Source organism: Ixodes scapularis, unplaced genomic scaffold (genome assembly GCF_016920785.2).
Source record: "Ixodes scapularis isolate PalLabHiFi unplaced genomic scaffold, ASM1692078v2 PGA_scaffold4__175_contigs__length_147842914, whole genome shotgun sequence".
NCBI classification, from domain to species: Eukaryota; Metazoa; Arthropoda; class Arachnida; order Ixodida; family Ixodidae; genus Ixodes; species Ixodes scapularis.
This window is the reverse complement of record NW_024609879.1, coordinates 17,335,747-17,455,112: the sequence shown is the minus strand read 5'-3', so window position 1 is coordinate 17,455,112 and position 119,366 is coordinate 17,335,747. Positions and strand designations below refer to the sequence as shown.

General features: G+C 43.6%; 1 protein-coding gene across 1 annotated transcript; it reads right to left on the bottom strand.

Annotated features, from left to right (window-relative positions):
• Positions 1 to 24,003: 24,003 nt before the first annotated feature.
• Positions 24,004 to 80,592, bottom strand: LOC8037381 (venom metalloproteinase antarease-like TtrivMP_A). Its single transcript, XM_040221669.1, has 14 exons — positions 80,532 to 80,592; positions 76,717 to 76,892; positions 74,836 to 74,928; positions 64,534 to 64,660; positions 60,070 to 60,120; positions 58,516 to 58,646; positions 52,405 to 52,476; positions 52,174 to 52,319; positions 45,569 to 45,618; positions 40,703 to 40,814; positions 36,857 to 37,021; positions 35,349 to 35,487; positions 29,443 to 29,556; positions 24,004 to 24,284 (listed from the first exon to the last, which is right to left on the bottom strand). The coding sequence occupies exons 1-14, from the start codon at positions 80,590 to 80,592 to the stop codon at positions 24,132 to 24,134; spliced, it is 1,590 nt and encodes a 529-aa protein (XP_040077603.1). The 3' UTR covers positions 24,004 to 24,131.
• Positions 80,593 to 119,366: the final 38,774 nt, after the last annotated feature.

Here is a 119,366-nt window from a genome sequence, read left to right as displayed (position 1 = left end):
CCCCACACTCTCCCCTTACAGCAGATGGCAAATAAACCAACAACAATATTTGTCGACGGGCAATTGATTGAAGAGGCCAATCGGTAGTAGGATGACTCGACAAAGGGTAATTCATCAAAAATTCCAACTCGTTGACAATTGTTTGTGAGGCCATTCAGTTTCCACATTGCACTCATCTTCTGTATCAGAACACATACACATGTTAGACATTTTAATATAAGCAAGTTTCGGGCACCGGATATTTTTTTGAAAAGCTGTTTCACCGAATTTCGCATCTCCCGGTTCGTCGAATTTTGATATGAAATCATAATATAATTATTATACTTGTCACTTCTTCAATTAGAAATGGTTACAGATAATTATAAAATAGAAGTAGGCTTTCGCAAAAATTATGTCGATTATAGGCTATGCCAACGTAGCCGAACAGTAAAAAAAAATGTTATCAGGGTGTTTTTGTTAGGGTTCAAAAAAGACAAAGGCGATTCTTCAAATGAGCACTGGTCACACAGGCCGACTGGTAACATAATTAAAATAAAAGCACCGACTTCACAGAACAGGAAAAAACAATTTCACTAGACGTTTCGCCTCCATGAATAAACGCCTCCATGAATCATGAATAACCAACTCGCCCAAGCTGAAGTTCTGACCAGTTTCGCCTCCCTTGCGGGAGGCATCTTCAGTAGTCACACAACAATGCCTGTGTAAGCTTCGTGGAGAGGGCCGCGTTTTTTGTTACACACGGATATGTGTGTCCCTGCGAACAAACCACGATTCTAGGATTTTCGGGACCCCATCTGTCCTCCCTCGCCAAGGTCGTCGCGGCCGGGAAGTCAAAATAATGCCCTATTGTCCACACATAGTACACCAGTTCAGACTTCAGTCGGGTCGCGTGGGATGCGCACGTGACGTCACGCTTGTGTTTACAAAGCAAATGAAAAGTTCAACCTCAAGTCAACGCTATTTATCAAATATGTCCGTACTTCGTGGAGAGGGCCGCGGTTTTTCTTACACACGGATGTGTCTCTGAGAACAAACACGATTTTAGGAGATTTTCGGGACCCCCATCTTTGTCATAGGGTGACTCGTTTATCGGACTGTTCGTCGCAGCGAGAGTACAGGGAAGGATAATAATTCATACCCTATATCGTGCAGAAGAGAAGAATATAAAAAAAAAAAGAAAACGAAGCGAAAATTTTGATTTCCTTTCTTGTGGACAGGGCATTGTAGGTGAACGTGGCTTCCTTGTTTGATTCGCCAAAGTAGCAACAAAGAGACATTTTACGATCGAGCGAGCACCGTCGGAAGCACTGCCCAAAATAATTTTATAGGGAGTTTCACGGCTTTCCACTGCGACATAAGCACGTGGATAGAAAAACAAATATTGACAACAATAATTGTCGAATATTTTTGGCACGCTCACACCTGGTTTTTCTTCATAATTTGATGACTCATATGTTGATTTTGTTTCCGGAACCGTACTTTTGAACGGCAATTTTATTGCGCACGCGAAGCTTTTGCGTGCGATCCACTACAGTTAATTATTTTGGGGTGTCCAAGTTGAAGCGGTGCGTGTTATTTTTCGATCTCTGTCCGAATGATACAGTTTCACGTTTTCACCCTGTGAGTGAAGTGAGTTGGTCAGTGCTAGCATCGAAGGCTAACTTCGAACTCTAATTTGGAAATAATGTCTCTGTTGCCGCATCGCGGACAAAGATATATATGCTCTTATCACTGTAGCGAAATAACGTGGCAGGATTTGTGCTCTTGTTATGATCGTGTACCATTGTAGTCGACGTCATCCCAGCACGGCGTATCGTTTTTGTATTCGGTTCAGCCCTGCAAACCACACTTAGGAAAAAAATGAAAGTTTGCACCTTGTTTGTTCAATTTTTTGTTATACTGCAGAAACACATTGCGCCCCGTGTTTTTGAAGGCACGGTAGACGGTGGTGACGGTGAGGTGACCGACCCCCATGTCAGCCGGCGTCTCGCTCGACCTCCTCGGAGGACAGGTCGTTTTCACTGGTGACTGGTGCATACGTGGAGCAACTCCGCGCGCATTGCGTTCTTCATCTCAGAGAACGCAATACATGACTCAGCTCTATCTCGTCATCGCTCCAAAATGACAAGTGGAATTCGCAACTGTAGTCGGTGACAGGTCAAGAACGAAGTGGGAGCTCCTCCCACCCTGTTCCACTTCAGCGGAGCGAACGGGGGAGAGGAGGTCGCCCCCTCTCCAGCGTTCGCAAATGGCAAATATTAGTTTAGTAGGCCACTAACTGTCAATTTACGCTCGTTCCTTTACGTCCGCCGCAGCCGATAATGTTATCCCCGGGAATACCAAAAGTATAATTTCTTTCAGCAAAAAATACAAAACAAAACAAAACAGAATAATAAAACACCCGGTATATCACAGCTTTGACAACGCTTCACGTGTGTGAGGTTCGATGACCGACAGAGAACCACCGCTGGCCGTGCTCCCGAAGCGGGGAAGTGCAATTTATGGAGACCGATCATATTATCAGAAAGGTGCAGACTAGGGAGCCTTCATGTGCGCGAAGCGCACATGGAGGCACTCTAATGCAGACAATCCAGGAAAAGTATTCTTGCAACTATGAGGTTCCAGTTGTACTTACACATGCATTATCGTAAAATTTGACGGAGTTCCTTCCAACGCTAAAGAGTTGTCAAGAGTGAAGATTATAAAGGAGAATATCAGCAGGAATCTATTGTCTGTTTACTGAAAACAAAACAAGCATCAGAAAAACGCATTTGGGCGGCCGGGGAGGCCAGAAGCACGGACTGCGCGCACCCAGCGTGGAACCAGCGAATGAGAGGGCACTCCTAGCAATCTGTTTTCAGAGCCACGGTATGCCGGCTGCCGGCCAAATGTCCACTTTAATTCTATTATGGCTTTCGAAACGTAAATACACGCTCGAGAATTTTCAACAATATCACGCGAGCGCCGACCGGCCTGTAGATCAGCGCATCGTCACGGCGCGAAGTAGCGATATCAATGACAGTACGCGCGTGCGCAGAAGAAACGCGCCGAAGTCGGCGTCGGCTGCTAAGCTGTTTCCCCAATCACGACCCAACCCTGGCGCGACGCCCACCGCTTGCTCCACCCCATAAGCAGGGGACCTAGTAATCAAAGCGACACACACGGTACGCAAACACGAACAGCAGCCAGTAGGAAGGACACCGACACGAGCTTAGTCAGCGAACGAAAAGGCAGACACAAACTTCACCCTAGGCAAACAGAGCAGGGGTAGTTACAAGGATGAGATGCGTGCGCAGACGGAGGTAAGCTGTGCAAAATAAATACGCGAAAACTCGCAGCAACCGAAGAACTACGCAGCAAACACGTACGTGCACACGCACCAGAAGCACGTGCGTCACGCTGCGTATCTACGCAGAACTTGCGATTTTGTCATTTCGGTAATTTGAAACTTCGATATCGATTCCGTGAACAATTTATTCAGCAAACTGAACCGGTGGAGCCTCGCATAAAAAAAAAATCGTTTAACAATATGAAAGCGACTGAAATTCTTCCTAAAAGCTATATTAGCAGAAAGTACCGTGTTATAAAGGACCTCACGAGTTTCGACCAAGTTTTCCAGCACGTTATTTTGCAAGAAACGGAAGAAGCCAAGTGTACAACCAGTTTCCGAAGCTGGCAACCACAGCTGGAATCAGCGCCATCCTCGGCAGTTTCCTGAACCTCGCGTAGTCACATTTCAGCCACCGCCACATAGAGGGCGCAACCAGACATCCAATTTGTGTTTTCTGTGTGTTTTATGATTCTTTCTAATAAATAGGCTCGATTAGTGAAAATGTGGGCTAATAATCAGGACCTGGAACAGTAATCTCCATTTAATACTACAAATATCGGCCTAAATGTCTGCCAAAAGGGGTCAAAATACTCGTTTTTGACTATCAACAAATACGTGATTTCACCTATATTCAAACTTTTTTTATGGAAAATCAAAAGTGAAATTTATAAAAAGGGCCTCGCTTTGCAAAGCAGAATATGTTTTTCTTTGCGGGCCTACAATTTTATTCATGTGTGCCAATCCCTAAGCGCTGTACCACTGTACTACCAAATGAAGTTTGCCAAAATTAACGGTTTTTGTCACTTTTCACGTGAGCATTCCGAAAAAAGTTTAAGCCATATTACAATGAAATTTAGCGTAACTCTTTCGACCATAATTACAAACTGATGTAAAAAGTTTCAAATAAAATGACCGAGTAGGCGCCCAAAACTTCGCGACTGAAGTGCTTCCGCAAAGTCAATTTTTCTAAAGTAAATATCTGTCAAAATAAAATAAAAAACGAAAAAAGGGCCTCCGTTGACATTGAACGCACTCTTCTTTTATAACATTCTAAAATTAGAAAGAAATTGCTCCAATAGTGCACCCTGTACCACTGTACTACGAAACCATGTTTTGCCGAAAAGGTCAATGTTCGCGGGTGCCCTCTGAATTAGCTTTTTGCACTAGGAAAACAAATCCTACATCAGATAAAAGATAATGTTGTACACTACGAGATGATATATAACACATAATTTTAGCAAGCTTGAACACGCCACGATCGCATTTCGAAAACGTGCTGAAAGCGTCATATGTCATGGCCGCCGTGGGACCGCAGCCTTAAAACGCCGGTGTCTTCTTTTGTAAACAATGTATGTGTGAGTGTGTTTTTCGCGTTGTTGCGTTTACTCAGCGAATGAAAATGGAACTTCTTTGTGTTGTTTTCAACCGGGGAATGCGAACACTTCCAAAATAGATGTGCACAGGTATAGTCTCGCCGAGTTTCTGATCCCCATATATTGATTTCAATTGATAACAAACATGCCACTCTTGCAACTTTCTGCAAAGTTCTAGTCAAAATAGTGAGTTCATACATGTACACTTTAGAGAGCAATGATACAAACTATGTATCGATGTTCTCGTACGAATGCGAAATCAATGTTTTGTTATCGACAGATTATTTGAAGTACTTGATATGTTTACGGAATGTATGTCTTATTTGCCGACCCATAAGTTAATTCCTCATGAACACGCACGCAGGGGTTTCCCCAGGAATTGAAATTCGGGGGGATGTCTAAATTTTTAGGGGGGGGGGGGGGGCGTTCAGAATAGAAGAGCTCGTTGCAAATTAACGGGGTACCTTCAGAAAAAGGAGGGGGCGTACACTCTCCCTACGGGGTCTGTAATCATTGTATGCACGTCACTTTTATGATAAGTGAAAAAAAAAAGAAATTGCTCGCAAAATCTAAAATCTACCGCTTAAACCTTCGCAGGAGTGTACAGCTTCATGTCGTCGGTAAACAACCATCCGGGCTTGAGGGGGGATTCTGCTTCCGGTCTTTGACCACTGAGGTCGGAGCATGAATAGCTCCCCTGAGCAGCGTTACCGGCTCCGGCGAGCCGCGTTTTTTTTTTTTTTTTTTTTTTTTTTTTTTTATCTGGAAGATGTCCCGACAGATTGTTACTGAAAAAAATGCGGAAGAAAGAATTACTGCGAATTTATTTCTTAAAGCTTTGCTTAAATAACAACTTATTATTAATGTAAACCCTGCCATGCAAGAACAGCTTAATATGCTTAGTTAGTAAACAGCATAATTAACTTTTCTTTCAAAATTTCATATGCTTGAAGTATCACCTTATGTTTTTACTTATTCTCTTTAGCATTCTGATATGCTGGTAACAGAATATAACGTAAATGACCAACTAAGTGGAACGTAGATAGAGAGAAAGCTCTCATTTGCCCAGAAGAGCTCCACATTTTGTTCAGGCTCAGCCTCCAATAAATATTTCTTGCTTGGTGATCACTTGAATTAAGTACAACACACACGAACACAGAGAGCATCAAATCATACAAAAGTGGTAAAAATATGTTGCAATTATTTTTGCGGGAAAGGATTTATTACATGTATCTTAGTCAAACCAATGTGATTTAAATTAAAATTTAAATCATGATTTAAGTTGCGATTGAAATCGCACTGATTTTTATTCTCCCTTCCGCGTATAGGTTCCGTGTAGATCACCGGTTCTTGCTCATTGGTACGTGATGTCAGGAAGCTAGAGGAGTATGCAAGCAACGTGAACAATAAACAATGGCTTCTCAAGTGAAAGTTCAAATGTGGTGGCAGCTGTTTCGTTTCTGTGCCTTGACGCAGCAACTTTTTTTTTAATGTTCCTCAGATAGCAAGAAGAGAAACAGGTAATGCCGTGTTAACGCTGATCAGACCGTAGCTATAACGAGCAACTAAACACGTGATCGCATTTGAGGCAAGGGGACTCCTTTAGCCGTGTGTTTCCTACTGCGGATGTTCTAAAGATTTACAGTTAATTTATAGTTGAATGAGTTGCCTATACGCAATGGCGACTACGCTTCTAGAATAAAAATTTAAGCATTTTCAATTTTGAAAATATGATATTAGTCTCTGTTAGCCTTCAGTAAGCTCGATTATATTTGAAACACAACAACGCAAAAGCCTAGGACTTTTCCTATGCCTTCATACAAATTACGCAGTATTCGTTGGTACGTAGTTAAATAAGTTTTTTATTAAATATAATCACAGATAATAAACTGTCTTTCTACGAAATGTGTATATTTAAGTTAGGATGGCCCAAGGAGTGGAGAAAAGTATAGAAGATAAAACATTTGTACAATTATAAGGGAAATATTCGTTTAAATAAATAATTGGTCATATAAATAAAATTAATCTGATAAACAATATATATATATTTAATAAATATGATGCCACTCACCACAATTATCGTTTACATAAATAAGTAGGCAAAAAAACGTCAACCTATAACCTTGCAGCACAATGACAAATGCCTGAAATACCAAAAAAAAAGCACTAAGAAAATGGATATGAGTAAAGGTTTGATATATATAGCCTGAGTTGACGATATTTTGTTTAATGAACCGATCAATAACGAAGTAGAGCAATCTATATTTTAAAAAGCGTGAGTTCATCGACTCGTGATACAACGGCCCCGCCATTTTTTTACCTTTAAGGTGACGTCAGAGGTACCATAAACTGTCTTTCAGTGAGTATCAAACTTGCATCAAACTACACTCTTTTAAAAATTCTAGAGGCCAGTTCGAGCAACTTGAGTGTGTACATATAATAAATTAAGCGAGAAAATGGAATAAATCACGTTTAATTCTATGTTTTATCGAGATAGCCCTCTTTATGGCAAAAGAATGGAAAATAACGACCAAAGCAGCTTTTATTAGTTTTGTAATTGAAAAGGTTGAAAAAGCTTTTTTTAGATTTCCCGTTTGGAAAGGAAACAACAGTGTTCAAAGAGGTCAATTTTGAATATATATTATCAGTTTTACCTTCTTTCGTGGTGTGTCCTCATTAAAGCAGCAATGTTTTTACTCTGAAGACACGAAATAGAAATATTAAAAACAAGGAACTCGTTCGAAAAGAACCACTATCTTTCTGTTAGCAACGAGGAATTCTTACATTTGGGCACGAAAAACTCGCGTGTTGTTTAAGATCCAAATAAAAACTCGTTCGGGAAGAGCGGAAGGGGTCATGATTGGGAGGGCAGATAAGGACAGAGCCACCATATCTTGTGCCCTCCCTTGTTTTTAATCTGGATCCTGGTCGACACATCAATGTTGGCGTGCCCGAAACTAAACATTCAAAGTTACTAAGTGAAACAATGTGGTTGTCTGTGGACGTCCTTCTAGTTTTTTTTATTTCAATTTTAATTTTCCGCAGTTTGTTCAGGCTTCTATTATGTTCTGTCTTTTCTAGCGACTAAGATATGTGCCCAGGTGTGTGTGTGTGTGTGGGGGGGGGGGGGGGGGGGGGAGTTCCCTACATTTAGGTTAAGTGCCTAAAAATGCCTACAAAAGAAGCAACTTTTTTTTAACGTTCTCGGCAGTCAACAAAACAGTGAAATTATCCCCGCACCGCCTTGGCGGCTAGTTGTTTACCTCCGCATGAAGATATTAAATATCATGTTTCTTTCCTCTAGAAGTCGCGCGTTATTTTGATTGTGGCATATCCCAAGTGGAATACTGACGTTTTATACCTCTCAATAATAAGACATATTGGAAAAGATCATCGAAGTAAGCTGATGTTGGAAGTTAAGTGCCTAGTCAAAATAACAGCGATCGTTTGATAAGACAAGCGACGATCGCCGATAAGAACGTTGTTTCATACAGCACTGAGAAATTCTGTAGGCATAGATTGTGCCTTAAACGAAGGCTTTGACACGGTGATGCAAAAACCAGTTCATAGTTTGCATACATGACGTGATGACTGGCGTGACCGGGTTCCGGGCCCGCTTATTAGAACAGACTCTTAGCTAAGAATGTGCGAAAATGAGCACTCCCAAGTGTAGCGCACGAGCGAAGTGGCATGGGAAGTCGAGTATTAGATCAACTTTTTTTTTACTTGCAAGCCTGCCCAGGTTGCGGAACAAAACAGAAATTTTTAACCGGGGTTGTGAATTCAAGATAGTTGTCTTCCCGAATGCGGCGGCGGTCTCGCTGCCGTTGGTACAATACATTCGAAAGGCAGACAGTATTTTCACAATCTGCCCATGTGTTGACTTCAGAAGTTATCGCGTCAACAAAGATCTCAAAGGAAGAGAAATGATGTTGCAGGTCGAATTTTAGAGTGTACAGCGAGCATAAAAAAACGAGTTAGGATGATTTCTCGAATGAAGGGCCAATGATGCTGTATGGAAATTCAGTATCCTAATAATAAACCCGTGATGTGGTCAATAATTCATCAAGATGTGATCGTTACTTATTTCATCAAGCTCCTCAGAGACGAGATCGTCAAGTACGTCGTCTTGCGAATGAACCAGACTCGCACCCAATGGGAGTGATCAATTAAGTTGAACATCCAGTCACACCAAATACAACTTCAAACCAATTCTATAAGAAAAGCAAGGAGATGACATGGGAATGCGCACGGGTGAACAGACAGAGACGAATACAGGTGGAGAAGGCACGTGTTTTATGTTTCACCTTTCATGACCGGAGCTATCTTGAAATCCATTGTACGGAATCAAAAAGTCAAAGGTTTTATTATGAAGTTCAGAATAATGGCAACTCACACGATGGGAAGTTCACGCATCTGAAAGTTGAAAAGATACGCTTCCTATCTAGAACTAAAAATGTCCAGGATCCGGCAGTGTAATACGCACTTTGAAATGAGCCCTGTATAGTTTGCCCAATTACTACGTGATTCTTGCCTTGTTTACAGGCTTATATGCCTGCGCACCGACTCGAATACAATCATAAATCCCGATGACCATTTAATACCACCAGAAAAAACAAAATGTAATAGAACACGATTGAAATTACACAAGAAACGTACGCTCTAGGCTCGATTTTTCTGAACTTAATTTATCAATGTCATTTTACAGCACTTTTAATAAGCGTTGCAAGAAAATAAAAATCAAGACCAGAAATAATACTGCCATGGCTTCCACATTTGCATCCACACGTAATGATCCGATTTCTAAGCGAAACCGGTAATTCGCCACAAGCACTCATCGCCCAGTCAAACGAGAAGGCAGCCAGATCCTCAGGAGAAGGGACTACAAGAGGAAGAACTGCCTTAAGCCGCAACAGCAGCAACGCGATCAGCGACAGCTACCGCAGCATCAGCAGCTACGACACGGAACGCAACCACGGAGTACCAAGACATCTGGAGCGACAAATCTGGCGTCGAAAATAAAGATCTACGACTTCCCAAGGTTCGCTCAATCAAACCGATTCGCCAGCGAAGATTGTTTTTTTTTTTCTGTTCTCGAAGCTTACCAAGAGCCCCAGCCGCATCCGGACCGAAGTCGACGGAACCGTAGCTCAAACTTAACGAAATGTGGGTAGGTTCCGCTGAAGACGTCGCGGCGGCGGATATGGGACGTTTAGCCTTCCGCTAGACCAACAGTTACAGCAACGGCAGCAACCACGGCGAAAATAGAGATCAGCGTACGAGGATGACATGAACAACGTAAAACTCCTAACCTGGAAACCCGACCTACGCGCTATGCATCCACACCACGAGCGAAGGCTATCGCACGGAAATCCGAGTTCAGGCGCTGGCATAAAACGAGCTCAGGGAAATCCTCGTGACGAACAAGAAGTGAAAGGAGCACACAGGAATGACGAGGAAGCTCTTCGCAGGCACCACGCTTAATTTTACGAGCATGAGGACCGAGCCGCAGAGGCCGATATATTTAGAAATGCGAGGGAGGCGGAATTCCGTAGACGAATTAGGGACTACAACGACGCCATCGACGCCAAGGAAGAAAAGAAAAGAGCGCTTGAATCATCAGCAACGACCGCTACGGCAACAGGAGTATCAGAGTCAAGCGACAAGCAGCCACCGCCGTCACTATCACGGGGCACCCTGCTGCTGTGCCTGGTGCGAACGAACAAGACTCACGAACCACTTAGGTGGGAGGCTGTGCTTTGCAATCAGACCCTCTGAACGAAATGTCGCGCCCCTTCATTAACACCACTGTGACCGCAAGTCAATCCCCCATATCCGGTCCCGAGCTCCCAAACCTTGAACCCCTGCTTCCAGCCCCCCCTGATCAGAAGGTTGTACTCAACAAAGAGCGCCCCACTAAAGATATGTGGCTCGTGCAGATAATAGTTGCACAGCGCGTCGCAATTCCTAAAAGTTGAACCTACTAAGTTGTGGAATCCACGGTAAAGCCAAATTCCAAAGGCCTCAAGCGTGTCAACGACAGCCCCTACCCAGCGACGTCTGCCCAAACCACCGTGGTCCAAACACCCGTCCTTGGGGCGCCGGCAGCCCCCGCCTGTTCGTGAGAAACCCAAACCACCAGGAACACCGGCAGTGTTAAACGCCTCATCACTAGACAAACTGATGAGACACAAAACCCTGACAACAAAATAAAAAGTAGAGTGCATAAGTGATGCAACGGCACACACAAAGCATGCAATCCATTAAAAACGAACCAGTGCAATTCTATACTTTGGTCACCCTTAAGCTGAGTTTGCAGCCAAAGCTACAAGCACGAGCTAGACTACGCTTCTGGTTGTTGAAACACATGTTTCTAGCTCCAGCGCTCGTTCTGCGCAACAACACTTCAAAGCAGCAGCCTCAATCTCTCGCGCTTGTGTCATTGACTGCAGTCTCAGCTTAAGGGTGAATGGAGTAAAGAGAACTTCAGTATGCCGCACGCTGCAAAACACGGACCCAGAGGGCGCTCGCCAATTTTCGTTTCAAAGTGACCGCACGAGCCCCCGCCATCAACGCGAAAGTCGAATTTATACTCGACTAAAACTCTCCTCCATTCTCAAGCAACACCTGCCATGGTCTGCAAAACAAAAACAATCAGCGGGTTTCCATTTCCCTCGCCTTCACGAGGCAACCGCACGTATTCGAATATCACGCCACACATGACATACAACAAAATAAGCAGCCATGGTGCCCAAAAAAAGAGGGCATGGCGCACGCCCCGAAAGGTGCATGGAGAGCGTTTTAAAAGTAACCCCCCTCCCCCCCAAAGCCGCAGATAATGAATCTTGATAGGATGGATGCTTGGGCGAGTTGGTGAACCATACTTGACGGTGCCAGCGCAGGGAAAATGAATACATATAGTAAACAGAAAAACCTCAAGCACTCCCTCCCCCCCACCCTTTTCGATCTCTCCCGACCTGCGACTCCGGGACAGACCAAGCGCAATGCCGCAGCACCTTTCATACAAACGGTATCCCGGAATCCCGCTTAGGATGGGGGACAAAAGGCGTTCAAAATGAACTCGGACCGACGAAATGGGAGCCGACGCAGCTTGTTCCCCTCACCGGCATGCTTACCGAGCGACGCGCATGGCTAGCGACACCAAGAGACAACTGTTCAGAGCTCCCTACCTCCTAGCAAGCGCGTTGTTTACCCTTTTTTCTCGCTTCCCCTGTCATTCCCTCTCCCACGGCACCGAAGCTGTATGTCCCAGTGGCTGAGGCTGCGGGCACGCTCAGCTATCCCCTCACTGCTTATCCGAAGTGCCACATGAAATATCGACGACGACACGAAGTAGTCCGGGAACTGCCCTTTAAGGCATCGCCCGAGCAAAACGCGCCACAAATCAAGTGTGGCTTTGCGGACCCCGAGTTCGGCATAATAACACCCGAAAAAGCTGGTCACGGGAAGATGCAGAGACGTTCCCCAAGGTGTACCCAGTAACCCAGTTCCAAAGATTGAGGTGGCCATCCGCTGTGACAGCGAGACTTCGGCGCCGAAAGCGCGTCCCCTACAGACTCTTGAAGCCACTCAATTCGAAACAAAAATGAATATCTGTGCCAGTATTCAGAGATATTGAATACGGACAAATACTCACGTCTGTATTAGGGCAGACTACATCAATGCGACCCGCCAAACGTCAACACATCACTGCCGACGGGGAAACCGGGTGAATGGAGGCAGACACAATCGCCACCTAATAACCACACACCGCGCAAAGGTCAGTGCACCATGCAATGTCGAAACAATCGCCGCACACAAAATGAATTCGCCTGCCCCGCCCAAACCCGGACAACACTTGCAGCCACGCTGGCGGCTGAGTCGTGCCGATCCCCAAAACGAGAGAAATACCATTCGCCCTCCCGGCAAGCACTCCGCCTGCCCTCGGGGAGAAAAACACACAGATGCACCTTGCGTTAGGTGGATCAATAAATGCCACGGACCCGCCCACGCCTCCCGGCAAGTCAAAAACGACAGCAGCTAGTTCCCAGTGCCCGCGCACGGAACTCAGCTTGAACCAGATGGTTCCCCCAGGAAGAAAATAAGAGTTCAGAGGACCAAACTCTGCCTCCAGTCTCCCGAGATAATACTTCTTCGTAGAGTTCACGTCATCCTCCCGTACCTGTCTGGTTACATCATCACATACTGCAACTGCAATTAAAGATTTAAACGTAAACATTTTTGACAGAGGTCTGTCTGGTTAGGGAGAAATTGACATAGTTTTTGCGGACTCTAATCAAAGTTTTATTTAAAAACACATAAACCCGACGTTTCGGGACCCGCTTGGTCCCTTGGTCACGGGTGACTGTAGGTGGGGGCGCGGTGGGGAAGGTTGCCCAGGTGGTTGGCCTAGCTGATGCTAGGCTAGGCCAACCACCTTGGCAACCTTCCCAACCGCGCCCCCCCGCGCTCCCACCTACAGTCATCCGTGACCAAGGGACCGAGCGGGTCTCGAAACGTCGGGTTTATGTGTTTTTAAATAAAACTTTGGTTAGAGTCCGCAAAAACTATGCAAGTAAAAATGCAGCAAAGCACCAAGCTCGACAGAAACAAATCAAGCATATTCAGCAACGATCGCATCAGCATATGCTCCTTTAACAACTACAAAGTGAGCAGTCTCTCAGCGACATTTTTTGAAGTCTTGTTCAGATAGGCTGACGATGGACCTTTCCCCCGAAAGTCTAACGACGGCGGAGGTTGTGGCCACGCCGAGGGAAAGCAACAAACCCTTCACGCGGGATTGACACCACCGCCACAAACACTGAGAAAAAAGACGGTCTTATAAAACCGGTGGCCGCGCTCGGTCCTCCGAACCCCCACTCGCTCCCCAAAAGGGCCAGCCGGATCAAGCCAGGCACCGCGCGCAAACGCCGGGCACAAACCGCGCACGTCCGGGACTAACCGAGAGGCGCGCGCGAGTAAAAACAGCCATTAGTCCTCCGCAGAAAGGGCGCATCTGCATGTCCTTGTGCCCGAAGGCAAACGGGGTGCTCGCCAGGAAGACCATATACACACCGCTCGCCCAAAGGATCGGTGCGACTTAGCCCAGCATACGGCTGAAAACGCCGACTAATCCCGGACGAAACTGGCGAACGTCTTCAATGTGTAACGATCATTCAAACTCCACATGGTGCACCGAACTTCGTGCGTCGTTAAAATGCGAGCCAACGACCCTGGCGACTCAAACTCACACAACCATCCCGCCAACAATGACGTGCTTACACCTGACAAGTCCCATTGACCCAATCCGCCCTTCCTCAAACATAGGAGTATCCACCCGCACGGAACACGTCTAAACACTAACACATTCCTTCCTTTCTATTCTTTTCTTTTCAAGTCACTTGAACTTCGCGCCGCCAGTCGTCACTCCGAAGCACACTCTGAACATGTGACCGCCGGGTCTGCAATCCGCGGCGAACGGCCCACCAAATCTCCCCAATATTGAGTCCGTCCGCCGTCAACAGATTGCATGCCATTCTGCAATGGCCATTCTGCTAATAGTGTGCCATGCCTCACACGTACGCAGCCACAAAAAGTCACTGATAAAATCGATGTGTATGACTTGTCCGGCGAACACGTAGATTCTTGTACGTAGATACTACCGCACCATCAGCTTAGGCGTGAACAGACTATAATTTAATTTTTATGCATCTATATTTTTCCGATTTTTTTTTCATTCGTTTTTTTAACGTTTGTAAATTTCTCGGGTGTTCTTTTTTAGTTGACTACCGTTGCTTTGTTACGGGCATGGTGTTGGTATGGCTGACGTTGCGGGCGCGTTGATTTTGTTCTTTGTTGTTTATTTGGAATACATGTGAAACAGGGACTACGGTATGAATACGTCTGGACACTGCCCCTGAACGTGATTTCCGAGTGGAACGTGCCATGCATCCAATGTATCGTCGGGGATTTTGAGATCCACATTGGACTATCCAGAAAGGTTGGTCACGGGCATCACAGACACGAGTCTCTGCATCGCCCCGGGTAGCTCAAGTGACTAGGTAGGATCGGTATGATAATGTGGGTGTTACCCTATTTTCTGGACTATAGTACGCTCCTAGCAGATAGTCCGCAGGGGTAAATATTGGTTGCAAAAACACGTTTTTTTAGACTGCTTATGCTACGTAGTCTGTACATGGTGCCTAGTCCACGCATCAGAATGATCATACCCATCACACCTCGAGAAATCCCTGCTTTATTAGCACACAAAGAAGCTTGAATCATGCTTCTGCATGATTCACACTTGTATTTACACGTTTTTATTTACAAATTTTGTCACGTCCCGTCATAAGAAAAATCTAGAAAAAAAATCCCTTTGCAGTCCACACTTGTACGTTTTCCGCAATCCGTAAAATTAAAAATTTAAGCCTGTAAAGTCTACGGAGTGTAGTCCGGAAAATACAGTAATCAATTTGAACAGAGGGAAGGGGGTCTTTCAGCTGACAAACAAGACGAGACATCCTTCAACACACATAGTTAATGGTGGCCCGGGGAAGTTCGTTGAGCTCGTAAAAAACCGGCAAAGGAAGAAAAAGTGGTAAGAATCAAGATGGACTTTCTCTCAAACGCTGCGCTTAATATCTTCCGATCTACAACAATTGGTTGAATGTAAAGGTGTGCGAATGAGTTTATATTAGAGAGCACTTTGACATTTACTGATTCTGTTATTCAAGGGCAAGTCAAGTCATATAAACTTTCTTTGCATAATAAAGTCTATACAGATAACACTTCTTAATTCAAAGCACAATTGGCTGTCTCTTATAGACCACATTCATAAAACTCTGCGTTCAACAACGCACACCTTGCATTCTAGAAACCAGTTGGTCACAGAGCAAAGTGGCAAAGTTTTGATTTCGATTGACGGATTGCGAAGGAATTGTGAGACTATACGTCAAGCATACATTTTTATCTGGACCTGATCCCAGCAATTTCTTCTCAGTGTCAGTATTGTTTCTCCGCTTCACATTGTTCTGAGCTACAGCAGATACTTTGAGCCATCTCAGCCAATTCATCACTGTGAATTTATCACCTGACCAAGAGCTCCCGAAGGTCACGTAACATTCACAGAGCTTGAATTGCCTTCGATGGCATATAGCATCGTCTGAGGCACAAAATGCACACACCCTAAGAAAAAGCTCGCCAGCAACACCGAAGTGATGTGAAGATTACCCACCTGAAGCAGCTCTTAGACGTCCCGAGTGGATAATTTCAACTTTAATTTAAGATTTGTCGAATATTGAAAATAACACTTCAGCCATGATGTGTTACGGAACATTCTGAGCACTTCAAGCCCCATCAAGCTTATCAAACCTCTCAGCCCTTTAAACTTCTTCGGCGCTTCATACCACCTCAGTTATTCAGCCTTCAAACTTCCTCATCCCTTCAACCCTTGGGGCGCCAGAATAACTGCGAACCATACAACACAAATGCAGTTATTGGAAAGTTCTTTCACACATTGAGTTTTGCATTTACTTTGTAAGTGACAAGACCACAGGAAGAAACATTTACTGAAACCCGGGGGCAAGCAGCTGTAGACAAAAGCGATCAGCAAAAAGAGTGACAACCAAGTTGTCTGCCGCAAAAAAAAAATATATATATATATATCTCGAGGTTGTGACAATGCCGCTGGGTAAATTCCTTAGATTAATGGTAGTTCTACGAAAAAACCAAGCATGTACACCATACGCACAAATGCACACTGTCAGTATCCCATTTAGCTAAAACCACGAATGCGCAACTAACATCCGCCGACGTAGAGAAATGCTGAAGACAGTCACGGTGACGTCACCGTGAGCTCGTGTATGGGACAACCGCCCAGAGGGACTACTCTTCCCCTCCCCGTGCAACTTCTCTATCCCCTAGAACTCGACGAGTGAATAAACTCAACACACCTTTTCCCCCGGGGAGGATGTTGCATATTTGGAAGAAGGTGTTATGTTAGCTTAAGAAATACAAGAGCCCTGGTGTGCTGTAGATGCCGAACCGACATAAAATTTAAAAAAAAAGGAAAAGAAAAAGGGGCAACGCGGACGAGTCGTGAGAAGAAGAAAATGACAAGCATGACAACAAGACTGCGAGCGAAAGACATGTATTCGAGTACTCCCTGCAAATATGTAAATACAGTCTTGCATGAAAGAGAAATAGCAAAAAACGACAAGGACTCCCGACACCCATGGTCCATCACCTCATGATTTGCGCTCCATGTGCCCCTGAGTTCCCGTCCGCGCGTGTTCTGGGGGCCAATAAGAACCGCTACGGGCGCGAGTTCGTGGAAGCCTACGCCATAAAAGAGGCGCCGAAGAACATTTCGTCGGCCTCGTTGTCGCTGTAGGAGAGGGAGGTGACATCCCTGAGACCGGAGTTGACGACCTCGGGGGGCCGGGCGAGTGGTCCTTGCTCCTGAGAGGGAAATCGGGATGCCTTCTCTTGTCCCCTCCTTCCCGCTGTCTCTGCGGCTTACTTTCCCCCCGTTTTTCTTCCGGGGCCTTGTCTTGCCCCCTTCTTCCCCTTTACCCTCCTTTTAAATTTCCCACTCCTATAGCGGAGTTCCGAAGGCGAGGCGCCCGGCAATAAATCATTTGTTTGTTAAAAGTTGAAAGATATGTTGTCCCGTCCCCTGTCTTTACGTATGAGCAAGCTTTCTAAACTTACAGTCTTGCTAAGTTTCATAAAAAGTCTTTAATGCAGACCATTCACATTCCGCAACAACGGCACTGATATTGTTGGGGATACAATAGGCGAATTTCAGGATACAATCAAAGAGGATTTGACTAGGGTACTGACATGGTTTACGAGTAATCAACTTAAAACCAACCTACATAAATCTAAGTATAAAGTGTTTCACTCCAAGAAAATGGCGATTAATCGCGACGAGGTATTTATAAATCTTCAACTTTGAAACTCTAACCAAGCTTTATTAAAAAGCAAAAATCCCGACGTTTCGGAACCAACTCGGTCCCTTGATCACGGGTGACTGTTTTTGTCCCGCGGAACGGTCTGCTCACGAACCCGAACCACGAACCACGAACCCGAGGTTCGGGTTCGTGGGCAGGCCGTTCCGCGGGACAAAAACAGTCACCCGTGATCAAGGAACCAAGTTGGTTCCGAAACGTCGGGATTTTTGCTTTTTAATAAAGCTTGGTTAGAGTTTCAAAGTTGAAGATTTAATAATCATTCCTAACCAGACGGATGTCCGTCGAAAATGTTTACAGGTATTTATACAGTTAAATAATATGGAATTACAACATGTTACTTGTTATAAATATTTAGGCGTTCTGTTTGATTCTGATATGCACTGGAAAAGCCAAATTATGCACATGTGTTCTAAAAACATGCATACGGTTGTTATACAATATTAAAGGCAAGCGAATGTTTTGATTTATTTATTTTGCGCATACTCTATTTTGCATTTGTCCACCGTCCGCTGGATTATTTTATTGAATCCTGGGGTAATAATTACGCTACATACTTAGATCCGGTAACTCGCTTGCAAAAAACGGGCGATAGGATTCATAACATATTCAACAACAACTATCCCTAGTAGACCTATCTTCTAATCGCTAAACGTGTTCCCATTTGGCTGTGTTTACAAATTAGAAATTTCTCAAACAGTTTGTAAATTCATAGCGTCTAATGAGTCCCTTGCTTTGAACTTATTTTGACCTCCCAAAAGACGAACAAGGGCTGCCGCGAATTATATGTTTAATTTACCGCCATGCCATAAAGCATATGAACAAAGGCTGATTGAATTTTATGGTGATCTAGTTTGGAATAAAATACCTATAAATATAAAGTTGGAAAATAACTTTGTGCCCTCCTTAAAAAGATTCAATCAAATAAGGAAATGCCTTTACGCTAATTACTTTCTAGAACGTGATTTCTTTTTTTTCGCATTGCATGAGTCTATTGCATTCTGCCGCTTTTTAAACCTACATTACGATTGGACCCCGGACTAGCCTCCACACCTATGGGTACAGGCAGTTGTTGTGTATTTTGGAGACAAATTTAGAAATAAAGCGAAAAATAAATAAATGAATGCAGTAATAAAAAAACAGGGGAATTAGATACCTTCTTAATCCGCACGCTGAGCTGCTCTAGAAGGTAGACCCCACGCGTTAGATGGAAAGCCGACACTTAGCGTCCGCTTGTTGTTGTGCATATAGTTTGCGCTCCTTGACGAAAAAAAACACACACAAAAAAAAACAGAGCGACCAGCTTCTGATGATATCTGTATACCGACAGACTAAAACCAGCTATTCTTCAAAAACCAACATCAAAAAGTCCCTCACCCATTTCCTCCACTCACCGTCCCTCCCTCGTGAGCGAGGACTGGGCGTCTTTGAGAAACGGGAAAGCGCCACCTCTTTCTCTCTCTCTATCTCTTCCTTGCCTAGTCCAGTCTGTGAGCACATACAAAGACCACGCAGACACAGAAATGAGGGATAGTGTACGTCTCCTCAATTTCCAACGCTCGTTGCGGCCACCCGACACAATATGCCGAATGGTCGTATAATCTCTCGCAGAGACCCCTTAAAGCGACTTTGCTGAATGCTGTGGTTTCGCGTCAGACTTGAACCGTACGGATTACAAGTAATCAAATTACTTGTAATCGATTACTTTTTGTAGTAATTTTGTAATCAGTTAATTACTTTTATTAGGCAGTAATCACAAGAGTAATGTGATTACTTTTTGAAGTAAAAAAAAAATACTTCTAACCATTACTATTTCCCCACGAATCCCCCCTCCCCCTCCCCCCCCCCCCCCCCCCCCACACACACACCTTTCTTTTCTCAAACGACAAAAATAAAATTTGCCTCCTTTTTCGAACAGAAAAAAAAAAGATTTTTGCGGATTCCTAGGAAAACGAGGCCAACCCCTTTGTATCCATAGTTTCTGTGAAATGTCCGTTTTCTTTTTTTTTTTTAGCTGGGACTGGGATTGCGAAGCCCCAGGGAAGCCCAGTGCGTGACAAAGGCCATTCAGGGCGAAGTTTAAGGGAGCGTAATGTAGCTTTGTAAGTCCTTCGTCCAAACTAGCCCCTCGCACACACAGACAGAAGTAAAAAAAAAACTATCCTGCTTACGGTACTTACTCGCAGTCCATAGGAGAGCCAGAACCGAAGAATGTCTAAAGCGGATGCTAAATATAGCAAAGCCAGTTCAAATACACGTCACGACCCCACTATTGCCCCTATGTGGTCTTTGTGACAAGCAGGGTCTCGATTTTGGAGGTATACTAGTTCATTGTTATGAGCGCTAAAGATGTAAGTCTTCACACAATAAAGTAATTGGAAAGGTAACGGTTACTTCTTAAAGTAATGTCCAATTACTTTTGCTGTCGAGTAATCAAGTAATCTAATCGAATACTTTTTAGCCAAGACTAATAGTAATTGTAATCGATTACTTTTTTTTAGGAAGGTGTACAAGACTGTTTCGCGTAAAGGATTGGCACGGATCCCACAGGCCTCTTAAAAATTTATGGCGGGTCTTTTACACCCTTTAGGAATTGATGAAAATTACTAAATTGCCAGACCCCTCAAATATTTTTAAAAGACGCGTCGAAGTATTAAAAAGAAGCCTTAGTGGGCCTTTAGGCGGATTTTCAATAGAGTATGCCTCCCTGGTGAATGCCTGCTAAATTTTCTGAGTGGATCGCTTCCCTCGGCGTTTTCTTGCATTTCCTTGTATCGAGGAGTGCAGAGTTTCAGTAACTCAACTTTGCATTCCTCCAGATCTGTCTCCAGCAGGAGCCTACATACTGTGCGTGGCAATGAAAAAGTTGAAATGCCGGTCAGCAAGTACATAACATGTCTATTTCTTGTTAAATGTGCTCACTTGTTTACGATAACGAAAGAGGGACATGGAAGACGAACAAACAAGGACAAGGAGAGGGACATGGAAGACTATGAGACAAGGATTGCCTTCCTTGCCCTTCTTTTCTTATTGTAAATTAGAAACCAGCATGCTCAACATCTACATTGCTCACTCGTAAATACAAAACATAAATATGTAATGAACTTACTGCCTAGCAACTTTACTGCGTGCCTTGACGAAAGGATCTTTATTCAATTGATGATTTTTGTTGCCGTAGATGTCAGAGTATGAGTTCTAGACTTTAAAGATATTGTTTCAAAACTAAAAAGTAAACAAACACTGAAGTTTCTTTGTCGTGCACCAAAGTGCTGCTCAAAAGTGAGTGGGCGGTTTATCCTATCTTACTCCTTCATTGTTGAGCCTAGCGGCCGAACTTATGGTGCAATAACGTGGGCACGAGCTTGCACACTATTACATTTTTAGGATATTACGATTAGGAATTTATGTGAAGAATACTCATGGTGGTCACTGGTACGTATGGGCACGAGTCGTTCAACTGAGAACTAAAACAAACATAAAAAGGATAACCAATAATTTTGCTGAATGTGTTATGTTTGCTTCGTCAGTACATGAGTTCATAGTAACAATTTCAGAGCTGCCATTGATGCAAGAACCTCTAAGTGCCATAGAGGTTTTCCTAAAATGATCAGCGAGGAATTGGCGACTACTGCAGACTGTCTGTGTTAGTCTCCGTTCTAGCCCATCTCAGAGTTCGGGAAAAATTCATTCTGATTCTCTATATAATTTAAAAGGAATATTTATGTTAACAAGAAAAATAAGATCAGTACATTATGAAGTGATAATGCGAATCCTTTGTATATCGTTCATTATCACTGCGGCAACACTAGGCACATTAGAGTACATGGCTCGTTTTAAGCTCGACATGAAGTGACAGCTAGGACACCGATATCATGAAGTTCAAGTGTTTTTTTTACTCGAACTAACCAAACATTGATCACCTAGAATGCAAGTAAGCCACTAATTCATTGGCGCATCCAGTATTTTCGTTTTCGGGAGTTTCCGGAAATTGATAACCGATCAGCGGCTCGATGCAAAAAGGAGATAGGGGGACATAGAAAGCCTACGAAATATTTTTATTTATTTATTTTTAATCTATAACTGCTATGAAAATTTATTCGACGTGCTGATTTCGGGTCGCCTTGCAGGACGGGCGGCTCAGAAGAGTAACACAGGGCCAGTATTCGCTCCGACACGATAAATAACGAACAGGCTCGAAGCTACGCGACTCCGGCGTACTCTCTCTCGAAAAGGTGTAAGCCGCGGACTTTCATGTCACTCATGTCACATCAATTTTGCCTCTAACTTTAGTTGGAAAAGTGGACATGCATATTGTCCCCATGACGTCCGCTCGTGTTACGTCCATTCTGCCACCAAATTTAGTGTGAAAGCGAAAACGATGTATATGTCACGTGACTGGAGGTCACGTGACATTGATTTTCTTATCAAGCAAGACGTTTGGCTGGAACTCGTGTCTAATCAGGGATGACAGGAGCGCTGCTCTTTGGCATTCGTGATTAATAATTCAAGACGCCAGTTCTAGCTCAGCATTGAATAAGTACTCGTGTGACGGCTTCACGCACCGGAGAGCGAAACCGGTTACATACCAGACATATATGACATTAAATGCCAAGAAAATGTGTTCAAAATAAAGTTAAACACCCTGTATCATTGCCTTTTTGTCATTTGAGAACAAGTTCCTAAAATGTGTAGACGAATGCGAACGCACAACCCGAAATGTAAATAAATGAAGGCCATTGTTTTAATTTTTGTGTGCCGTTGAGAACGATTGATGTCGATGTTTATGTTGTTTAGTATTGTGTGCCGTTTTTATCTTTGTTCAATCGCACTCTTCTTATAATCCCCACCTTGCAAAAGCCTTAACGGGGCTACAGTTTCTACAAATAAATGAAAGTAACATAGAAACATTTCCAGGGACACCTAAACACTTATAACTTGTGAATGCGAAAACATGAGTGTCGAATTGAACGCTGCTGAGTACTCCTTCGAATTTTGCGGTGCGAGTATTAAGGTGCCGCCGTGTTCGTCAACGCTAAGAAAAGCACCCCTCCCCCCTTCTCCCCCCCCCCCCCCCTTCCCCCCCCCCCCCCCCCCCCTTGGGCTTCGGTACCTCCGGTGAGCCAGTGCCACCGTGTAAGGCCGTGTTCACACTTGCGAAACACTCTCTTGTCGCCCACCAATTTTACTGGGCGGAAAAAGACGTCGCCGTTCACATTTGTGCCACCCGCCGCGTTCGCGCGGCTTCGGTCTCTTGCGGATATCAGGGCAGACTCCCCCTGGCTCGCGTGGTGTTGGAAAAATGCTCTCACAAGCTCCTTCTTGCAGTTAACGCTGACCCACTGTGCCGATAAAATGCCCAACATTCTTTCGGCGATACGAGAAGGCATTAATAAAATAACGAGCAAACGGAGACAACGTGCCAGAATGTGACGCATGCAAGCGCCATTTCCTCCGTGCGTTCTGATTGGCTGCGACGGCGTGAAAAACTTTTCCACGGGCAAAACCGGTCTCGGACCAATGGCTCCCGCGGTTGCATATTCCGACGCCGGCCAGAGATTTCCCCCTCCCGGCGTCAATTTCCCAGCAGATTCGCCTGTGAATCCACAAGTTTGAACGAGCCATTACCCGTGTTAATTCCACAGGTGCCGGACCGCAGCGCCATGGGGTGGCGTTCCTTGAAACAGACGCGCGCCTGCCAATAAGAAGGTACCCATCAATTCGATTCTACAGAATAAAGGCTTCTCTCCATTGGACTGGTGAGTTAAGGTGCCGTTTGGCGCGGATTCAAAAGCTGATAACGCCGGGTAACCTCGTGAGACAGTTAATTATTTCGCATTAAGCATTAGGTAGTCAATGATTATGGCACTTATGCCCTTATTTTTGACGCGATCTATAGATATCCTAAAAGACACGTTTCGATATTTCAAGAAAAAAAAATATAGTCTCTTATACATTGCCCAGCGCATAATTGACCCACTTTCTATGCGAGTTGGAAATACATTTTCGGTTTCCACACGTGAAGCCCAATCTATATAAACCAGTGCATACTCTTTGACCAAGTTAAAAACGACGGAGACGAAAGTATGTCTTCTATCCGACAAAAAAAGTATGATCTTCCCAAGCTGTATATTTTTTTTATCTAGCGTTTATGTAAAATGAGCCTAGGAAAATCTGTTCGTCAAGCGAAACATTTGGTCAGCAGAAATGTAATACCTCGATGTATACAAACAAATATAATGCTGACACTCACACTCGTTCCATTGAACGACTTTTAAACTGAACCAGTCCTTGGTTATCAGTTTTACCAGATATACATTCAATGAAGGCATTCTCAGTAAGCGTTTTATTTAAAACATTTTGAATTCGCGAAATAACGAGCTTCTCTACTTTCGCTTGAGAATCTAATCGGCGTTTGCGTATGGGTCAGGTGGTTATTTCTTAAAGCAGGGCTTTGCCCTATGACAAGTAAAAACTCGAAGTGTTATCATCGGGGTAATTATAATTCATGGCCGCCGCAGTTTTGCCTCTTGTTGTTGTTGAGGTTGTTGGCACAGTCGGTTGGGGAGGAAGATTAGCGCTGTGGTTTCCGCACCTCCCTCGTTTACATATCTGCAAAAAATATAATTCTAATTTAGGAACTCAAAATGCGAATAATTTGACACATTTCAGCAATGCAGGTTGGACGAAAAAAAACTTACATAATCTAGCAAATAATGGTTGACTAGTGGTTAAACGCATTGCTAAGAGACATACCAGCCCTAAAGCGTGAAGTCTTAAATCACAAGGAGCATGGTTAAATAGCAACTCTGATGACGAAGTCTTAAACATTCCGATGGCGTGGCAGGCAAAACGTTCCAGAATCTGTGGAATGGTGTCCCTAATTAAAGAATTCTTTACTCCAACTCATCCTACGAAGGACTACATTCAACACTATGTGCCGCCAAGTCCACTCATGAACCACTCGGACATCACGTGGAGTATTGCTCCAGTGGGCTTTTCCAGCTGCGTATCTCGGAGAAATTATTCATCCATAAAGCAACATACCACGTGGGTTCTAACTTCCTCATAATTTGCCCTGACTGCATGTAGCATTGACTGTAGCCCGTTGTAATGTAAGAGGATGTGCACCAGCAACAAGGTGGTTAATGCATGTAAACGCAATACGAGACATTCCGGGGATTTGCAGCCTAGCACTTTGCACGCTAATTTTGAACTTATCTTTGCTGTAGCCACCCCCACTTCAAGGCTGATTGTCGCCACAGCTGATTGCCATCGACGAGGAAAACTGCCACGTGCCCTGATATCGGAACCATCCGGACTACTAGCGACACGGCATCACCGATCCTTAAAAAGAAGTGCTCACATCGCCTCACTCGGATATATTCCTCGAAAAAAAAAAAATAGAATACTTAAAAAGGTCGATCCGGGCTTTCATCTGCATCAGCATTTCGGGTTATGGCTGCCCAGAAGTTCTATAGTAGAGCGAAACCTTAAAAATCGCAGCGAATCTGTGTTGAACCTAGTGTTTTGCATAAAATAAAGCAGCTACAATATGGTCAGTCTACTATATTCTTCCAGCGGCGCCTAGTACAGTTGGGTAAGCATCGCGCTGACGTACTCATTATTTCGGTATGTGGATGTTATAAATAGGGATGGGATAAATCCTTCACACTTCTTCTTATTTTTCATCTTTTTAATAGGGATTTTACACGGAGCTTGCATATTCTAAAAAGGCGTACAGATGTTTAGTAGTCTGCAAACTCTGATTCCTTTGTAGCTAATTTGATGTTCCGTCTCGAGAACCACAGTTTCCTTTAAGAAAGGGTACTTTAGTAGATTCTAACAAATTTCTTCAATGTGGCCAACATTTTCTTCTGGCGGTTCTTGTCAAATTGTCGGTGTATGATTTACAATTGATATATTCCGGCATGGCTGCACCTAGGTATTTAAATTTACTGGCGAACGCTATTGACTACTATCAAGTTAATATAAAAAAAAACATGCACGTTTTCAGATTGGAGTGCGATTCTTAGGAATATCGTTGTTGCTCTTTATTTGCATTTTTCACCGCCTGCACTACCAATTTATAGTTTCTAAAGCAGCTTTCAAAGTGCTCTGATCTTCAGGACACAACATTCAGGAATTAATTAATCCGTCTTTTGCGAATAAGCGAGTGGTAACTTTAGAGCTATTGTTATCTACAATATTAATAATATATCTTAGAAATGATATCCGTTCCTCCAGGTACCCCTAAGGAACGCCCGACGTGACTTTTACTTTGTTAGCTCAAGGACAGTTCACTTCCAAAAACGTAGTGCGATAGGTGAGGCAGGCTCTGGATTCTTCTCGATAGTTTTACACTTATACCGGTGTATGCCAGCTTCATAATTAGCTACGCATGAGGAACGGGATCGAAAATCTTTGAAGGATCCAGAGAGGTTGCATCCGTTTGTCCCCTCTCTTTCCGTGAAGTAGCACAATCCGGTATGGTTTTCTCTCAGTTGTGTGAGTGCTGATAGCCTCCGCCGGGTATGGTTTTCTCTCAGTTGTGTGAGTGCTGATAGCCTCCGCCGGAATCCGTGGTGGCTTGGGTTAAAATCGCTTGAACTCTCAAAGTAATCGAAGATGCAACCCGATAATACATGGTCCAGTATTTTGCGGAAGAAGAAGAGGGGAAATTGGGACGGTAGTTTTCAGTGTTATGTTTGCAACAAGTTTTGGTGCACAGGAGTGAGTGTTGCCGTTAGTGAGTCGGTTCGAACAAGTTTGTTCAAAGATACGCGAAATATATTTTTTATGTATTTAAACAGCCATTCCGCATATCGTTTCAAAACTGTGCTATAGAACATAAAGAAAAACATGAAATATATGTATATCTATTAGGGGAATTCTCAATGTTCATTGGTTCTAGAAAGTCGGACTTACCTTACGCGCGTATTATATTCAAAGGTCAGATTATACATTGTCGGTCCTGTGCGTCCTATTTAATCAGTTTAAATAGTGCTGATTGTAAAATTGTAATCAAAGGTGGAAGAAAAAATAAAAAGTATGTGCCATGTGATAGGTAAAATATGGTAGACAACCATGGCCAAACACCGAAGTGACCTGCACATTCTTCGTTCGATAAAAATGCATATATTATGCCATATGTGCCGTCTAGGATATTTTTTTCTCAATGGGGTTGTGTTTATGCATTTTTATGAATCGACAAATTTGTAGCTGATCCTAGTCACTGTATCTTTTTATCCTTGCATATTGTAGTGAATATTTTGTGCCTTTAAGAGACATTTAAGATGCACAACATTCTAGCTACTTTAACTTGAGACGGCTGGCACCTGAAGTATTAACAAATATACACAACTACCAAATGTCCCTTAAGACGCGCAACGAATGAAATTTAGCTAATAACATTGAATGCCAGACGCATAACCAAAAAATAAATCGCGGCTGTAACTGGCTGGCCTGATAACATCCTGATTCCTAGTAAATTATTTAGACGTTTAGAACTGGGCCATTAGGCAATCTTCGCACTTATTTTGAATATAATTATAGGAATTTCAGTTTTTATTTGACCCGAAGTATCTATGAATATTTTGTCCACTCGATTATGCAGCCTAGTGAACCTAGCATGGCAGCTGTGGGCTGAAGAAAATAGGTGCTGTTGATTTAAAGGCCTTCGCCAATAGGATATCAAAAATGTCTAAGTCAACCTTGCATGAACGCTTTTTTTTTATACTTTGCTCAACATGGACTATTTTCTAGACACTCGAACGGTTCAAGTGCCCGTAACTTATATGGGCAGCACTCATCAAATTTTGATCATAGATTGTGCGAATTGGATTTTTTAATACCGACGACCCTTTTATCTTGGCTGTACTTTGATTCCGTGCATCGCATAATATCTTAGGATAAGGTAAAAATGTAACATCCATGCAATACTTGAATTTACTTTTTGATCACGATTACAGTGTGACGTTAAAATAACCAAGGGGTAATACGCCAAAACAACAGGGACAAAAAACGAAGGGAGAACTACACAGGACGCGGTGTAACGTTCTCCACAGAGCGTGGGTTAAGTCCATATTTACTGGCTGCGGCCACATTCAAATTTCTGCTTTGTGTTTTTCACCAGATGTTTCTTCCTTAAAAATTGTTTTGACGTTATTATCTTCCACCTCGTAAGACAGATATGAAACGGCGAAATTCATGCTAACCTCTACTCAGCCTTTCTCAATTATGTGTGTCTAATTTTAGTCACACTAGCTTTCAGACTGGTAACCTAGGTAACTCAGTGCTTTGAGTTAAAATTTCGTTTTTGTCCGGAAATGAATGGCCCTAAGAACCCCGAAGGAGCCAAGGTAGATTAAAGCGTGACCCTCTTTGACTAAAGTTTGGGTATCTTTTCCCTAATTCGTGAAACCAGTGCCAAAGTTAGGCTTCATTGCTGGAATTATGTCTGTCAGTTTGATTTTATGGGCGTGAATCACAAAACATGTGCCAGAGCTTGGCTTCACATCTGGTTGTTTGGTCTTCATATGGCGATCTTCGGCCTAAATTTCCAAACAATGCCAGACTTAGGATTCACTGCTCGTTCCTCGTTGCATACGTGCCATCTTGTTGCTCAAGTTTGGCACTTCGGCAATTATGTGGCGATGCAATAGTGCAACCAACATCTGCTGCGCTGTCCTCGCGCAGCGAAGCAGAGGCTGGTTGCACTATTTCTCCACTGGGTGCGGTGCCGTCGGGGACGAGATGCTCTCCGATTGCAAACCGAAATTTATAAACAATCCGAATTCGTGAGGTTTTTCAGAGAGCCGTAAAATACGGCGAGTACCTTCTATCGTTCCGCAATTTGTTTATCTAGTGTTTTTTGGTGAGGCTGAGCAATTTTCTAATTGAAACCATGCCCTTAAACACAATGTTGAGAAGTTAATTACACGAAAATAGCTAACAGTCTAATTATACCGTACTTTCATAATTCTCCCAAAAGGTCTCTGTCCCAGGACCAATATGACAGAAGCCTTTTTTCGTTGCGATGAGTAGTTTTCGCAATATCAAATTTGTCCCCTTTTCGTGAAACACCCTGTATTTTGTGTACTTCGTATTCTAGCGGCTTGGTCCGCGCATCGATTTAGTCTGGCAGCAACTAAAGCGTACACAATAAAAATATATGTTCAATAACTAATAATATTAAACTAAAAATACACCTTTTATATACCTTCTAAATTATTCCAGACAAGTAAATATTCTAAATACTTTTCTTGTGTTACATTTTACAAGTGTGTATTATAACCACCGATTAAAATAATCCGGTGAATAAACAAAAATAACAAAAAACACAAAAATGAATATACCCCACCTCCACCGCTTCTTGTCACTAACCGCCCTCTATCTTACATTGGTGTATACAAGCATTTATGCTTTAAGACTATGTAAGGCCGTACCTCTACTTGTAAAAAATGTCATATTTACTACTATACTTAAAGAGTTTCAGGCAGACGACAAACAGCTCTGCAAAGAACATTACGCGCAGACAGAGTGTGCGTGTAATTTGACCGGCATTTTTGTCGAAAATAGTGTTAGGCCTTGTTATATAACCAAGACCTAAAAAGTATTGCATTTCTTACCACTAGCGTAAATCTGTTCGGGCCAAGATAAAACGTACGGCGAGAAACAATGTGGGTACCTTTGTCAGCAAAATGTATAGTGAAATCATTCTAGGATTTCTATTTATTGCTTATTAACCAAAGAGGGCTACTGCGCTCACCTTGTTCTGTCCACAAGCCATTCCATCCACAAGGGGTTGCACATAGCAGCTTACCCGTCCTTGGCCATAATTCGGACAGCACAGGAATTTGCAGTTTTCTGTAAATCCTGATTTCTGCATAAACAAAAAATATTCAAAATTTAGTGTAATAGCGATAGTTGTAGGATGGAGTTATCGATTTGAGAAGAGTACAAAGAAAATAGTAGAATAGTGGTAATCCTAAATTGTCTAATACGCATCATTCTAAAATAGAACGCAATTATAACCGGTGCTCCACAAAGACAATTATATCCGGTGTACCGGAAGGAAGCATTTTAGGACCCTTACTATTTAATATATAAATTAATGATATTGTAAACATAAACCCATTGACTAAATTCGTAATATACGCGGATGACACGAGCCTTCTCTTTCCTGGCGGGACTGGCGACGAGCTTGTCAGCTGCGCCAAGGTGAACCTCACGGCGTTGCAAAAATGGTCCACAGATAACGCGCTAACCATCAATGCGAGTAAGAAGAAGGCGATCATCGTTCGGCCTACAAACAAAAATTTTTTTACAACTAATAACCCTTGTCTTCAATGAAAAGGATATGGATATTGTAGATAATTTTAAGAATGTAGGCGTAACTTTCAATCAGTACTTATATTGAGAAAATCATCTAAATAATATACGCACTAGATTGTCAAAGGTCATTGGACTAGCCTCTCGTAACGGTTTGATTCTACCGAGAAATATTAAAGTTCTTTTATATAAGACTTTATTTATTTCTCACCTACATAATTGTCATCTAGATTCAGGCACACCCACCCGCACAAACCTAAAAAAGGCACGTATTGAAAAAAAAAAAAAAGAACATGTGCGCCCTATTGAGAATGCTTCTTGCGACTCAAACACTTATGGGTCTGTTTATAAAAAAATAATATACTTCCTGCTCACAAAGTGTACAAGTATAGACTAGCGATCAGTTTTAGGTTAGAAAATAAAAGAAACGGGGATAGCTGAGCAAACGTTGCGGAGCTAAAAAAAAACAAAAAAAAAACATTCAACTTCCTACCTAACTCGGTCGGCGGAACATTGGACTGAGGCACTAGGTCAAAACAACTATTCCATGCTATCACTCAAATACACACTTCCTACAGTATTACCACTCTAATAAAAATAGCATTGATATTATTTCTACTGTAATTCAGTAATTGTAAACTAAACTAATGAAGGACGGAAACGAATAAATTGATATATGAGACCTGTTTGATTTGTGGCCTAGTTATGTGGGTTTTCTCAATGTTTTACGCTGTTGGGTTGTTTTGACTTCTGTATATGCCATTACAAGAGAGGAAGTGGCTCCGACAAGCTGTTTCTACAGCCTTTATTTCCTTGCTTCCTCTGTCTATGTATCAAAATGGAAAATAAACTTTCGTAATATTATATAGTACATGACTGCCACACCTCCTTTTTATCTGCCAGCTAGGCAAGACCATCAACAAAAATTTGCCATCCCATACGCTCAAACCAGTCCCTTCCAGCACATATTTATAGCAGCTGCGGCCTGAGGCCGGAACCGCCTTCCTGCTGCCACAGTCTCAGTCACAGAGCATGTTAATTTTGAAAGCACTTTGTATTGTGTCATACTCTAACCGATCGTTATGACGTCTTCTAATTGACTTTATTCCGTTTCGATTCACGTGTACCCACTTCACCCAGTTTAGTGCTCACGCCCTGAGGGTAAAATAAATTAAAAAGAAAACGAAGACAAAAAGTAGAAAGGGATATTAAAATTAAGTCTCCTTCACTCAGTTAATAATAAAGGGGCAGGACTTAAGTTTCAAGACGCTCTGGCAGTGAGCACTATTTCAGGTCTCCCATCTTTGAAACGCAAGCGAATGCATAAAATTCTAGATTATCTACGCAATATTAATTCGTGGTTTCTTAGATTATTTCGCTAAAGTAGCGGAGACACTCTTGTTGGCTACGGAAAAAGAGTTAGAGGATACATACTTGAATTATGCCAGTTGATTTGTGCCAAGTTTTAGGTTTTTGTTCTAAGTTGTCAGTTCAAGTTACATAACGTGTTGTGGGTATAATATTCCTTATAGACAACACCAGATAGTCCCGTAGAAATATAAAGGGCACGCTAAGAAGCAATGACAGACTTCTTGGAAACCCCTCCACTTAACTTTACCGTTAGGGTACGCATTGGAGGAATTCCGCAGTCAGTTAGCCGGCCATGCCTTCACGGCGGCCAACATCTCCGATTATTTTTTCTCAATTAATAAAGAAAGGAAGAAAGAGAAGCCCCGCGGGACAATGATTTTGTCAAACTAATACAGACACGAAAAACGCCTTGAAAAATCAGTGATGCATAGACAACGAAATATGTATTAGGTTAATTCATTTGTTCAATAAAAGTACGCAAAACAGTTTTGAAATAAACCAATATAAAATACGATAATCTAGTAAAGTATGATTCGCTTTCTCACTACCACACACGCACACTCACCCGCACACACGTACACACAAACACCTCCCGATACCGCTCCAGATTGAAAGGTTGAAAACAAGAAAACTGAATTCAAGCCATCCGGGGACTTGAATTTCAATATTAAGTTTGCTATCGGCACAAGGCAAAAGCGTTTACTTCAAAATGTTCACTTTGTCTGTACACTTCGTAATCACGATAAAACAAATTTGCAGGGATTTAACCTTTTGAAGATATTGTAACATTCACAGTCGTGTGAACCTGCATCAGCAACCTCCACGTACACTTGGTTCTACCATTTCAAGGTTACAATCTAATAGAACGAAGGCCTGGAATATCGAACGCTTCTTAGTTCTATTTTTTTTTCTTTTAGTTTGAAATCTTAACACACGGACCAGTGAAAGGGAAGTCCATGATATCACAACGTCATTAAAGCTGTGGCATTGATCGATATTTATTGAAAGTTCACTTAAGGGATATAATATTTGTTGCATCAATTGTCTTACCAGTATGACCTACTTATGAAAGTCTCATTGATAACACCTGTTGTACGGCTCCGCAGCTGCGTCAGTAGATTCAGGATAGTGTAATTTCACGTAGAGCCCTGTAGTACAAAGTCTGAATTTTCGTGACACATGCTGGCTAACCTGAATGAACGATTGCTGCAGGGGAAATATTGTTAAAGAGGTAGGTTCAATTTTAGGATTTCAAAGAGTCAAAACTGAGTTTTAGTACCTCGGAGCTTCCGACATAGCCTTCATATAAGTGAAAATCTGAAAACTGTCAACTTAGCTTATTCATAGCTTTTGCAACCCAGCAGCTTTATTTTTAATTTTCCATGAAATAGGGCAACGAAGGAAAGAATGCAGCACTAAAAATAAACATTTTGTTCGCACAACTAAAATACACATGTTGGGATCTCGATCCCGCAATGTACAGTGGCCGACAAGAAGCACAACTGGCCGGATAGCGCGTGTGCTTAAAAACGTTCCGCAGTTTCAAAAGGCCACACAGCCAAAGACCTGATATATTTTGTGGCGATTGCCCAGCATGGTAAAAGTTTCAATTTTACCTATCTACTTCTGCTAACAAGAAATATTGCGTCCTTGTTTTCGAAATACAATACTCATGCTATTCATCTCTGAGTTGAACATGCACTAAGAAATCTTCCCAAAACATGCACAGCGGCTCCTCCCACGACAAGCTTTTTGAGTATACCTTTCATTGCTTCTTTATGGCAGAATGCGTCGGTGATTTTCTTACTGGCGACTGCGTGATAGTTTTGTTTTGCAATGTTGTCTTTTTGGATTTATGTATCGTATGTGTGCGTATCCAGTTCTGCCGCAAGCATTTGTTCATCTGCTTGACTTGCTTGATATTCCCACCACATGTTCCAAACTATGGTTCAAGACCGAGATTTACTAAAAGTAAGAAGCGGTCATACACTATCAAGCAACAGAGAATGCCCACATCGAGCTGCTCTCAAACTGTGGCATTCATGTTATGCGCTGTCAAATATTGTCTCGCCGTACAACAGACATGGGAGCCGGAGTCCGTTTATAGATGGAGGTCCTCGTGTACAAGAGGGTGCGTCAATGTCTTTCTGTTTATGGTGATGACATCTTTTGTAGTACCGGATGCCTAAGCACACGTTCACAAAGAAAATACAACGAAATCGCCCAAAAACAAAATGTTGCGGTAGAACAGTAAACGCCAAAAGCGCGTGCAGTGAGACACACTTTCCCGCGCTTCAGAACGCATAAAAAAATACGAGTTCGGAACAAAATTGTCACATTTGATTACCCTAAACATAGTGCACGTAAAGTCATGCTAGTCTACGCAGGTTACAACAACACCTAAATGTTAGTCGCTGATTTTCAGGATGAGCTAACGCCTATAAAGCCACCAAGTACCTCAGAATTTCTCATAACATATCGACTTCCGGTTGTTGTACACTCGAGTAATCCGTGTAAGTTTAAGCTACAAGAAACAAGGGCGAACCAAGCGACGTTTCAGGGGAACCTCCGAGGTGAGTTTTTGCCTTTTGGTTCTGATTGCAAAATTTCGAACGAATCCGAGTCCCGAAGGAAACATCCTAATGAAAACAATAAATGAAATCTCAAGGACAATACCTGACGCCCCCGAATTGAGCGCTACGGCTTACGTCATAACCATGCCACGAAACATGCGACGTGTGTCATTTTAAGCACAATAATGCACGTTTAAGTGGCACCTGCACGGCGGCATCTATAAGGCCCTTAAAATCAAGGTCTAATAGGTGAGACCCTTATTTCCAGATGAGGGAATATAGGACCAGCTAAACCCGGCATCTTTGCAGCGGAAATGAAGTTTTCCTCACAAGGCGGAATATATGTAATCATATAATTCGTATAAAGCTCCAAAGCGTATTTGACGTCGAATTCCACTGGATGAGAAGAAAATAATTCATGCGAGCAACAGAAGGCACTCCTGTATTGTTTTAGTGCGGGGTCACCAGGGGTTTCCGGACGAGCGCCTTTGTGTAGGCGACTGCGACAGCCTATCCCCGCCGCCACAATAGGTACGTACAGCGCTGTCACGTCCGAAGCTATCTGGTTTTTAGCCTAGCACTCAAAATAGTTTTGAAGTGCTGAGGATAAATACCTTGCTGGTTCTTTTTTAGCGTGTTTTGGATAGCAATGTCGCCATGTCGCCACTCGGGGACGTTACTTGTGAATTATGCGCAGTAACATATAAAACCCTTTTTGTTCCTACACCCATCTTCAGCAAGCGGACGCCCCATTTCGAAAGCATTGCGTTCTTACATTTTGTAACCTGAAATTAAAACGGTTTGTGACTCAGTGGTTGTGTATTAAATTGCATTATTTGAACTGTGTGCGGTTGAAGAGTCCCCTTCTATAAAATTAGCTTAAAAAATCCACCAGCGTCACGATGACAGAAAGATTTCAGTTTTTCTAACAACAAGAACTGAGATTGTGGGTGCATGTAGCATTTATATCAGTAAAAAGCGCGCGTCACCAAGAAAGGTTATGTTGTTTTCTTCCATAATAACAAGCTTCCCTTCACTAGAATTGTTGCTACGGGCGCCCGTAATAACATTTCTCGTTTTGGGGAGAGTACGCATTAATGTAAGCATTGGCATTCATAAAAAAAAAAATTAGCATTTCTTTTTTTTTTATCCATGTAAAGCTATCTTCTCAAACTTTCGCGTTTTATCACAAGAGCTAGAGTTATATTTTCACGGAGCTCAAACGTTCTGCGATGCATGGTTCATTTAGGCTGTAAACAAAAATTTCTCTCTTAACACGTACGAACGCCAGGTATATCTTACATTGCTGTGTGTAGGTTCATATAGCACGCAATAATCTTAGGTCCTCATATGCGGGACTACATTCTGTCATATATTATATAACGATGTTTTTACTTACGGTGAAACCGGTCATCCCTGAGAGGTGACGAAATCGCTTTCGGCATATGTTTGTCATATTCATCCGCTTACCCGGAAGCAACTTTGGTGATTTGATGTCTGTTTGCGATTTAACCTTGAAGCAATCTTTTGAGATGGTTCTACAAAATTTTAAGCTCACATAAATTATAACAGTTATGTTTCGATACAAAAAAAAGTAAGTATTCAAGACATGTTTTTATTATCAAAGACGACACCTATTAGCCCTAATATTCTTGTTATCAAAAATTAAAGACAATATTTGTAACATCAAGATGAACCATAAATTGAATTCTAGAAAAATGTGTTGATAGATGTATCTTAGCAAGGTATTAGAAATATAAAGTGGAAAAAGGTATCTTTTTTTAATGAATTTGACAAAAAGGTAAAAAAGCCTAGTTAAATATTATCAGGAATGCCAAATGATCACGCGACGATTGACTAAAGGAAACTAAAAATTTCATGGGGCGAACTTGTGCTTAACACAAAATAAAAAGGGCAGGTGTCGTAGGCGTCGATGGCGGCGCAAAAGCAGGATTGAACGCTGGGCGATCCTGACTCCATACGGCGCGGAGCAGCTTCTTTTGAGCGATTCCTGGAAACCTGGAACATCCTACCTCTTTCGTTCTGGAAGTATACGTTCTCAGCATGAAGAAGCTACGCGGCTCTCCAACGTTCTAGAATTTTCTACTTACATAACTATAGGAAAGCGAAGAGCGACAGCGGGATTCGAAATCCGGACATATGTGTGGGAGCCAAGCCCGATACTCCCTTGGCTGGAACCGCGCGCGGCATTACCTAGCTCACAACTAGCCAAGGTATGCTCATTCTCTTCATATGCTATGCTTGATATTACAGGTTACTGGATTACCTCAAATACCTCCGTTCCACAATAAAAGCTAAACTTTAGCCTGAACTCCGTAAGACGAGAATGCAGTACAATGGGCTTGCCTTAAAATGACGCGCTTTTGAATATTGCCCGCTAAATTGACGTGACAAATCACAGCAGTATGTCTGAACCCGATCGCCTGATTCGACAATTTGTGGCAGATTGAGACATGCGATTTTGTTTTTCATTTATACCCACACATTCCCCCTAGCTTAGAAACATTATCAGAAATATATATATATATATATATATATATATATATATATATATTTATATATATGAATTCAAATGTCATCTAAATAATCTATTCTTACTCGTTGGTGAAACTGCAAGCAGAGTGCATAACAGAGCTGTGTTATACTTCTTACGGTTGTCAACTTTCGCTTATATTAATAGGTCGCAACGATAATTATCTTGATATAATATTGCTTTGAGGATTCAAAGCAACAAAATGTTACCACAGTGACTTGACTGTGCGAGTCTAAGGGATTCCTAACTGAATTATCGATCAGTTTTATTGTTCACGTTGAAACTCCTAGAATAGAAATTATTTCACTAAGTTAGGTGTAGAAATGAGTAAATATATCAAACAGTTGTCTTACGTCAAAAAGTGTTTCATCTGCTGAAGAGAGCATTTCGAGAAAAAACCGTCATTGGCACCGCCTGTGTACGGTGCCATAATGTATCCACCGCTCCGCGAGCATCGAAGCCACGGGGTTCCGGAAACGTTCGACGGGGGAACGTCACCGTCATGATACATGCCCATCCTGGAGTGGGACAAAGAAAGTAAAAATATATATTTATTTATATATCTCTAACTATACAATTGTTACGTTCTTTCCATCTGATATCAAATTACATTCTCTTTAGAAAACAAAAAACTCCATTTCTGGTCCACACACGTATGGCCTATTATAGAATGAGATACAATAATGTATTTCCACGACATGCTTTTTTGTTCAAAACGCAATCACCAGATGTGCTTGACAGAGACCAACCAGTAATTTTGTATTACTATTTACCCAGACACCCAGACACATGACATTGTCCAGTGAATTTTATAATGTGCCGTGAAAATTTAATAATACTGCTTGAGGTTCTGCATGGAAGGTTTATAAAAAAAGCTAGTGACAAAATCTATCCTCGAAATATGTCAAATGTTTAAAACATGTCAAAATAATTCTTGATCAAAATGGTTCAATACCAAAGCACATATTGCGTATTATGGACATTATACAGCAGGTAATAGTGTTATTTTTTTTAAATGAGGAAGGAGGTTTAGCTATCTTACATTTAGATATCTTTATACAAAAAATTGAGACGCAATTTGAGTCCTGAACACTAAGGCACACGACGGACGCTTTATTAATCTTAAGTTTTACCCTGCTCGTTTAAACTAACGTTAGAGATCCCAAGGAGATGATGTGCAGAAACATTTTATAGTAGCTTCCTCTACAACACAGTTTGCGTGAGAACGCGATCACCACTTTCGCCCCTTTTTTATTAAACCGCTGCCATATAAACCCCTAGTGTGCCGGAGTTACTTAGCAAAAGCGATGAAATCTGGTGGCCGTCAATCCTGTGTACGAGTAAAATCCGTAAAGTCGCCAATGTCGCGCCTTGTACATTTTCTGTAGAATGTCTACTCGAGCATATTAGGGTCAACTCTTGAGCCACGTCCCGACATGCGCAGCACGGAGGCGATGCACTCATTTGTCTGCTGGCGGCGTCGATTGGGAGGGACCGCCACAAGATACAACTATCGCGAACTCGATTGTTTGACAAAACGCTCCTATTTCTCATTATCACATTTTATAGTATCATTTTTTATGGTATCACAAATATGCACCACCTACGTTCTCGTTTGGTGAACCTTTGAGCTCTTTATGGGCTGGCGCTGTTATCTCTAGCTCTTTTTACAGCTCTAGAATTCATTGTCTTCACATTATATGTGTCCCAGTTATGTTGAGAGATATATTTAATAAATCCCTTCTTCGGGGGAATCACCTCATTGTTTATGAACAATTACTCTCAAATTGCGAAATGGATGCTGATATGGTGCTTGCTCATGCAGATGTTTTTTGCTCGAACGTAACCCGTAAGAGCCACACTACCCAGAGCACAATTTTCGGCTCAGAAGTCGTATTCTTTCCGTCTGAAAGCTGCCGGTCGAGAATCGGCGACTTTCAGGCGCTGTCACTTTCTTTTCCACAGTCACGTGCCGTTAAAACTGATATATACAAAATGTATTCAAGGTCCTGTGGGTCCCAAAACGTATTTAATAATAATAAAAATATGAACCGGATTTCTGTGCTTCGAAGAAGCTGCATATGCGTTGATCGAAAGGAATTGTTACACAGATCAGAGGAATTACACGTAGACGTCATTTTCAATATGGCGACGTACGACGGGCCGAAGCAATGGCGGCGCATGATGGACGTGGGACCGCTACTTCGGAACTGTGGTTTGTGGTAGCGGCCAGTCGATACTCAAGTGCAGAGCAGTTAGCGGAAGTGATATAAGTGCGAAACACTCGCTCGATTCTCGTCGTCCGCTTCACACGCCCATAAAGACGACGAACGAAAAAAAAAATAGAAAACTGGGTAGGAAGCGATAGCCACCTGACCTCGGGCAACGATCTGCTCCTAGTCTCCGTGCACATTTTCGCCTTAGTTTACGAGCAGTTTTTCTTTATTTGTAACTTTACTTTATTAAAAATATACGTGACCCTCTAACAAAATATTGAGAGGGTAGAGTTCTGACACGAACTAAACTACCCGACAAGAATAAAAAAAGGTGCGAGGTGTCAGTGTACCTTTGAAGTCCTACTAAATTAAGAAACATTTCAGGGCTGCCTTGACATGTTTCTAAAGCGCTTAGAACACGCCAAATATAAAATATGAGATAACTACGCTGCTATGACCCATTTATGTCCTACATTGCTGGTAATTTTTTTTTTAATGGCGGTATATTTTTTGTGGTTAAACCGATCTACATGCAGATCCTTTGGAACCACCTCGTTCGGGACGTCCGCTATGGTTGGTGGGTCGGTGACGTACTCGCCCAGCGCGCGGCGTGCCCTTGCATGCACTCCCAGGCAAGGTTCTCTCGGCGTCTCACGCTTCAACTCCCCCGTTTACCTTCGCGTTTCGAGTACGCGGCTTTGACACTACATTTGACACTATGTCGTCTACAGCATTTCTCTCTTCGTCCGAGTCTTCAACACTGATCGGAGTAGCGATGAGAGAGATTGTTATCGAGAGTTGTTGAGAGCTAGTCATTTTTTACATGAACCCGCTGGCGACCAGCTTTAGCGGTGACGATATCGTCACGGACGAACTTCCCGTTGTCAGTGACGACCTCACACACGCATGCTAGGGAAAGTTGAAAGGGCAAGGTGACGAGGTCAAAAGTAGCGATGAAGAAGCCTACTAGCGGGGGAGGGTGCGATCGTAGCGCGCCCATGCTCGGAAAAGCTTGGTCGAGCATGGGCGCGCTTAGAATTAGAAGGCGTTTAAGTGCGCATCATGGTCACGTGTTTTATAGGCACGACAGTGTGCTTCACTTGGACACTGTTGCCCGGTCACCCGATAAAAATAATCAACAGTAGTAAATGATTATGCAATTACCAGAGCTCTAACAATAGTAAAACTTGATATATATACTAAGTAACCATGAGCATTACATTTCAAGACTAATCTATATGTTTAGTTTTCGTGTCCTGACCCCTGTAACAAAAGGAATGGTAAAAACAGAGTACATGTGTACAAGTGTTGTTCAAGGTTGACCTGGACTTTTGCCTATAAAAAAAACCGCTGAACAAGCTTCGCGCAGTTAAACTTGTGAAGGTCGTTAAAGCAATTTGTCTTAAAGAAACCGTGCCTGAAATGACGCGGTTGACGAGGCCGGAGCAGTCCCAGCTATCATGTCGGTCAGCAATATGACTGTTCCCGTGGATAAGCGTTAGATAATCAAATTTGAGGTGAAGTGGATCGTTAAACAAGATGAATGCTTGAGACGATTGCAAGCGCAGTAAAGGGGATAAGCGGTGTCACGAAATAGCAGTGCACGGATGGTTCCAACAGTTCCGCCGAGGAAAAACGCTAGCGAGAAATTAAACAAATGGCCACCCTAGTCCAACCACAGTCGCGTAGCTTAGTCACTTCTACGCCAAAGTAATAAGAAACAAGCCGGAAGAGTGACATTGGAGCGTGGACGTATAGTACATGGGAAATACTTTGAAGAGCTGACATAGGTTCGGTGCCCCTCAAAAGATAAATTTGTTCTGTAGGAGTAAAAGTCCCAGCCAACCTTGAACAACTCTTGCAATTTTACCAGTGGTTCATATCTATTTTTACGCAGTTATTTTCTTGTCACCAGTACAAACCGGTATACCTATAAACGTTGCTACAATATTAAAAGAGATTTTAAAATCAGTCAAGTCTTACAGATGTCCCAGTTCGTGAGCTGCGATCGGTACCCCGGAGTATGTATGAGGCACATCTTCCATTTGACCGAACCGATAGTTCGGATGGCAGAGTCCCTCCATGTATGCTAGCCCTAAGCATTTAACAGAAATGTAAATTAGACGTAAAAAACACTTAACAACGTGTATTATTACTACTGATTTCCGCTTTGTGATTACAACATATCAACGCAATTAGGCTTCACAAAACCACATTAACGGGAGTTCAATACATATTTTTATAATGAACCTACATGTTCAGAATATAACAATGGCTATCAGTTTTTTTTTAAATGTGGTTCACTTTATGCCTTACGTAACTGATCAGCCTGATTACGCTTCCCCAGCTCCCTCTGAGTTAAAGTAGCAGGCATGGACTCACAAAAAGAAATTCCTTAAAATCTAAAAGCCAAGCAATATCTGTACGTCAATCGAATGCCGCTTCTATAGAGTTTCTTTGTACAAGTTAATCAGTTGAAAGCTCCTAAAAGCGTATGTTGAAAATAGCTGGCTACAGCGCTAGCATTTATATCGATATTCACGGTCCTGAAGAAGTAATTAGGCGGATTGAGTCGTACATCTGCACATCGTGAAATAATCGCGAGAAGGACAAGGACCAAAAAAGGGAATGACCACAGGACAAACGCTGACTAAATGATTTTTTATTGGAATCTGTAGATACCACTGTGTTCGCCTAGGCAAAGGACGCATTGTGGGTTTTGCTCTTATTTCTTATTCGTTTCCCACTCGACGTGCTAACCAAGATCCGGAAAATGAATCTCACTGTTGGTTCGAGTCAGTAAAGATTACATCACGCACGAGTTTTTTTTTTTTTTATGTTTTGTTTTTTGTTATGTAGTATGTTTTTCTTTTTCTTTTTATTTCTCTAAACGTTTGGTCTCGGTGTTTAAACAATATAGAAGTGTTGGAGATTCACAGTTCGCACCCGTAAACTTTACAGTGCCTCGCTGAATGGGAGTATGCAATCCTTTTCAAGGAGCTGCGGTGTACTCGGAGGCAGGTGTTCAAACATCGCCCCGTTTGCCCAATATAGGAGCGCGTGCAGGAGAAAGGGATTATCTAGACCGTACCATTTATGCAGGTGACGAATTTGATGCGGTGCTTGACGTTGCATTTATTGCAATCCGCTCGTTTCGCTTTGCTTTCGTGTCTGTTCGCCACGGAGCATACTCAGCTTAGTTTGTTTCGGGCTACACAAACCACGTCCACCAAGTAGATAGATTATACATTTGTAAGTCCATGGTACATGCGGTGAACATATAGAACAGCCGAAACCTTCTTTTCCTCTTTCAACTGTTGACCTCAAAAGGAACTGACTTCAACGTTTTTTCACTAATTTTCGCATGGTCCAAAAAAAACTAAGTATGGAACCCCTGCATCTGTGATTGTTTTCATCTGCAAGTTGAAATACATGTTCATCTTGCGCATACATTGCTTAATTAATGCAAAGAGAAGCGAGCGGATTGTAACAGATGCAACGCCAAGCACCACATCAAGCTCGTCACTTGCGTAAAAGGCAAGGTTTACATGATTCCCTTTTTCTGCGGGCGCTTCCATAATGATCAATCGGGGCGATGTTTGAACATTCGCCTCAGAGAACACCGCAGCTCCTTGAAAAGGATTGCATGCTCCCATCTAGAGGGGGAGTCTAGATTGCGGGTGCTAGCCGCGGTTCTCAAACACCACCATATTGGTCGAAGAAACATGCAGAAAAATGAAGGAAACAAACTACATAACGAAAAGCACACCCTCGTGCGTGAGCCAACCTTCACTGACTCTAACGAACAGTGAGATTTATTTTCTTGATCTTTATTAGTACGTGGAGTCGGAAGCGAAAAAGAAAAAAAGTGCAAAATCCACGGTGCGTATTTTGCCTGCGCGACCACTGTGCCATCAACATATTCCAATAAAAATCAGTTGTTAGTCGGCGCTTTTCTTGTGTAGTCCTGCATTTGTGTCCTAATCCCTTTCGCGCAGTTGTTCACGATGAACGCATACCAACTGGCCCAAAGTCCATCGTAAATTCGTAGGCGGGTGTCAGAACACCTGACTGGTTAAGATAAATAAAAATGCAATGAAGCATTCTCAGAACACTGTAGCCTTGAATGTTTTAATATCAAAACCCTAATGACAGTAATTTAAAACAAAGACTAAATTTCATTGTTTAGAAAACTCACAGCGACAATTATCTCGCACCTACTGTCCGCTGCAAGCATGAGGTAGCCGCACAAACACATTTCGCGTACCTCCCACAGTTCAATTTTGTTCTAATTGTTGAAGGCCTAAATTTGAACACCCAGTATAATATTTTCATTATACATGATATAAACGAAATAGAGAGTACTAAAAGGGCAAACTTAACTCTAATATCAAGCTTTTTTTTTCTTTCTATTCTACAATTCACCTATATTTAGAGGGTCGAAAACGTTTTGCCCAAACTTTGGTAAATTTCTCAACAGCAAAACGAATTCATAACTACAATGAATAAAAAATTAAAGGCACTCCGTTACCTCAAACCTTCTGTTTATCGCCCCTTCTTACCAGAGCCTTTTCTACGCGATTGTCTCTCCAGTCAAGGCGGTGCATGCTTCAATCGTTCAAATCAGTTCACTTGTGACCGGGGCGCTAGAAACAATGACCGTCCACTTGTGATTCGCGAAAGGCTGTAGTAGCTATTTGTGGATTGCTGGTGTGTCTGGTGCTGATAATTATCCAAGACTTTGTGCATGAAGAAAGCGTTTTGTCGCAAAGAGGTGTGTTTGAATGAATACAAAAGTTCAAGGATGGACGCACAAGTGCTAGCCATAGAAAAGGAGCCGGACGCCGGTCCTCGTCCAAGACTAATGAAGACGCTGAACTTGCACGCAAACTGGTTCTGTTAATTTACTAGTGACGGTGGATGATGTGAAAGAGTCGTTAGCAAATGAGTCAAGGCTTTGCAATATTGCATGCGAGGGTTAAATTTGGAATGGTTTAGATTACAATTTATTCTTCAGCCATAAATTGAATAATTTGGACTCATCCTAATATATTTATGCGAAAAATGTCAAATCCACCTGAAGATTCAAATGAATATCATAAAAAACACGTAACCCTACCTGCAAAATCATGCAAATTCCGCCGAAACAGTGAACAGATTATCATTTCAAACATACAAGTCATTACACAAAAAAGTTAATCCTAACCACGTTTTTAATGTTTATTGTGCGCACGGGCAGACCCTTTAAAAGGACAATAAAAAAATCCAAGATTTTTTTCTTTAAAAATTAGTTAGGACACGCGTTCAAAACAAAAACTTCCAAAACGCATTTTGAACGCAACATTTATGCCGCCATTCGCAATTCAGTTGGAGGTAGCCCTGCTCTAGGCCCCCTTTAAGAACCGTGTTTAGTTAGCAAAACCTTTTTTCTTGCATCTCAACGGTTGGAAAGACGATTGATTTGTAAAATGTTTGTTGTAAAATCGTTTCTTCCTGCCGTGGTAGTATTTTATTTCACATATAGGTTCATATATATATATCACATATAGGTTGACGAGGAAGAAAACTTGCGCCCCCCCCCCCCCCCCCCCCCCCCCCCGCTCCGAAAAGCTCCCGTTGAATGAAAGCCTGGATGTACTGAAAAGATCTAGGCATGTATAATTAACTCTTCAAGAAGCCGTTGTCTTCTGACTGGAATGAGTATCGCCGGCTGCTGCGTGTAACTCATGAACAATACATTGAACCTTCATCGCTCGTGGGGCCAAGAATCACACGACAAGGAACCGTGATGCGTCGACCGATCTCGCCAGCAAAAAGAATGCAAGTTACGCTGCGCTTTCTCTTCGCCGATAAATAATGCTGTCGATTTGAATTGTAGGCTGACTGTCACACGTAGCTCATTCAATTATTCTAAAAAAGCTGCGGTAGACAAGGGAAATTCCACAAGGGAAAATGCTTTGGTCATTACCGCGCTGCTCGGTCCGCGGCCCGGCAACGGACCACGCAAACCGATGACGTGTGATCAGACCGTCGGTTTGCCAAAACCGATGTTTGGTCCGCCGTGTAGATACAGTGGTTTTTCATGCTTTTTTAAACGTTTTATCTTTGCAAGTGTTTTCTTCTCCTTTGGGAGGAAAGGAAATAAACAGTTGTTACTATGCCCTTCGCATGTACGTGTCGTTGTTCCCGTGTCTCTGTTTTGACTTCATCCTCCTTGCAGCGCGGTTTGAGATCAATGATGAACAATTAACTAGTCTCCACTAAAGCTTTGTTGCACAGACGCGTGTTTACCTCAACCTCAAACACCCTCCCTTCTCCCTTTCCCTCGATAGTTAGCCTATGTGACGTCTATGAAAACGCGCCAATCAGAGCACCAAACTTGGCTTGTGGAATGACTCCACAAGCTTTTCCGAAGACACAAACCGGAAAGCGCCATTTGCGACAGTTATCTTTCTTGCAACGTATTAATATATGCGTATGGCGCATGGGGGTAATTGCTGTATTGTATCGCTCTGTCGAGATTTGTTAAAAAAAAGAAAAGAGACCGAGAGTAACACTCCTTGTGTACAATATTAAAACACCGCAATATGACGGGACAAAAAGAGAAGGAGCACAAAGACAGCCTCGGTCCTGTGTGCTACTATTTTGTCCATCCTTGTGCGCTGAGTTAATAATGGCGTTCAACAACCAACTAGTCCAGCAATCCACTTTTTTACAGCTCGTTCTATACTTCGTCAGGCATGTGGGCAAAAGCTGTTGTCAAATGGCAACAATGATCGTACGCGTTATGCGGCCGGCGTGTGGTCATTCTAAAGCGTAGCTTTTATGGTGACTTCAGGACTCACAAACCTTTAACCCTGGTTGTAATCGTTCCATTGACTAGGTCGGCGAGCTGCAACCTGTAGAAACAAGAAACAAAGTTTGATTCTTGAAATACATGCTGCTAGAACGATTTTTAAGGCGCAGAGAAAGTTCGCCGTCGTTTTGAAGATGTACAGAATACCAAATCGCAAAATTCACTTCTTACTACAGCAGAGCAGCCGTAACACGCTTGATGTAAAGAACCTGCATTATAGGGAGTGACGAGCTGCTCCATCGAGATTACGTGTTTAATGGGCCACGTTCGCGATAGGAGCTCCGAGGAGCCGAAAGTTTCGATCATCAATGACCTTTCCACCTGATTTCCTCCTCGCCACGCGACAACGCGCGCATGCGCAGTTGCGATCAATCTCCCCAAGAGGAGTCCGCCATTGAATAGCAAACGCTCCTTATGGTTTCATATGTATCGTCTATAAATTCTAGGCTCTCAAGTTTGAAGCGACGCGATCAACATGGTACCCCCTGCGCTACTGTAAGGTGTTTTTCCCAGTTTTCTTTTATTGGAGCGGCATTTGTTAGTATTTTTTACGGCGAAATCGCTCGGCGTGTGTACGCAAAAACCGAGGTCACGTGAGCGAAGGTTGTGCTCTACCTCATCACCACCTGTCTATTTCTGTCATCCCACCGCCGTCACCCCTTGCACAAGCACCTCACTTATGCCAAGACGCGCCATCAGTCCCTCTCTCTCTCTCGCCTTATCACACTTCTCGCCGCCACCGCCCACACTACACGTTCCCCTACCCTAGCCACTCAGCTGTGTATTAAAATTTCGGCCGAAAATATAGTCTTACAGCGACTAAAAATAAATCTCATTAAATGCTTAATTTTCAAAAACGCAACTGCTACTCTGTCAGTCGTAGCAAGCCCTGCGTAAGCCATTGGAATTTTTCGGTATGTTTGTCATCGCACTTGCAGGCAATAGTTATTTTCTGTGTGCTACGAAGTTACACGCACCGGGAAGTCAAAGCGGGGGGCAAACAGACTTTGTGCCGTGATGTAGATCGGGTGTTGCTGCTTATCAGATGTACAATAGTGCAAGAGGACCGTATCACGGTTGGGCGGCAAGCCGTACATCGGAAAAACCGCGTGTTAAGAACTACAGATTACGGTTGTTAAAAACACTTAAATACAAAGTTCGCTACAAAATTGTAATAAGCTGTTTATGGAAAACAAGGACTCATAACTCCTAGATACAAAGTGTATATAGAAAAAGATGGGTAAACGCTTGTAGGGCATAACTTAAAATGAAGGCACCAATTGATCAGTAAAATTCCAAACGCGTACCCTAGGTGAATTCACTTCAGCTGTTTTTTTTTCTTTTATATAACTGAAATGGAAGACTCATAAGTGAGCAATTGATCTCAAATTACTTCCACAACTACCGCAACTTGCATGTCCAAAGGAAAAAAGTCGTCACCGTCCCATTGAAAATTTGTCTACATGTCCCACCAGGACTTCTGGAATGTTTCGACCTACCCTTTAAAGGGACGGCGAAACAATTTTTGTAGTTCGCGTTGACACCGCTTAGAATGAATACCCGACGATTAGGACCAAAGAAACACGGGTTCGTTTTTCTCCGCACGTCATAAACGTTGAAGAAAAAATTACAAAAAAACCGTACAGCGTTCACCCCTCAACTCTCCACCAGAACAATCAGCTACGTGTTCTGCAGCTGAATATATGCCTCCAATTTTGTTCATAACCACGCCCTGAGGTTCGCTAAGCACAGGACACGCACTGAGTTCTAGACATTTTAAGGGTCCTGCTTATTGTCATTGTCACGATTGGACACGAGACACTACTCTAATGCTTGTCGAGCTATTGATTATCACGACCCAAAACAACTGCTCAAGGAATGCTCGGGTTGAATCTATAAGCCGTATTCAAGTACCGTCAGCGGGGGACTGTTCTAACACTGCGACCACCCCCCACTAAGTCATCAAGTTTTGCGAAGGAGAGACTGAAAAAAAATTCTCGATTCATCCTTGAAATCACAAAGCAGCAAAGAGGTTTTTTGGCCAATGACGTTGCGTGCGAGTATATTTGAATACGGCTAGTGCCAGTAAACTGGTGTGTAATGAAAAACATTACGAATTAGTACCGTTGCGCCGCATCTTTAAGTATTTTTGAGGTATTTGAGATGTCCGTCGAATTTTCCTAGGGGGTCTGATGTGCTCGTCGAGAATTCCTGAAGGGTGTAAGAGACCGTCATAGATTTTTTTAAAGGACCATGGAGTCTGTCCCAGTTCTTTTCATCAAATCACAGCAGTAATCAAGACCGTTTTAACGGGTCTCAGGGAGAGATCCCGCGATACTTCATGTATATGCGTAGAGGAAGCCGATTCGCCATTTTTATCGAGTGGCCTTAACGAGTTGAGAAAATTAAGGAGACCTTCCCCCGTCCATATCTTTTCGTGAGCTCGGATAAAGCGGCGCCATCGCTGTGTCTGTCTGTTCTGTGTACATGATTTGAGGGATGGACAAGAGACGCCCAAGGTCGCCAACTCCTCGCTCACGAGGGAGAGAGAATGCATGGGAAAAATGGGACGGGGACTTCTGCTTGTTTGAAGGTAACCTGTTTTAGTCAGTAGAAATGCAGCCTTCGTCAGAAGCTAGTCGCCTTGTTTTCTTGTCCGCCAGCGAGCACAAACTAAATGCGGGACAAAGAGCGGAACGGGAAACCCCACCCTCAGTGTAGGGTTTTTCGTCCTATGCTTGGGGCCTATCTTCTAGCGCAGCTGGGTTTAAGGATCAAGGTCTCTCAGTGCCGTATTTCTTGTGCCTCCTCGTCCGTCCGGCTTCAGAAGCATCCAGCGAGCAAAGAGACGTCAGACACGCCACCGTGACGGCACCAAGGGACAGCACCGCAACTGTGCTCAGGATTCCTAAACTCGGGCGGATGAACGTTCCGCGTCCATGGTTTTCGCTAAACGCGCTACCGACCTTGTGTATCTGTGCGTGTGGTGTACCTGCTCGGTTTAATCAGTTGGACAATCGTACATATTAGGAATTTTCGCAGCGTCATTGAGATTACATCTAAGGACAATTTTTGTGACAAAAATCTCGTTCGTCCCTGATCGCTTTGGTCCACAGCTGCTTGTGCACGGGTTGGAATAAACGTTTGTTTTTATCATCTCTTTTCGGTTACAACATGCATGTAAAACTCGATATTTGAAATAAATTTCCAATAACGTTTTAAACAGTCATTTTTTTTCTATGATTCACAATCATTTGTGCGTCCAAGGGATTGAAGGGATGAGGAGGTCTGAAAGGCTGAAGGGGTTTGAATGGCTAAAGTGGTTTGGTAGTGCCTTAAATGATACTTTTCAGCAAGAATAGTCAGATAAATTTTGATATCCAGTGCGTTCGAACTATGCGCATTTTAATGTTAATATAATTGTTCTTACATTCTATGCATGCATTGTTTATTATTTCCATATTATTATCACCTGTAATATTCGAACTAACAGTGTATACAACTAAACCTCCTCAATAAGAATGTTTTTTTTTATTAATCATTGACTAATGAAAGTAAATATTTTGCACTATGATCGAAAAAAAATCCACGAAAGCTTTAAAGGGCATTAAAACGCTAAATAGATAAGTATTTAGCGTTTATGTTAAAAATTTTAAAATGTTACAAACACGAAACTTTACTGATATCTGTCACATCGCTTATTTCTCCAGTTGACAATGAACCAACTATCCCAACTACATGCCTTGCTGCTGTTATATTAGTTATGATGCAATATTGTACCGCAATACAAATTTAAAGTAGCTTTAAAGCCGAGGGCAAGTAGGATACATAAGATTAGAGAGATATTGTACCGCAAAAACGTTATGAAAGGTATTCATGCCCTGTAGAAAATACTATTTTCAGAAAAATATAACTAATGAAACACGCAGGATGAAGAAAAAAACCTAAAAAATGTTCAATGTTACCTCGTAAAGCTACAGAGTTAGTATCTACGGGTAAAGAGTCTTAAGTTGAACACCCGGGAGTACTAAAGCATGCAAAGTTTTTTTTTTTTTTTTTTTTTTTTAGCAGGACTGTTTTCCCCTTCCTTCCTAATTTCCAAAATTTTCCTCGTTCGTCCGTCCGTCCGTCCGTGCATTTTTTGCTTAACAAATGTAGTGGGGTAATCGGCGTCACGCTACATACACACCAATTCAGTTTCCTTGCTAAATTTAGCGGCGAAATTTCTGTAATGTGATCTATGCGCCAACAGTTTCCCCGGCAATATTAGAGACATCTTTGATAAAAAGTACCGCTACCTTGGAACGACAGTTTAATTTCTTCAGAACGCATTTAAATAATCGCCCCTTAAATACTGAATTTTATGCAAGATAGCACTTTCGAAACTAATATTGCTGCCAATTATTTTTATTAATTGAAGTCACGGCAACTTACAAGCCCCGAATCAGTGCCCAACTGATTAAACAAGCGAAAGAAGTAGTCACGACAAGCGACAGTAAGCAATTCAAGTTTAGATGAATTTTACATAAACACAAGGAAGGCTTGACGGGCATTGTGATCAACGATAACGGCGAAAATTAAAGTTCAATGACAAGAAAAAAATGGCGAATTTGTAGTTATGTAAATAAGAATATGTGGTGGTACATACTCATAAAAATGAATAAAAACAAAGTTACCATGAACGCCGCGTAATCAAAAAGATTTGAAATAAAGAACGGGGTGCTAAAATTGCCAGTGAGGCACCAGGAAAAGGTAATTTTGCAGCGACGGTGACATAGAGCAACGGACACTCGATTTTGAGATCTACCAAATAAACGAATGGCCTCACATCTGGCGGCCAAGACGTCGCTCGCCATGTTTAGTGGAGGTGTCACACTTGTTATGGTGCTAGAAACGGCCTAGTTTTCCCGATGAGCTGAGATCGGACGTAGGCTTAATTTGTGGTTGTGTGCTATTTCATGTTGGAGTCCATTGATAATCCGCGCTTCTTTTACACATCTCTAGCTGTTATTCTTCCGTCAATTGACTGACATTTGTATACCCGAGGAAGGATGAAAACATAGAGGCCTATCTATAACTTGTTACGTTCTCTGAGTTAAATTCAAACGTATATGAAATAAAAGTCCGTAAACTAAAGAAACTAGCTCAAGGAGAAATTTAGGGCACCTCATCTTCTGCACTAACAAGGCCAACTAAAGTGTTCTAATAATGCATATGTCTTTGGGTATCATGGCTTGTGCTTCGAAGGTATCTCTCTTCAGTTGATTCTTAAACTATATCAAGACTTTGGCAATGGAAAAAAGTTTCAGTGATAGTCTCGAACAAGTAAAGTGAGGTGCCACGCCGGTGAGGGCATCAGAGACGAGGCGCGGTGTATCAGCGTGGTAAGAATGACCCTGATACGCACATCTTACAAAAGCGAAAATACAATTTCACAGATCACACAGCCCAGGCAGTTCGAAATTTATAGACATGCTTGACAAACATTCGGTGACATCTATGAAGATCAAAATAGCGTACCCTGAAGCCGAAATTTTCGCTAAGAGCAAAAGAAGGACGCGACAAACTTAAGCAGAGAGGCCGTCCCACTGATTGGCCTTACTTTCACCGCGTTTCCTGCAAAACTAAACATGTTACGCTCTAAATTTCATACCCGGGGGGGGGGGGGGGGGGGGGGGGGGTTACTAAATGAATTCTGCCCGAAAATTATTTATCACCCGCACAAACATACGGTATTAGGCATGCCTGAAATTGCGTGAGCTTTTGAAGGGGAGTTTATGATGAAATCCGTATGACCTTGGCACCCCGGCCTTGCTGGCCCCGGTGGAAAGACCATTCCGAGGGAGCACGCACTGTCTTTGAGGTCATCACTACACAAAATTTGGCTGTTCAAGATCAAGACCCCAATTGCATTCGCTTTCTCTTTCAAACCGATCGAATTCCTGACGCGGTGTAGTGACTGGCGAATTGCAGAAGTGCTTGATTCAGAAGTGATTGCAGTCGAAGAACTCAAATGTCGCCGATACTTTTTATACTTGTCAACGAAGAAGTTGCTCTCGGCAGTATATTATTTTTGATGGCTATTCATTTCATTCACAGCAGTATATCATTTAGACTTTTTATTAGTGAAACTGTTTTAGTTCCAATTGTTTCTTTCCGCGGCACCTATTTATTTTTACCTAGTATTCACCCAGATCACATCCTCTTTCAATCTACTTTTACCCACTTTTTCGTTTGTTAGGTTTTCTTTTATTACCGAAGTGGCCTCGTTAATTTTCATCTGAACTATTTTTCTTCCTTCCATTTCTTTTTCTTTCAAATTTTACTTTATTAATTTTTTGTGCTGGAGATTGCAACGTCATTTATATTACGTTCTTGTTTTGTTTTGTTTTTCACTAAAGAAAAGGTTGCTAGTTAGCCTTTGTCCTATCTCATATTTTTAATGTGTCCTCGTCGTTTATGCTTTCTGCATGTTCCATGTTGAAGCGCAAAGCCCATCAAACTGTTGCTCCTTCCATCTGACGCTTTTCATATTTACTTTTATGTTTATCGGGCACCGAAAAGACATGTGAACGTGAGGTTAAATAAAATCACTTACCCTGTCACCAATAATACTATGTCTGCCGGTTCGTGTTGGTATCTATTTGCAAAGCGTGGAAGCGTTTCTCTTGATGACGTGTACAATTGGTAGGGATTACTTGGGTCATCTGGATCCACCCCAGAAATGGTCTTGAGGATGGAGGTCTACTTGAAAATGAAACATCAAGTGTTACCGAATTGGGAACGACTTGTATAGAACGTAAAAATAAGTTCTTGATAATGAACTTACCGAACCTACCATTACTTCTATTATGAGAAAAAATACTCTCGGGTTTTTCGAGTTTTGATATCTCAAGTTCACCTTGAAGAAACAAAAGGTAAATCATTGTAGCATGAGGCAAGCTTCCACTGCAACACGCAGTTTTTCACAAATATGAAATAAGTGTTGTTTTGATGCCTCCAGTCGCTATTGAACAAAAAGTAAGGGCGCAAACGAGCTGGTGTAGATTGCACATGGTTGAAAAAACCCCGAGACTGCGGGTAAAACGACACAACACTAAAAAGTCTCTAACACAGCCGAAATTTTTATTTTCCGAAATCTGGTTATATAGGCACTTCGAAATAAAAGAAAAAGTGCCTATATAACCAGATTTCCGAAAATAAAAATTTCAGCTGTGTTAGAGACTTTTTAGTGTTGTGTCGTTTTACCCGCAGTCTCGGGGTTTTTTCAACCATGTGCAGTCGCTATTGACTCAATTTTTTTTAGTAATGCTTACTTAAAATATCTGTATCAAAACCGAATACGTGACAAAAACAACAAGGTGCCTCTTTCTTGGTGCGCACTCGTGTGAATTCCCTTGCCAGCGGCTTCATAACCCGTGCGAAAAAAATCAGCAGCGTGGCTTTCTGTTTTCAATGTTTCCATGGGCAGTCGGGTTGGTAATAAAACAAATTTGCTCAAGCGATCGACACCCTAAGTGGGGAAATATCCACACGCCGTGCTGTGTTGTAGAGAAGATAGCAAGCGCCAGAGTAGTCAAACCCAGAGTAACTATCAAACCGTTCTTAAATTTTCTCACTGCTGCTCTACGTGTGGTCCTTTTGCTCGCCGGGCTATCAGTCGTTTCTGATAATCTTTGTTTACTAATGGCTGTGCCTTGTATAGCCAGGTTGCGTTTTAGAAAAAAATGAATTGCCTATTGCACGCCGCTATTACTTTGCGATCATCGTGGTATCATGGAAGCATGTAATTATAATTTCATCAAACATTCATTTGGTAAAAACAAAGATAACCACAATCTATCAATGAACAAAGTGTTTTATATTTCGACTCAGTGAATACGAAATAAATGTGGCACGCGTGATTAAGAGAATAGTAAAAAATGTACTATGCGGGCTCTATCGTCACTTTATTTTAATATATATATATATATATATATATATATTATGCGGAAACCACTCATCGCAGCAAAAAAAGGCTTGTGCCGTATTGGTCCTGGTCAAAGAGCCCGTTTAGGAAATTTATAAAAGTCCGGGATAATTAAGTTTGTTATTTTTCCGTAATTAACTTTTAAATGTTGTGTTTAAGGGCATGGTTTCAATTATAAAATTGCTAAGCGTCATCGAAAATCAATAAACCAACAAATTACAGAATGATAGAAGGCACGCGCAGCATTTTAGGGCTTTCTGAAAAAATCGCACAAATTCGACGGGTTTTTAAGTTTCGGTTTGCAACGGAGCGTATCTCGACCCCGACAGCGCCGCGCCCCGTGGAGAAATAGTGCAACAAGCCTCTGCAGCGTTCCGCGAGGACATCGCAGCAGAGTTTGGTTGCACTATTTCTCCACGGGGCACGGTACCGTCGGGGCCGAGATGCGCTCCGATAGCAAACCGGAACTTAAAAGCTTGTCGAATTTGTGCTGTTTTTCAGAAAGCCGTAAAATGCTGCGCGTGCTTTCTATCGTTCTGTAATTTGTTGATTTAGTGTTTTTCGATGATGCTGAGCAATTTTATATGTGAACCATGCCCTTAAACACAATATTAGAAAAGTAAATTACGCAAGAATAATTAACAATCTAATTATCCTGGACTTCAATAATTTTCCTAACTAGGCCCCTGGCCCAGAACAACAACAACACAAAAAATTTTTCGTTGCGACGCGTAGTGTTCGCAGTATCGAATCTGTCCACTTATCGTGAAACACCGTGTATATATATATATATATATATATATATATATATATATATATATATATATATATATATACCGTCCATTGTTGCTGGTTCACCAAGGGTTTTCGTTTCTTCTCAGTTATATAGGTAGTTATATCTTCCTATTTCTGTTTGATTAGGTGCTCACTCAGAAAAGGGAAACGGATGTTCGAAAGGGAGGAAATATGGTTTAGCAGCCAAAAGAATTGGCCGGGACGGCAACACTCCCCTGACCCTGAGGTTCGTAACCGACACTCTGCATGCCCGATGGTTGCCTTCCACATAACAACACCAGTTCTCTAAAGATTGGCCACCCCCCCCCCCCTCCCCACGTAAAATTCTTACACCCCGTAGGACCCGTGACCACCCCACGCGGCGCCCCTGCAGGAGAGAGACGAAAGTGACTCATCAACTGCCTAGACGAATGGGTCTTTCATTATGTGGAGACTGCACATGACTGCAGCGAGCATCAAGGCAGTGGAAAACAGCCCGAGAAGTGACGGTGTGTCGGTGAATTTCTCCTCTTCTCATTGAGGCGTGATTGTGACCAGTGCCTTGAATCCACATGTGCACTTGGCATAGCAAGGTGGAAAACGAACAAACGCCGGGTACTGCATATCTCATTGGGTGACAGCGTAGCACGTCCTTCGGAAATCTGAACTGATGTGCAGTAAAAAGTGCCTGTAAAATTGCCGCATAAATTTGTTTTTTAAGAAGAGTACTGTGCGTGTGCAGGTCTTTCTTACATAGCAGCGAAAGCTCCAACTATGGTTTGTGTACTCAAGGGATTCGCGCTAGCTTTCCTACGGCATAAGAATGAAAATAAAAGAGTTCCTGAGTGCATTTGATCTCGCAACGCCTTCCGCCAAAACAGTGTTTCGTGAATTTGGTTAGCAGACCTTGTTTCCTGGCAGGTGCATTCAGTGTGTGCATTTTATTTAGTATAATCTGCTTCAACACTAATGCTACACGCCGCTCCAATAGTACACAGACGCAAACCTTTCCCCCAAACTCCCAGCCGCTTCACACTTTTTGTGCGAGAAGAATAGTAGATTTGGGCCTGAAGAGACGCAAGCGAGCACGAATTCTCAGCACGTAGTTCGGCTTTGCCCCAGAAATGTGGTTGGTAGGGCAAAGACCTATTCAGAATGATTCATTCATAGGCATTCCTATATTATTTCTTCCAATCTGTCAGGGCGGAGCGTGTGCATCTGCCGTTTGGTGTCGTCCTTGTGTGGAAAAGGTACAGTGCGCCTCAAACTTATCACCACCACAGCATTTGCCTTACCTGACAGTCCCTGCGGCCGCAGATTAAACTATCTGAAGAATATTTTGATTCCCGATTTCTATCCCATCCTGAGAAGGGATCCCGAATGTTGTGTTGAGAAATTTAATAAGTAGCCAACACGAGCTCAGTGTTTGGGAACCCAGTGGCGGCGTTAATTTTGGGGTCCACTGTATATTGTGTGTGCTGCTCTTATGTATGTTGAAGTCTTCAACCATACGGGCAGTTTGTGATGAAAGCAGGTGACCTACTAAACATTCTCTGTTGAGTTAGAGCGAGAAAAGGAAAATTAACTAATGGTCAGGTTGTTCTGGTCGATTATACGTTCGATATCGTGGGGTATCATAGACGGTGACGTAAATATAAACATTTCGGCGGAACTCCGCCTGGTTAGATAAGTAATAAGAAAAAGTACAACGTAGACTCTAACCAATTTCTTCAATGTGCCCGACGTTTCGAAGCCAGCTCGGCTCCTTGTTCACGGGTGACGGTATATGGGCCCAAAGGTAGCAACAGAAGAAGAAAACAAAGCTAAGAGAGAAGAAAACGATGACAGGTTGCTACCTTTGGGCTCATATACAGTCACCCGTGAACAAGGAGCCGAGCTGGCTTCGAAACGTCGGGCACATTGAAGAAATTGGTTAGAGTCTACGTTATACTTTTTCTTAGACGGTGACGTCCTTATCCAAATCAAAGCTTGTCGGTTGTAAACACAGAAACAAGGAATATATGACGAACTATTTGCGGTATCAGATTAGTGTGGTGGGATCGGAATGCCTATGTCCAGGACCTGCGAAGGGTTCAAATATGAAATTGGTGGTTTTTTGGGAAATGACAGAATTTTACTGGAATGTCGCCCTTTCGTAAAGGGGCGAAAGACTTTGGCGGCAAAGCACATCTCAACCCTTATCTCTCAAAGGTACTAAATCTTCTCTCCGGAGTAATAAAATGTAATTAAAAATTTAATATTCGATGCCTTTTGTCTTGCATTTACTGCTGCAGGAATGCGCCTGTGGCGTTGTCAGACGCGTCGACAATGGCGGAAATTGGTGCATAGCATTGTGCCGGAGTGAACAACGTCGTTTTATAAAGTGCCCTTTTGATTGCCTCAAGTGCTGGATTTGCTAGTTTTGTTCAAGTGACTTGTTGATCGTTATTGCGCAGCAAGAATATGTTTAACTGGCATATAGGGCTGCGAAGCGCAAAATCAGACGACGATAAGACTTTAAAATCTCTAAAAACTCTATGAGATTCTTGATACCAAGAAGTTGAAGATGCTTCTCGATCACCTGATGTCGACACGGCAATGAACTGATGTCAAGGGGAATGATTTGATGCGCCAAAGACAATAGTTGTACGACGCTGCACTCGGATTTTGCCAGGTCAATCACAAAGTTGTACTCGCTCTTACAAACGGAATGTAGGTAGAAATTAAGCAAACGTTCTCCGTGGTTGTCCCCCCCCCCCCCCCCCCCCCCCAAAAAAAAAAAGAAGAAATGGTCTCACTAAGCAAATTCAACCAGAAATTAAGATATTCTCTCAAATCTTTGGAACTTTATATTTTAGGCCATACCGCATTTCGGTGTATTCCGTTATGCCAAAAAATGCTTTTAGAGCAGTTTTTGGTATTTAGCAAACTTGATTGCATACTTTGACCACAATTTAGTCTTCTGAATCTTGAAGATGTGGAATGAATTTTCAGTCTGTCACTGTCACGTTCTTGAGAGCGCGGAATTTGTTGCCTGGTATCCAATCGCAATTTTGGCAACATTTGAAGTGCTGCTGAACAAACACTTAATTGAAACTCCACCGATTTCTTCATAGTCTTCGATTTGACTGAAAATAGGTAGACCGCATCGATAGCAATTTATAAACTACGAGCTAAAACATTTCCGTGGAGTAATTAGCTTTTTATGACGCCGGTCGCGTAAGCTCCACCACGCGACTAAAAACGTTGAAAACTTTCTACGTATATTTGTGAGACCCACCGGGCTTCCACATATATAGCGTCTGCCCTGTTGTCTTGTTTGTCCTCGCTTTTTCGAGCTTTTTAAGCCCTTTATTAACATGGACCAAGTAGACAAAACCCCAGTTTTCTTCCCACCTCAGCATTGCACAGGTCGCGGAAATTAAGCCTTCCCACTCTATACCCTCGTTGGACCAACGTGGGTTTCATAGGGGTCGCCCCAGCCCCCATTGCCCATGTGCGATCCCCGTGGGCCAACCCGGTTGCGCTACCTGGATTTCGTTAATACGAGAATTCAACACTAAAGGCTTGTTATGTAGGCGACATTGATCTATTATAACACCGTTAGCTGGATAGCATGACGCGGTTAATATAATCGAGGCAAGCCGACGTTCGCTCCTTTTCTTCTTGTTTTTATCGGTTTTTTTTTGAGCGAACGCGCGAGTAGAAACACCAAATTACTATGCCGGTTTCTTTCGGCAATCTGGTGCCGACGTTAAGGCCTGAGGTGCTTCTTTAAATACGCCAAGTTCCCGCCACACACACCTGCTTTTGAGGAAGCTCCGACATGACTGCCGACCAAGCTTCAGGGTAATTGACTTAATTCAATTTTATCATAATTTAATTAGTTTTAAGATAGGAATTGTTAAGTTTAAATTCGAATAACTGGCGTTTCCCATTTTACACCGTAATAGTTAATATCTACGCAAAAAAAAACGTAATAAATCTTTGTTTTGTTACATCTCAATTTCCTCCCATAAATAAGATGTCATTGGGGACTATAAAGAAATAAATTAACGAATGTCGCTACCTTATTGCTAAGCCACAAAATTGGCAAAAGAAAAGTATGTATTATATTTCATGTTAAGGACTATCGATGTTAAACTTGTACAGCGTGGACAATTTATGCTATATATTCATCAATCCGTATATTCGTACCACGGCTATGGTAGTAGCCATATATGATATCACCTCTTCAAGGGTACTAAAATGTCTGAAATGGTACCCGTCGACGACAATCTTCAGTTCAACCAAAAACGGGTCTGGCATTTTCGTGTTATTTTGAGTCTCTGGAAAGGCAAAAAGGAAGTGTTTTACAGAGTTCGATTCTACAGTATTGTCCGGTCCATATCCGGTGTATGATGCACAGGCGCATACTTTGGTGGCGAAAAATTGTTTTTCTTGCTCAGTTTGCACTTGCTGCATAGCGTCCGGCGCACAGTCCGTACCTAGTTTTTTCTCCGTAAGTAGAAAGTCTCAACACCAGAACATTTAGAAAATACAGACTTCCGCATTAGCTCCCAAGCACGCTTGTATCATTCATAAATCACCATTAACCTACGCTCACATTCCCAAAATTTGAACCATTTTGTCATAATGAAAGCTTTACAAATACAAATCCTGCTATAGTTCGTGCCGGTAGATAGGCCACACAACATTAACAACTTTTAACCAAGTATAGTCCATACACTACATTTAGGAAAATAGAAGGAACTCCTATTTAGTATTGTATTTTATATGTAATAGATAATTAACTAAAACAAAGCTACAGAAGCGTCGTATGAAATTCTAGTATCTCAAACATAATTTTAATATATTAGCGAATATTAAGTGTCTAAAATAATACCAAAAAATTTTGATGTATAGCAACAAACAAAAAATCAGGCTACTTTTTTTTTAAATAATTGACAACTCACGTGGCAAAGGCACTTGATGCGAAATGCGTAGTTTTAAGGTCTGTCTTTAATTTCTCACAAAGAAGAAAAGAAAAATCGGCAATCGCTTGTTCGCGCTTACTCTGCTGCACCTTACTATGGCACCTGGAGCGCGTCTCCGACTGGTGTGTTTAGCGTCCTATCCCGCCCATACATCAAAAGTGGTCCCCAAGTGGCCACAAATGACGTCACAGAAGCCAGAGTGTCATGCTGTTGCGTGTCGCGATCCTGGCGGTTGGTCGTAGAAATGCTGGCGAAAACCACAGGTGAACGCGAGTGTCGCTGTCATCACGGCGTTCCAGGCGTCCCAACTTCCGGCTGCCCTAGCTTCCGTGGACTGCCGCATCGGAGAGCGACCTCCAGCAGAACAGGCGTCTGCCACATACACCACAGCTATTGGGACGCCGCCAGGTTCGCGACCGGCGACAGCATGGAACTTCTATGACGTCATCAAGTGGAAATCGAGGGAGCACTTTTCCGGACCCGGTAAACACACCGGTCGGAGACGCGGTCCAGGCACCGTACCTTTACAGATATCACAGAGCACGAAATCGGAATTTTAGGCTGCGAGAATTACTTGTTCTTCATATTATATAAATATATGAAGAACGCGTAATTCTCGCAGCCTACGATTCTGATTTCGTGCTCTGTTTGCCCACTATGCCCGTTGTTTTCTCCAAGGGTTTTTTTCTTCTCAGTTATATATCTATATAGGCGGCGCGTACTCATACTTTAAAAAAATGCCATGCGTGTATGCGTCATTGGAGTTCTTACTTACGTTTAGGCGCTGCAGGGGGAGCTCGTGCTTCAGGGAGTGGATTAGATGGTACTGCAAAATACCAGAAATTGTTGTGATAACCGTTTTCGTGAAAATCCTGCAAAACATATCACTACATGTTTGCCCTCTCCATTAAAGGCTAGCTTATTCCTCCTACAATATATTATTCTTAAAATTGAAACAATAAACACGAAGTAAGAGGAAAAGAAAACAACGCTCTTTAATTTAGCGACGACGTCTGACTATGGAAACAAAAATTCGCGCTGTTCCCGAGATTACCCTGATGCGTGGACGTTTAAGAGAGTGCAAAAAGAGGAGGGAAACCGGTAAATGAAGAGGAAGTGACCAGGAGGGCAAGGGCAGAGGATCCATGAGTGTCCGATTTGTAAAGGTAGTCGCACATTCTTTCCGGTTCCGGCCTAAAAAATGTCGCTTTACATTTTGATAGAGTTAATTATGCCGATGAGACATTCTTTGTTGCGTTCTCAATGAGGTATGACTTGATGATTTCGCGTCCATTGCAGTCTATGTCTACCTGCTTCGTTTTGGCGATGTCAGGTTCGCACCCGAAGCACTTTTTTGTGTGAACTGCGTTCAGATGACTTGGCTTCTCTGTTCTTAATATGACCTCGTTTTTTTTGTTCCCACATGCGATCGTTTTGGCACTTGCCCCATTGTCTGATGTATTTGGTTCCGCACTTGAGGAGCACCGAGTACACTTTTTCTGTGCCGCATGGCCGGAATTGCGTGGAGTCGTTTGTTATCGAGAAAGCAAAACAAAAGTATCATCGGCAACCCTAACTCTATTATTAGCTTTACCACGAGTGTTCTTTTCTTGCGTTTTAAATTGACAAGCATGTGCAACACGACCAAAACAATTAAATATATGTTTGGCGGAGCAGAAGACGGCAGCAACAAGATCTGGGATTTTCCCAAGCAGGGAACAGCTTAGGGCCAAAGAGCACTTCAATAAAAACCTTACAATTATTGTCAGGCATGGGACCTTATATCACAACACCTTCGCTGGCAACCTGGTCCTTTCAGGACGATGATGAGCTCTCGCTCACAGGAGAAGCCATCGTGCCCCACCCTGTTAACGATTTGATCGACCCTAATATTCGACCTTACACTTTATCTGCCATTGACATTCCACTGGGCGCTTTCCGCCTTCAGACCGTCGAGGAGCTCAGGGACCGCGACGCGGCCCTCTTGGAATTTGTATCGAACTTGTTCAAGTGAATATCGGCTGCACTCCTGATGGTCTGCTAGAGCTGGTCCAGCGAGGACTTTCACAAGCAAGTCCAAAAGATCTTCCGTTGGTAAAAGGGGTAACATATCCCGCGCCCACCATTTCTGCGATCATCCTGTGTTGACGGCACGGACACATAATCTCCCTTTTTCAGCACAGTTCAAAATTCTTGATAAAGGCAACTACTGGACCGAGAAGCAGAAGGCGCCAGAACTTGCAGTCAAGCTCAGCGGTCAGTGCAAGCCCTCCAGACCATACCGCCAGAATGTCATGAGTTTCGCACCTTGGTGTTTCAGGCGCTAGAAGAACGCTTTGACAATAAACGTGAACGTCACATTCATCACGTTGAGTTACGTCATCGACGATAAGCATCTGGTGAAATGTTGTTCCGATTCACTGACAACATCAAGCGTCTAGCGCGCTTGTCGTGTGTCGGGTTTTTCGAGCACATTGTGGATGCTGTCAGCACTAAGGCGTTCACTGATGAAAGTGCTCCTGTAGAGATCCAAGATGACGTGTGTCTTTTCCATCCCAGCACATTTGGGTCCGCTCATATCTATGAAATGAAGGCCACTCGCAAGGCATGACGGTAGACAACCACTCATCAGTCTGCGGCTACCCTCCATACAATGACTTGGGGGAGTTTTGAACAAGAAGGGCATGGCAGAACAGAGTATCTTGTTGCATCTCAAGAAGTACAACCAAGAACTGCTCTATGAAAAAACGTTACACCAGCTATCTTGCGACACCGGTGTTCGGCTGACCTCTGCGCTCACGTGATTCTACTATACTAGATTGCTTCCTCACGCCTTCAAGATGATGACCCTGTCTACCTAAAGAAACATTGAATTTCGCTTTTTTTACCGACATTCACTTCTAGCGACACCATTTACAGGAAATAAAATCTGGTCACAGATCGTGTCATAACCGGTGACGCTGCGCCCATTTGACAGCCTCCACGCCGGGTGCCGCTGTCTAAGCACACTCATGTAAATTACCTTGTCTAAGAAATGCTCACTCAAGGTTTCATTGAGCCGGTTCATGAACCCTAGTCATCGCCAATCACCATAGAAGAAAAGGATGGATCAACTTGAATTTGCGTTACATTCGCGTCACAATTACATTAAATTATGGTGCCCTCAGTGGGGCCTGTGCGCCTCTCTTAAGGACTCACACAAAAAAGCGCACGTTCCGTTGCGAGAATGTATAATTGGACAAGGTTTTCAACAGGTCCAAGATAAGTTAAGAATCATTTGAGGCACTCTAGCATGCATTAACATCGCCCACTGCGCTGGCTTACCTAGGAGATTACGCACTATTTATTCCTGATACAAAGGCAAGCAACACTGCGGCCGGTGGCATTCTAGCTAAAAAAGCATGGTGTCACGCGAGTCATCGGGTACTACAGCAAAACCATCCCTATACTTGAACGCAACTATAGCACCACAAGACGCAAGTCTCTTGCTATAGTCAAGGCGCTTTCTAATTTAAATCTCTACTTGTGCTGTTGGAAACGCATCATTCGCGCTGATCACGCGGTTTTGCCATGGTTGCTTGGTTTCAAGGCGCCAGAAGATCAAGTAGCTTTCTGGCTACAACAACTCCACTAGTACAACTTAAATACCACGCATTATGCCGGATCACATCACAGCAGCGGTGATGCTCTAAACAAACGAACAATACTGAAGGCTCCTGTCAACCGTTCTTGAGCATGGTTCGCCGTGATTCGGCCCCGAAAGACACCTTCTACCATGTAACCATATCTAACAATATGTGGTCGCCTCGAGCGGCGCAAGAAACTGAGTTGCGCAATCTTACTGTTGGAGTATGTGTCCAGTAGAAGCGAAGCGGTCGCCAATCACCAAATACCGATATTTTGCACCTTTCTCTATTCGTCTCGAGCTATTGGGCTCACTGGCATATTATGGAGTCTGACAACGAACCTCTGAATCGCCGCCAAGAGCCACCTACTGGTGACCCAAACATGTTGCAAAGTGGACTACCCATGTCGTGCGCCGATATCTTTAAACAGCTTTACAGCGGTTCCAAAAGAGACCATTTCGGCGGGAATTGTACTCTTGGTAAGATATACGATCGCGTTTACTGGCCCCATTCTCACAATTACATTAAATTATGGTTCCCTCAGTGGGGCCTGTGCGCCTCTCGTAAGGACGCACACAAAAAAGCGCACGTTCCGTTGCGAGAATGTATAATTGGAGTACGATTTGAATGTATCGCCATTGATGTTTTTGGCTCATTATCTTGATGAGAAAATGAAGACCACGATCTTCTTATTATTGTAGACTATTTTTTTTAATGGGTCAGGAGCCACCGCCATTCCTGATCAGGCTGCCCTTGTGGTGGTGGTTGCTCAGGTGTCACTGGATATCTCGGCACTGCGCACCCTTGTCGCGGCACGCCGACCAAGGCGGGAACTTTGACTGCAAAGTATTTTAGGATGTTTTTCTACAGTTTAACGTCACCAAGACAACAACGAGGCCACCGCATTTCCAGTTCAATGGACTGTTAAAGCGTGTTAATCGCAAAATACTGCAACATTTGGCAACATTAGGGCCTTGGTGGCTGTTTGTCAACAGGCACGAAGACGACTTGGACAACGCTGTTTATTGTTTTTGTACTCCTATCAAATCGCGGTTTATAAAGTCACCGGGTATACCCACGCTTTGATTCTCTCTCGCAGAAAAATTCGAATGTCGTGCGGCCTCGCCTTCTCAAGACCACCAGACCGTCCCTCTCAACCCGAATAGTGCATTTATGGCATGACCATGCGTCTTGAACAGACCTATGACTTTGTCAGAATCAGCTTGTTTATCGTTTTCCAGCGCTTAAGGCATGCCATAACTAGCAGAACACGCATGAACAACTTAAACCGGGTCGCAGAGTGGGACTGTAGATTCCACTACGGCAACAAAAAACTTAACCAAAGCTCCAGTGAAACTTGTCAAGGTCCATTCCCGTGCAAACCACAAGACTCGTCCCCGCTTATTTTAGGTACACGGGAATTGTCTTGCTCGCTACGAGGGCCGATTATTATAAATGAGAATCAGAAGTTGTTATTGTTTGGGGAGGGCGGGGGGAAAGCGTGACGGGTCTGGGAGGAAGAAGAGCAAGAGGTCACACCGGAAACAAGCAGCGAACACCTTGGGGCCAAAGAGTGCCTAATTAAAAGGATTACAATAGCTATGGTAGCTCACCAATGTAGTCGTATCCATATTGAGCTGATGTCTCAATCTGAAAAAGCTTGTGCGCAATAGGTCCATTTCCCGACCGTGCAACAAGATCAAGTGGGATTATTCTAAGCCTTTCGCCAACGATGCCTCTCTGCAAATAAAACCAATTATTATAAGCGTTGTTTCTTGTAAATCTAACCCATCCCCAAAGTTTTTCTCACTCGCGTTACAAAACTCAAGAAACAAGCAACAAACAGCTAGATAATACGTATAAGGACAAAACAAGGACACAAGGCCAAATATAAAACACACACAAACACCGCGCTTCCAGTTGTCCCTGTGGCTGTTTATGCACTGTTTTGTTCATTTTTATTGCGTAGTCGTTTGCTTAACTAGGACCTTGCTACAAGATCAAGCTTTCTACATTATAGATGCGTTTAGTGAGTTTCCTTTGCGCAGGGATCTGAATTTCTATTTACTTGAAAGAAAGCTACCAAATGCAATTAAAGCTACATCAATCTAGAAGATAGAGACTGCGACCCCCAATAAAAACAAATCGTGTCAAATTACAAAGTGACAAAGTTGCGGAGTGTTTGGTCTTTTTTAAGACAAAGGTTGAATCAAATGGTCATTCAAAATAAACTACTTCCAAAGATACCTGCACGCAGAGCTGCGAGCGCTGCATTATGGGACTAATTCGGGCATAAATAGGAATGCCAGTGCTGTGGTTTCGTTTGGATTGCCCTACTTAGAATGTAGTGCATCTCATTCATTTTCGTGATAGCCGCTGTTTAAACACGGAGCTTCACCGGCCGTAAGGACCCGACAAGGTTTATCGAAGAGGGGCACGGCCGGTCATGTCCCATACATTTTTCGAGGTCTGGTTTTTTTAAGGTCCGCATTCATGGGTCTGGAGGACCCATGAATGCAACATGACTCTCCCGGCTCACTAATCATTTAAAAAACCTAGGACCATGACCTACTCTTCTAACCCAGAACATTGAGACAATGAAACCGGATGACCAGCCAGACTTGTACCGTACGCATTACAAGTAATCAAATTACTTGTAATCGATTACGTTTTGAAGTAATTTTGTAATCAGTTGATTACTTTTATTAGGCAGTAATCACAAGAGTAATCTGATTACTTTTTGAAGTAATAAAATTACTTGTAACGGTTACAATTTGTCCACGGGACCCCCCCCCCCCCCTCCCCCGGCACACGCCTTTTTTTTTTATGAAATGACAAAAATAATTTTTTTTTTCGAACGGAAAAAAAAAAGATTTTCGCGGAGCTGTACGAAACGAGGTCAATCTCTTTCTATGTACAGTTTCTGTGGAATGTCCGTTTTTTTTTTTTTTTTTGTTTTTTTTTCGAGCTGGGACTGGGAGTGGGAAGCCACAGTGTGTGACAAAGGCCATTCAGGGCGAAGTTTGAGGAAGCAGAATGTAGCTTCGTGAGTCCTTCGTTCAAACTAGCCCCCTCACGCACACACACACAGAAATAAAAAAAAATAAAAAATCCTGCTTAGGCTACCTACTCGCAGCCCGTAGGAGAACCAGAACCGAAGAATGCCTAAAGCGGATGCAAAATATAACAAAGGCAGTTAAAATATTTTCCCATTTCCCCTACGTGGTCTTTGTGCCAAGCAATGTTTCGAGTTGAGAAGTGGTCGGGGCGATCTCTTCCGCTAATGGATACCACACATGATCCGTTTCAAATCCTAGATCTGCTGCTCTTTTGTATAACATGCGAGCTCATCCACATGTGAATAATAAAATGAGCGACGCAAACTTTGAGCGACAACCCTTGCTCAAGCTTAACAGGATCTAGAACCCCCTCCGCTCCCCCCCCCCCCCCCCACACACACACACACTGGCGAACGCCCAAATCATTAAACGTCTTCAAACGAGTTCTATGCTTGTGTCCGCATTGTGAAGGTGCAACGATCACGAAGGGGGAGCCAGTTTTTGTTCTTCAATACTTGTGCAAATGTGAAATATAGGTTGAAAGTAGGTCGTTGTTATGAGCGCTAAAGATGTGTCTTCACACAATAAAGTAATCGGAAAAGTAACGATTACTTCTTTAAGTAATGTCCAATTACTTTTGCCGTCGAGTAATCAAGTAATCTAATCGAATACTTTTTAGCCAAGAGTAATAGTAATTGTAATCGATTACTTTTTTTTAGTAACGTGTACAAGACTGTGACCAGCCTGGTATACTTCTTCTATTAGCTATCGTAGGCCTACGTTTTCCTGCTCACGAACTCTGGCATGTCGGGGGCCCAAAAAGAAACGAGCTTCAGCATTATATTTGTACTGGTCGTCAACACATACAGTACTATAAATATAAAGGAAGTCACGTAGTCGAAAACGCATGCACTGTATTTTGTCGTAACAGGATGTCGTAAATTGAGGTTGGCAAATGGATACCGAAACCGGGACCCCAAAATGCTTTGAGAAATACTACACAGCTAGGATCGATTCAATTTGGCAAGAGGTCTATTGTTTTCCCGGTGCTCGTTTCTATGCTAGGGAATTCAATCAATGGAGAATACCTTTGGTATTATAGAGCCATTAAACGTCTTTCAGAAACATAAGATGTTCACAAAAAAAAGTTCGTTGCGTATGTGTTTCAATTGGCTCATCTCCTGTTATTTCATCACTTATAGAAAGAGGGTGTTTCTCTTTAAGCTTTTACGAATTTGTTTAATTAAATTCGTGATAGCTAAACTAATGCTGTTTCTGCATTTGAGATATACCGAAGGGTGACATGGTATAAGGTGCTCACCATAATGATACATCGGTTAATTAACTAATATATGTTGATTAACCATATAAATTTTGAGAATAAACACAAGGTTCTAAATATAAATTTGCTGAGCGTCATCAAAATCCACCAGATCAATCAATAGTATAAATACTTGGAACACGTGGGAAGCACGGTGGGGCGCCAAAATTACCACTCGTACAGCAGGAGCAGGGCTGCCGGTGGAACAACGCGTCAGCGCGGTTTTTTGGTCTCTTTATCATCCGTATTTTATCACCGTTAGCTTCGCGCTTGTTGAACGAATGGGAACTTTACCGCACAGCTGCTCTTCCCATAGGCTCAAAGCTCTTCCAAACATTCTTGATATAGCGGTTTTCCATGAGGCTCAAAAAGTCTCTAATTGAAGACCTGCATTTATTTTCACTACTACACATTTTTACTAAGATATGTTATTTAATCATTTCAGTTATCGGGAAAATATCCTTCTACGCTATGTCCTCATGGCCGTGTGACTCTTCTGCACAAACCGAATTAGTTTAGATTAAACGGCTTTTGTTTTAAACAAATCTGTAACGTCAAGCAAAATTAAAACTGCAAGTGACTGTTTCACGGCTATCATGTCAAATGCTCTCTCCCGTTGCGTTCAGATATTATGTAGTGTAATTTATCAAGACATTATGTTTAACACTTTGCTAGAACATATTGACGCCCTCCAATATCACAAGCTCACCACAAAAAGGGATCAGAATATATCGCCACCTGCTAGCTGTGAGAAGCTATACTTTCGGTCATTCGTGTCAGTGGTTATGTTTGGTAAGAGGTCATACTGCTCGGGACATTTCGTCCAATTTGAGTGGCACACATCTGCGTAGTCTAAACAAAAGGAGCGATCCATGTGAGCTATAGCATTAAGAATTTTTGGCCACACTGATTATAATTGAAACTTTCGTAAAAAAGACTTTTCTTAATCTGAACTAGGTACTTAAAGTCAAGCTGCTGGAGAGAAACAGACGAATGTAGACTATCTGCGAAAACTCAGGAGTCCAGAAAACGAGATCCAGTTCCCCATTTTAAATAAATGTTGCGAAGTTGCGAATCGTGCGAATGATGCCAGGTAATCGCTCAGGTTTGGTTCATCAGCCAGGGACTCAAATGTGGCACCTGGGCTACGTGCACAGCGGGTGTTTATAAAGTTTTCGGGAAGTCCACAAACTATGAGCTCGCCACCGAACCTTAGCTCTCGTTAAGCGTGCAGTAAAAAGGAAAGACGTAGGCCCCCTACATCAGGGGCGTCCTCTCCCTGGTTGAGCTCCTAAATGTGTTGCGTCAGAGTCTGCCAAAACGTAATACCGTCTCGAATGTATTAAAGAAGGGGTTTTAGTTATTTGTTTGTGGTAAAAATAAACGCTTTGAAGCGATTGTCGAAAAAAGTTTTAAATTTCAAAAAGTGAAGATTTGTCGCGCTTTATGTTCTTCGCTCAATTTAAACAACCGGCAACGCTTATATCTAGGCATCGGTAAAATCGACTATAGCTGAGATCCTCAGAAGTTATATTCACGAGATGGTTTGTGAAGAAAATGTAGTGTTATAATTTTCCGCTCGAACTAAGCGCACTGATTAGTTCCCCTAAAATAAGTTGTCAAAGTGAAAGTTGTGCAAGCAATGCAGAATCGAAAACCCCCTGCACCACCGTAGCAAGGTCACCGCAAGACAGCTGAGCCATTGATTTAGACGCAGCTAGGTCCATCCAACCTTTGCCGCGACATCCCCTTCATTTGCACATTGAGGGCCACCGTCCTTCGGCGACTCTTGTCAGAATGCCACCAGTGTGCAACTACGGCGACACCCTAGTACAGGTTCAGTGGAACTGCCAATAGAATCGCAGAGAGCTCCCATTCATCGATCTGTACGACGCAACGCACTCTACTCCTCGCTGCAATGGTCAAATGTGAGAAACGCTATGCTCTCCTTTACTCGGGACGGAAGGACGCCTGCGGCGTCACACGTTTACTTACGTAGGGTAATGCCACAGGTTTACCTCTCGACTTTTCCTTACACCGAATGATAGACATCGTTAAGTAACAGACGGGAAAGCAGGAGAATAATGTTATTCGCCCGGGTTGGGGCGGAGCATTTCTGAAGACATTGGGTGCGCTCTAGAAATTTGGGACATCTTATTTAAAAAACAAATAGTGTCCGCTTAAAACTAAAATTTAGGGCAAAAACAATTTGTTTTATAATGATAGTAAAAGTACAATAAAAGCAATTCTGTAATAATTTAGTTACCTGTAAGAATTCAACAAAACTTGCTCGTTCCCCTGAACACTAGGAGAGTAGACTGTTGGGCTAGTTGGTTTTGGAACTTGGAATACATTTTAGCGCTCAAAACTCAATGACATAAAGACGAGAATCAGACACCACAGTACGCTACTAACAACTGATTTTATTACATGAAACGTCATTTACATCCATCCGTGTTTCTGATATCACTTAATCACTAGCCTACCCGATGCCACGCCGCGTCATTGAGGAAGGCACGTTCCTTGTCAAGTAGATCAATTGAGAACACGTTAACACGAACAGCCCCACCCTTCTTAATCTCATCTGCCTCGACTACCTGCCTCAGTTTTTTTGTTTTTTTTTCTTGTTTCTCGCCAGAATCTTGCACTCGGAAAACAACGGCACACGCTTGCAGCTTTGGCAATGATCAATTATTCTCAAAGCTGCAAGAGTGCGCCGTTGTTTTTCGAGTGCAAGATTCTGGCGAGGCACAAGGAAAAAATTGTGAGAGAGATAGTCGAGGCAGGTTGGATTAAGATGAGTCGGGCAGCATGTGTCAGCTTGAACTCAATTGATCTACTTAAAAAGGAACCTGCCTTCCTCAATGACGCGGCCTGGCATCGGGTTGGCTGGTGACGGGGTGATATCAGAAACACGGATGGAATATAAGTGACGTTTCATGTAGGTAATAAAACCAGTTGTCACTAGCGCACTGTGGTGTCTGATTCTCGTCTTTGTGTCCTTATGTTTTGAGCGCTAAAATGTGTTCCAAGCCCCTAAATATAGTCATTGTATTAAGCGCTTTCCTGATCACGTGAAACCTTTAGGTGTTTTTATTTTGCTCATAACATGTTTCGGAATGAGCATATTGAACACGTTCGTAGTGACCTTTCCAAAACAGTAGCCGTATTAAGTAAACATTGAAAACATGGTCTGTCAAATATAAGCTCCAAATTTCCAAATCGCTGATTTACCCTAACTTATGCCATGCGCATATAGTTTGGTTATCATCGGAATTAGTTAATTTAAATAAAACAAAAGTGTTCGTTTTTCCCAGCATTTACGCTATCTTATAAGTAACCAGGGTATCAAATATATGTTCCCAATGATTATTAGCATGTACCAATAACTCCTAAAGCGTTAAGTTTCAGAGTGCGCTAAACCATACAGTCATTTTTTTTTTTTGCAGAATTTGGTACATCAAATTCGTCATATACATTTATCATAGCACTCAACCGAGCACTAACTTCAGGAGTCAGAGTTAACTCTCTTAACTATTAAATATCTGAACTATTAAACATATAAATATATGAACTATTAGACTTATAAATATGTGAACCTACTCAATCATCTTGCATCCCTAGAAATTTATATCACCTCACTAAGTAAAACTGCCTTACTTAACATTGCGTAAAGGGGTACATCATCTGTATTACCTATGTTTTTTTTTATTATTATTGATGTTATTTCTATTTAGTGTCATGTTTTTGTTTTTTGCCTTGGTACCAAGGGCAGGCCAAGCTGAATAGCAGTAGCTGCTTTCGTCGGTAACGCTATCGCTAATTATTAAAATAAACCATGAGTCATATAAGGACCGTTTGAGAGTCAAACCTCTGGTATTGCCTCATGTAAATAAAATCATTGGTATTATTATGAAAGTGAGAGAAGTCTTATGTATTTATATACATACAAACTTTCTGGGCTTCTTATGGCATTAGAGCCGGAGGAGGGATGGTACGAATAATTAAACATGAGAACAGTGAATGTGACACAGTAAATACCGCGGCAACAAGTTACAGTCTCTTGAGTACGAACAGAAATTATATGTGACGTTGCGTTGCAGTTTAATTCTTGAAGGCTTAATCTAGTTTCTGAGGAAGTGCGGTGTCATCATGTAGCATACCTTCATGAGTAGTTTCTGATTATGGAAAATCTTGAAATGTTTACTCTGGGCTTGTCTTTCCCCTTTAAAACACTTCGACGCGAGTTGGGGATAAGTAAGACAAATCCAGCACTCTGATGTTGTATTACTTCCGTCTTGTCAATTAGCTTTCAGAGCCCATGTCGTGATATTATTAGGGCATGTTGCTTCAGAACGGATGTCCCCAAAACAATATGGCTAGGCCCCGATTAAGAACCTGTTGCAGTCTCCAGGCGCGGAAAAAAATGGCAGTATAAATGAGGACAAACTAAATAAACAAGTGTAAAAAAGCATTTGAACAAAGAAATTTAATCTAGAGTAATAAGTCAAAAGAAACGTAAAGTGAATTATTACGTATATATTATTTGTAAATGTAGAATGTCGCTAATTACGACATTATGAAAATATTGCGACCAGAGAATTCACCAGGCATGAATCAAAGTTCATGTGAAATTTGAACTATTCAAATAGGGCACAATACTAATAGGAGTGGTACATCAAATGACGTCAATATGGAAGACTTATCACAGAGGACTCTAGGCACAATATAAATGAGTACGGAAGGAAATTATGCCATAGGTACACAGACAACTTCAAATAATAATGCAGTAATGATGCTGTGGGCAATGTATTCAATACATAATATGACATAACAAACCGCGCTTTGGTGCATTTTTCACTTCTTTCTAATAGCTTTGTTTTTTGCGACCTTCGAAAGCGCCGTGGCGCCGTTTTTGTGTATTTTTTTCATGTGCGAGTATTTTTGTTTAGCTGCAGGAAGTAGGTTGGGCGTCGCTGAAAGACAGTGGCCATCCCCGGATTGGCAGGAACGCCCCCGCGGGCGCATGTGGACCGGGGGCCTGGTTTTCGAGACCACTACTTTAGAACTTCTGTTTTCTTAAGATGCTACCGGACTTTCCTTACTTGTAAAGCAATTCGAGTTATTTCCGTCCAAATTCGGTGAAAACGAAGTTATAAAAGTCAATTTTAAATATCGAGATTTTTCATCAACACAAACATTTTTGTAAGGTCTAAAGTAGGTATGGTACACGGTATCTCGCTGTCCTGCTGTAAAATGTACATGTATTAAAGAAAGATATAGGAAACTTTAATTTATTATCCGATCACACGCGATTCACTGTAAGAGAGGTAGGTGCCTTCAACAGTTCGTTGCCATTGAGATAATGAAGGGGTACGGCTACAAGAGAGCGAAGGACACTTCGGAAGATTTCTATATTTTCCGTTGGGAGCAGGACGCACAGATTTGCTAATAATTGCAATATAAAAATTCGAGACAACGTTTCTGGGTCAGTGTGAAGCGAAAATTTTATAATATTGGTGAAGCGGGTTTGCGGCTTCGCTATAATTTTTGTATTGAAATTTAGTATTTACCAGCACGTCGTTTGTTCATTTCTTCTACTCGTGTGAAATCATTTTGTGATCATTTTATTTAGTGGGATTTCCAATGGTCCGTGTGTATGATGCCTTAGAGACGCTCCCGAAGGAGACCAAGCGCTGAACTTTTGTTTATCTTTGCACATAATGTCAGGAAACAGCAGGCACATGTCTGAACCTGTTTAAAAATGCGTGGCTGCCGCCCGACGTGCTACGCGAGTTTAAAGGTATGCCCTTTCGAGTCTCTTGCGAGCCGGCAAGATTTCAATGAAAGAACAACCTCATTGTCCGCATATTAAGTCGACTGACTTTCCTTTGTTGTCTCGATGTTGTCATTAATGTTTATTTTACAACTGAAGGTCATCTTGTCGGTTCTAAAACGTTCTGTCTTGTAACTCGGGTGTGGGCGTATTGCAGATCCTCAAAAAGTTTAATTTTTCATCTACCCAAGTCAAGGTTTTTTGGATTACATTTTTCAATTATAAGGAAGCGCCCCGCGTAGTGCAAGCGTTAGATCACTTCTTACATCTTGCAAGCTCCTTAGAAGTTTTTGAGATTGTGCTCCTGTTTCCGTCCTTTTATTTGTGGCTTTGCACATATCGTGTATTCAAACTCTCATTTCTTTCTATACGCCCCACACAAATATATAACCAATTTCAAATCAGCAATATTTTTGACAATATTTGCAATGCTTTAAGTTCAAATCAGGCACTTTATCACTAAGTGGACACCGTACTAACTGAACTTCACGCAGAAGTAGGTGAACCTTTTTGCGTGGACTGCTGCTGCTATGACATCCATCAATCTATGAACCTCACATTTTCACCTACGCGAACCGCAGCCTAACGATTCAAACAACACTGTAACAGAACCCGAGTGCTCCGCAATCGCATGGGTTGGCAGCATATACAGTTTACAAACGCAATTAAGGTCTGAATCGTATCGATTCAAACCTTACTTGTATGTTCTTTTTCGCGGTCATCACCAATCATCACTGCCATTGTTGGCTAGGTTCCTCAACTAACTTTCCAGAATGACTGGGAATTTGCATTCTAGGTTTTGAAATAAAAGATTCCAACGTCATTTGCAGAAACAAAATAAGACGCGCTTCAATGCCAAAACTCTGACACACTCCCTTCTTGTTGAGCTTCGGCATAGACGCCAGTGACGACAGCCCCACTTTCATTTTTTGCCTAACAGAAGCGTCTCTATACTTCGCGCAAACGAAAAGTTCTCGGAACGTTAGACTCATTAATCACCCCAATGGAACAAATCGAGACTCTCCGTTACGCCAAATAACACGCAACTTCGCCTTCATCAACGACCTCGTTCACAACAGCAGTTACGTTGGTGAAAAAAGAACGTTTAGTTGTTTCCTCAAAAATATTACTAATCACCGTTTTAGTAGTGTTCTGTGAAAATATAAAAGCGTGTTACCTTAGCAATCGCAAGATTTATGCTTTCACCCGGTTCCAATATTTTTAGCCCCGCGTGCGCCGTAGGTGCACATCTGTGTGCGCCGCTCTGTTGGCTTCACTAGCAAGACAAGACTTTTCCCGATGCATGACATGAGCACTTAATGACTTTACATTGTGCCAAGAGCAGTCTACATTGAATGGTTACGTCTCTCCTGTAAATATTTTTTTTTCAAATTTTGATGAATAATGTGCACTATCAACGACGTGCATATTACTAAATCGATGTGCGATACGTTAGTAACATATTGTTTGCGGTCTGTTAAAATGGGATCGGGTCCAATGGGATGAAGTTGTATACTACAAGGTGCTACGATAAGAAGTAAAATTTCCCTAAGCGAAACCAGATATAACTAGCTCTCATGTCATTTTTGGTATCGCAGTCAAACATCTGCAGTAAATGAATTGTTAGTGGTGGACTACATTTCAGTTTGACGGACTTTTCTGAAAGGCGCGTTTTTATTAACTTAAAATTGTATCTTACCACTTCCACAGTCCCATTCTTCTCGATCATTTGAACTGCTGCCATTATCTTTTTGTCATGGTACAAATTTTGGTCAAGTACTTTTCCATTCATCTGAAGAAGACCAATGAATAAACTGGGATATGTTTCAAGAAAATAAATTGAGCAACGAGCATTTACTTCTTTTCCACAACGAATTCCAAGAAACATTTCCGCCAAGTTCACATTGTTCAATGTTCTTTGAAAATTTACCGATGAGACTATCACACGTTCCAGAGCAACAATCACAAATGTAGAAAGGTGCAGATCACGCCTCCAGCACTTCGCTTGTCACTTTGTTTCTCTGTCGTACCAAGATGTTGGTGGCACTACAAAACGGCTCGCACAGGCACTCTTTGCACTGAACCGATAGGTGTCCTCCCACTATCGCTCCGAGGAAATACCTGTCTTCGCGTGGCCTTTCATTCAGGCAACGTCCCGTTTGTTCCACGTAGGTGCGGCCGCACGAGGGGTGAATACTGCAGACTACTCCCGTGACACATGGGACGAACGGCCTGACGTGCATCTTACTACACTTGTTCCTTGCAATTCGAAGGCAGAGGGAATCGCAAGGAAACAGTGTAGTAAGAAGCACATAAGGACGTTCGTTCCATGTGTCACGGGAGTAGTATACGAATCTCACTCTCGTGCGGTCGCACCTACCAGGAACAAACGAGGCGTTGCCTGAATGAAAGTTTTCGCGAACAACGGTACTCCCTCGGAGGCGACAGTGGGAGGACACCTATCAGTTCACCGCAAAGAGTGCCTGTGTGAGCCGTGTTTTAGTGCCACCACCATCTTGGAACGACACAGGGACAAAGTGACACGCGAGGTGCTACAGGCCTTCCGCATCCAGAGTAGAGGAGAAATGGGTAGCAGCCAAGCATCAGTGGCGTTGTCTGGCAAGGAGCTGGAATTCCTGAAGTTGACAATGACGGCCCAGCGCGTACCGTAGTCAGCTACCATGAATGAAAGGTCCGCGTGCGATTGCGTGGAGTAACGTGTGTTTTTTAGAGCGCAGCTCTTAGGCGCCCGTTTCCGGCTTGAGCGGCGCCGCCGTCGGCCTCGCGGTCGCTGTCGGCGTAACCGCGGCGACGTTTCAGCATGGTGACGTTTCGGCAACGTGCCGAAACGTCCTCGTGACCCCCTCAGGGGGGTCCTGAGGGGGTCACGTGACTTCCGGGGAATCCTGGGGGGAGGGGGTTACGTGACATCAAGGGGGTCACATGACTCCCCCTCAGGTCACGGGGTCACGTGACCTGAGGTCATGTGACCACCATGACGTCACGGGGTCATGTGACCTTACGGGGGCCACGTGGCCCCCGTGGCCGAGTAGCAGGCAGGATGATAAGGTGAGGAGGAGGGAGGAGGGGTATACCCCCCCTCAGTAGCCTTCCATCCTCGTCCTTAGGAGCTGCGCTCTAATTCGGCGTTACGGGGAGATGTAAACGGCGTTCATTTTTTCTTTCCCTTTATTTTTTTTTCTTTATTTTTCTTTTTTTTTTTTTGTAAAGACGTTTTCGTTGCGAGTCAGCGCTCTGTCCTGTCTGGTTTGTCTCTTCCTTTTTGTATCTTTGCGCGGTTTGATTCCTTTTTGTACAACCATGACCAACTAGCCCAGCTATCAACCCTATTACTGTGAACGTGAATTGCAGCATTGACGGCAGACACGTTTCAATGATAGAATGCCGCGTTTCAATTTTCACTAAAGTTTATTTTATTCTGACTCCATATGTATAAAATTTAATGGCTTTTCTTGGCAGTACCTATCTCTAGGCATGCTTATAGTTGTAAATTGGTTGAGTAGTGCATTTCACAGGGTTCTGTGCAAACTATGGGGCGACTGAAATATTGGAATCTTACCAGAGTAACGACTGGTTTGCCGCTACTGCTATCCGTTAGGACAAAATTTTCTGACAGCACAGAAGTTTTTTCTAGCTGTAGGGTGAGTCCATCTTTAATATGCAGCACTTTTTCACCTTTCAGACCTCTTGATTCTAGAAGCTTGGGATAAGCGACTTCGAATTCTGGAAATGCTTCTGTAAGTACAACAAACAAATGTTAGCTCAATAACTTAATTTTGAACCCATTCATCCCTTGACGAGAAATCGACGCCACGTTAATATTCTCAATAATAAAAAAACGCCAGGTGTGTGAATAATATAATTTTATCTGGAATCAAATTTGAATCGGATAGTGTAAAAATCCGTCGAAAGCGTTAGATGTAGAATTGAATATTTAATTCTAGTAGTCTTATTTTCAATGCGCAGGAACAACCTAGACGAAAGAAATGCTTAAGCGTACACTGAACAAAGAGCGGCTGAAAATGTCTCTACCAATCCACGCGTTGGTACACTACTTCCGCAGAGTGATGGATGAACAGACAGAGAGAGGGGAACCTCTGGACTCCGGATGACGTGTTTTTGAGGCTCGTAACTCGACACCGCTGGAAGCGGGGGTTTCAATAATCATTGCTGTTTTAAATATAGTAATTTATTTTCATTATATGGGCAAAACATATAGCTTGTGACTCAGATAGCTGGTAGAAGGTAAAATAAGGTACTTGAATTTCAAATGGTGACGTGCTTGCTTTCCGGGTCTTCGCTTGCTCATCTAAGACGCACTAGAGCGACTTCTTAGTTCGAGGAATGCAAGGGAAAAACTACTTTTTAAATAAATGTCTGGTCATCAGTCAGAACAGCTCAATGCGGCCTTGATTTACAACCAGGAAACACTAGCGAGGACTGTGTCAGGTTATAAACAGCATTCTTGAACTAAGCCGTTTTTTGTTTAGCATAATTTTACTTGCATTTGTTGGGGGGGAGGGGGGGGGGGGCGGAGGAGGGGAATTCGAATAAAAGAGTGCGAATATCGAATCGACTATTCGCGCAGTCACTCTTTGATACAAATTCTAAACTCAAATATTCGTACACCCTAAAAATTAAAAATGTTTTAACTGAATTTATAACGATCTAAGGAGGTTTCAAAACGCATCTTGAAAAACAAATATTATGCCGCTGGTAGAAATCAAACATTCTCATTCTAAATTATATCAATACCTTATATACCATTGTTCAGGTGACCGTGTTTTAAGATGTAAACTTAAAATTAACACAAACAAATATATAAACTAAAACAAGTGCTGCAAAAAGATAAGGTGGGTAGCATACTTGGGGAGTATTCAATTACAGTAATTTGATTACTGTAATTTAATCACTTTTCCTGGTCATTTTTAATTGTAATTAAGTACTTTTAGCTAAAAGGAATTGTAATTCTAATTTAGTTACTTTCTAGTGTCAGTAATTGCAAAATTTCAGGCACAATTACAATTACTTTGCAAGATTTTGCGGTGCCGGCGCTCTTCCTCCCCTGACTACGGGGACGGCAGTACAGCCAAAGCGACAGATGAGAGAGTATACCCCAACCTGCTCAAAAGGAGGGAAAGGAGGAATATGCAAGAGGGGCTGGGATAGAACGGAATGAACGTTTTTGGAAACTGTAAAACGATTTAATGAAAAATTTCAGAAATAATTTGATAAATGAGGGCGACATTCAGGTCGGTTTTCGTTTGGATAGCAGTTGAAATGTGTCTTTCGTCTAGTTCGCTTCTTGTTGCTCGTGTTCCTAGGGGTCTCTTTTATTTTTTTATTTTCATCAGGGGGCATCGGGGTTCGAAGTCGAGCTGGTTGGGCTCCGATCACTATCACATCATCCGGTCGAAACGGGAGGTTGAGGTTCTCCTTACGCGTCTTCGTCGCTAGCATATTCGCTTACATATTTCAGTCAAGGTTGGGGATTTTATTGTCCATGAAAGTGCTCTCTTTTCTTTATGAGTTCCTCACGTCCCTCTACTCTAGCTTGTCTGTTGACACCACTTACAGTTAGTTGTGCTACTCTAACATCGAGGCGAAGAAGCAGCAGGTCTCGTTAACACGACTCACCCCACCTTACTTCCAACAGTTGTTGCTACACTGCTTTTCCCTCCCCCAATCCTCGTCCACCTTTCTGTACAAAATTTCATTATTTGCTGTCTGCTCCAACCCATAACCCTTTCAACCGTTTCTCAACCCGATCGGACGAGATTCTAAAACTTCACAAACCGCGGTTTTAGACTGTCAAGAGCTTGTTTAAAAATAAAATATAAATATAATCAAAAATTATTTTTTTATTTTTTTAGAATATAAGAATGCAGGAGTTCATTACTCCAAACTGTCAAGTTCTGTAATTCATTTAACAAATTTAGAAAAAAAGATACAATACAAGACATTTATACAGCGGCCAACTCGTTTAAAGATACATGGCCCAAGGTGAGTAGCTCTCAGAAATAAGTAATTGTAAAGTAATTGCATTACTTTTAAAAGTAATTTGTAATTGTAGCGAATTACTTTCGCGTAGTAGTAATTTTAATTGTAGTTAGTTCTGGCATATTAACTGAGCAAATCGTGCAACAACTTTTTTTAAGTATAAGAGTCACCCACTTGTTATTCGTTTCAGGGCATCTGTTACTTGCGATGGTAAACATTTTTTTATCAAAAATGAAATGCATTTTTTTACACTTTTCTGCATACAGTGTTCACCGAATGTGACTGAGAATTATTTTCAAAAGTATCAGAGCTCTTGAAACTGACGGCTATTTTTCTCTCCAGTTGAGCTCAGTAGAAATATTACTCACTTTAAATGTACGCAATTGTGCGCACTGTCTTTGTTTCCTAAAACAAATAGTTAGCCGCCGCGGGTGTCGTCAGGGAATCAGTGAAAAGCCATAATTATGGGTTTTATTTTATATAACTCACAAATCAGGTTTTATTTTAACTGTTGTCACCTTCGAATTCTCACATTCCAAAAAAGCTGATGCCAAAACAGGCCAACTGTTGTTTTTAGATTTAAGAAAATAGCTTAATTACGCTTCGCTCCACTCAGAAAGAAACTGAGCTTTTCCTACAAGGAAAAGGAGAAGTCGTTCTGGGAATAAGCCGAAACAAAGAAAAATCACATATATTATGCGCAAGAAATCTTTGAGTCGCATGTTCTCCGCAAGCACAAGATATTTGGACAGTCGGTTTTTTCTTCTTTTTTTTTCGCGCTTTTCGCAGTGAGTTTTCATACAAGGTGCTGGACTGTCTAAGGCACAAAGGAAGTAGCGCGATATACTATTTTCGCGATAATCTGCCTGCTGGATTTACTACACGCTACCAATTTTATATCGGAAAATATCACCAAGAATGAATATATCAAAACTTCGTAAATTTTGTTTGCTAATATTGCCAATTATCGTGAAAAATTTGTACACTTCTATCTAATGCGCGAGAAAACATCATGCACCACAAATCAAGTTAATTTGTATCAAGCGTGTCATATTTAATAAACATTTTCAATAAAAAAAACCTCAACATAGGTTTAAATATAAAATCTATGATCGATTACTGACCCGGGTTTAAAATTACTACTTTTAAAGATAAATAACGTTCTTAATTTATGTTTTCAGAGTTTCAAACCTCTTGTAGTACATTTTTTAAACGGTGTAGTGTTCAATGCAAGATTACATATTCAAATAGCTACAAATCACCAAAGGTTGGCAATTTCATCAACACCGAATATGTACGACATTGGAAGGATTAAAGAGCACCGGTGTGTCACCTCGTTGGCTATGTATCCTGTCTTCCGACGTGGACACTTACCAGCATAGACGACATACAGAAGCATGCCAGATAATACAAACACCCTAGAGTACCCCAACATTCTGGACAAATTGCAGGCTGAATTGCAACCAGTGGGCTTTATACTGGCTCCTATGCTCTTTACCACTAACCTCTGCTTTATATTGTTTTTGATATGATGGGCATTACGTCCGTAAGGAACTTATAATAAAATAAAAAGCGACAGCATTTATCCTCAGTTGTGATTATCCCTCGACCTTTCATTCGGCTGCACAATGACATTTTAGGGAAATTGAATGACGTTAGTTTACGCACATGTTGCGACGTAGGTTGAGTAGTTCGTAAGTGAAAGGTCACTTAGAATGTGAAAGTGCCACTGAATTCAAGCCTGCCAACTTCCTTCACAGTAAAAAAGTAGTCCTATTTAACCGCAGAATGTGTGAATCTTCGATAATATTTTAATTATTACAACGTATTTTGCGAATATTCAATATTCCCAATATGTAAGTCAACTAAAATAGTTGCTTCAGAACACACGTTTTTCATCCAAGCACGTGAGTGTTGTGTTTGAAATGAAAATGTCGTTCTATTGCACCGACGATTCGTATGTTGATGACTTTCATATTCTAGCCGGATCTTTAATGGCGCAGCACACAGAAAATCCTACGCGGAGCTATGAAGTGAGATGGACACAGGTAACATTGATCTGCCATTTTATTCGTAATTGCTACGTAATAAAGTGTAGGAAGAACTAGAGTGACTTTATGTTTCAATGTAAAGAGTACAATACATTCTCTATTTCAAAAAGTGAGATCAATTTACCTAATTATTTTACGTCTAGCGCAGTTCTCTCGACCACACTTTGTTTATTGTCTCGCAAATTAGAGTCCTACAAACTCAATGGATATAGGTTTAACCAAACTTGATATTCCTTTACACAAAAGTTGTTCTCGCAAGTTCATACTCATAGCTCTATCAGACTCGAGCCAAAGGCGCACGATAACCACAAGCAGGCTAACCTGCGACATGGTTGATTCAATAGCGTTTACAGCAATTTAAAAGCTTCTTATTTTCATATAACAATATTTCAGTTATTATTGTTAAATATATATATATATATATATATATATATATATTATACGGCCTAGGCTGGCTAAAACATTTGCGTTTGAGCCCGACCGACTTCGTTACATCTGATAATTTGGTTACCACGACGCGGTTGTTATGGTTCTATTTAATTTCAAATCATACACGTTAAAAAAAAGACTTTGCTGGAAAGCTTCTGAAAAAAATCTGTTTACTCCTACAGTTGTTCATTTTTTTTTACTCGTATTGAACCAAAGGCGGATTTTGGAATTTAGGCAATCGTCACAGGACACATACTTTTGATCCTGGCCTGATTGAGATATTTGCTGTATTACAAAGAAACTTTTACATGGTTTTCTGTACAAAATTAAACGCGCGAATGCTCTTAAATTTGTACTTTGGTTTTAACTTTTTTACTTTTATCTTGAATTTTCTTATGCCGATAGGGATGACAATGACCAACTGGGATATCATTTATAGAGAGTTACAAGAAGAAAATGGTTTTGTTAGTTACAAGCATAATTTATGAAACAATTGCGTTTTTCAGATTATCAGTAAATACTAAAATGCGGCTTATGTTACTGGTCATCAGGGTTTGCAACAAAAAGGCGAACCAAGATTAATGCACTGAAATATTCAGTCGTCTAAACAACTCATACGAAAAAACCTGCAAAAATAAATTTATTTTTTTACAAAATTAATGACAAATATTATATATTTTTAGGGTAAGGGCCCTCGTGTGAGGGCATTACAAAATTACGGGAAAAGTAAGAAATTATACAATAAAAGTTTGAAAACACAAACGATAAAAGAACAGCACAAACTACAGCGAAAAAAAAACCCAGAAAAATAGAAACACTGGAAACCTAATCAGCAGAGCGAAAATGGATCTTAAACCACAAGGTCAGTGAATAAAACTAGATTCTGAAAGACCATTCCAGTCCACAATTGTTAGCGGTATGGAAATGATTGTACAGTTTTCGGTGTCCTTTCAATGTTATAATGCTCACCTAAACGTGCTATAAATTTTCTGATGAAGTGGGTACGCTAGATTATTATGCTATATTTAGTTTAAATCGAACCAACTAAAATGGAGGAGGTGTGTGCGTTCACCTCAAAAAAGTCTGGAATGTCATGTCACTGGTGATTTTACTAAAACAACTAATTACTATGGGATTCTAACTTTGCAATTTGCAAAATCTGTATTTTCGGTTTTTTATGTCTTGCAAAATAGAAATATTTCTTACTTTTTCAGTTTCATTGGTGGAAATAACTTCTCTTTTTATTTTGGCGTCAACTTCAATACAGATATGATCACTTCTCTCCAAATCAACTTGACTTCATATCGCTCTATGAGTCATAACGTTATTTGACAACCTACTCGTATAAAACCAATGCACGAGGCTTTGCTGGTTCTATTTGTAACAAATGTTTCCACGACGAGATTATATTCTGGTCTGATCGGGAAAAGTATTAGCGACCATCTGCCAATTTTTGTGTTCGCTGGTGCAGGCGTAGACCCTAATACAACCATTCCTAATAATATTAATTTTAGAAAGAATAATGTCAAGAAGTTTGATATTTTCGAACAAGAAAAATAATTGTGAAAAATGAAGTGTGGTGGTGTGCAGCGTGTCAGCAGATGAGGCATTTATTTGTTTTCTTGAAAAGTTTAAAATACTCTACAGCGGATATGTTTGCCTACCAAAAATAACAGTTTCGCCCCAAGTCTCGCAAACCTTCGGTGATGCCGGAAATACGAAAATTTATAGTACTGATTTGTGCGGTCTAGAAATATTAACATCTTAGCTGCATTTTAAAAACAAGAAAATCAGTTGACGAAGGCATTAAGCCAAGATAAATTGTATATCTTAATAATATTTTTGTACGTAATAAAACATAAGATGTTACGTGCAAAAAAAATATTAGCGTATTCCACAAAGGAATGAAAAGAAAATTGTTATAACTAAAATTCAATATATTAAAGTGTATGGGAAGCTTTAGCAGAAACCTTTATGAGTATTTTGTTAAACCTGTTCAAGGTCTGCTCATTTCGAATGATTCAAGGTATGTGTTTAGTGTTTCTGACCGTTTAGCTCTTCCCATTGATGAGGATGAGGCCTTTTCCGTCTTTAATAAGCTAAAATATAATGCAAGTCTCGATGTATACAATATTCAGAATAAACTTATCAAGCATGTATTACGGACGATTGCCCTACTCTTGACCCGCATTATGAATTTTGCAATGAAAAACGGAACATTACGTAAAAACACAAGTTGTTAAAGTGACCGTGCTCTACAAGGCGGGCGATAAATTGATTTGGGTTCAATTTCTGCTCTGCCTGTATTCTTGAAAGGATTAGAAAAAATATGAAACAAAAATTCTATTATTTTTCTCATAAGTTTTCAATCATCACGTTCTGCCAATACGGATTTAAAAAGGGTCGCTCAAGGGAACTTTTCTCTGTTAAACAAAATGAAATCGTTTCACGTAGTATCAAACAAAACGTGATCACACTAGGACTTTTTATCGATTTCTCCAAAGTATTTGACCGCATAAATTTTGGCACATCATTACAACCAAAACTGTGTAAATGGTGTTCGCGGAGTTGCTTTAAAGTTGGTCAAAAGTTATCTACATGCCCGTCATCAGGGAGTAGAAATAAATAAAAATCTATATAATCTTAGTTCGATAACAGCTTGTGCGCCACAAAGTCGTATGTTAAGGTCTCTTCATTTTAATTTCTGTATTAGTGAACTTGTAGATATTTAGAATCGTATTAGCTATATAATATACAGATGATGATACTGGCTTTTGTTGTTGTTGTTGTTTTTGTTTTCTTTGCGGGAGATGGAAATAATAAATTATGGAGCGACGCAAATAGTTTTCTGACTTAGCTGGCTGTATGCGCTCTTTCAAATTCGCTGCATATAATTATGGGTAGAACTAAGGCCGTCATATTTAGATCGCGAAATAAACACTGCTATTAGACAAATATTTTGTCTCTTGGTACGTGAGCCATCAACTTTGTACATAACGTGAACAATGGGGTAATATTTAACCAGCATATGGTTTGGGACGAAGTGGCTCAATGTACATGTAGGAAACTTTCGATGGCACTTGGTGTCATGTGCAAAAATTTGATACATTATACCCATTACGGTTTTGACACTCATATACAACTCTCTTTCTTGCGTGGAATTTAATTGTTGCTTTCAGTGTGGTGTATTACAACCTCAACAAATATTAAAAAATGTATATCCTTTAAAAAGGAGCCATTCGTATTATGTCATGCTGCTCATGATGGTCACACTAGACCACTCCTTAATCAACTCGATATGGTACAAGTTCCTAACTGTTCCAGTTGTAAATTAACTCTTACATATAAGAAGCCTTTCAATCACAAGGACAATCTGCTCCTACTCATTTCCAACCTTTGTTTAGGCAAATGGTTTACAACACTCGCTGCATGAATACTTGGTTAGTGCCACACTCCAGAACATGTAATGGTGATCAAATGTTAAAATATACCTTCCCCGTCTTTTAAATTGTTGTACGGAACTGAATGTGAACATTCTATGTGAGGTTGTGAAATATTTGCTTTCTGCTTTTGTTGAAGATCTTTCTATTGATTTTTTCATATACTCAACTTGTAAATTTATTGTATTTGCATTTGTATTTTTGTTGTTCGCATTTTTTTTTTCTGCTGTTTGGGGGGGGGGGGGGCCGGGGGAAGCGGTAACTTGTCAAGCAACAGCATAGCGTTTTTTGTTTTTTTTTTGCGCCTTCTTGTTTCAAACTGGAGAAAAATAAGGAGTTTAGTTTGAGTCCAAGGGGTTACTCGAATCGGATATGCGTTGAACATTCAAGGAGTTATTGTGGCGACAAGATGGGATTAAGCAGAAATGAACTTTTAACGGGGGGATGAAATAATAAAGCATATGAAGTGTGGGAGATGAGGGTGGAAGACGGCGGAGAAGAGGGCACGTGAAAGGTGGTCGGCCGAAGAAATACGAGCTGCCGCCAGAAAGGGCGTGTGTCGCGAGGCTGGGGGCCGGGCAGGAGCGATGAAGCTGTTCTGGCTAGTCTGGCCCATGGCGATCCCCGGTGATGTCTCCCAGCGAGGTTCTGACCGGGACCGGAGGGAACGGCGAGCCCTGGCCATACCGGCCTGGGCTATGACGACCTCAGAGTAGTTACGCAGCTAGGCTTGCGTTATGATAGCCCGGGACAGCTTGCCTGCGCAGCGCTGGATCGGGAAGGACGATCCGCAGGCCTGGACACGGACTCCGACGGCGAGCGCTGAACGGTGGGCAACGACCAGTGTCGGCGGGCCCGGAGTGCCGGCTCTCGAGGACGGGCAACCGGGGAGTGCCGTAAACCCATTCGCTGTCTTCTCTTTGTGTTGCGTCACTCCTTGGGAGACGAGCGGAGCATATACCGAACGGGCGCCGATGATTAATAGAGCGAGAATACCACAAAGAAGACCACGAATGGCGCCCAACGTAGGGCCCTGTCGGTATGCCTCTGCTTCTAGTCGTCCCCAGGGAGTCCCACGGATTCGTTGAGCGGGTTGTTCACTAACGTTAACGATGCCCGTTGAGACAAAGTCTATTGAAATTTGGCGGTTTGTCTCACCGCAGGGCTCAGCAGGTGTCTCCTCGTGTCAAGTACCGAAAGGACTTGAAAGACGAGGTTGCGGACGCGCTCTCTCGAGCGCCCTAGAATAGTTGTTGGAAAGAGGTGATGCAACCGTTTTCGTATTTTTTCGAGGAGTGCGGAAAAGATGTTTGTAAGTCTCCTTCGGAGGCAGAGGAGAGGCACCGCGTGCTCGCAGGAAGGCAGGATAACAACTGCCAAGAGGGGAACCAGCCAGGACTTGTTGCAGATTTAGGATTTGTTTTTATTAGGATTTAGGATTTAAGACGAGAGGACGGATTTAGGATTTGGTTTTATTAGGATTTAGGATTTGGGATTTAAGACCAGAGGACGGATTTAGGATTCAGGCTTTTGGTAATGCGGTCAGGAAGTAAGCGTTTGTCGAAGCCCAGGGTGCAGATGGGGTTCTGTCAGCGGGTTTCGAAAAACAACGGGAATGCCGGCGGACGACTTTGTTAGCGGGTGTCGGAAAAATCGCGGGAACAGCAGTTGACACCCGGAATGCTGGCAAACGACTACGTTAGCGGGTGTCGGAAAAATTGCTGGACAACAGTTGAAACCGGGAACGCTGCCAGGCGAGGTAATGAGCACTACGATTCGTATCTGCTGGACCAAGACAGCTTGTTGCTTCGCGTCATCCCAACAATCGACAAAGAGCAGATGAACGACTCTCGCTTCAGGGGGGTCGTTCCTAGAAAGGTACGAAGGCGATTTATAGGATGTTTTTTTCGACTTCATTCTGGCCAGTTGTAGCAGTGACAGCAAGACTTTTCATATATTTTCATATGTTTCATATGTCATACGTGACGCGACTTGGCCAAACCCGGCCAAGTCGCGGCACGACTTGGCTGGGGATGAGGCGGTAGAAATATAGGTGGGCTTGTAGCTGTCCAACATGCCTTAATGCGCGAACGGTTCAAGCGGGCTTGCTCGGTGAGCTGCCGCCGCCTCTGAGTACAGATGAGTCCCTATAGTCCATATACACGTAAAGGAGCAGGACGCTGACGCTTACATCGATTCGCGCACGGCAACGCACGGCGCGAAGCAACGCGGCAGTTGCGGAGCGCGGGTATAGCCACCCCACCGCAGGCTTTGGATCCCTTCGCTTGCGCAACAGATGGACTAGGTTTATACCATCGTTAGCTGTTTTGAAGAGAACTCAACGTCTTAGCAACGCAGCTGGCGGTTTTCTCGCATCGCTTGCTCTAAGATAAGAGGGCCCGAACGAGGTAAACAGGCGAACGTCCTGTCCCCATTTGTGTAGAATTACCATGCTCTATTTAATCCCTTCTATTTTATGCGGCCTGTTCTGTTTAGGAAAAAAAAACATCCTCATCTCTCTGCGTGTGGGCACTGCGACCCAACAATTCTCCCTCTTCCGTCCTGCCCCTTAAAACATACTCTTTCTCGTGGTCGAACGGTTTACTTTTGTGTCTCCAATTTTAATTATAAGTCGACATCGGGAAAGACTTCCGACATGTCTTTCCACGAACTTCCAAGAGCTGAATCGCTGGGCACCGCGCAGAAAGTGCGGATACCAAGGGAGCATTTTGTTAACGATAAACCTTCATCTACTGTTCCATGCAGCGGGCACTTTAAACCGGAGGATCATGTAACGGGATACCGCATAATGAAGCTTGTCCATGTAGCCGTGTTCACATTGTTGATGGGCGTTCGGTGGACCCGATTCCTGCACCCAAGTGAACCAGAAACCGCTTTACAACAGTCGGCCTCCACACCGAAAAGCTGAAAGGGGTTGGCAGTATGGCCCCCAAAAGGATTGAAAAGACCAATCAACATTAACTAAAAGGCTCTCAAACAGGTGCTTCCGTACTTGAGTAACCACGAAACGTTGTCCTCGAGTATAGCAGGGACAGCTCGTAGGGCATAGGTACCGTCCACCCAGTGGCACTTCCAGCCAACTTTGTAGCAATGCCTCATTGCTTTTATAGGTGCTGTCATGCCTCCCTAGACAGGTTGTAAGACAGCGAGCGCGTATCCAGTCTGTAGTTACCGCTGATTAAAGCCGCTTCACACATTTGTATGAATTGCATCTACATTAACTAAAACCGAAAGCAACAGTAGATATACCGGGACAACTGGGCCTTATGTTTAATACGCAAGGCCACTTTTTGCACTGATTTTCACTTTGTGTGCGACCAAGAGTGTTCTCGGTGACTATGTATTTCGTGTTGTTTCGATACTTTTAAGCGGAACCAACTCAACTGCCTAAAACAGAATCACTAAAAATTTTATTTCGAAATACCTAACGCTACCACCTCATCCGAAAAAAAAAAGCGTGAGGCCTAAGGCAGAAAACCCTTTGCAAGGAGAGCGGCGACGTTGGGAAGGCCTCAACGATAGCGTGGAGGCTCTATGCTTCCCGCTGCAGCCGAAAAATGGCGGTAATAATAACTAACGTTTATTAATCAGATGAAACGAAGACGAGCCAAATTGATAGCATCAACAACCAAATTCATAAGTAAAATCACCGCTGTTCTTGCTATATTGGTTATTTTGGCTAGGAGTTTCTCCTATTTTTCTTATATTGTGTGCCCAGAGGGCCCACCCGATTTCAAACCACATCGGTTTTGTTAAAGTTAGATTTTTTTTATTATTTGGTAAGAACGCGATTTGCATTAGCAAACAAGTGAGGTTTATGACTGGCGGGATATTATATCTACTGCTGATCCGCGCCCAACGCCGTTCAGCTGGAATCAGCATAAAGTTGATTTATCGCAGTGTCGTTATTGGAGTGTCTGTTCTGAAATCAACGAATTGAGGATAATGTCTAACATTCGTGGCAGTCGCCACAAATACACATTTAAATATATAAAAGGATGTTCCACAAAAAAAAACACTTTCAAGCAGCTTTGAGTTTGAATTGTGAGAAAATTGGAAGACGGCTTTAACTTGTTCACTCCACGGGGCGTGTTAAAATACGTGGAAAACAATGGCCGCGAACTTTGAATTTGCCAGGTGCGAAATGTGATTTTTAAGCGTTTGGTTGCAAGCCGGTACGTCTCAAAAGTTTACACAGCTGGACAATGCGCTTTTTGGATGTGGAAGCAAAACTAATCACGTTCTCGCATCCACAAAGGCTTGACAACGATTTTACGTGTTTACGTGTTTACGTCGAATACCTCATAACACACGGTTGTTGATTTCTTTGAAATGACGTGCCAAGCGATAAGACGGGCCAAAGGGCACTACACAGAGCTCTGACTTGCACGTAATGCTTTACAAGTAAAGGGCGTGACGACAACCGACTGCGACGCTGTTGGCACTCGAACTGCGGCGCGTGCTCCCGCACCTTGAGTGCCCACCGCGCAGGGTTGGCCAGAGATATCCTAAAATGCATTTGGAAATACAAATACTGGGCTACATTTAGCCGGGGTAAATATACTCATACATTAAAAAAAAGCCTTTTGTAATGTGGACTTTTTATAGCCGGCGCAAACTTACTATTTCTAAGACTGAAATGAAACAACTTTGTGCTATATATTTTATCTTCTAATATAGTTCCTTCAGTAGCTTTTGAAATTTTTAAATAGCTCGTCAATCACTTGCTGCCGATTTGGGTAGAGTCATGTTAGCGAACGGAATTAAGCGTTCCACAAGTGTGAATGAACACGGGTTCATATTAAAAAAAAAGAAACGAAAGCCATTTTCTTACTGGAAAACGTTTTAAACCACGCAGATTTTTTTTCCGGTTTTAATGCATATGAAGGCCGCGGTTGGAGATGTTAAAAAGTAGGCTTCGCTGACAGGGCTTGTTCTTCTAAAGGGAAAAACAAGTTCTCCAGTTAAAGGAAAAAATCATACCAACTTTGAGGTAAAGGTTGATGTTGAACTTTGGCGTTCTCAAGCCGGAAATTATTTCCATAATTTTCCAGTTAACATAAAGCTATGGAAACTTCATTAAGATGAAAATACTTTCCATTCATAATGCCCCGCAGTTTTTTTAGATATATTGTACACCTTCCAAGCAATGTCGCAAGAACATCTAAATTTGCTTTATAGCCATCCATATATCCCCCCGAAGGAAAAATCCATCAATGTAACCCTGCTTGGCAGTCAATGTTTTCTAGTGGACCGCTGACTGTGCCTAACTGTACGTCAAACATGTCTGATTGGCCACCAAGTTACTCTGACCGACAGTCAAACTCCAGTCAGACTCCACTTGTCGGCTTTCTGATGGTTTCCTGGTGGCAGTCGGCCGCCGCGAAATGCCTTCAAGATGTCTTGGTGGCGATTCTGATTGTACATCGATTGGCTCTGACTGTACGTCAAAAAGCTTTGACGTGCAGACAGAGGTACGGTCAAAGGACGTAAAGTTCGTTCGGATACCGCTATTTCGTCAAATCTATGAATACGAAAAATAGTCTATGCACAAGAAAACGATTTCGGGACGTGAGCCCATAAAACCGCTGATGTTAGAGATATGACACGCAGCCGACCGACAACCTTGATCAGAAGCCCGCCGAAACGCCGAAAACGCCACTTCGCTGACTTCGCTTCGCCCACTGATCTCTATTTTAGTAGGCTGGATCGCGGATCGGGAGCCCGTCGGTGTCGCCACCGGCGGCCATTGCTTGACACCAGGCAATTACACGCAAGTCTATGGAAGAAACGCACAAAAGTAAGCATATCAAAGCATGTACACTGTGCTCGGAGGCGAGTATTTTATGGTGCGCTGCGATCCTTATGTCGGGTGTTTGGAGATCGAATCGGTATTTGTCAAACGTCCGGTCGCCGAATAAAAAAATCAAACGTACCGGAGCACCTACGGCTGAGCTGGCAGGCTTGCTCTCGTAGTGGAGTAAACAAAGGAACTTGCCGTCAATAAGACCGTCCTTAAGGAAGCCCAGAAGTCGATGAATGACAAAGAGGTTCCATCTCGACAGCTGCTTTCCGGGAGTGAGCGAATTCCGCGTAGCAAAGCCTTCGAGCTTGTCGTCTGCTAAACCCAACTCAACGAAACCGCCACCGACTCCGCGGTAACTCTAGGCAACTCTCGCCTCATTGAGCTGCACTACAGCGGAGTCACTCTCGACCACAAAATATTTATTTATAAGAACTGCGAGGATTGTCAGTTTTAATGTTTGTATGCAAGCTATTTGACGGGCTTATCGAAAAGCATCCAAAAAGTTTCAGTGTCGACAACAGCCTAGAAACAAGGGAAGACGTCACTTTTTCTCGTTCTTCCCATAATGTTCCATGCATTGGCCGGTGTCAATCAATGGCCGCCAGTGGCGACACTCGGCCCCAGCTGCCGAGGCCGCGGTCCGCGATCCAGCCTACTACAATAGATATCAGTGGCTTCGCCCATAGAGGCTACGCCGAGCTTTCATGAACGATCGCTCTCGACTCGTTTTGTTTGCCCGCTTGCTCCAACCTGTCGATCCTGCCCGGGCTCCACAGTGTTTTATGTTTTAGTAGAATTTCTACTCGACAAGACCCAGCCTGTTGTGAGTTCCGACGATGTAAGGGACTTTAGCGGTGTGGTTGAAGACGGCAAGGTGTACCAGGTCTACTGGGCCGGAGAGGCCCGAACAAAAGGATCGTTCTACGGCGCGAAAGTACTCTACATGGCAGGTGAGTAGAACTGAAGTACGGCGAGTGATGTACGAGTGCTTTGCATAACATGCTGACGGCTTAACTGCATTTGCAGCCGAAGCATCTCGTGTAAAACGATTAGTGAAATTGAGTTTCAAAAACGGTCCCATAGCACAGCGGTTAAGGTGTGCGATTTGTACGCAAGTGGTCGCGGGTTCGATCCGTGGTGGTTCTGCTTTTTTTTTTTCGTTTTTTTTCTCGAACATTTTGTTTTATCGAGGCATTTGGCGATATTTATGAGTGCGTATAGCTTTACTCTTATATAAATGCTGCCCTTGTTGATGAGATTCTCTTGGCAGTGGCAGTCAGACGTCATCTGATGGACCATCAGATGACGTCTGACTGCCAGTGCCAAGGGATTTTCATCAACAAGGACAGCATTTATATAAGAGTAAAGCTATACGCACTTATAAATATCGCCAAATGCCTCGATAAAAAAAAATGTTTGAGAAACAAAAAAAAAAGGAGGACCACCGCGCATCAAACCCGCCACCACATACGTACAAATCGGACACTTTAACCCCTATGCTACGCCACCGTTGCAGACACTCGATTTGACTATTCGTTTTATACGAGATATTTCGGCTGCAAATGCAGTTAAGCCGTCAGCATGTTATGCAAAGCACTCGCACATCACTCGCCGTACTTCAGTTCTACTCACCTGCCATGTAGAGTACTTTCGCGTCGTAGAACAATCCTTTTGTTCGCCCGTCACCGGCCCAGTAGACCTGGTACACCTTGTCGTCTTCAACCACACCGCTAAAGTCCCTTACATCGTCGGAACACACAATAGGCTGGGTCTTGTCGAGTAGAAATTCTACTAAAACATAAGACATTGTAGAGCCCGGGCAGGATCGACAGGTTGGAGCAAGCGGGCAAACAAAACGAGTCGAGAGCGATCGTTCATGAAAGCTCGGCGAAGCCTCTATGGGCGAAGCGAAGTGCGAAGTGTCGTGTTCGGCGCGTCGGCGGGCTTCTGATCAAGGTTGTCGGTCAGTTGCGTGTCATATCTCTAACGTCAGCGGTTTTATGGGCTCACGTCCCGAAATCGTTTTCTCGTGCATAGATTACTTTTCGTATTCATAGATTTGACGAAATAGTGGTATCCGAACGAACTTTACGTGCTTTGACCGTACGTCTGTCTGCACGTCAAAGCTTTCTGACGTACAGTCAGAGACAATCGATGTACAGTCAGAATCACCACCAAGACGTCCTGATGGCATTTCGCGGCGGCCGACTGCCACCAGGAAACCATCAGAAAGCCGACAAGCGGGGTCTGACGGGAGTTTGACTGTCGGTCAGAGTAACTTGTTCGCCAATCAGACATGCTTGACGTACAGTCAGGAACAGTCAGCGGTCCACTAGAAAACATTGACTGCCAAACAGGGTTACATTGATGGATTTTTCCTTCGGGGTACTTAGGTGTCCTCGGACTTATTTAATATGACGCTCTGAAGCAGAAATATTTTTGCGCGTCTTTCTGTACTGAATGAAAAACCTTTGGCTCCTATATAAAAGTAAACGGGTTCATACCGGTAGTAGTTATACCATATCAATCACACGTTTGTCAAACGGGCCACCCGTTGGAGCCTTCCTGTTCGCCCGTTTAAACCATACCGGTCAACCACTTGGGCGAACGGGTCACTCGTTTGGGAAAACGGTCAATCGTTTGGTCAAATGCGTTAGTCGTTTGGGCAAACAGGTCGCTCGTTTGAGCCGGCGAATCGCCCATTTGTTTCAATGGGTAACCATTTCGCACAAGCGGCTGACCGGTGACCGTCAAACTTCCCCGGTTTAATCAAACGGACCCCCGTTACGCGGTGAGCCCGTTTGATGCTGAAGGTCAGAGTGGGGGCACGGGCAGGCCGGTTTGACCCGCTTGCACTTTCGAGAGAGCTGATTTGAATATTAGTGCACATGTCATCAGTGTAGGCTGAGCAACGTTGTTTCATTGAGATGCTAGACAGTTGCTTCATTGAGATGCTAGACAGACGTCTTATAACAGACAGTTTAAAGCACTCCCAGATATCCAACAACGGGACATTCAGAATAACAAGATCTCAAAAACGTCTTAGTACTTCTAATTGGCGAAAGGTTGAACACATTTCTTGCCAAAGGTTCGAACCACGACGTTTCAAGATCCCTCATTAAGGTAATTCGTGAGAAAAAATTACTATTTCTATTTTTCAGTTAGTATCGGTTAATATAGGTTATCGATAAATAATTTACGGTTACGGTTACGGTTTTCATACACTGCAAATTACGATTTCGTTACGTTTACGGTCATTAAGAATTTTTTGTATCTAAAAGGTTTTCGGTTTCGGTTACGGTTACGGTTCGACTCAATACTCTGGAGCACTGTTAGCTTGTTGAAGAAGCAAAACGCGGCTTCGCAGTCGCAAATAATTTGCCCTTTGGACGCCTGCGAAGCCGTTGCAGCGCTCGGCGCACCCTACGCAGCGCCTTTCAACAGCCGTTTGCGCAGCATCGCAACCTTTCATCTGTGAGGTCTGGCGGTTCATTGTCGCGGGGGCTCATAAAGTACTCGCATATACGTCGCGACGATAAACCGCCGGCGCTCCCAGACTGCCAACAGGAGCCAGAAAGGTTTCGATGCTGCGCGGGAGGTGCGCCGAGCCCTAGAACGGCTCCGCAGGCGTTTGCAAGCCAAAGTATTTTCAACGATAAAGTAGCCTCTTGCAACATCAGCAAGCTAACGGTGCTCAAATGTCACACGCTCCCATTTCAGCAGAGCGAGGGCTGTCGCCCCGATCGAGGCACAGTCGACGGTCTGGTCGTGAGTGCTACATCATTGCTCGCTGTAGCCAGGGGCGGATGCAGGAATTTCCTGAAGGGGGGGGGGGGGGGGGGGGGAAGGGGGAGGTCAGGTGTTGGACAGTACATCTAATGTTTAGGAATCCCCTCCCCCTCTCCCTCGTTTCGCACCGTAAATTTTACACATGCAGAAATCAAGAGGGGGGTCAGGACATCCGGACCCCCCCTCTAAATCCACCCCTGGCTGTAGCACTGACATTCAAAACAGCTTCCTCGAGACTGCGTGCGAGTCAAATAGACGAGTCAATAGCGCGATATTGGCACGCGCGTCGCTGAGCAAACGCGTACGTGGCCGGATGGTTACCGTGCTTGGCTGTCACGCGAAGGATCTGGGCTCGATTCCAAGTAGCTGCACATTATTTTCTTTATTCTTTCTACCTTGCGTTCTCGCAAAATCGAGAAATTTCTCGTCTGGCCGAGTTGCGAATGTTCTACGCGCCGAACGTTCTAGGCCGAATGTTCCAGAAACCTACGCGGCTACAGAAGGTGCTCCGCGTGGCAAGCCGGAGTCAGTCTCGCCCCAGCGCTCGATCCTGCTGTTACGCCGTCATGGAAGTCTGTGACGCTAGCCTTTATCGATTTCATTATATGTGAAAGTTCGCCCCATTACACGTTGAGTTTCCTTCAGTGTTCCTTGCATCATCAATTTTCATTCGTGGGTGGTTTCATTCGAAATCGAACGCGCTTGTCGGGGTGGATCTTTCGATTAAAAATATATATATATATATGTAATTGCCCCATTTCCAGAAAGAACAAAACCGCTTTTCAAATTTTTTTTCTATATTTTGTATTACAAAAAAAAATATTGAGTGGAGCAGGGTAAAAATCTGTTTTTTACTCCGTGATTTTTTCACCCAATTCTGTACGCCGGTATGAATACGGAAAGCATACAAAACTCACAGTAATCTTTTGTGCTCCCGTATGCTACTTGGATTATTTTAGTTCAAATGAAAATACTTTTGTATTTTTGTTTATTAAACTAAAAAAATGCCAAACATAGTCTCTTTGACAATGCGGTGACATCTTCAGAGCCTTGTAACTCATGAGTTGTTATATTTGTAGCTTACGAAATACTATACGGGTGTAGTCCCGTACATGGCTATCGACGGGAATAACTTAAGTGTATTTTATTTTCACGGAATTTTATATAGAAAGTTTGAAATATCGTCGAAAATGAGATTGACCGATATTCTGAAACCACTTATCGAAAAAGGCAATTTCGTTTATTTCGTTCGATTTTCTTATCATTGCTGCCGATCATATGAACTTTCAATGGGCTTGATGCGATTTCCCCCTTTTTTGTTGTATCTTCTCTAGAAGTGATCGAATTCGCTCCCACATTCTCGGAACGGCCAAACGCAGTCTCCGCAGGTCGGCTTCACTGCAACAATAATGCTACTTATTTTTGTGCCCAAATGCAGCGGGTAAATTTATTATGATTGAGAACACTCGTGCTTGGCTATATATTGTTTTTTCTTAATTTTGTAATGACGGCAACTCACATTCCTCAGTCCGATCGTCAGCGGTACAGTGGATGTTCCATTATCCGATGTCTAAAGCCAGGGACGGAGAAAACGGAACGAGCTCTTCATGTAGTCAGACCGGGGTCATTTATCTGTTTGTTTTATGCACAGGTTGTAAGGCTTGAAGCACCTCGCCACAGTACACAATTTTCGGTCGCAGGACGGCTCCTTGATACGGACGTCAAAGGACTTCGTTGGAAAAAAAATTAAAACAATGACAAGAAGCGTTGTGCTTTTCGACTTACCGGAGAAAGAAATCGATATATCCAGGAAGCACACACACAAAACACACACAAAAAAAAAAAAGAATAATGGACCTCAGTAGGTGCTCGCATAGGATTACGCTCTTCACATGTGTGGCGCACAGTTCGCGAGCCAGGCCAGGAACCTAAGGTGACATTAGCACGAGATCTGTCTCCGGCAATATGAAAGACACATTCGCCGATGCTGTTTATGCAGCGGTGTCAAGTCCGCCTTGGCCGGACGAGCTTTATTTTGAAGAATAAAATAAAACAAACATTTATTTATTCCCAAACCAGAGCAGTGTGTGCCTAGCACCAGCAAATCTACCGTAGCCACCTAAAATAAAATCGTCAAATCGCTTTTTCATATTCCCGAAGGCTGTACGATCTTTGCATTAAGCTCGATCGGTGCGACAGAGTGGAGAAACTGAAATTTTACGGAGACATTATGTGACTGCTTTAGCAGTCTTCTGTGCATGTGGGAATCGTTGCTTCTTGGCATTCAGAGATAGCAATCAGTCTTCAACAAAACCCAATAAGTTTATTTTTTAACTGCACAAACTCGTTCAAACAGAAGGGTTACCGTCTCGGGTTCACCGCTCGCTCGCTTTGGCTACAGCTTTCGTTTTGTCCGTCTCGACTTACCACTCTGTTGAACTTCTCGGCTGCATCCGACAGCTGCGGTACAAAGGTCAGGTCGCCCCCGCGCTCGATCTTCTCCGCAGAGGCATGCCGATGCCTTTGTCAAAAAGTTCCAATATTGCGTTGCTTGTGAACTCCAGTTCACAAGCAACGCAACTAAGGAACATATTTTTTTTTACATGTGCATCCTAAATATGTTAGCGTTAATTAATAAAAGTGATTATTTATCGCCAATTGGTGTTTGTATTATGTAAAGTCTTCGCTTCATGTAAACTCAGTTCGTTTTCACCACTTTTTTTTTCCGGTAAACTGCTTTCCCTTCTTAAAGAGGGGCATGTGATATTACATATTTTTGATATACACACTGACAATAAAGAACAGGCGATTACATGATTATTTCATCCCACTCGACAAGAAACTTCTTGGATTGGCGGCCTGTGCCGGATACTTCCTGGGTGCAACGGAGATGGGCCTATAGCGCGAAGGGCCGGGCGTGCTGTACGTGCCTTACAAGCTGTGTATAGCAAAAACAGATATATGACCCAAGTCTGGCTACATGAAGGGCTCGTTCCGTATTCTCCGCCCTTTGTGACCTGGCTTTACGCACCGGATAATGGAACATCCGCTGCACCGCTAACGATCGGACTAAGGAATGTCAGTTGCCGTCATTACAAAATTAAGAAAATACAACATGTAGCCAAGCACGAGTGTTTTCAATCAAAATAAATTTACCCGCTGCATTTTAACACAAAAATAAGCAGTATAGTCTTTGCAGTGAAGCCGACCTGCGGAAACTGCGTTTGACCGTTCCGAGAATGTGGGAGCGATGTCGATCACTTCTAGAGAAGATACAACAAAAAAGGGGAAATAGCATCATGCCAATTGAAAGTTCATATAATTGGCAGCAATAATAAAAAAAACGAAATAAAAAGTGGTGTTTTTTGATAAAGTGGGTTCAAAATATCGGTATCATCTTCGACGATATTTAAAATTGTATATAAAAATTCCGTGAAAATAAAATAAACTAAACTAATGCCCGTCAATAGCCCATGTACAGGACTAAGCCCGCATAGTATTTGGTAAGCGACAAATATAAAAACTCATGAGTTACAAGGCTCTAAGGTTGCCACCGGATTGTCAAAGAGGCGATGTTTGGCATCTTTTACCTCAATAAACAAAAATGCAAAAGTACTTTGCTTTAAGCTAAAAAATAGTCTAAATAACGTAGAAGCGCACAGAAATAACTGTGAGTTTCGTATGCTTTCCGTATTCATATTAGCGTACAGAATTGGGTAAGAAAATCCCGGAGTATAAAACAGATTTTCACCGTGCTCCCTTAATATTTTTTTGTGAAGCAAAAATATTCTTTAGTAATTAAAAGTGCTTTTTTTTTCAGAAAAGGGGCAATCACACACACACACACATATATATATATATATTTTGTTTATTTTTTTTTTTGAAAATCGAAAGATTCATTTCGACAAGGGTGTTTGATTTTAAATGAAACCACCCTCCTCTGACATTTTGGTGGAGGTGCCGGGTAACGTACGTCCGTGCAGCGCATCCCTCTGAGGGGCCGCCGTGCAAGTCCGACCTCAATCCCCCGAAGACCAAACAAAGAGAAGACCGAGACCCGATCAAGTCACCGCAACCGAGGCCTACCCCCAAAGTTTGGACTCTTGCCACTCATGAACAAGCAGTCAAAGAGGCCGAAGAAGGACTACCAGTCGTCGCAGACCCCGGTCGCCGCCACTGTCGTATACGTGCCCGTCACACTACGGACTCCGACGCCTTTTCGCGGGGAGGTCCACGATTACATTGAAGATTGGCTGCAACTCTGCAAACGAGTGGCCCTCCATAACAGATGGACATAGGAACAGTGACTTCAGAGCCGTTTACTTCGCTTTGGATGCCACAGCACGACATCGGTGTGAAAACCACGAAGCGTCGACCACCTTCTAGGAGCAACTGAAGGCTGAGCTTCGGGTTACGTTCACCAACCAACAGCGCAAAGAACGCGCCGAAACCTAAAGGCCCTAATAAGTGCGTTGTTAGCTTTGTCGAAGATGTTCTTCGACTCACCAACCGCGCCGATCCCCAAGCCTCACAAGCAAAGAAGCTGAGAATTTTGATGCGAGGTGTCAAGGAGAGCATCTTCGGAGGCCTGGTGCGGTGTCCACCTACCACCGTCGAAACCTTTGTAACGGAAGCGACCAGTATTGAGTGGGCCTCGCAAGCTCGAGCCGCTCACTACCATCGAGTTCCTGGCGTCGCTGCACCCACGCCGTCCAGCTGCGCCCTCAGCACCAATATTCCGGGGATCCGAGAAATTGTCCGGAACGTTGTCTATGAAGAACTGAAGACGCTGATACCTGCCGCCAACATCCAGCTTCACTCTAGACCGCCGAGATTGTTCGAAGAGATGTCCAACAAGCGCTCCAGCCTGAAGTCCTCGCCGACTCCGGAATGGAACCATCAGCTTTGACCTACGCCACAGTTGTTCGTCGCCCGCAGCCTCGTGTCACCCGGCGGTACTTAACTACACTCCGACGGCAGGTCTCTCCGCCGCAGAACGCCCCATTCCAAGGGCAGCGTAGATCTCGAAAGACTGACGTGTGGCACACGGATGATGGACGCCCGGTGTGCTTCCACTGCGGGGAGGTTGACCACGTTTACCGAAGGTGCCCCTACCGCCAGCTCGGCCTGCGAGGATTCGCACCAAGGACCGCCGGCCTCACTTTGGAGAGCGACCGTTGTCCTCGCTTTGGAGGAGGACCAAGGGACATCGAGGAATACCTCCGTCGACATCCGTCATCAGCGCCGATAGCACAACGATGTTCCCGTTCTCCATCATCCCGACATTCCGCATTGCCTTTTCGTCAGTCGCGCAGTGACAGTCTGTCCCCGCTATCTCGTCGGGAAAACTAAGTGCGGCAACGCCTGGAGGTGGCGTTGCCAAAGACGACCGAAGTAGAAAATCCTCCAAAAACGCCGGAGCGCTCCCACTCTCGCGACGCCACGCTTCGCAAGGACGCCCCTGCAACAGTGCCCGACAACCTAAACGTTGTTACCGACGGCTACGACGTTCGCCAGCCCATGATGGGAGCTGATTTTCTGAAACACTTTGCACTCACGGTAGACGTTAGACGAAAGCTCCTCCTCGACACAGAGACTCATCTCACCCTGCAGGGCGCATCGGCGAAGCTCGTTCAAAAGACACCGAAAGTTTTTCATTTGGAGTCCACCTCTTCGAAGAAAGGTATTCGTGAAGAATATCCCCACATGATTCGTCGAGCATCAACGGACACATCGGTGAAGCCTTTTGTGATTCACCACATAGCAACGATGAAGCCCCCTCCGTTCGCCCGACCCCTACACTATAAGAAAAAGTGAGCACTCCCCCTCGTCATCGTGCGTTTTGACGGCTGTAACTACCCCACAGGCTTACTTAACTACCCACTGGGCTCGAGCCATTGAGAGTTAGCACCCTGTTGGCAGGTGACAAGCATGGGGTAGTCACGTCAGCCGAGTGCAGCTGTAGCCTCCACCGTTGTAAGGAGAAACTAGCGCCACAAGTCGCAAGTGGCAGAAAGTACGGCGTGAGACTGAAAAAAGTAAATCAGTCAGTCAGTCAAATGGGCCAAAACTTTTTTAAAACAGGGCGGGCATTTGTAGGAGGAGTGCCTCTGGTATCGTGAATAAAATAAAATCAAATCAAATATTGGAAGACCGCCAGATGGCGCAACCAATGTCGTTGGCGTGCGCAGGCGCGGCAGGCGGCAGGCGCCCTCGGCGCCCTCCGGCCCTCCTCCTCCCCCTCTCTCTGCTCTCTCCTCTCTCCCTCCCGCTCCTTTTTTTATCATTATTTTTTTTCGGCTTGTTTTCCTCGTTTGCTCGATCGGTGTCGCGCTGGCCGCTGCGAGCGGCCAGCGCGGCACCGGTCGAGCAGACGAGCCGCGCGCGCTACACTTCGCAACAAATGCGCTTCGCGAGATATTAATTACCAGCGCAATAAAACAAAAACAGCACGTTCATTGAAATGTATATTTTATTGAACACCATTCAAATTAGTTGCAGTATTCCAAGCACGTATTTACAAACTCCGTCGGGTGTCCACCGCCCCTTGAGAGGAACCAAGAACTGTAGTAGGCAGTAAACGTTATCAAATATGTAAAAACCAAATTAACTACTTTAATGTACAAACTAACAGAACAGCACTTATAATCGAATTATCTAAATGCGTCTATAAACAACTCCTACAAACAAAAATGCCGAATACCCAAACAAACTAATCAACTCCGATATAAAGCAGGCTTGCATTTTAATTTAATTAACGCAGGGTTGCAGGCGAGCTCCATAAGAATAAACGATAAATAAACCATAAACAAACTCGCTAAATAGCAACGCAAAGAAGAAAAAAAAATCTTCTGGAGTGACTGATTGTGGGCGCTTTTAGGTACTCTATCCTAGAAGCTGTCAAATTAACTAAAGACTCTGACAGCAACTCACTTGGAGGAACCAGTCTTTGCAGCAACGGATTCGTAACAAAAACGGTGAGGCACGTGTTTTTCCGCAAACGAATCTTCCTACATTTTGCAAACGCGGTTGCACCGGCGTGCTTGCTGCACAGACGACACGGACGCAGCTTGCTCACCGGCAGGCTTCCAAAGTCCTGGCGCTTTGCATACGCAATCCATTTCGATGCTGTAATGGAAAGATTGAGAGATCATATATTTCAATGCTTCCAGTTTCGAGCGCTGACAAAAAAGTTTGATATAAAGGCTCACCCGCCGTTTGTTGGAAACCGGAAGAATAAGCACTCCGAGTTCTTTTGAAGAACTGTTACTCCACTTGGCCGCGCAGTAGACTCCGTAATACGCCGTCATGAGGCACGCAACCCACTCGGCAGAATCTCTGTCAAACTAGAGACGTCTCTAATCCCTCTAATCATTTTCTGAGCGCAGACGCGCAGCTCCGTACTCCGTAAAATCTACACTTTCGATTTCAACACGCGCGGAACGGTTTGAAAGCTTGGAGTGACGAGCTCAAGCAAAAAGAGAAGACAAAAACGGTCGTTTGCCCCAACGAGGTAGAGGGGCTTAGAGTGATAAACCGGAAGTTCGGAAGTGGCACCCCCCCGGTTGCCGCCATGTTTTACGCAAATGTGACCACTCGTCACGTGACCTCACAAGAGCCGTGACGTCGCAGGTAAGATGGCAGCGCCCAGAGCTGGCGGATGCGAGTTTGTTCGGTGCGGCGGCAGCCGTGATGTGCAGCGGCTTTCCGACGATTTCGTGCTTTTTCGAGCTCGCTGACGCAGGTATAATGTGAAAATATGAAAGAATGAGACTTCGTACCGTTTTTGCGCAAGGTCGCTCTGGATCATCTGGATATTAACACCTGTGAGACAGCCGTATCGCCGTACCGGTGCTCGGTTTGGGATCTGTTCAAAAATCGATAGAACTTTGGGTGCTTTTAGCATAAAATTTTCGCATTCTCTTAGCTTTGTTTGAACGTTAGAATGTTTGAGAATCGACGCGAAAGGTATACGTCGCGTTAGGGACTAGGAGAAGTTGTTTCAGGCCTGCGTCACCGAATAACCATAGCAACTTTTAGCGAGGAAGTTCCTGCGATCCTGCCCTTTGTGCTAATCGAGGATTCTATTTTCGATCGTTTTTTTTTCCTTTTATGGTGAGTGCGAAGTGCACACTTATTTTCAGCTGCGAGGATGACGTTTTATTGAGTGTGGGGATGAATAAATCGTTGCAGGCACCTGCTTCAAAGCTATTCGACTTGCAATAAGAACAACTGTTTTTGTGTCTGCATAGATTAACTGCGCCTTTTTCTCTTTTGTGGGATTTATTGCAGCAATACTTTTTTTCATCAAGAGTGCATTGTATTATTCGGTCAATTATTTACTTGTTCTAATTACCTAGATAAGATGATTCATATTTGTGTTCACCCCTTGCCTGAAGAGCAGTCTTGTTGAAAAATGTTGACCATTCCTTTCGGTCTCTTCAATAGCCTTTTTTGAAAAGCGTGGGTTGCCTACACTTCGTATTATTGTAACCTGGAAAAGGGCAACCACCACAGCCCCCTCGAGCCAATCAGAGAGACAAAGCGAAGGTGTGTGACAAATCTGTGCAGACGAGCACTCTGAATGACATGTTGTCATGTGCCTCTCTCCAACGTACATATTGGCTCACCGAGACTGTAGCCTTTGCTGTTTGCCAAGTTGTGATGAAACGAATTACAGTAGCTACTACTCTAATTACCCCAGGCTTTCACACTTTGGACATTTGTTCGACAAGAATGTTATGTCCGCCATCACTGTGAACTCGGCTCAGTGCCTATTGGACTTGAATGCTACATTAGCATTCAACGTGAACTGGGGCCCATTTGTGTGCTTTACGCCGAAACAAAATGGTGACAGTTGTGTTGCTTGATGGGGTTCTGCAAAGGGTCTTGCGTCATACGTATAGGAAGTGTCCTGCTATATAACAATGCATCAACACATACGATTAAAGTATATGCTCAGAGGTGTGTTCAGGAGAAGTGGAATGAGTGGAGCCCAATGCAACAAGTCTGCCAGTCTGTTATGTCCCATTAATTAATATTGAAGGGTCAGAGATGCGAATGTCCTCAAAAGGACCTGCGCGTGTGGTGAACACAATTCTTGGTGTATAAACTCTGAAGGCGTAAAGGTGAGCGGAAATAGGTTTATCTGGTTGGTGTATCAAATATGTTTATTTCCCCTGGATTACATAATTATTGACTCTTAGTTAATGGTTCCAGAATGAATTCTTTCTGCGACAGTCTCTTGTCAGGCGTTCAGTCGTAATACCTGTGGACCTTGTTGTGGGATGACGCTCCTGGCACGTCGGTGTTCAGTTTGGTCGAGTAGCAACTTTGACCGACTGATGCCGTCTTGCAATCATACGTCATGTGCGCCCACTGACATCTGATGCACTGAAGCTGCAGGGCTGGCTTCTAATCCGCAAAATGTTCCTGGTAGTTTTCTGCATCAACGCAGCAAGCTTGGGCATGTATTGGTTACGTGGCTGTGCCTTTTGCTGGACCGTTGACTTGATAGCTGGCAACAATGTTTGTTTGCTATCCAAGCCATTTCACTTCCATTTCGTAATGGAGATTTATTCTGCATCCCATGACCACTGCAACTTGTGCAAGTCTTGTGTGGCAAAGTGAAGTCTCGTGATGCTTGCGGTCCACTTTTCAGAGCAACCAACCATTCTATTTGTTAAGGTCACTGAGCGGCATTCTCCCTCAAAGTTGAAAATTGTGTGCTTCGTGGCGTGTACAAAGATAATTAGTGGCAGCAAATTATTAGGCATTGTCCTTGGACGACCACCGACACCAGATCAACTCTCCTTGCATTGCCGCTCACCTGCTTTGTCGTGCTTACCTCCCGTCCAGATGAAGTAGATCACGAGCTTCGGGGTAATGTCGGCACCAGGGACAAAGGCCGCCGAAGATAATCCTCAATCTTCCCCGAACGCTCGTCGAGACATGGTCGAGAGTCGTTCGGCACGAACCCTTGCAGGCCAATTCATTGGTACGGGCACCTCCAGTAGACATGGTTGGCCTCGTGCAGTGGTAGCAGAGTGGTTTTCGGTCGGCCATTCGCAGTATCTCCGTTTTCCTCTGTGTACTTTGTTCAGTGCGGACCTACACTGGTTCTTCCCGACGTCGGGAATGCTTTGACGTCGGGGTGTCTCGTTGAATTGGCATTGAATAGTAAAAGGTAGCCGGTGGTGGTCATTGTGACTTTGTGGCATAAGTCGCCCTCGTTTCGTCAGATGCCGCTTCGCTCGAAGAGGCCTCCAGTTGAGATGCCTGTCGAACTTCTGAAACAATCTCGCTGGCGTCGAAGTTGCAGCTGGACGACTCGAGTGTCGCGACGCTGGGGAGTTGTTGATAGTGACATGCTCGGGCCTGCAGTGTACATTCAATGTTGGAAGCTTCATTGATATGAACCCTTCTACACACTAAACATTTTCACGCCCTTATTGGTGTAAATGGCATGGGTCACAACTCACCCCCTTATTGGTGTACAAAAACGCCCTAGAAAAATGGTGTTATTTCTCACACCCTCAAAAACCGGTGTAATCCCTTACACCCTACACAGAAAGGAGTGATTCTGCTCTACACCTATTTATTAGGGTGTGATGGCAGCAGTACACCCTACCAAAAACGTGTACTGCAGCTAGAAGAGCATGGTGGGTAAACCCCGAGACTAGTGACAAAAAAAATTGGGAAAACACAATACTGCCTCAAAATGTCTTGAGACGTGTTGTGTTGTCCCGATTTTTTGTCCTAGTCTTGGGTTTTTTTCACCATGATCCTTCACCAGCTCGCCTGCGCAGTAACTCTCACTTCATTCAGCTACAAGAAGTTATACTAAATGTGTAACACAGCACTTCATCAAAAAGTATTTACGGAGAAATGATTGCTAACAAATTGAAACATGTGGAACACTTTATTTTTTGAATCTAGAAAAAACGTGCATGGACCTCATCTTCTTCTTTCGCGAATTCGCGAGAAACCCATGTCAAACCTCAAATGCTGGCATTTGTGACCTAGTGTTAAGTTTTTGTGACAAAGCTACAAAATTCTTAGAGGCTTAAAATAGATGCACTCAAACTTTAAATAAGGCTTTCCTTCGCCTAAACCTACTTTAAAGCTTTCTAGCTCTGCTGACGTAGGCAAAACTCGACAGGCTGGCAGAGACGGAACGACCGGGAGTTGATTGAGGCGTAAGCAGCAGTTCATGCTTGTAAACAGTAAAATGGTCTATTGAGACGGAAGCAGGACTACTACCAGAAGCATGCTTGCAGAGTACTTACAAATAAAACACCGATCTCATGTAATCCGTGATAGTTGCATAATCCGGTTCGGGCACCACAGAAAAATTCGCAAACACAACGTCCAGGATGAAGGCGGTTGCTCACATTCAACGGAACTCTCGCCGTCGCCGATGAGCAGCTCTCTGTCGTGATAGGTGCACAATCCGACTAGGGCAGCACAAAACTACGCAAACACAATGTCGAGGATGAAGGCGGTCGATCACAATCAGCGGAAGTCTCACGAGCGCCGACGAGCAGTTAGTTCTTTGTCGAAACGCGTCCAACAAACACAGCACAATAATTCTATGGACTCCGACGAAATTCACAAATATTACCAAAAAATTAGTATGAACGTATTCCGGCCGTTCAAGACGAAAAACCACGGCTGCGACTGCAACGCACGAAAAACAGAAGAACACTGACGCCTGACGGAAGCTTTTTAGAAACCGGACCTACGTGGCCCCTACACTCACCGTAATTTGGAATACGGCAAAGACTTCGGCCCCAGTGAGCCCATCAGCGCGTCGGAGCGAGTCACGTGACATATTATAGTCCAAGCGTCCCTGTCCCACGGAGAACGGTCACGTGTTACACACCACCCCTCTGATTTGCTAGAAGCGGCCTTCGCACTCGCTCACAGCCACACGAAGACACAAAAGAAGGTGTGGAGGCTTATCAGAAGACGAGGTCAAAGAGGGGTGGACAAAGCAGCTAATCTCCCTCTGCGGCTTTGTATAAGCCACCTGGGCTGCCCAAGGAGGGTCGCAAAATGGGACACGTCAGGACTTGCTTCACGCAGTGGCGTGCGTGCTCTGATGCCGACCGCGAAATCACAAAATAAATAACACAAAACAAATTCGAACGCATGAAACAAGAGATGCAATTTCACCCGTACGAAAAAAGAAAAAAAAAAGGAAAAAAAAGCGTCGGGAGGCTAGATATTTTGGTGTCAACTAAGGATCGCGTACTATAGCCGGGGTGTCATAAATTCGGCACTTTTGATTGTCTTGCGGAATTGTTTCGTTAGAACTACACACAAAAATAAAATCTCAGTGAAGGTGCTATAAGTAGTGCGAGGGCCAGTCAGGTGAGTTTGTAATACACGAAATGAGGGCGCCACGGCCCATAGTTTGTTCAGTGGTTCAGCGCAGGAGGTCTTTCTCTGGTTAAAAGTAAGCAGATTCCGTTTTGCTTCATCTTGTTTTTCTTTTCTTTTTTAACGTCGGATTTTAGGCGGTTAAGAAATAGACATACCTCGCCGGCATAGGCCATTCATGCGGGAATCTTGACGCTCAACCAAAAACGGCATCGCCTACGGTATGTCAGGATGGCGTCGCCGCGACCCATCCTTTTTTTTCGCAGATATTGGCTGGACCAAAATGGTAACGGCGCAATTTTTCATATTTGATCCTATATCGGCGCAATGCTGTGTGCTGTTTGGGTTGTATATTGACACGTCTTCGTTCATCTTTTGCGAGTGGAGATGTTTCGTTTTTAAATCGAAGTTGAACTGATGAAACTGACGCACACGCGACACGTAATTTTCGGCTCGTGTGGGACGGTGAGTTCGATCGGAGTTGCAAAAACTATACTCCATCATTTCCTAACCATACGCGACTTCGTGTAGCGATTAATTATACTGGATGTTTATACCGCCGTACATCAGCAACAGTTTCAGCAAAGCAATGAGCCTTAACGGATATGAAATCATGGGTGTATTAGACTGGCATCGCCATAACGCCCCTTTCACACCGTGTTAATACAGGGCGTATAATTCGCCCATACACCCTTTTTACACGATTTCAGACGCCATCGCAATAAGCGAGGTCGTAAAAAGGGTGTGGAAGGGATGAAAAACATCAGCACACCCTTTTTACACCCACCGATATTCAAATATCGTGTAAATGAAGTGTAAGAAGGGTGTTTTTCCTAACTTACACCCTTTTTACACGATTATGGGTGTTATAATGTTTAGTGTGTACTGTTGTCGTGGGGTTGCGGACAAGGCTACTGAAGGTGTTGTCCCTCACATGAGGAACATGGGATTCTTAGATTCTTGTCTTCTGTAGCATCTGCAGGGTTGGCGTGGGTGCTCGATCAGAAGCAAAACATCCTCCACGAAGGTGGTGACGCTCTCGTTGGGGCCGTGTCCTGGACAGAATCAGGAATTCGGCTCTCTCTTGTCAATGTTGGCTGATGAACATGCACTTCAGCTCGATTTTGCAAACTTCCCATGACGTTAAGGAGGATTCGTGGTTCTCAAACCAGTGCCTCGCAGTTTCTTCCACGAGAAGTATAGGTTCTGCAGGAGCTGGTCGTCCATCTACCCACTGTGGCGGGTGACACGGTCATATTGTTCAATCCAGCCCTCGACGTGTTATGCACCTTGCGTGAAAGGGCATCAAAGTGTGAGGTGCGACGGGCAGGCAAACAATGGCGGGAGCGGACGTGGTTTGCTGCTACAGGTTTGTCATTGTTGGCTTAGCAAGCTTTGGTTTTTTCTGGCAAAAGACCTAGTTCCCATGGTTCTTGCTGGTAGCAGCGACTGGCTTGGATTTCAAGTTCTTCGTGGTGTATTTCCGAGTTTCGTCCTTGTGGTACTCGCTTGTCTTGCGGTTTTTCTGCTGGGCTCGGGATAGGACTTGGTTCACGACTCGCCGGGGGTTTAAGACTCGGGATAATGTGCCACTCATGTTTTGTTATCGGGCAACTCGGCTGAGGAGCCGCCAGGGTACACACAGAGTGAAGGGCTATGGGTAAAGTGTGCAGCACCTCCACCAGAACATACAATGACAGCTGAGCATGGCCTGGAACTTTCCAGAGTAGTAAATATTGATAGAAAATAGGAATGGTGGAAGCATCCGTGACAATATAACAAAACAGACAGAAAGGGTCTATCCTGACCACTAAAGAAGCTGCACTGCTTTAGTGTCATTCTGTCCGAATAAATCCTCTCCTTCGGGGTCTGGCGATTGCGGTGGACGGGCTGAACTGAAATCGATGCGAGACCACTTTTCTGGTAATGAGCTGCTGCAGACTCTTCGCAAAGCGGCGTGAATGAGTGGACTGGGTCGGTAACTCGCGCAATGATATGTCCATACAGCTTGCAATTCGCGTAACGAGTGTTGATGAAACTTTGGTATACCAACTGCAACACCTGTGCTCCGTAAAGGTGCACGTCTACGCCAGAACAATTTAGTAGGCAGCACAGCATCACCTAAAGCACGGCACAGGAACTACCAGCTTGAAGGCAGCTCTTCGGCGCGCCGCACACCTGTGCTCCGTGAAAGTGCACGTCTACGCCGGAACAATTTGGGAAGCAGCACAGCATCATTTAGCACGGCACGGCAACTACCAGCTTCAAGGCAGCTCTCCGGGGCACCGCACAACTAAAGTGAGCCTTCGGGCATTTGAAAGAAGCGGCACCACGATTGCACACTGCCAAGCACGACTCACGCAATTTCCGTCGCTAAACTGTGTATCCAAATATATTGCACACGCTTTATTGCAGATCTCGAAGGTTCCGATGGTCAACGAGAGCACAGAAACGGAATCAATCCGAGGTGGGAGCAACGTAGGGCAGATTGTCTCTTCCGTGGCAATATCGCCGTCGGTCACCAGCGAAATGCACACCGTTCCTCCGTATTTTCACCTCGTACCTACGTCAGACACCACGCTGAACACTGAAGTCGCTGTCGAACGGCCTCATATGACGGCGTCCGCGTCTGAAATCAACTCGCCGAGACGAACGACAACCAACAAAGCATCCGACAAGCTCCGACCCAGCTGGGGCCAGCCGCTGCATGGGCGCTGCCATCTTTCCTGTGACGTCACGGATTTGGTTTGGTCATGTGACGAGTGGTCAAATTTGCGTACAATGGCAGCCGCCTTATGGGGGTCACTTTCCAGTGCAGACCGGAACCCCGGTTTATTGCTCTAAGCCCCTCTACCTCGTTGGTTTGCCCTCACACTGAAGGTTGGTGATTGGTCGGAAGAGCCCAGAGTGCTTCGGTTTTGGTAGCGAAGATCCTATTCACGACGCCAGCGCTCAAAAGTACAGCGGCGAAACAGTCTGGCGTGAGACTGTTGGCTAGACCAACGAATCTGCTCTTTGGGTGGACGTACGAGAGAGAAGCCAGCGACGCGGCGCCCCAATCGGCCCAACCGGGAACTCCGTTAGCTGCATTCGGCTGGTCACGTTTTATAAACTCTTGAATTGAACATTCAAGTGCATGCAGTCGTTCAATAGTAAAAGTCACTTCAAAAATCTCAAAAAGTACTTGAAACTTGTTTTCTCTGTGCGTTGGTTATCATTTATTCAAATTTGAACCGGTCGAAACAAGCGTGTGCCTCAGTTCACCTAAACTGGCAGAAAACAAACAAGTACAGGCAACCTTGGTAGGCACCTGCTAAAACCCGAGGTAGATAGAAAGTATCGCGGTTGTCCTTTTTGGTTCCGTCGCGGGTTTTACCATGTACAGCAGTAAACAGCTGGCAGCTGGCGTCGTGCTCGAGGAATTTACCCAAATCTCTAGAAAAGCACAGGAAGCTACGCACAGGCGTGAGTTGAATGTTCGCCGGACGAGATACTCTCGTCGTCTTTTATTGTGCGGTTCAGTAAAGAGCGTGCTCTCAATAAAGGTGTGATCGGTCAGTTCTGCGTGCAGATCGGTTGCAACTGGCCTCCTCGGTTCCACCGAACTTGCGCGCCTGTCGTACCCAATTTTTTTGCTTTCAAGTGCAGTGAAGTATGAAGCATTGAACACCACGACTGAGGCCGGACAGGACGAACGTACACAGATATCTGGGATCATGTCCGTGTATTTCACTATTTCTCTGTCTCGAGGTACATGATTCGCCTTCTCTGGTTCATTTGGCACATTTCATCGAGCATGCTCGATAAAAAAATGCTTCAAACAAGGCCGGCTCAGACACTAGTGTTTGACAGCGTTGCGTCGAGAACCGAAAGCCACTCACCGGCACGTTTGTGCTTCGTATCAAGCGTGGAATCCAATTCAAGGAATCATCTTGGCACGCGATATAAGCAGCAGGGATGTCCTGATTTCTTGCTGCCGCAACGCAGTCAGACGCACGCAGTCAAACACTACTGTCTCAACCAGGATTTAGATAATTTAGCACACGTATTTCGCGTTCGTTGCAGGTGAAGGCACGGGCCCGAAAGCAGCAATTCTGCACTGTCCTCTTGGCGCGAGCGCGAGCGCATAGAACGGATATTTATCGAAAAGAAGAAAACTGAAATAACGCTTCGGGGAGGACCGGCGGATGGGCTTCGCTAAAATCACCTGCGCGTGCTCAGTGTACTCAACCTGTACCCAACCGCCGCTAAAGTCAGTCTGGATATGTAAAAAGAGAAAAGAAAATGCATCAGTGTGTTCAGAAATTTGTGATTGCAGAAATTGGTTTCGATAATTAATACAATTAATTAAACAGGCTTCTGTATACTTGAAGTGTAGGCAAGCGAGAAAACGAAACTGTTTAAAATGTGACGTGTAGCAACTATTCAAATTTATTTATAACCTGCAGTTCACTTTTGCAATGGCCCTACTTTAGAGATACGAGCGCTTTCCTAAGGGCAGTAGAGGAAAAGAATATATACGGCTAAATCTTGCACAGACTTTTCGTATTTATGCAAAATATGACAGTGGTCGCCATCCTAATCGGTCACATAAAATACAGCAGCATATAAGCTGGTGGTGTCGCTAGACGTGTGTATAGGAATGTAGAGTGTCAATATGTGATGTATCTTGTGCTGTTTCTGAATGCGTTGATGTAAAAAATGCTGTGATGTCTGTATGTCGAGTATGAGTGAAGTGTGGCGTGGGATATGTACATACGGCATTGTCTGGCGAGGCGCTCAGAGCAAGAGTTGCTGGTTTCTTTTTTTCTTTAGTTTGAGCGCTGTCCGTTAGGTGGCGCGTGGCGCCGCCCAATTCAAGGAGTCGCGCGTTTATGTGTCTACTTATTTGAGTGAAAAACATGGAGGCGTTCCATGGCTCCACGTAGCAGCCACAAAGGGTTCGGTCTGGTTCGGTTCTCGGCCTCTCGTCCAAATGGGATCAGTCCCATAGCCAGTTGAATGGGTGTTCCGTGCGGTGAATAGCGCCAAGTGCGTGCACAGACGCGATGAGGATTACCAGGGACTTGAAAGTGGATAACGAATGCTAACAGGTGAGCAGGAGCGTTGAACGATCGGAACCGACGCCGCTTAAATCGGTGATGCTTCGCCTCGCCGCTGTCAACCGAAAACGCCGGATCACTTGCGGCAAGCACAGCAAGCGGATGCTCTGTTCAATAAAGACATCATTCTATTTGTCGCTATTTTGTTTTCTTCTTTGAATGTTTTCTGGCCGCGAAGTAAATGCAGCCGGCCTCGCGAAAGCAATCGCGGACAAACCCCTCGCGGACAAACTCCCCCTCCCCCCCCCCCCCCCCCCCTCACATCGTCGCCCCTATTCGTATTAGGTGCGGTGCCGGTGCTTCGAGGCGCGTTTCAGAGTGCTTTCTGCGCACGGAAGGCAGCGAACGGGCGTACGCACTTGAGAATCGTATTTTAGCAAAAAGCAGTCCAGCTCGCTAGGCCTTACTCGTATTGCTTCACTGTCGCTTGCCAGCCGCCATGTTGCTTTTGGGGGTGCTCACTGTGATTACCTGCAATTGCGTGCCGTGTGACTGCCCATGGGGTTGTTAGTATAAGGAAGGGGGGGTAGCGATACCTGTGACGGCTTCCGACTACCCCAAGTGTAGTACCCTACGACAACCCTTTTGTTGAGAGTGTACGCCTCGCACCATATATCGCCTCCCAATAGCGAAGCAGGAATTTGAGCACATGCTCGAGCTGGGCTACGTTGGGCCTTCATCCAGCTCCTGGTTTTCTTCCCTACACATGGCACCATACAAGAACAGCGACTGCCCAGGCAACACACCAATGTTGGACACCCGTTGGCCCAACGTTGGCAAAAAATGGTTCCAATATTGGTCTGACGTTGGCCTTTTCGAAAACGCCACCCGATCCCATGGTGGTCCAACATTGTTGCTAGTGTCGGACCACTGGTTTGCCAATGTTCTAGCCCACGTTGGATCAACGTGGTTTGCGCTTTTTTATCCAATATAGACGCTTTGCAGCAGCTGTGCATGGACCTTCAGTTTTTCTTTCCTCTTATTTCGTTTATTTCACTTCATCATTACCATAGCAGGCCAGGTTATTGCCACATTAGATTCAACTGTGTCTTTTTCTAAAGCATCGGCCTTTGTAGTGGATCGTCAACTACCATTTCAGTTGCTCGGCATCTCGGTAAGACAAGAGAAGGTCAGCAATGGCGGCTGTAATTGGGCGCGTGTGTAAAGCGTCTATTGGCATAGGGGTTTCACCGTTGGCTGAACCAACATTGGTATCGAGCGCCTTACACAAAATTGGCTTCAATATTGGTTATTCCAATATTGGCATCCAGTTTAATACACTGGCTATTTTTTGCATACATTGTCTATGCCATTTTTGAATGCCATTTTTCAGCCACCTTTCTAACCAGCGTCACAAAACCCCTTCAGAGAACCAAGCAAGTCCCTCTCCCTTTTCCCCCAAGCACTGTTTTCTTTCTGATACTAAAATCTAATAAATGCAGCAATTTCACTATATTTGGACACTTTAGAAATTATTAAAGCATGCAAATGAATTGTTCATAACATTTGACGGTTCATAATTTATTTAAAGCGAATAAAAATATTTAAAAAGTTGTGCAACCAGGGGGGCCTAGGTAGACTCGGGGGTAGAGTCGGCGGAAGGCTCAATAGTGGACAGGGCAGAGGGCTGGGCGAAGGACTGGGCAAAGGGATTCCACGGAGGGGCCTGGCCACACGCTTCAGAAAGTGACAGAAGCCGGGGTTTGCATTCAGGTGAAGGGTTTCAGAGGCTCTAAGCTCTCTCTTACGTTTGTCAATAATGAATATCAAAATAAAACATAGCTTGATTATTAATTGCCGCCCTTAAATTAACTATTCCATTAATCGGCTCAGTTGCTCTTCAAGTATAAAATCTCGGAAAGGCCTACCGACTTTTTTTAATGTTTACTTTTCCATATTATAAACTTTCTTTTCTATTGAATTATTTTTTTTTGTTATTTTGTATGTAAAAAACTTAGTACTGCCTTCTAAAATAAATAGATCCGCAGGTAAGACACCGGGGCCGGCTTGCTGGAATCAGTGTCTCAGCTGAGATTGGGTGAAAGAAAGCACTGTGAAGGCTGGGACGTGCGAGCGTCTTGAGTCGAGGTTTGAGTCCCATTCAGCTCGTACGCTGGCTTTGACAGTGCTTTCTTTTCCCCCATCTCAGCTGAGACGCTGTTTCTAGCAAGACGGCCCAGGCGTTTACTATTCTTTTGTTCGTCCGACTTGTTACTCAGAGCTCCATCGATCTATATTAAAATATTTATAGTGAGTTAAAAAATGATGCAAATAGTACGATGGTTATTTCATAAACTGCTTAGCTCTACTCTTGCAACATCATGGCGTCCCTCAACATTTCATCTAGCTTTAAGAAGTCTTAAGAATTACAAACTCGCCATTTAAGTTCACCCCACCTTGCGGACCTCTAGAGGAGCTGTGCTATACACACCTTTTAATAGGCAGCCGAGCGTTTGGAAGGGCGCAAAAAGGGCTTTGTGCGCCAAACTTTTCAGAGAGCATGAAAAATCAAGAGGCCTCAACGTAAGTTTTCACATTGCTACACTTAAAAGTTTTGGTGGAGAGCAACAATTTTCTAGAAAATTTCGAAAATTGGCTTTGTTTATTGCAAAGTGGGACTATACTATATCACGTCTTATAACAAGTCGAACTACCAACCCGACACGCATGTTCGATTTTCAATTAACCACCCTGCTATCAATACTTCAGAGTCCTTGGATGCATCCAGCTGTACACTAATACACACACGAATTGACCCCTTTAGCGATGACGTCACAACATGGCGCTCCGCTCCAAATGAACCGTTGCTAAGGCCATTGTAATAAACAAATCCATAAGGGCTCCACGAGAGGATATAAATTGCCAGATAAAAAGTAAATGAATTTGTGTAAGCATTGTGTCTTCTTTATACCTAATCACGCCCTAATGAAAATTACACCAGACATTCCTGGTGTGACATCAGAAAATCCTGGTGTGACACCAGAAGATCTTTGTATCCAGCAGCAATGCTGGTGTATCGAGCACAACAGCTTGGTGTGCCCTCCAGCAATGAGCACACCAGCGTGGTGTGCCCACCAGAAATGCTGGTGTACCCCCACGCCAGCCTGGTGGGCACACCAAGAAAGTGTGGCGCCACACCACACGGGCTCATGTGCCCACCAGGCAGCCTGGTGTGCACACCACGCAGTTTGATGTGACACCAGGGTTGTATTTTTGTCTACTTTTCCCCCCGTCCGCGAGCGTGTTTTTGATTAGTTTGTGTGACGTCCCTTCCCTCGACGTGGTGCCTCGTTTTCTACCGTCTTCGTGGTCGCGGAGACCCCGCGGCGGACTCCTTTGTGCTCAAGAAGTGTCCCCAGCGTCCCCAGCACTTTCCCGGGCGGCCTTGAGCACCTTGGGGCGCTCGCCTCTTCGGGGGTTTCCCCTTTCCTTTCCGCCAGTATTCTTGTTGAAGTTTTTGAAAATAAAGGAGCCTTCTCTGTGAGTCGAATCCGAAAAGATGTGTGTTGGTGCGCTTTCCTGACTTCCGACGAGCTTGGTCTGTTAGCAAAGCAACAAAGAAAGCCAGTAATTATTACAGTTTTTGGTGCCCAAACCCTTAAATTAACGGCCAGATCATGCCTACTACGAGCCAGGAGGGCGTCGACATTCTGAAGCGAAGAAAGACTACCCAGCGAGCCGCCACAATAAAGATCATCAACGAGATTAGCGTCCTGCTGGCCACGGATCCAACCGACGTCGGTGAGCTTGAATAAACATTTGGTATTCTTCAACTTAAGGAGGCATCCGTGAAAGAGCTGGACAAGGAAAGCGCGCCATCTGTCGAGTATGATGCCTTAGAGGAGTAGATAACTGGCGCTGAGGCGTACGCGGAACGGATCAGCGTAACTAAAGACACGAGTCAACCGCAAGCTGAAAGGCCAAGAATTGCTGAACGACAAGGCGTCCGGTCCTTCGACGCAGGGCAGTCGCTCCGGACAAGCTTCGGTTGATCACGACCAACTCTCTGCGACAGTGAAGCTTCCGAAGTTTTACTGCTGTGCTTTTTTGCATTTTGAATAAAGTAATTATGACAGCAGCGTTGTTGTCAAGCTTGTCATTGCACCGTTTTTGTGAGTAAAGAAACACCCAGTCAACAGGTGCTCTGGTATCACACCACAACAAAACCCAATGTCACCCCAGAACACCGGATTGCTGGTGTCATACCAAACACGAAATTGCTGGTGTCACACCAGCACACCAGATTGCTGGTGTGAAAATGTCCCAAATCACATCTGTGAAAAAGTCTGGCGTCACATCAAGTCACACCAGCCCATGGCCTTGTGTATTTTTCACTAGTGCAAAGACACTCTTTATCATCTCAGTGCCATAAATCATGGGAAAATAAGCGCCAAAAAAACATGGACAAAGAGTAGATTGACAACGACACAGGGCGCACTCTCAACTGAATTTATTAGGAAAAAAATCATCTGATAAAATGTTCCAACCTGTTTTGACTTGCTAGTAAACGACGCAATAGGTTCGCGGGTTCAGTGGTTATTTCTCAGAAAGTACGCGACAGCGTTCAATGAGACTGGTGAAAATCAACGAAACTTCTACTCTCGGGGTAAACATTCTTTGGGGTGTTTTGAAGCGAAGAGTACCCGAGCACTGTTTCGATCGACACTAGAGGTGTGCGAACACCTTCCTATGACGCTCGCTTTCCCCATATTTGCGATGGTAAAAAAACTGAAGACGAATTGGCCGAGTAACGTACGATGACCATATGAACTGTATTAAGGTCGAAATGCAGGCCAGAACACTTTTCAAGGATTTGTGACACCACAGCCGCTTCACTGCACCTTTGTGTAATCAAGCGAACTGCCTGTAAGTGATATTAATTGTCGGAGTAAGAACCAGATTGACAAGCGTGAAACAAAAAATAACGATTTAAGCGGCAAACTTGTGCCTAGAAAGAACAAAAAAAAAGATGAGCGTCGACAGCGCCAGCAGCGCGAGGACGCGTCGGCGTGACAGCTGGCTGTGAGTCGACACATCCGCGCTACAGTCGGCACATTAAACATTCGACCTAGGATGTTCTTTAATGAGCTAGGGCGAGACTGATTGGGCAAAGCCATTCTGACATTCTTATCTTTTACACTCTGGCCTGGGTTCTTACTTAAAACTAAAATAACATTTCTTTGTCAGTCTGATGATCACAAGTAAGGTGCGAAACACACACACACGCATACTACTGGCCTGAAAAATAAAGCTTGTGGTCTCGAACCGCTCATGTTAGAGTCAAAATAATTTCTCCTTCATTACAATGCACGTCGACTGCAAAATCAAAAAGAGGGCCCGGCGCCGCTTTGAAATCCAGTTATAAAGAGACGCCTTTATTACTGTATATTTAGCAGATATTCATGCGTGTGATGATTTTCGTCAGACAGTATCCCGTAACGCACGGAAATACAAATCGTTATGAATGTGATTAGTTTTCTTAGGCCTACCATATGTTCCAAATAGATACAAATTCAAACTCGTATCAATGTGCAAACGATTCATACTGTTGCGGACGGTATAGTTCAGTCATATCGTGTGCGTTCGTCATGCGTTCGTCGTTTGCAACAAGCACCTCGAGACGTCTCGAGGACCGGAAATTGTCGCGAATATTTCTGAAACAGCCGATTCAGGGCAAACTTTTGTGGTGGCAAGAAAGACATCTAGGATTCCTATACCCACTTTTGAGCCGTTTGAATTCCACATCCGATTTTTGACCGATCGCCCTTTCGGAGCGCAATCCAGTTCCATATTTTCGTCCATCACAACGTCTCTAGCCACGGTTTCTTTGGAGCGGTGACGTCACACTTACGGGGTCAATAGACAGCCGATGAACTATCAACTATATTGAAACGTTTTTGCTTCATTACTACCAATATTTACAACATGGGTTGATGCCCCCTTCTTGCTTATTTACAGGGGGATCGGTGGCCGAGTGGTCTAGCGCACACCAGCTCGCAGCACGTGGAGCAAAAGCTCGCGCTGCAGAACCCAGAGATCCTGGGCTCGATCCCGGGGGATTGGTGGCCGAGTGGTCTAGCGCACACCAGCTCGGAGCACGTGGAGCGAAAGCTCGTGCTGCAGAACCCAGAGATCCTGGGCTCGATCCCGGGGGATCGGTGGCCGAGTGGTCTAGCGCACACTAAGTGCTGCAGAACCTAGGGATCCCCCGGGGATCGGTGGCCGAGTGGTCTAGCGCACACCAGCTCGGAGCACGAGGAACGAAAGCTCGTGCTGCAGAACCCAGAGATCCTGGGCTCGATCCCTGGGGATCGGTGGCCGAGTGGTCTAGCGCACCCTAAGTGCTGCAGAACCGGCACATTGATACTTTAGACCCATGTTGTTGTAAAAAAAACTATCTCCAAACTCCGGTCTAAAAACATGCTTTTCGTGCAAGGCTCGTCAAATTATGAGGCGCTGGAGAAATGCAGCCTTCTGCGTTAAGTTCTTATTTTAAACTCTTTTTGTTCGCCTTCCGCCCATTGAAAAGCATGCGGGAAGAGCCTTAGAACGCACATGGCATCGCTGCGCCGCAGCGTTCTTCCGCAACATAAAGTTCGTCTGCTTTCCTCGCCGTCACCATGGCAACGAACGCCGAATGAATAGAAGCAGGCACGGTACCGCCGCGTGAAGCCAGCAACGGCTGACGCCATTTTACGAACGCCGTGTGCTAGCCAAAGCCGAACGCGGTGTTGCACTTGCAGATCAACCGCCTCCGCCGGTGCGGCGCTAGGAAAGACGACACAGCTGAGACACGTCGACGGCGATCGAGCAAGCAACAACACCGCGGGACGACTGCAACGGCGGCATTTATTCGGATCAAAGGCCGGCTTCGCCGGTGCGCCGCTAGCAAAGACGACGAAGCTGAGCCACGCCGACGGCGAATGGGAAAGCAACAGCACCGCGGGACGACTGCAACTGCGGCATTTATTGGGATCAAAGGCGCGAAATAAGCAACAACAATTTTTATTTGAATTATAACACGCGATATCCAGGTTGGGGACCACCATACCTTTGCTGGGTCTTTTCTGTGAACTTTTTACAGAGACACGGGGAGCCACATTCAAAACACAGCTCCGTTTGCAAAATATGGGGGCCCTGAAAAGGGCCGTTTAGACCGCTACCAGAACCTATAACTGACGTAACGA

Excerpts from the sequence above, each read along its gene's own strand:
- LOC8037381 (XM_040221669.1), bottom strand. The coding sequence starts at position 80,592 with ATGTTGGGGTACTCTAGGGTGTTTGTATTATCTGGCATGCTTCTGTAT. Across the intron at positions 64,661-74,835 it reads AGAATGGGACTGTGGAAGTG|AGAGGCATCGTTGGCGAAAG; the intron begins GTAAGATACAAT and ends TTTTATTTGCAG. Across the intron at positions 52,320-52,404 it reads TAGAAGTAATGGTAGGTTCG|ACCTCCATCCTCAAGACCAT; the intron begins GTAAGTTCATTA and ends ATTTTCAAGTAG.